Source organism: Suncus etruscus, chromosome 11 (assembly GCF_024139225.1).
Source record: "Suncus etruscus isolate mSunEtr1 chromosome 11, mSunEtr1.pri.cur, whole genome shotgun sequence".
Classification (NCBI taxonomy): domain Eukaryota; kingdom Metazoa; phylum Chordata; class Mammalia; order Eulipotyphla; family Soricidae; genus Suncus; species Suncus etruscus.
Genome location: NC_064858.1, coordinates 30,779,008 through 30,923,186, shown reverse-complemented (window position 1 = coordinate 30,923,186; position 144,179 = coordinate 30,779,008).

The following is a 144,179-nucleotide window of genomic DNA, read 5'->3' as shown; positions in this document are numbered from 1 at the left end:
ATAAATATCCTAAACAAGGAAATAAAAAGCACTGAATAATAAAAACTTCATCTTGAATTACTAAAATGATTAACAAATAAGGGAGTTAAGGGGTGCATAAAAGATCAGGGTTAATATAAGAACAGTGATGGAAAATTATAGATATTTTTAGTGGTGGTAGGATAGAGTAATTCTGTACATAAATACCATAAACTTTAAGGATTGTACCATATGTTCTAAACTTTAATAAAATTTGAAAGTCAAACTATTAGACTCAATGCTGAGAGTTATTTGATAATTTTTAAGAAAGTGTATCTTAGAAAAATGGAAGATTGTAAAATTTCAAATGAAAAATAAAATATTTTAGAGAAGGAAAAATCTCTGAAACTGGTCTATTATTTTCTTTTTTTTGGCCACACCTGGTGACGCTCAGAAGTTACTCTGGCTATGTGCTCAGAAATCGCTTCTGGCTTGGGGGACCATATGGGACACCAGGGGATCGAACTGCAATCCATCTAGGCTAGCATGTACAAGGCAAACTTGTTACACCCTGCGCCACCACTCTGGCCCCATGAAACTATACTATTATTTTAATTTGAGGGTATCCTAACAACATATTTTATGATTTTAGAATTAGTTTACATTAGTTAAAGCATGTATAAGTATCTACAAAGTATATATATATATATATAAATGTGTATATGCATATGAAATTTCACAATAGGTGACAAGCATATTTCCCCACTATCCTCCTTGATATGATCTTGCAACAACATTTTGCCTTATGTGCATAGTTTTTTATTGTTTTTCAGATTCAGAAAAGAACCTATGGAGTCATACCAAATGAATCATACCAAAAGAGCATTCTGCTTTTGTATAGTGAGATAAAGTATAGTAGAGTATAGACAAACAGTAGTTGTGTCCAGCAAAAAATCTTTGTGACATAGTTCATTATTTTCACAGCTCACATATAAAGAATGACTATTACATGTATAACAAATTCACATATCAAACCTGGATAATCCATCTTTATTTTACATTCAATATTTATACTGAGTATTAGGCAATGCTCAGTATGAACTAGGGATAATTACTTGGCATTAAATACTCGTAACATTTATGTTGTTTACAAGCTTATTAATAAGAACTTTGTTAGAAACTTATTTCTGATGTGCCAGTGTGCATCATATGCTGTCATCATACTTCAGATGAGACATACTTTCTTTGAGCAGCAATGTTGAGAATTTTTGTGCCATGGAAGTGTTATTATTCGTGATTCTTAAAATGCTTTATTTTTAGATGATAATAAATTATCTCAGTTCCAATACAATATTTCAAGACTCCTAAATAGAGGTTCTTAGTTTCTTGTGAGAACACTAATAGAGTGGTGACTGTCACCTTTACATCATTCACACCCTCTGATTTACCAATTCAGGTCTGTCATTCTGTCACAATCCACAGCCAGCAGAAGAGAAAGCTGATTTTCAGGCACCTAAAGTGATGTTTTAAAGGGAATGGTAATAAGAGTGATAAGCTCTTCTCTGTCACTTTGCATCCAAAGAAAGCTTTGTAGTCACCATTGCAATGAATTCTTCAAATATGCACTGATTCCATCCTGTTTGTGTTGCTTACTGAGGATCAGACCCAGGGTCTGACTGCTCAGCCCTACCTCTGACCATTACATTTACAGTGATTCTGATGTTGTAATTTTGACAGAAATTAAATGATGGAGAGTCAGAAGAATGCAAAGTATTTTTATACAGAAGAAGGAAAAGAGAAACAGGTCCAGCACAAATGAGACCCAAATCTTGGGCCCGAACTGCTGTTATTAAGATGTGTTACTTACACAATGCTCTGACCTTCTTAACCTTTTATTTTCTCTTTGTGATTGACAGTATTGGACTAGAAATGCTGATCTCAACCTACTAGGAGAAACATTGATTAATAGATCATGTAGGATAAGGGTTTGTGGCAAAATACATTTGATAAGTTCGGCAGATGAAACATTTCTTACGGAGCTTGTATCAAAATGCATTTATAAGATGCACTAGAAAATAGTCTGCCCTAAAACTTAGTTTAGCTTCATAGTCTAACTCAGTAAGTAAAGCATCTAGGGCTGTCATAAAAATATTTAGAGGCCCATGGAGATATTTCAAAAGGCTGAAGAACATGCTTTTGAATGTAGGAAACCCAGGTTGGACCATTTACAGCATGGTCTGCCTGCACACCAGGAAAGACCTCATAGAAAGTAGGCTCTGAGCATCACCATCAACCTCACAATTGAGGACCCTACTTTAATCAAATAATAGTTTCATGAAAATCAAGAACTTAACAAAGCCATGCTACTTATCACCCCTCCATACCTTGTGCATGTGCACATTCTCACATGCATGCTCACACACATAGCTGGTAAGGATAACATTAAACTTGGAAGCTACTGTTGAAGACCATATCCAATCAGTTCAAGGTAGGTAACAATATATAAAAAACATGACATGGAAGAGAAAACTGAGCTAGCAGATGACCTTGAGACTCATTTGAAATATCTACCCTATGGGGACAGAGTTTTAATACAGTGGATAGGAACTTGTATTATATGCTCTGGTCTAGGTCTAATTTTCATATGGTTCCTTGTACACCACCAGGACTTATTCATGAGTAATACTTATGCTCCCCAAATCCAAATAATATATAACGCATATTTATGTAGACATACATATTCATATATATATATATATATATATATATATATATATATATATATATATATATATCCATAACCACCCTTTCTGGTGTCCAGACTGTGAGCCTGCCTTGTATTTTCACAATGAAAGGAACAATTCTTAAAAAATATTTCCACTGTCCTTTTGTGGTTTTTATTGGTATATGTCTATCTCCCTCTCCTTGCTCTTTTCTCCTCCATCTCTTCCCCTCTCTCTGTCTCTCCTTCTCCCTTGTTTCTCTGAATAACCCTATTATACTATCTTTAGAAGAATTTGAGGATAAACACAAAGGGCTCAGTTAAAAGTATAAGTTCTTTGACAGCCAATAATAATTATAATTTTAATAATTTTGTTGATGAACGGTTTGTGAGGAAAATAATTGATTACTTCAAATTAGTTATTTAGAATAGCAGTTAACTAATTTTTAAAATATGCTAATATCAATTACTGAAAATAACTGATTATAACTTCTTTGCATTTTTCAGCCAGAACCAATTTCTATAGCTTTCAACATATATTGCTTATAGCTTTATAATATGCCCAGAGAAAGATAAAAATATAATCAAACATATAAAATATCTCAGCCTCCAAAGAAGAGGATTCTGAATGTTTAAAAATATGTGAAAAGGGGGGCCAGAGAGATAACATAGGAGTAGAGCATTTGCCTTGCACGCAGCTGATTTAGGAGAGACAGTGGTTCAAATCTTGGCATCTCATGTGGTCCCCTGAGCCTTTTAGAAGTGATTTTTGAGCACAGAATCAGGAGTAGCCCCTGAGCACTTCCAGGTGTGACCCAAAAACCAAAAAAAGAGAAAAGTGTAAAGGGGTTGGGCATACAGTATAGTTGCAGGGTACTTGCCTTGTACATGGCCAACCTAGATTTGACTCTGGCACATTATATGGCCTCCCATGAAATGTAAAAAGTACTGCAGAGCACAGAGATAGAATTAAGCAATAAAACACTGGATGTAAGCCTTCCTCAAAACTTACAAACTAAAACAAGAAGTAATAACTTTTTATATAGAATCAGTATAAGGATTAAAAAGTGAATATTAGAGGGCTTATATACTGAACCAAACATAAAATAGTGGAATATTTTCTCAAGATATGCACATTTCCTTAGGAAATATAAATGGTCTTTGATTTTTCAGAAAGCAAATTTATCAACCAAAGTACTTTATAAATATACAATTCTTCAAAGTTCTTGGATTGATAACAAGTTATACAGAAAAGGAAGAACAGGGCCGGGCGGTGGCGCTAGAGGCAAGGTTCCTGCCTTACCTGCGCTAGCCTTGGACGGACCGCGGTTCGATCCCCCGGCGTCCCATATGGTCCCCCAAGCCAGGAGCGACTTCTGAGCACATAGCCAGGAGTAACCCCTGAGCGTCACCAGGTGTGGCCCAAAAACCAAAAAAAAAAAAAAAAAAAAAAAAAAGAAAGAAAAGGAAGAACAATCTATTTGTTTTTTATTAGTGGAAATTCCATCTTTCACCAATTTATTTTCTTTTACTTGTCCACTAACTGCAAAAGATATTTGGATATAAATTTGCTAGATATTTTTATTAACAACATGAAGATTAAATTCCAGTATGATTTCAACTTGAATAGCAATCATAGTTCCTTAGTGTAACTATTTTAATAATCATTGTTGGAAATATTGGGTTTTCAGGTAAAAGATAGCAGCTGTAGATAATACAAAAATGTATAGGCACAGAGATTGAAAACACTATTTTGAAAAATAAAATGTGTTCATCTATATATAGTTTAATATAAATTTTCTAAATTGTGTGAAACTTACTCAGATTTTAAACTAAATTGTGATGTTTGTTAACAAAAAATTAGTACATTGATAAACTATATATAAATTTATTTTAACCACATGCCAAGTAATAAAAATATATATTACAGAAGTTTGCGTATTTACATATGACTAGGTACAGATTTTATTCTTAATTTTATAAAAAAAAGTTAAGTCATATTTTAAATTGCTACTGCATGGTACATTCCTTTCATTTATACATATTTCTACTCCTTAATGTTTTTTGGGCTCATTATAAATTTTCTCCATATTGCTTCTTAATTCATAGGCATTACATTATTTCTTTTTCAATAAGATTTAAAATATCTTGCAAAAAAGTTGATTATCTCTACTACTAAAAATATCTCTTTTTGGAAAGGTATCAACTTTACTTTAGATTGTTTTAATTAATTTTAACCGTTTTTCACTTACAAGAAAATATACACAGGTGAATTATGAAAATAAATGTTAGAGTATACTTGCAGAACTTTTAATTACAAACCAAAGGGTTATTTTAAAGCATATTTTATATCAAAGGACCTTTGAAAATTCAGCAGTTGTAGATTTTTAAGCAACATAGCTGGGTGGGGCCAGAATCACTGCAGAAATATATACTATAGGGACAAGATGATAAATTATATCACCTATTTCTTAAGACCCATTCATCTCAATGAACATTAAATTGGCTGAACTTTTTTCATTGATATAAATCAGTCTTTACTGTATAACATAATTATAGTTCATGATTCTGTAAGAAAATTCTTCAGAGAAATTAGAGAACCATACAGTGATATGTAGGCTATAGCTAACTCAAAGTTTTATTATAATATTATCAAGAATGAAACTATATAGAAATGATCAACAGACATGCATTACTCTAGTGTATAATAATGTATTGTTATAGTGTTGCTCAATACGTTCATGCTTTATCAATGTGCATTTTTACCTAAAATATACTATGGTATGCTCATATAATTCATCTTTTTTTTTTTTTTTTTTTTGGTTTTTGGGTCACACCAGGCAGTGCTCAGGGGTTATTCCTGGCTCCAGGCTCAGAAATTGGTCCTGGCAGGCACGGGGGACCATATGGGACGCCGGGATTCGAACTGATGACCTCCTGCATGAAAGGCAAACGCTTTACCTCCATGCTATCTCTCCGGCCCCATATAATTCATAAGAACTACCATTCCAATCAAGATCATGGCAGCATATAATAGGATAGCTAGGCTTGGAAACAAACCCACTGTCTCAACGCTGATGAATGAATACACACACACACCCACAAACACATACATACAATGAAATACAATGCAGCATTAAGAGAAAAAAAATCATACATTTTGATTCGTTTGCATGGAACTGGAGGATATCATGTTGAGCACTGTCAGAGGAATAAATATTAATACCAATTTTTTTCTTACTATTCTGCAGAAAATAGAGAAAAAACAAGGCAATAGTATTGGAAAATGAAATACTATACCTTGCATTAACATGCAAATTTCCAGAAGTGGGTAAAGGGATAGGACAGGAGGAAGAGTTAGAGTTAAAATGGAAGTAATATAGGGACATTGGCGAAGCTTATTGGTAGGTGGTATGTAGTGATTTTGTATATCACTACCATAAATGGTATACTTCTGTGACCACGTTACTTAGTGAAACACATTTTTAAAAATAAGTATATGCTAAAGCATTCATTTTTGAAAATTTAGAGGAAACATCCACAATTGTCACAACCAGATCTTCATTTTATTTTGCCTATTTAGAACTTTTTTATCAATGAAAATATTGAATATGCATACAGTTGTATCTGGATAATTTAATTTAAAAATATTAGTGAGACTCATTCAGTGAGTACAATATTCCTTTATATTTTGGAATATGTTTTTATATTTATAATGTGTTTTGGTAGAAGATATAAAATTGAATAATATAGGAAATCTAAGAATTTTTCCTTTCAGGTTTGTATATTTAGTCAATTCACATCAAATATAACTATTGATATTGAATTTTTAAAAATTTTTATTGTGGTCATAATGGGTTACATATCTTTCACAGTAGTATTTTAGGTACATATTAACATTGAATCAGGGGAATACCCATCACCAAATTTGTCCTCCCCCCAACTCAGTTCCCTTTCTGCAACCCATATACCCCACCATTACACACACACACAGCCCCGGGCTGCTAGAGTAGGTAGTCCCTTCTTTGTCTAGCTTACTATTAGTGGTCATATATCTGTTTGGTCCTGGTACCCCCCCCCCCCGATTCCTCCTCTATTTAAGAGCAGAGCTAGATAAATTGAGTTATGTGGTTTTGTTTGAATGAAAGAAAGAAAAGCAATATAATGGGGTACAAAATAAGAAAACAAAAACAAAAACAAAAAAAAAAAAAGAACTCACGCTGAAAATGGGCAGAGACCTTCTAGAGGCTTTCAACCTCAATTTGAAATAGGACATGAAAAAGGTAATTGAAGCACCACAAAAATACAGAAAGAAAAATCAAATTAAATATCCAGTGAGCACTACCGTAATAAAGACAAGCACCACACAACAGTTTCGGTTTTGAAATCAAATCATGCCAGAGTGCAAAAAGAAAGAGAAAGATAAGATAAAATAAAATTAAATAATATTGGAGACATCAACTTCAATCTCTACACCAAAATAAAGACGTCAAAAAAATCGATCAATCAATAAATAAATATGTGGAAAAATTATTGTTTTGTGCTTTTTTTCCCCTTTTCTTTTTTTCCCTGCATAGGCACAGTAACTATTGGGGATATTATAGAGGGAATTCCCTTGTCCTAGGAGATATAGGGTTTCTCCACCCCTGAAGTATACTGTCATGGGATTAACTATAATCTCCTTGCATGATCATTTACTCTCCCCTTGTTGCTTTCGTGGTGTATGGAAGACTTCAGTTTTGTCTTGGATGGTAAAATTAGATCTCTGTATCTAGAGATCTTGGTGGCTGTGCGGCTCAAGGAATGGAGCTTATGAAGTCTTTCTTTGTGGTTCTAGCAGTTACGCTTCTTCAGTGTCGTTTTAATCCATCTTCTGTAGTTGGCGTTCTTGGTCATTATGTTGCTCCTAGGATGGAGCCTAGGATAAAGTCTTTCGTTATGTTTCCGGAAGGCCTGTTCAGTTACGGTTGTCTCAGTCAGACCTCTGGAGTTGGAGATCTTGTTTGTTGAACAGATCGTAGATAAAAGCTAGGCTAGAGGTTTTCGTTGCTGTTGGTGGTGGTGGTCCCAGAATGGGTACTTTAGAGTCCTGGTTGTAACAACCAGTCATCTGTATGATGTTGCATTTTATTTATTTATTTATTATTTATTTATTTATTTATTTTATTTTTTGGTTTTTGGGTCACACCTGTTGACACTCAGGGGTTACTCCTGGCTATGCGCTCAGAATTTGCTCTTGGCTTGGGGGACCATATGGGACTTCAGGGGATCAAACCACGATCTGTCCTAGGCTAGTAGGGACAAGGCAGACACCTTACTGCTTATGCCACCACTCTGGCCCCTGATATTGCTTTTTAGTATGTATCCTGTCAGCTTTTTTATTTGACCCACCAGTTCTTTTCTTTTCCTTTAAATATGTGTTTGAATTGCCTGAATATCTCAATATTTTATTTTAATTACGGTGAAAGTTTTGATAATTAATTTATTATAATATTTGCCACTGTAGTACTTCAAATTGTATATAAACTTATTTTGGTGTATTTTTTTTGTACAAAATTACTATCTACATCTGGGGCCAAAGTGGTGGTGCAAGCGGTAAGGTGTCTGCATTGTTGGTGCTAGCCTAAAACGGACCATGGTTTGATCCTCCAGTGTTCCATATGGTCCCCAAGCCAGGAGCAATTTCTGAATGCATCACCAGGAGTAACACTTGAGCATCAGTGGGTGTGGCCCAAACATCCAAAAAAATTACTATCTACATATAACATGTACCAATTAATATCTTTAAATTAAAACATCACTTTATTTTTTTTAAAGTTTGACATAACAATATTCCATCAGACAGAGCATGAAAACCGGCAAAGCTTTGCAAAAGCCAGCTCCCTGTGTGTGATACCAGGCGGGGAAAATCCGCGAAAGTACACCGGCCCAGTGGGGCCCAACTGTGAAAAACTGTGAGTGTGACCTGTCTATGTCTGTCTACTGTCCTCTTGCGTGAAACTCTTGCGAGTGGGGCAAAATGAGGCTCCAGAAACCTTGCTCGCCCAGATGCCATTTTCAGGGAGGGACTACAGAGCATGAAAACCAGCAAAGCTTTGCAAAAGCCGGCTCCCTGTGTGTGACACCAGGCGGGGAAAATCCGTGAAAGTACACCTGCCCAGTGGGGCCCAACTGTGAAAAACAGTGAGTGTGACCTGTCTATGTCTGTCTACTGTCCTCTTGCGTAAAACTCTTGCGAGTGGGGCAAAATGAGGCTCCAGAAACCTCGCTCGCCCAGACGCCATTTTCAGGGAGGGACTACAGAGCATGAAAAACGACTAAGCTTTGCAAAAGTCGGCTCCCTATGTGTGACACCAGGCGGGGAAAATCCGCGAAAGTACACCAGCCCAGTGGGGCCCAACTGTGAAAAACTGTGAGTGTGACCTGTCTATGTCTGTCTACTGTCCTCTTGCGTGAAACTCTTGCGAGTGGGGCAAAAAGAGGCTCCAGCGGAGCACGGCCGCTCCGCTTCGCTACGCGGCTGTGCACACTTTCTAAGAAAAGAACTCCATTGCAACAAGAAGGAAAAATCACACTAAGAATGGTGCTATATCACAGATGCAAACATTTCTCTCCGGACTGTCTTCTCTGTTGCATGCTCCGGCCTAAGATTTGACCCAGTGTGAGGCTTCATCCACGGAGGACTCCCCTCCCTTAGAGGCAAGTCAGCCCATCCAGAAAGGGAGGAGCCAGAGGAGTGTGCTGCCTGCATCATATAGACAATTAATACCACCAAAACACGTAGAAAAACCCACAATACAAGTGTGACAATGGGGAAACAATGCAGGCCAGCATCAGACATAGAGAATGAAGATGACAATTCTGAGGACCAGAAAATGACCAACCAACTAATCAACTTCTCAGATAAGGACTTTAGACTAGCAATATGGAAGATACTCAACAGACTCCAAGAAACCATGGATCGAGTTGAACAGAACACGAATAAGAACCAAGAAAATATGAAGACAGAAATCACAAAACTCCAAACTGAAATAACATGTCAACTAACAGGACTGAAAAGGTCAGTAAACGAAGTGAACGCACAATGGATAAGCTCTGGGACAGGGTATCAGAAGCTGAGAATAGACTTGGTGCTGTGGAAGATGAGATACATAACAATTCCATACAGCAGGAGAGATTGGACAAAAAACTTAAAGCAAATGAGCAGACAATGGAAAAATTAGTCAAAGAATGGGAACAGATGAAAATAGAAGTCTATGATAAGATCAACAGAAACAACTTAAGAATCATTGGAGTCCCAGAGACCCAGGAAGAAAATTTCCAGGAAGAATCAACAATCAAGAACATCATTAAAGAGAAACTTCCAGAGCTAAAGAATATATGTGATCAAATCCTGCATGCCCGAAGAGTACCAACCAAAAGAGACCCCAGAAAAACCACCCCAAGACACATCCTAGTCACAATGACAAATCCCACAGATAGAGACAGAATTCTGAAAACAGCAAGATCAAAAGGGGAAATCACGTTCAAGCAAGCTTCCCTGAGATTTACAGCAGACCTGTCACAAGAAACACTCAATGCCAGAAAGCAGTGGTGGGATATAGTGACAAGACTGAATGAAATGAATGCTTCACCCAGAATACTATACCCAGCAAAACTCACTTTCCGGTTTGACGGAAGAATACATGGCTTCACAGACAAAAAACAGCTCAGAAACTTCACAGACACAAAACCAGTCTTAAGAGAAAAACTGAAAGACCTAATCTAAGACAAGACTACCCAAAAGACACACCAAATTTTGAAATAAAGATGGCATTAAATCCCAGGACAATTCTTTCTCTCAACGTCAATGGACTAAATGCACCAGTTAAGAGACACAGAGTGGCTAAATGGATCAAAAAACTCAATCCAACCTTCTGCTGCCTTCAAGAAACACACCTGAATAGTCAGAACAAACATAGACTCAAAATAAAAGGCTGGAGAAAAATTATCCAACAAACAACACCCATAAAAAAGCTGGAGTGGCCATACTAATATCAGATAATGCAAACTTTATACTCAGGAAGGTTGTAAGGGACAAAGATGGACATTTTATATTAATCAAGGGGTACGTAGAGCAGGAAGAATTCACTCTCCTAAACATATATGCACCGAATGAGGGGCCAGCAAAATATTTAATACAACTGTTGACAAATCTGAAAAATAATATCAACAACAACACAATAATTGTGGGGGAACTTAACACGGCTTTGTCAACACTGGATAGGTCAACCAGACTGAAACCCAACAAGAATATACTAGACCTGAGGAGAGAAATGGAAGAAAGAGGCCTAGTGGATATATATAGGACACTCCATCCCCAGAAACCTGGGTACACATTCTTCTCCAATGTACATGGGACATTCTCCAGGATAAACTACATGCTGGCACATAAAACATACCTCCATAAGATCAAGAGGATAGAAATTTTGCAGACTACCTTCGCTGACCAACAGGCTCTGAAATTATTTGTGAACTCCAAAGGGACTCAGAAGAAACACTTTAACACCTGGAAGTTAAACAGCCTCATGCTCAATAACCAGTGGGTCCGAGATGAAATCAAGGAAGAAATTAAAAGGTTCCTGGAAACAAATGACAATAAAGACACAAACTATCAGAACTTATGGGACAGAGCAAAAGCAGTACTGAGAGGAAAATTTATAGCTTTGCAAGCACACATCAGGAAGGAAAAAGGAGCTTACCTGAGTAGCTTAATGACACAGCTAATAGAACTAGAAAATGCTCAACAAAAGGACCCAAGAATAGGAAGACAGAAGGAAATAACAAAGCTGAGAGCAGAAATCAACGAAGTGGAAACTCAAAAAACAATCTGAAAGATCAACGAAAGCAGAAGTTGGTTCTTTGAAAAAATAAACAAGATTGATAGACCACTGACAAACCTAACAAAAAAAGAGAGAGAGAAACTTGATAACTTGTATCAGGAATGAAAAAGGAGAGATCACTACTGATATGACAGAGATTCAAAGAGTAATCAGAAACTACTTTGAAAAACTCTACGCCACTAAAAATGAGAACCTGGAAGAAATGGATAAATTCTTGGACTCTTATAATCTTCCACGGTTGAAGGAAGAGGATGTAGCGTTTCTAAACACCCCTATCACCATTGATGAAATTAAAACAGTAATCAAATGTCTGCCGAATAACAAAAGCCCAGGTCCAGATGGATTCACTAATGAATTCTATCAAACTTTCCAAGAGGAACTACTGCCAATCTTGGCAAGACTCTTTCATGAAATTGAACAAACGGAAACACTTCCAAATATCTTTTATGAAGCCAACATCACCTTGATACCTAAATCAGACAGGGATGCTACCAAAAAAGTAAATTACAGACCACTATCACTGATGAATGCAGATGCAAAGATCCTCAACAAAATACTGGCAAATAGGATTCAATGCCTCGTTAAAAAGATCATTCACTACGATCAAGTAGGTTTCATCCCAGGAATGCAAGGCTGGTTTAATATCCGTAAATCTATCAACATAATACACAACATCAATAACAAGAAAAATAAAAACCACATGATCATATCAATAGATGCAGAGAAAGCATTTGATAAGGTCCAACACCCATTCTTGATCAAAACTCTCAGCAAGATGGGAATGGAGGGAACCTTTCTCAATATATTGAAGGCCATCTACCACAAGCCAGTGCAAATATTATCCTCAATGGAGAAAAACTGAAAGCCTTCCCTCTAAATTCTGGCACAAGACAAGGATGTCCTCTCTCACCACTCCTATTCAACATAGCACTGGAAGTACTTGCTATAGCAATTAGGCAAGAAAAGGATATCAAGGGAATCCAGATAAGAAAGGAAGAAGTCAAGCTCTCACTGTTTGCAGATGACATGATACTCTACTTAGAAAACCCTAAAGACTCTATCACAAAGATTTTAGAAACAATAGACTCATATAGCAAGGTGGCAGGCTACAAAATTAACACACAACAATCAATGGCCTTTCTATACACCAATAGTAATAAGGAAGAAATGGACATTAAGAAAACAACCCCATTCACAATAGTGCCACACAAACTCAAATATCTTGGAATCAACTTGACTAAAAATGTGAAGGACCTATTCAAAGAAAACTATAAAACTCTGCTCCAAGAAATAAGAGAGGACACACGGAAATGGAAACGCATACCCTGCTCATGGATTGGCAGGATTAACATCATCAAAATGGCAATACTCCCCAAGGCATTATACAGATTTAATGCCATCCCTCTAAAGATACCCATGACATTCTTCAAAGAAGTGGATCAGACAGTTTTGAAATTCGTTTGGAACAATAAACACCCAAGAATAACTAAAGCAATCATTGGGAAAAAGAATATGGGAGGATTTACTTTCCCCAACTTTAAACTGTACTACAAAGCAACAGTTATCAAAACAGCATGGTATTGGAATAAGGATAGGTCCTCAGATAAGAGGAATAGGCTTGAATACTCAGAAAATGTTCCCCAGACATACAACCACCTAATTTTTGATAAAGGAGCAGGAAATCCTAAATGGAGCAGGGAAAGCCTCTTCAACAAGTGGTGTTGGCACAATTGGATAGCCACTTGCAAAAAATTGAACTTAGACCCCCAGCTAACGTCATGTACGAAGGTAAAATCCAAATGGATTAAAGACTTCGATATCAGACCCAAAACCATAAGATATATTGAACAACACATAGGCAAAACACTCCAGGACATTGAGACTATAGGCATCTTCAAGGAGGTAATTGCACTCTCCAAGCAAGTGAAAGCAGAGATTAACAGATGGGAATATATTAAGCTGAGAAGCTTCTGCACTTCAAAGGAAATAGTGCCCAGGATACAAGAGCCACCCACTGAGTGGGAGAAACTATTCACCCAATACCCATCAGATAAGGGGCTAATCTCCAGAATATACAAGGCACTGACAGAACTTTACAAGAAAAAAACATCTAACCCCATCAAAAAATGGGGAGAAGAAATGAACAGACACCTTGACAAAGAAGAAATACACATGGCCAAAAGACACATGAAAAAATGTTCCACATCACTAATCATCAGGGAGATGCAAATCAAAACAACGATGAGATACCACCTCACACCCCAGAGAATGGCACACATCACAAAGAATGAGAATAATCAGTGTTGGCAGGGATGTGGAGAGAAAGGAACTCTTATCCACTGCTGGTGGGAATGCCATCTAGTTCAACATTTATGGAAAGCGATATGGAGATTCCTCCAAAAACTGGAAATCAAGCTCCCATACGTTCCAGCTATACCACTCCTAGGAATATACCTTAGGAACACAAAAATACAATACAAAAACCCCTTTTTTACACCTATATTCATTGCAGCACTATTTACCATAGCAAGACTCTGGAAACAACCAAGATGCCCTTCAACAGACGAATGGCTAAAGAAACTGTGGTACATATACACAATGGAATATTATGCAGCTGTCAGGAGAGATGAAGTCATGAAATTTTCCTAAATGGATGTACACGGAATCTATTATGCTGAGTGAAATAAGTCAGAGTGAGAGAGAACAACGCAGAATGGTCTCACTCATCTATGGGTTTTAAGAAAAATGAAAGACACTCTTGTAATAATAATTTTCAGACACAAAAGAGAAAAGAGCTGGAAATTCCAGCTCACCTCAGGAAGCTCACCACAAAGAGTGATGAGTTTAGTTAGGGAAGTAACTACATTTTGAACTGTCCTAATAATGAGAATTATGAGGAAAATGGAGAGCCTGTCTAGAGTACAGGCGGGGGTCGGGTGGGGCGAAGGGAGACTTGGGACATTGGTGATGGGAATGTTGCACTGGTGATGGGTGATGTTCTTTACATGACTGAAACCCAAACACAATCATGTATGTAATTAAGGTGTTTAAATAAATTAAAAAAAAAACAATATTCCTTCAGCACAAGTCCCATACTGACTGATTGGGCCATCTCCCAGAGGTGGTGATGCCACCAATGTAACAAATCAGATAATATAGGGAGGAAATATAGGGAGGTTTTAGATTCTGATGATCTACAGAATGATTGATTGTTGTCTAGAGTACCTTCTTACTACCCCTTCATGCCCTTTTCTCTTTGTTTAGAATCTAAGAGAAGCCAAACATGTGGTATTTACAAAATGGCGTCCCTCTTTGTTCAGAACCCAAGATCCTACATTCCATCATATTCTCTTGGACCTGAATCAAATACTTGACTCTCCTTGATGTTTCTCATCCCCATTCCTGCATATGGGCACATACTGGGACCTTAGTACAAGGATCTTAACTGCACCTATGTATGACTGAATAAAGTTGTTGAGCCACTTAATTATTCAAGGACTTAATAAGAGCATCACAAAAATAGTAAAGAGTAGACTAGCCAGGGCAGTTATTTAGGGTGATTAAGTGAAACACTGTTCATAGTGGGAGGCAGAATCTTTTCATTCCTGCAAACTGGCCCTCAGCTGCTGTAGCATTCATCAGATGACCCCAGATAAGTTCCCCTTGGGTCATACACAGCCCACCTTGTTTTTAGAGCCTTAAGTTCAAACTCCTCCTCTTCTGCAGGGCAACTTCTGCTAAAAAGTCCAGAGAGTATTCTGGATGTATGCACAATGAACAATCTTTGGCAATTTCTGGAAAGTCTGATCCTTGACTTTCTTCTACTCCATGCTTGATTATGGGGTTTACACTGGCAGCTTAAGGCAGTATTGAACTGCTGGCTCCCTATAATTTCCTTAACTGATGCTTCCCTACTAGGAAATTAGTCTGGACACATTCTCATAAAAGCTCTACTGATATTTGGGCCCAACAGCTCTGGTTAACAGCACTCCCAAAACTCTGCCTGAGACCTCCAGCCTTGGCCTTCCTGACACATTCCTATACCCTGCAGAAAAGTCTGCTGCTTCTCCACATTTCCATGGACTCCATTCTGGACATGCATAAAATGAGAATGCTCTCAGGGCAACTTCCTATTCCAGGATCTGAACCCTTGGGTTAGAACCCACTTTTTTTTTTTAACACTTACACCTCAGTAGCAAGAGATAAATAAAAAAACAAATTACATAAGCCCAAGTTTAGGTGATAGATCCCCAAGGTGACAGTTTGACCCTCAAACCTCCTATCCATAGTCTAAGTGGGTATTCATTCTTGTTGGGCATCCCAAGTCTCTATCATCATCAGGAGCACCAGGACTCTCTGCATTCTTTCCTGGTCCATTGAGATGAGTCAACTGGATCTGCCTGAATGAGAAGGACCCCTTGCAGATCCAGCTGACACAGCTGCAACTTAAATATTTGTTGAGATGGAGAGAACACATAAAGTCCTAGAATCCAGTTGCCTAGAGACACAATTGATAATTATTACTGCACTAGGTCAGACAGTAATACCTCCCATACCTGGTGCTAATTCTTTAACCCTTAACATTACCAGGTGAAACCACAATCCTCGCTCCTTCTTTTCTTACACCACCCATCCTTTTAATTAATAATGTCCAGTTCATTCCTTCCACTTGTTGTATCTCTGGGATATGTAGATGGATAAACTTAGTTGATTTCTGGTGGTCATTCTTGCCCCTATTCTCCTAGTGGCTTTCCATTTTTCCTTTTCCATTTTTACATTTCCCTAGAAAATTCCCCATTAAAGGGGATTGTGGGTGAAGGTCCAAATTTTTTAATTAATTTATTCTGGCAAAAGACTGCAGGCTCTTTCTATAAAAAGGGTGAAATCTCATGCTACCTTATCTCTTAAAGAGGCAATTGACTGGTTTAATTCTATAGTTTCAACATCTGAAAAAAATCAGATCAATTAGACAGGGAAATATTACACTTATCATGCTCTTGAACAGTAAATGATCCTCTTTATCCTTGGAAAGAGACATGCTCCCTCTAGGATGATGACACAAAGGTTTAGCAACAGAAATCAAAGCATCATAGCATTATATCTATTTTCTGAGCATTATTGGCAACTGTGTGAAGACACATTGCCAGTCTTCCTCAGAATATGCTCTCTAACGTTACAGATGTTGTCTGCTGAGGAGAACCAAGATTTCCACTAGGTTGAGTAACAGCAAGTAAATCACAGCTCTGAGTTACTTCTTCTACTTTCCTATTCAGCATAAGTTCTTTCTGGTAAAATTTTAGCCAGACTAGTGATCACATGTGCAGCTTTCAGTAATTATGACCACTCTATTATTTTTTTTTTTTGGTTTTTGGGCCACACCCTGTGACGCTCAGGGGTTACTCCTGGCTATGCGCTCAGAAGTTGCTCCTGGCTTCTTGGGGGACCATATGGGACACCGGGGGATCGAACCGCGGTCCGTCCTAGGCTAGCGCAGGCAAGGCAGGCACCTTACCTCCAGCGCCACTGCCCGGCCCCATGACCACTCTATTATAACCAGTAAGTATATTTTCATATGTATTACCAAAGGATTGGGCTTTAAGTTAAGCCTGCTAGGACGCCTGTAATTCAATCAGCTACAGAAAAATAGTTTTTCTCTTCCACTTCATAATGAACCTTGCCAAATAGCTAAATAAATTTGGCTTGTTCCTTTGCATAAACCCAGCAAGACTGAAGGAACCTCCATTTGGGACACTTCATATTTATAGATAATTTCTGGGGATTGGTCATGGATAGAGCAGGTGGTTTACCAATAAAGGCATTTTCCTGTCACATCAAGGTTTCCCAGACTTGGCTGATGTAAAGATAAGAAAGTCAAGTCAACATGATGCACTAAGAATGGTCTTGGATGTCTCACCCTTTGTAGAATTATTCTGATGGGAGCCTGGCCCACCCATCTCCAGGATTGGGAGAAATTCTAATATCCGAAACTTTTCTCAATACTGAGAGCAGGACCCAGGCTGCAGCCAGCTGGCACAGATCAATCTAGACATTCCTAGATAATCTCTGATTTCCCTAGGCCTATTAGCCTCTAAGGTTTCCCTGAGATTAGCAGAATACTAGAAACAGTACTTTTGCAAGTATAACAGTGCTTAACCTCAACATCTTCTGATTCTTTCCCTGAAAGAGGGCTCTGGGGTACCCTAGCTGACTTTTAAGGTTTTCTGTCTGCATTAGGAGTAATACTACAGAGAGGAAATCTTCCTCCCTGTATTTACGCAAACCAACACAATACCATGAAGCATCTAAAATACTGAAGGTGTCAAGAAAGGAGAAAAATAATATTTCAATATAATTCATATTAGATTCTATTATATATTATTTTTCATTGACACACTTTTATAATTTATTTTATTGTGTGTGTGTGTTTGATTTTGGGACATACCTGGCTGTATTCAGGGCTTAGTTATGCTGTAGTGCTTTAGAAGTCATTTGTGGTGTTAATAAATCAAACCTGGGGTGGATTGATTATAAAGTTTGTAAAGTAAACCTGAGTTGGATTGATTGTAAGGAATGTATGTATGGTAAGGCAAGAGGCCTTAAACATATAGTCTTCCTAGCCCTATAGATTCTTTTTTAATTATACTATTATTTTACTTTAATCTTTATGTTACATAATTAGAGTCTTGGAATTCCTGGTCTTCTAATTCGTGCATCTATGAAATATCTGACTTCGTTTCTATTGACTGGATTTTTTCCAGGCTAGATGTTAATTTTACAATGTGTTTTACCTATCTAATAATGAATATTTAGATGCTGGCATTTTAAATATTTGTCCTTCAATATTTGTCCTTTTGTGTGTAAGTTTTATTTCTGAGAGGTTATTAATACCTAATCGTTTTAATCATTTCAATACCTAATCATTTCAATTGTGAAACTTGATTTTATACTTTCTTAGTACACTTCAGATATAATTCATATATATGTATATATAAATGCAGATATAATTCATCCTACTTTAATCTTTGTTCTAAAGTATTGCACTTCCAAGGTATTTGCTAATATTTCTTTTTTTTCATTTTTTTTTATTTAAACACCTTGATTACATACATGATTGTGTTTGGGTTTCAGTCATGTAAAGAACACCCCCCATCACCAGTGCAACATTCCCATCACCAATGTCCCAAGTTTCCCTCCGACCCCCCCCCCCCCCGACCCCTGCCTGTACTCTAAACAGGCTCTCCATTTCCCTCATACATTCTCATTATTAGGACAGTCCAAATGTAGTTATTTCTCTAACTAAACTCATCACTATTTGTTGTGAGCTTCCCGAGGTGAGCTGGAACTTCCAGCTCTTTTCTCTTTTGTGTCTGAAAATTATTATTGCAAGAATGTCTTTCATTTTTTTTAAAACCCATAGATGAGTGAGACCATTCTGCGTTGTTCTCTCTCTCTCTGACTTATTTCACTCAGCATAATAGATTCCGTGTACATCTCTGTATAGAAAAATTTCATGACTTCATCTCTCCTGACAGCAGCATAATATTCCATTGTGTATATGTACCACAGTTTCTTTAGCCATTCGTCTGTTGAAGGGCATCTTGGTTGTTTCCAGAGTCTTGCTATGGTAAATAGTGCTGCAATGAATATAGGTGTAAAAAAGGGGTTTTTGTATTGTATTTTTGTGTTCCTAGGGTATATTCCTAGGAGTGGTATAGCTGGATCATATGGGAGCTCGATTTCCAGTTTTTGGAGGAATCTCCATATTGCTTTCCATAAAGGTTGAACTAGATGGCATTCCCACCAGCAGTGGATAAGAGTTCCTTTCTCTCCACATCCCCGCCAACACTGTTTATTCTCATTCTTTGTGATGTGTGCCATTCTCTGTGGTGTGAGGTGGTATCTCATCGTTGTTTTGATTTGCATCTCCCTGATGATTAGTGATGTGGAGCATTTTTCATGTGTCTTTTGGCCATTTGTATTTTTTCTTTGTCAAAATGTTTGTTCATTTCTTTTTAGATGTTTTTTTCTTGTAAAGTTCTGTCAGTGCCTTGTATATTCTGGAGATTAGCCCCTTATCTGATGGGTATTGGGTGAATAGTTTCTCCCACTCAGTGGGTGGCTCTTCTATCCTGGGCACTATTTCCTTTGAGGTGCAGAAGCTTCTCAGCTTAATATATTCCCATCTGTAATCTCTGCTTTCACTTGCTTGGAGAGTGCAATTACCTCCTTGAAGATGCCTATAGTCTCAATGTCATGGAGTGTTTTGCCTATGTGTTGTTCAATATATCTTATGGTTTTGGGTCTGATATCGAGGTCTTTAATCCATTTGGATTTTACCTTCGTACATGATGTTAGCTGGGGATCTAAATTCAATTTTTTGCAAGTGGCTATCCAGTTGTGCCAACACCACTTGTTGAAGAGGCTTTCCCAGCTCCATTTAGGATTTCCTGCCCCTTTATCAAAAATTAGGTGGTTGTCTGGGGAACATTTTCTGAATATTCAAGCCTATTCCACTGATCTGAGGACCTGTCCTTATTCCAATACCATGCTGTTTTGATAACTATTGCTTTGTAGTAAAGTTTAAAGTTGGGGAAAGTTATTCCTCCCATATTCTTTTTCCCAATGATTGCTTTAGCTATTGTAGGGTGTTTATTGTTCCAAACGAATTTCAAAAGTGCCTGATCCACTTCTTTGAAGAATGTCATGGGTATCTTTAGAGGGATAGCATTAAATCTGTATAATGCCTTGGGGACTATTGCCATTTTGATGTTGTTAAGCCTGCCAATCCATGAGCAGGGTATGCGTTTCCATTTCTGCGTGTCCTCCCTTATTTCTTGAAACAGAGTTTTATAGTTTTCTTTGTATAGGTCCTTCACATTTTTAATCAAGTTGATTCCAAGATATTTGAGTTTGTGTGGCACTATTGTGAATGGGGTTGTTTTCTTAATGTCCATTTCTTCCTTATTACTATTGGTGTATAGAAAGGCCATTGATTTTTGTGTGTTAATTTTGTAGCCTGCCACCTTGCTATATGAGTCTATTGTTTCTAGAAGCTTTTTGGTAGAGTTTTTAGGGTTTTCTAAGTAGAGCATCATGTCATCTGCAAACAGTGAGAGCTTGACTTCTTCCTTTCCTATCTGGATTCCCTTGATATCTTTTTCTTCCCTAATCGCTATAGCAAGTACTTCCAGTGCTATGTTGAATAGGAGTGGTGAGAGAGGACAGCCTTGTCTTGTGCCAGAATTTAGAGGGAAGGCTTTCAGTTTTTCTCCATTGAGGATAATATTTGCCACTGGCTTGGGTAGATGGCCTTCACTATATTGAGAAAGGTTCCTTCCTTTCCCATCTTGCTGAGAGTTTTGATCAAGAATGGGTGTTGGACCTTATCAAATGCTTTCTCTGAATCTATTGATATGATCATGTGGTTTTTATTTTTCTTGTTGTTTATGTTGTATATTACATTGATAGATTTATGGATGTTAAACCATCCTTGCATTCCTGGGATGAAACCTACTTGATCATAGTGGATGATCTTCTTAATGAGGCATTGAATCCTATTTGTCAAGATTTTGTTGAGGATCTTTGCATCTGCATTCATCAGCGATATTGGTCTGTAATTTTCTTTTTTTGTAGCATCTCTGTCTGGTTTAGGTATCAAGGTGATGTTGGCTTCATAACAGCTATTTGGAAGTGTTTCCGTTCGTTCAATTTCATGAAAGAGTCTTGCCAGGATTGTTAGTAGTTCTTCTTGGAAAGTTTGAAAGAATTCATTAGTGAATCCATCTGGGCCTGGGCTTTTGTTTTTGGGCAGATATTTGATTACCATTTTAATTTCATTGATGGAGATGGGGGTGTTTAGAAATGCTACATTCTCTTTCTTCAACCGTGGAAGATTATAAGAGTCCAAGATTTTATCCATTTCTTCCAGGTTCTCATTTTTAGTGGAGTAGAGTTTCTCAAAGTAGTATCTGATTACCCTTTGAATCTCTGTCATATCAGTAGTAATCTCTCCTTTTTCATTCCTAATACGAGTTATCAAGTTTCTCTCTCTCTTTCTTTGTTAGGTTTGTCAGTGGTCTATCAATCTTGTTTATTTTTTCAAAGAACCAATTTCTGCTTTCGTTGATCTTTCGGATTGTTTTTTGGGTTTCCACTTCGTTGATTTTTGCTCTCAGCTTTGTTATTTCCTTCTGTCTCCCTATTTTTGGGTCCTTTAGTTAAGCACTTTCTAGTTCTATTAGCTGTGTCATTAAGCTACTCAGGTAAGCTCCTTTTTCCTTCCTGATGTGCGCTTGCAAAGCTATAAATTTTCCTCTCAGTACTGCTTTTGCTGTGTCCCATAAGTTCTGATAGTTTGTGTCCTTATTGCCATTTGTTTCCAGGAACCTTTTGATTTCCTCCTTGATTTTATCCCGGACCCACTGGTTATTGAGTATGAGGCTGTTTAACTTCCAAGTGTTAAGGTTTTTCTTCTGAGTCCCTTTGGAATTCACAAATAATTTTAGAGCCTGTTGGTCAGCGAAGGTAGTCTGCAAAATTTCTATCCTCTTGATCTTATGGAGGTATGTTTTATGTGCCAGCATGTAGTCTATCCTGGAGAATGTCCCATGTACATTGGAGAAGAATGTGTACCCAGGTTTCTGGGGATGGAGTGTCCTATATATATTTACTAGGCCTCTTTCTTCCATTTCTCTCCTCTGGTCTAGTATATTCTTGTTGGGTTTCAGTCTGGTTGACCTATGCAGTATTGACAAAGCCGTGTTGAGGTCCCCCACAATTATTGTATTGTTATTGATATTATTTTTCAGATTTGTCAACAGTTGTATTAAATATTTTGCTGGCCCCTCATTCGGTGCATATATGTTTAGGAGAGTTATTTCTTCCTGCTCTACATACCCCTTGATTAATATAAAATGTCCATCTTTGTCCCTTACAACCTTCCTGAGTATAAAGTTTGCATTATCTGATATTAGTATGGCCACTTCAGCTATTTTATGGGTGTTGTTTGCTTGGATAATTTTTCTCCAGCCTTTTATTTTGAGTCTGTTTGTTCTGGCTATTCAGGTGCGTTTCTTTTAGGCAGCAGAAGGTTGGATTGAGTTTTTTGATCCATTTAGCCACTCTGTGTCTCTTGACTGGTGCATTTAGTCCATTGACGTTGAGAGAAAGAATTGTCCTGGGATTTAATGCCATCTTTATATCAAAATTTTGTGTGTCTTTTGGTTAGTCTTGTCTTAAATTAGGTTTTTCAGTTTTTCACTTAAGACTGGTTTTGAGTCTGTATAGTTTCTGAGCTGTTTTTTGTCTGTGAAGCCATGTATTCTTCCGTCATACCGGAAAGTGAGTTTTGCTGGGTACAGTATTCTAGGTGAAGCATTCATTTCATTCAGTCTTGTCAAAATATCCCACCACTGCTTTCTGGCATTGAATGTTTCTGGTGACAGGTCTGCTATAAATCTCAAGGATGCTTGCTTGAATGTAATTTCCCCTTTTGATCTTGCTGTTTTCAGAATTCTGTCTCTATCTGTGGGATTTGTCATTGTGAGTAGGATGTGTCTTTGGGTGGTTTTTCTGGGGTCTCTTTTGGTTGGTACTCTTCGAGTATGCAGGATTTGATCACATATATTCTTTAGCTCTGGAAGTGTCTAATGATGTTCTTGACCATTGATTCTTCCTGGAAATTTTCTTCCTGGGTCTCTGGGACTCCAATGATTCTTAAGTTGTTTCTGTTGATCTTTTCATAGACTTCTATCTTCATCTGTTCCCATTCTTTGACTAATTTTTCCATTGTCTATTTATTTGCTTTAAGTTTTTTTCCAATCTCTCCTGCTGTATGGAATTGTTATGTATCTCATCTTCCACAGCACCAAGCCTATTCTCAGCTTCTGATACCCTGTCCCAGAGCTTATCTATTTTGTCATTCACTTCATTTACTGACTTTTTCAGACCTGTTAGTTGACATGTTATTTCAGTTTGGAGTTTTGTGATTTCTGTCTTCATATTTTCTTGGTTCTTATTAGTGTTCTGTTCAACTCTATCCATGGTTTCTTTGAGTTCTTTGAGCATCTTCCATATTGCTAGTCTAAAGTCCTTATCTGAGAGGTTGATTAGTTGGTTGGTCATTGTTTGATCCTCAGAATTGTCATCTTCATTCTCTATGTCTGATGCTGGCCTGCGTTGTTTCCCCATTGTCACACTTGTATTGTGGGTTTTCCTATGTGTTGTGGTGGAATTCTTTGGCTATATGATGCAGGCACCACTCTCCTCTGGCTCCGCCATTTCTGGATGGGCCGACTTGCCTCTAATGGAGGGGAGTCCTCCGTGGATGAAGCATCACACAGGATCAAATCTTAGGCCCGAGCATGCAGCAGAGAAGACAGTCCGGAAAGAAATGCTTGCTTCTGTGATCCAGCATGGTTCTTAGTGTGATTTTTTTCTTCTTGTTGCGATGGTGTTCTTTTAGGCTCGCTCGCTGTGTAGCTTCGGAATGAAGTTTTTGGGGGTTCGCTTCCCAGGGCTCTGATGAGAGTCTCAGGATTCAGAAAAGACAGAGAAGCACAGGAAAGGGCTCCCTTCAGGTCCTCAGCCTCCTCAGAAGAAGCACAGCCAGGCAGCGACTCCGCAAGTGAGTCAATCAGCACTTCACCTGGCAGTCCCCAAGGTCAGCCACCTCTTACTCACTCACCTGCTTGCTGGGTAGCTTCAGAACGCAGTTGTGGGGGGTTCGCTTCCCAGGGCTCTGAGGAGAGCTCCAAAGATTCAGAAAATACAGAGAAGCACAGGGCAGGGCTCCCTTCAGGTCCTTAGTTTCCTCAGAAGAAGTCCAGCCAGGCGGGGACTCCACAAGTGATTCAATCAGCACTTCACCTAGCAGTCCCCACTGTCAGCCATTTGATACTCACTCACCGGCTCGCTGGGTAGCTTCAGAATGCAGTTTTTGGGGGTTCACTTCCCAGGGCTCTGAGGAGAGCTCGAAGGATTCAGAAAAGGCAGAGAAGCACAGGGCAGGGCTCCCTTCAGGTCCTCAGTTTCCACAGAAGAAACATTTGCTAATATTTCTAAGTTCAGTGTCACTTTCTTGAGGCTGTAGAAGATGAAACAAATCTTTTTGTATGGGTTTCTCAGTTCAGTTTGTATTTTGCTTCTTTTCATTAAGTTTCTTCACTTGGTTTCTTTGGGTGTCATTCTTTCTACAAATAACAATATTCAGCTAGAAGTTTAAGTGAGAGTCCTTAAAGAACTTCCTGGAAATATCCTCTTCAATACAACTAACACCAACATGATTTATTGCACTCCATAGCCTTAGAATCTTTATTTCAACAACACTTTCTCATTGTGTTTAGATTTACTTTTGCTAAATATATACTCTGGCAAAATGTCTGGAAATTATAAGATATACTTAATTTTCTTTTCTTTACTTCGAGTTAGAGCTCTGTACTATCTTGTCCACTATCTTCAAGTAAGATTTTATATTAAATCATTTTGAGACTGATTTATTGTTTGTTTTTAATGGCAATAAGGCTAGTGTAATATTAGTTATCCAACCTTAGCCAGAGGCAGAAGTATTGTTCCTTTATGTGATGTAACTTTCTTAACCATGGGAATTCCTATCTTTAAGAATTAACTAGGGGCCGGCGCGGTGGCGCTAGAGGTAAGGTGTCTGCCTTGCAAGTGCTAGCCAAGGAAGGGCCGCGGTTCGATCCCCCAGTGTCCCATATAGCCCCCCCCCCAAGCCAGGGGCAATTTCTGAGCACTTAGCCAGGAGTAACCCCTGAGCATCAAATATAGATGTGGCTCTCCCCCAAAAAAAAAGAATTAACTAAAATAAATTTTAATGTATTTAAACTATTCCAAAGATGTTTTATGATAGAGCCTGTGTGTGACAGTACAACGGTAGCTCTCTCACAAGATTCCACTATTCTTATTCATAGATGAGAACCACTGATTCAATAGCAAAGGTTATTATAGTCAGAATGTGCCGAAGGAGTCATTAAAATAAATGGAAAATCTCAAATTAAAAAATCATTTAGAAGTTAATACCACTTAATTTCTATTTCATTGGAATTTTCCACCCCTTTATGACTGGCTTTATGAAAATAATAAAAATAGTAAGTAATTAGCATAACAATTGTGTGAAGATGTTAAAGAGGGATTAAAAATTTTTTTTTGGCTAAGGCTGTTAATAAGCTCTCAGAATATTAAAGTATTTAAACTATTCTTCTTTTCTTCTTTTCCATCACCTCCCATATGTTTTTTTCTTTGCCAATTTGAGGATAAGAATAATTCACTCTATTTTCTTTGCAAACTCAATTATGTCACACAATATCAGAATAAAATCACCATGTTCTACATTAGATTCTCAGAATTAATGACTAAATCATTTACAAATATCTCTATTTTCCATACCTTCTGGTAAAGAAACCACATTTACATGAATTTGGTGTATTTTTAAATCTTATCTAACGGTGATGCTACGTAATTATTTTCCTGCCTAACACATCCAATTAGCATAATTTTCTTAAGTTCATAAATGTTGTAAAAGTTAAAATGCCTTTATTTATTGCTGAATAATATTCTAATATATGCAATATATTCACTATGTGATATAAAATATTTTATTTACCAAAAATATATCATAATTTGTTTAATGTGACTGACTCTGTAATAAATATAAAAATATTGATCTATTTTTTTAGAATTGCTAAACTGAAGTGGGATTTTTCAATCATAAATTCTATTTTTAAATTTTATTTTTAAATTCATACTTTGCTCCATACTATTAGTAGTTGCCCTCACTTATATTCTAACCAGCAGTGTCATATGGATCGCTTTTTACCAAATCCTAGCCGACACCTAATTTTGGGAAATAAATATATGTTACCAGGTTTGAACAAATACCTTATTGTGGACTTTATTTGCAATTAAATTATAATTAGTGATATTGAAAACATTTACAGGTAACTATTGAACATTAAATATATCTTCTTTTGATAAATGTTTAATTGAATCACCAATATATCGTTATAAAGTTATTCATCCCTTACCGGTGCAAATTTTCTGTCACCAATGTCACCAGTTATCTTTCTGCCCTCCCCCTGCCTGCCTCTCTGGCAAATATTTCTCTTTCCTCTCTCTCTCTCTCTCTCTCTCTCTCTCTCTCTCTCTCTCTCTCTCTCTGTCTGTCTTCCTTTTGTTCATTTGGGACATCGGGTACCATAAATTTTACTTTACTTCCTTTCAGCACATAGTTCTTGCCCAAAGTGATCATTTTCAACTATCATTGTCATAGAAATTTCTTCTTTACTATAGTTGCACTCCCCCATTCCTTGTGGCAAGCTCTACTATGGACCATTCCTGTTGGCCCTCTCTCTTTCTGTTGTCTGGTTTTATTAACATATTATTTTTTTGTAATCACACAAATGAGTGAGAATTCTATGTCTAATCTTTCTTTGCTTCATGTTGCTCAGCATAATACTCACCACATTCATCATATCCATCCATATATACATAAACAAGCGTAGTTCATTTTTCCTAACAGAAGCATAGTATTCTATTGTGTAGATGTTGCTTTATCCTTTCAATTTTTTTTAGACATTTGAAGTGTTCTCAGTTGAACATTCAAGTGCAGATGCCTTTTCTGTAGTTTTTTTCCCTTTTGGGAGGGAGGAGTCACTAGGTTGAAATGCAGAATTGCTTGGTAATAAGGGAGATCAATTTCTAGTTATTTGAGGAATATCTATATTGATTTCTCAAAAGGCTGGACCAGTTGACATCCCAACCACAGTGAATAAGATTCTTGTTCTCTTTGCATCCATACCAGCACTAATTGATTTTGCTCATATTAATGTTTGCTAGTCTATATGGTGTGAGATATTTCATTGTTGTTTTGATTTGCATCTCCCTCATGATTAATAATGTGGAACATTTTTTCATGTACCTTTTGACCATATATCTGTATTTCTTCTTTGAGGACATTTCTGTTAATCTCTTCTACCCAATTTTTGATGATGTTAGGTGTTTTATTTCATTGTTGGTTAGTCCTATCACTGTCTTATATATGACATTAACTCCTTATTAGATGTGTTTTCGGTGAATCATTTCTTCCAATCCATGGACAATCTTGGTATATTTCTCAGCATTTCATTTGACGTGCAGAAGTTTATAATTCAGTGTAGTCCCATTTGCTTATCTTTACTTCCACTTGCTATTTTCCACCAACTGTATTTTTTCCCTGAAGATGCCTTCAGTTTAAATATTATAGAGTATATGCTTTTCTTTATATGCCTTATGGTTTAGGTTAAATATTAAAGTATCTAATGCATTTTAATTTGACTTGTGAACAGTATTAAAACAGAGGTCTGTATACATTTTTGCATGTAGTTTACTAATTTTACAAACAACACTTGTGAAAGAAACTTTTCTTGCTCTACTTGCTCCTTTATCAAATTAATTGAACATACAGCTGAGGATTTATCTCAGTGAATTCAAAAATATTGCATTGATTTAAGTTTTTTTATTATAGTACCATGATGTTTTAATTACTATAACTTTATAGTATAGATGTCAGTTGGGAAAATTAAAATATCCCATCATCTTCCCAAGAATCATCTAGCTATTCACCAAGCTTTACTTTCCTATATGAATTTCAGAAGTGATTTCTCTGAAATATGTCATGTAAATCCTTATAGGGACTGCATTAAACATGCACAATACTTAGAGGAAGTATTGCTTTCTTAATAAATATTAGTGCCCCCAATCTGTGAGCAAAGAATATGTTCTTTTTTTTTTATTAGTTGAAGTATTGTTTGTAGCTATTTTTGTGTGTGTATTTCATCTCTCTGGTTCAGTTGATACTGTAGTACTTGATTTTCTTTGGCATAACTGTGGACTTGAATATTTCTTTAATAGTTTTTTTTTTTTGGAGGGGGGTCACACCCTGCAGTGCTCAGGTGTTACTCCTGGCTTCACGCTCAGAAATCATCCTGGCTGGCACGTGGGATCATATGGGATGCTGGAATTTGAACCACCGTCCTTCTGCATGAAAGGCAACGCCTCACCTCCATGCTATCTCTCCAGCCTCTTTAATAGTTATTTCTTTGGTGTCATTTATATATGGAAAGTCAGAGGTTTCTGCATATTTATTTTGTAACACATCACTTAACAAATCAATTCCTAGAAGCTTTTTTGTAGAGTTTTTAAAATTTTCTTAATACAGTATCATATCATCCACAAATAGTCTGACTTCTTCCTTCTCTTTGTGGTTTTCTTTTATATCTTTTTCTACCTAATTGTTATAGCAAGTACTTCCAGTACTTTATTGATTTATTATTTATTTATTCCAGTACTTTATTTTTATTGAATAAAACTGGCAAGAGAAGATAACATTGTCATGTGCCAGATCATAGAGGAAAGGTGTTTAGATTTTCCCCATTGAGTACAATCTTTGCTGTGGGTTTTACACTATTGAGGAATATTCCTTTTATTCTCATCTTGAGAATCTTTATCATGAGTGCATGATGGGTCTTGTCAAATGCTTTCTGTGCATCTATGATATGATCATATAATCTTCTATGATTTGATGTAGTATGTTGATTAACTTTTGGATGTTAAACCATCCTTGTATCCCTGGGATGAATCCTATTTGGTTATGGTGTATGACTTTTTTGGTTATGGTGTATGACTTTTTTGACAAATTGTTGAACTTTATATGCAAGTATTATGTTGAGGATCTTTACATCTGTACTCATCAAGGATATTTGCTTGCAGTTCTCTATTTTTTTTGTGATTTCTCTGCTTATGATATCAGGATCACATTAGTTTCATAGAAACTATTTGTAAGTTTTTCTGTTTCTTCAGTTTCCTGGATGAGCTCAAAAATGTTTGACAGTAGGTCTGATTGTATCAACTAGGACAGAACAGAAGTCTTCCAAACAACACAAAATCACCACCAGGAGAGTAAAGGAACCTGAACAGAGGCTATAGTTGATCCTGTGACAGTATACTCCAAGGGCGGAGAAACCCCATATCTCTTAGGCCAAGTGAATTCCTTTTGAAATAACCCCAATATTTACTGTGCCAGGGCAGAAGAGAAAGAAACAAAACACAAAATATTATTTATCTTTTTATATATATTATTTATATCTTCATTTATTACCATTATTATTATATTTAACTATCTATTTTTGGTTGATTTTTGTGTTTTGGTGTGGTTATTGAAGCTGTTGCCCCCATTTACACTTTTTTTCTTTTCTTTTTTCTTTTCTTTTCTTTTTTTTCTTTTCTTTTCTTTTCTTTTCTTTTCTTTTCTTTTCTTTCTTTATATGCTCTGCCATGTTTCTTATCTCAAGACCGTGGCGGTTTTTTTTTCTTTTTTTCTTTTTTGTTGTTGTTGTTGTGGGGCTTAGCATTATTGTTGGAGTCCTCACTGAATATTTGACACTTCTTTTTGTACTGGTGGATTGTTTCACCTTTTTCTCCTTCATCTCTCTAACTGAGGATGAGACCCTCTAGAAGAATTCCGTTTATTTTCTGCGTATTAGACCTTTACCCCAGTTTACTACTATTCCCTTCTTCAAACAAAACCACTTAACTTGAACTAGCTAGTCCTGCCCCCCAGTTAGAGGGGGAAATAAGGGAGGAACCAGGACCAAACAGGTGCAAGACTACTAAGTATTAGGCTAGATACAGAGAAAACATATTCTGGCAGCCCTAGGGGTGAGGGAAGAGCATATGGGGGGTAGGACAAAAACAGAATTGTAGGAAGGACAAATTGGTGATGGAAACCCCCCCTGATTTTATGTAAATATGTACCTAAAATATTATTGTTAACAATATGTAAGCCACTATGATCAAAATAAAAATTAAATTAAAAAATAATAAGGCCTAATAATGTAAATAATTTTAAGGGAAATTAAAGAGATTATAATCATTTAAAAAAAAAGTTTAAGACAATTTAGTAGAGAATCCATCTGGACCTTTGTTTTAGTGAAGATTTTTGATTACCATTTTAATTACCTTGACCATGAAAGGTATATTCAGATATTTCACGTAATCTTAGTTCTATGTTAGGAGATACTTTTAATTTGTTGACACTGTAAATTGACTTGATTGTTTAACTTCAATTTCTGAATGTCTCTGTTAGTGTAGAAACACAACTAAGTTTTGTGTCCCTGTTAGAGTAATGTCCTCAACTTTTCTGCATTGATCAGTATAATAGTTTGGGTTTTCTATATGTAAAGACATGCCATCAGCAAATAGAGATGATTTTATTTCTGTCTCCATTTGAGTATGGTTTTTTTTTTTTTTTTGGAGGGGGCGGAGGCCACACCCGTTTGATGCTCTGGGGTTACTCCTGGCTAAGGGCTCAGAAATTGCCCCTGGCTTGGGGGGGGATCATATGGGACGCCGGGGGATCGGACCGCGGTTCTTCCTTGGCTAGCACTTGCAAGGCAGACACCTTACCTCTAGCACCACCTCACTAGCCCCAAGTATGTTTTATTTATTGTTTTATAAATTCCTAATTCAAGAAATTTAGTATGATGTTGAAAGAAGTGTGATCCTTGCCTTATTGTAGTCTTTGAGGTAAAAGCTTCTAACATTTCACTATAGAATATGATTTAGTAGATTTTTTAATATATATGGCCTTTATTATACTAAGATGTGCTTTCTTCATAAAAACTTTATTGGGACTTTTAAAGCCAATAATGAATATCAAACCTTATTACATATATTCAGATAATTATTTCTTATTTAACAAAATAACCATGTCATAAAATTTTTCAAATATTAGAACCATCCCTGTAATTTGGAAAAATTCTTTTTGTGGTATATAATCTTGTTACGTATTGTTTGTTTTGTTTTTATTTTTTTGTTGTTGTTTTGGGGCCACACCCAGCGTTGCTCAGGGGTTACTCCTGACTGTCTGTCAGAAATAGCTCCTGGCAGGCACGGGGGACCATATGGGACACCAGGATTCAAACCAACCACCTTTGGTCCTGGATCGGCTGCTTGCAAGGCAAACGCCGCTGTGCTATCTCTCCGGGCCCGAGAATGTATTTTTGTTTTGTTTTGTTTTGTTTTTGTTGTTACGTATTGTTAAATTCAATTTTATAGTATATTAATGAGAAATTTTATGTATTTTTATTTGAGATTTTGATCTATTATTTATGATTACTTTTTTATGTTGATCTTATATAGTACCAAACTTTTATATGCTTAAAAGTGATCTCTCTGCTTCTTTATTTTTTTTTGTTTGTTTTGTTTTTGGTTTTTGGGGCACACCCGGTGATGCTCAGGGGTTACTCCTGGCTATGCGCTCAGAAATCGCCCCTGGCTTGGGATGCCGTGGGGTCAAACTGCGGTCCGTCCTAGGCTAGCGCTGGCAAGGCAGACACCTTACCTCTAGCGCCACAGGGCCAGTCCCCTCTCTGCTTCTTTATTTATAATTTGTTTTAACTTTTTATTGAAACCATTGTGATTTTCAGTGTTCTTCATAGTTGAGTTTCAGACATACAGTGTTTCAGGGCCAAAAAAAAAACAGTGTCAACCTCCCTCCACCAGTTTCCAGAGTGAACCACCCTAACTCTCAGCTCACCAGGTTAACAGGCTGATTTTAAATTTTAATTGTTAAATGTTTGGATCTCATTATTTCATTGTTATTGAATCTGACATGGATATTTAAAGAATATATCCTTTCTTATCACTACCAATGCACCTGAGACCTCTTGGCTTCTGTCCCCATCCTTTTATGTTTGTGTTTTTCCTCCTCTACTCAATATTTTCCTCTTCTTGCTATACTCTGGAGCCTAGAGTGTTTCACCTCTATTTCTTAAAATCTTTGTATTAATTCTACTTTAGCTATTTTGCCACACTTGGTGAAAGATTCTGGGCTTTTACTTATTGATAAACTTTTGTTTGCTTATGAATTTACTTAAATAAATTGATCTATTTTGATTTTCTACTTCTTCATGTTTCAATCTTGAAAGGATGCATATTTCTGGAAATGTATTTTTTCTAGGATTTTACATATATCTGAGTTATCATGGTGTTTTTACATATTTTTGTGATATCACAGAATGTATGTTTTAATTTTTTTATTCCTATATCCTTTTCTTATTGAATTTAACTTTCAGTCTTGTTTGATTTTTTTTTTTTTTTTTTTTTTGGTTTTTGGGCCACACCCAGCGGTGCTCAGGGGTTACTCCTGGCTGTCTGCTCAGAAATAGCTCCTGGCAGGCACGGGAGACCATATGGGACACCGGGATTCGAACCAACCACCTTTGGTCCTGGATCGGCTGCTTGCAAGGCAAACGCCGCTGTGCTATCTCTCCGGGCCCTCTTGTTTGATTTTTTAATTTTTAATTTTTTAGTCTCCATTCTAAGTGTTATTTTTCTTTCTACTAACTTTCATCTTAGTTTGTTCTGCAATTCTCTCTATATTTTTGTAAAATTACACATAGTTTTGAGATGTGTACTATACTTTTTTCTTAAACTCTTTACCTTTCTCTTTGCTGGGGTACCAGACCATGAGGCTGTTTGCCACAATGTTTTCTCACAGACTCTGGCATGTGGGCAGAAAGCACTGGGGTTTGTTTGAACTTTACCACATGGTGCTTGCTAGGTGATGTTTTTACATAATCAAACCAATGCTCTAGCCACCCGTTATTTTCTGAATGTAGACATATATCAGGATAAACTCTCTTCAAAGTGCCTTTGTTGGTTCTTATTTTAATTATTACTATTTTATTTTAATATAGTTTTTTATTTCACTATTCCTTTGGCATTTTATTATCACTGATTTTTAGTATACTATCTTCTTTATATTTCTTTAGAACCACTGAAGAACACAAATTGTTATGCCTTATACCTTTAATTTTTTGCTGACTTTCTTTACTATTGATATCTTTTTCTTTAACCTGTATGACTCATATTATGGTAGTTTTTGATGTTTGCATAAAGCTTTAGCTGACAGGGCCAGAGCGTTGGCGCAGCGGTAGGATGTTTGCCTTGCATGCAGCTATCCCAGGACATACGCGTGGGTTGATTCCCCGGCTTCCCATATTGTCCCAAAGCCAGGAATGATTTCTGAGCATTACCGAGTGTGCTCCAAAAAAAAAAAAAAAATCTTTAGCTGAGTCAAAAGAAGTTTGCCATCAGTAAATTACCTTGATATATGTTCACTAATACATAAAAGACAGATGACAAATTTATTTTTCTCAAAATCATCCAGTGTATGCGACCTACATATTACAAAGCACATACTATAAAATGCTGTATCAAATCACCTAAATATAATATTTCAATTTTACATTTTACGTTTTTCACACGGTACGTACTTGTTGCTCTACACTAAATGATATTGACATGTTTTGAGACCATACATGGATTCAGGGATTAAATTGAGGTTTGCCAAATCACCTAAATATAATATTTCAATTTTATATTTTACGTTTTTCACACAGTACGTACTTGTTGCTCTACACTAAATGATATTGACATGTTTTGAGACCATACATGGATTCAGGGATTAAATTGAGGTTTGCTGTGTGCTAGCCTGGGTGATATGGTACAAGCAATCTACCTGCTATATTTTCTCCTTGGTTGCTATTTTTATTTTAATCCTGATGAATGGCAACAGCTAAATATAACTGTTTATTAATTTATATAATATATCACCCGACTATATAAATTCAAAAAAATAATCACCAAAAATCAATATGTCTTAAGTATGTAAACTTAAATGGTCATTTAAAATTTAGTTTCTTTAATTCCAAACAAATAGGATTCAGTTGTCAATATTGGAGAAAATAGCCAGAATTTAAGTGCCAGTGGACTAGCAATTATATATTATAGATTCCTTGAAAAAATCCTATATTAAATAAAGTAATTATATTTTTAAAAAAAGTCCTACAGATGGAGCCAGAGTGATAGTAAAGTGAGTAGGGCCTTGGATTCAGCTGATGTGGGTTCAATCCCTGCATTCCATTTGACTCCCAAGAGTAATTTCTGAGCACAGTGACAGAAGTAAACTCTGAGTGTGGATGGGTGTGGTAACCAAACAAAATCAAACTTCCTACATATATGGTAAGTTAAATAAATTAATATTTTATATTAAAACATAAATTGGGTTGTATCTATACATATATTGCAGAGTTTCATTAATGGCCTGTTATTAAAAACATTTCATTTTTCATTCTATGTACACACACACAAAGGTTTTCTAAAAAATACCTTGGGCCAGAGGGCTAGAACAGAGATTGAGGCATATATTTTACATGTGGATGATACAGGTTTGATTCCTGGCACTACATAGGTCTAGAAATATCACTGGATGTAACCCTGGAAATCTCCAGCACTTCTGGGGTAAACAGAAAAATCCCCAACATTGCATCCTTGGATCCTCACACTGAACAATCAGCTAAGAATTAGCAGATGGGATTCTGAGCTTGGAAACATCCAAAACAAGCCTTCTATGATGTGAGAATATTTGCACTTTATTGATGGGCATTGTATCATACATTGTTTTACTATAACATATAAAAATTTATCCTCTTGCATGCCAGTGTTGCCTTAACAAAGTATCAATTAAAAATAAAAATGAATATGATTATACCTTTTTGGATCCAGTTTACAGACTCATAGTGGTTTTTGTAGAATAGTATATCATTGAGATATCGATGGATATTTTATAATTTAAAAAATATAGCATAAAACACCATAAAATAATTTTTTTCTTACTACACATAACTTTCAGAGTGCTGCTCTGTCTCACCAACAAAAACCTGTTTAATATGCCTCATCTCACCTGTGATCAAACTGCAGGGCACGAGTCCCAGTCAGGAACAATGCAGGCATGAGACTGGCACAACTATATGGAATGTTCAGGGTTTCTATGTGAGCATGGCAGGGAAGGAGTTTGTTCCTTTTTTACCTGCTAGCACCGGTAAGCTGACAGGCAAATGGGGTTAATGTGACTATCTTTTCTGCCATGCAGAGATAATCTATCTGCTGAATTAAAGCAATATGTAGAGGAAAATGAAGCCAGGAGATAGAGACAATGACCCTAGCATCAATGGTTTAAATGATATTGCAAATCCAGGATGAACCCTGCAGTTCTGTCCCTCAGTGCTTTTTCTAGGCAGCACATGTATTGTTAGCTGGATGCATGTGAATTCCCATAGACATTTCCAACTAAAACAGACATTAAATGTGGACAAAATCCAGTTAGGATACTGACATATTATTTATGTGGACTCATAGGCATTTCTGCGAAGAATAATCATGGCATATTTTTACATTTACTTATATTTAATTATGTTTAATATATGTAAACAAGGATGTTTTAATGAAGTTTCATAATTTTGACTTTAAAACTAAACTTCATCTACCTTTGCTTTATTTACTAACACATTTACAATTAGGATCTATTTATATCAATTTATTATTTTTAAGGATTTTAATTTATTTTGATATACTGATAAAATCTTTATATTTTTTCAGAGGATATGAACATTGCTCCCAAATCACACAGATAGACAAATGAAAGTGGGTTTATTATCATGCATGTAGTATGCAGGAAAGCACTTGTTTAAGATGTTTGTAATTGAGATATAAATTCAAGAATAAGTTGAGTAGTTTATATTAATTTGAAATATGTACTTGGAGTGGGAAGAGGATTGTACCCACCTGCTTTCTTGGCGTTTATTTCCAGTGGTGGTCCTGGAAATCATTCAGTATCATACTAATTCAATAACAATGAGATTACAGATTATGTTTTGATGTGTGCTTTCTAAACAATAAATAAAAAACCTATAGAGCTCAGCTAAGTTTAACTGAGCTGCCAGTATAACATCCAGATATAGAGGTCTGCTCAATAATCTTTTGGGGAGGAGGATTATTGGATCACACACATCTGTGTTCAGAGGGCTTACTCTTGGCTACAATCAGGAATGAACCCATTGGCCTTGTGAAGAATGATTGCCTTACCCTCCTTTACTATTTCTCCAGTTTATCACTAGATAGTTTCTTATGAAATATCAAATTTAACATCATTATCACTTATGTTTATTAGTGGTTGCCTGAAGTGGAAGGTAATATTAGAAGTTAATGCAAGATTCACTTGTTTATTTTCAATTTCTTTTTATAATTTTTCATTGAGGTAACATTGGTTTACAAGAATGTATATATTTATGATTTCTAGAGTAACCATATAATTAGCCACATCTTCCACTAATGTTTCAATATCTCTAAATGTCTGTTTCTTTGAGAAGGAAAAAATAACATAATTGAGAATTTATAGTGGTAATAACTATACAATTAAAGTATGCTAAATAAATTATTTGAATAAAATTATAAACAAAATTGACCATATCTAAATCTCTAGGGAAGTTATAGTTAAGGACACACAAAGGTTCTATACAACAAAATAAAGTTATAACACAAAGAATGTGACTAAGCCCATAGAGACCATGATGTAGCATTTGCAAGAATTTATAGGTGCAAATGTCAGGACAGCACCTGATATAAATACTGTCAAATACTATATACATGCCATCATTTTATTTGTTATAAATTGAGAACAACATATTAAGTCCAATTTCAGGCCTTGGGGAATTAGTTCACTATTTACAAAATATAATAAATACTCCCTAACTTTTATTTTGAGCCAAGAAGAAATATTGATCTCTATACCAAAACTATGTTTTGCTTCAAGTGAAAAAGAGAATGAAGAGTACTAAAGTGAAGATGAGAAATATTTTCTCTCACACAGTCATATCTCAGTTTCTGCAATAACCAGACTAATTTCTAAGGTGGCTAAAATAATCTTGGGTAAATGGTGGAAAGTTTTATACAGTAGCCATATAAATTTTCTTCCACATAAAACAGAGTAAGATTTATTTCTTAATATTTTTCTTTTTACATTTTTCATCAGGTTCTACTGGTGTAATTTGATCTTGTTCAACTATATGCTCGTGTACTTTTTCTTTTGCCCCTAGAAAATTATTATGTTTGAGAGAAATTTGTGCATCCTTGGAGATCTTAGGGAAAGAGATCATGAAAATAAGTTCAATGCAATGAGTAAGTTCAAACTGACAACCTTAATATCATCCTGAATTTTATCATGGGGTTCATTCATTCAAATTGTTAAAAGCCTAAATATTGGCAAGAAAGAAAGACAATCCAAAAGTATCAGAAAAATTACATGCCAAATGGGGAAAACAATAATAACATTTTAAATATTGTGAAACAGTTTTAATTCCAAAAGTCTTTTAGAAAAGGCAGGTTTTTTTTTCTTAGCTAAATATAGTTTCTTCTAGACAAATCTCATAATTTAAGAAACATAAGAAAATTTATAATTAACTTTAATAAATGTTTTTATTTAAAATATAATCTCTAACATAGTATTTTAAGGCAAAATAAAAATGATGAACTGTTTACAACCACCTTGTCAAAATCCAGATATATTTTTAAATATATTAATGTTATATTTTTTGTTACTTTTGGAAAAATTGATGCTGGAGTAAGCCAACCAAAATTTAAAAATTATTTAAAGAAAGATTATTCATTCTGACATTTTCAAGTGATATGTATTCACATTGTATTATGAATGTAATCAAGTAAGCAAAATTTATTAATTTTTCCTTGAAAAATTATGTATTTTACCTTGAAATTTAAAAAAATGTTGTCTTGATTCATACTTAATTGTGCTTATGAACCCTTTCTAGGGTGTTTGGGGAAACCATATGCAGAGGTAGGAATCAGTTTCAGTTTCAGTTAAAGCAAGTACTTTATCTACAATAATCTCAGCCCTGTTATATAAAATATTGGTTAAATTCAAAGAGTAATAAAATCAGACTTAGATTACCATTCTTCAAAATTGAACTTAATATAGACCATTATATAAAACTTTTGTTTTAGAAATTATGTCATGTTCAGAAGAAATTTAAATGTATTAATAAAGTTAGAAATTAGAAGTGTAGGGCCCGGAGAGATAGCACAGCAGCGTTTGCCTTGCAAGCAGCCGATCCAGGACCAAGGGTGGTTGGTTCGAATCCCGGTGTCCCATATGGTCCCCCGTGCCTGCCAGGAGCTATTTCTGAGCAGACAGCCAGGAATAACCCCTGAGCACCGCCAGGTGTGGCCCAAAACCAAAAAAAAAAAAAAAACCAAAATTAGAAGTGTAGATGATGAAGAGTTGGAGGGTTGTGAAGACAACTGGGGTGGTGAACATCTCTAAAAGAACATACACCATCATAGAAAAGAATACAAAATTCTCTGCCACTTAAATTCAATTTTTCTACCATTGTTATATAGTAAATAGGCTATAATAACTTACTGCTTCTAGAATAAGAAGCCATTTTAAAAATACTGTATCATACTCTATTCTCATGAATAAATTCAGTCAAAAGGGGGTACCAAAGCCTAAAATTCTGGGAATATTTTGTTACTTTAATTTACTTGAGGGAAGGAAAATACTCAACTCTAATCTACTTTTACTTGTCCCCAGATCAAGAGAGAGAAAACCTAAGTCAACACAGAAAGAGAGGCATTACTAAAACTGGAAAACATAACCCTCCTCCCCCACACCTCTTGACCAACTTAAATTCTAATTTTATTCTTTGCTGTGACTATACTATATCTAAGTGAGAAGGATGGAAGAAAGGAAGGAAGGGAGGGAGGGAGGGAGGTAAGAATAAAGGGACAAAGGAAAGAATAAAGAGAGGAAGGAAGGAAAGAGGGAAGAAGGAAGGAAGGAAAGAGGGAAGAAGGTGGAATGGAGGGAGGAGGAAGAAAAAATGAAGGGTGGATGGAAAGAAGAGAGAAATGTAGGAGGAAAGGAAAAAGGAAGGAAGAATGTGAATAAGGGAGGAAGGGAGGGAGAAAGGATTGAAATAAGGAAGGTAGGAGGATAAAAGGTATAAAGAGAGGGAGGGTGGAAGGAAGGATGGGAATAAGGGAGAAATGGAGGGAGAAGGAATGAAGGAAAGAAGAATAAAGGAAGGATGGGTAGAAAGAAAGGAGATTTGGAGGGAGGGGCTAATGAAGGAATTGATGGATGAAGGAAGGGAAGAATGAAAGAAAGGAGAGAGGGATGTAAGAAGGAAGGGTGTGTAAGAAATGGAGGGAGGGAGGCAAGGAATAAAGGAAGAAGAGGATAAAGAAGATGGAAGAAAGAGAGGAAAGTAAAAGAGAACGAAATTCAAAGCAAGGGACAGAGGGGAGAGAAAAAGGGGGATAAAGAATGAAACAAAGAGAAAGAAGGAATGAGAAGAGAGTACAAAAGAAAGAGAAAAGAAGAAATGGAGAACAGAAAAGAAAAAAGAGCAATAAAGATAATGAAATAGAAAAATTGAGTGGAAAAGAAGGAATAAAAGAAAGAGAAAAAAGAAAGGAAGGAAGGAAGGAAGGAAGGAAGAAGGAAGGAAGAAAGAAAAGAAAGGAAGTAAAACGAAAAAAAAGAAAGAAAGACCAAAGTTGGTTGTATCCCTGGAACACTATATGTTCCACAGTATTTTATAAAATAAAAGTGATTAGAGAATATGTAGACATTAAATAATATTTAAATAAATTCTTGAAAAATAAAAACATTACCCTTAATTCAAACGTACCTTACTGCAAATTGCCAAAATATGTGAGGTAAGGGAAATTAAATTTTGAAAATAAATAAATAAAACATTGTAATTGGCATTTCAACATTATAAATGAATTAATTCAACAAGAGAAAATATATAGATAATTTAATAAATGTCATTAGGCAACTATAATTACAGGTCACCTAAAGATTAATTTGTTCAACAATAACAATATACATCTGAAAGACAGTTGCCGTATATGTAGAAAGCAGAGCTTAATCCCTAGCACCTTATATGGTCCTCTTAGTGCTGCCAGGAATGTTCCCTGAGCATAGAGGCAGGAGTAAGTCTGAATATAGCTGGATATAGGCTCCAAATCAAATAACAACAAAAGTGGAAAAGAAACTTGTCATTCATGCAGTCAAGTAGGGTTTAATCACTGGCACCACATGCGGTCTCCTTAGCACTGCCAGAAATTCTGAGCACAGATTCAGGAGTAAGCCTGAACACAGCTGGATATGGACCCAAAATCAAACAACAACAAATATAGTTTTTTCTTGATTTCATGCTAATCATTCACCAAGATGATAAAATGCTGGGTCATAAAACAAACTAAAATTTGTATAAGTGTAAAAATAATATATTGGGCTTTCAATATGGGTGGAATTTACATAGAAATTAAGAACAAAGATAAACGTAATCTCAAAATGCATAGTGTTCAAACAATGTCCTTTTAATTTTATCAATTCTCTATAATTTTAGCTGACAGAAGCAGGTATAATATATCTTAATTTAGTCAATGAGTCAGTTCACCATTACCCTAATACCAAAGCTAGACTTCAATCTTGTAAGAAAGTTACAAATATATCTCATGAGTATAATTGCAATATACTTGGCAAAATTTTAGCAAATTTAATCAAGTAATGACAAAAAACTTAATATGATGACTGACTGTGATTTACTCCAGATAAATAAAATAGATTCATTATATGAAAATCATTATAATTCTTAATGTAAGTGAACTAAAATAAATAACTGCTTTATATCAGTAGATGCATAAGAAGCATTGGTAGGACCCAGGACCCATTCTTTTTTTTTTTTTTTTTTTTTTTGTGGTTTTTGGGTCACACCTGGCAGTGCTCAGGGGATACTCCTGGCTCCATGCTCAGAAATTGCTCCTGGCAGGCACGGGGGACCATATGGGACGCCAGGACTCGAACCAATGACCTTCTGCATGAAAGGCAAATGCCTTACCTCCATGCTATCTCTCCAGTCCCAGGACCATTCTTTTAACAAACTTACAGTAAATGAGAATAGAGAGAGAACTTATTCTGGATTAATGATTTATATACAGGAAACTGGAACATATATTTACATATAATTTTTTCATATACTGCAGTGAACAAAATAATTGGCATTAAAAGCACAATAAAATATGCATTAACATTTTATTAAATAATTCCAAATACAAATACACATGTGTATTAGTAACTATATACAAAAAAGTACTTAAGTATGATTTATGAATACTAACAAAGAATTAGATAAATGGGGTTATCCATGTGCATGGATAAGAAGACTTATTATACAAAGATATTAGTTATTCTCTATTTGTTTTATATATATACCCAAGCACCCTGAATTTCTGCTTCAAGACTATAGGGATTCCAGGGAAATGTTCCCTGTCTGTGGCAAATAAACATTCTTGTATCTTCTCTAAATATCATCCCATGATAGGTGAATATCTATGAAAGGAGTCTCTTGTGTATTGTCATCAGTATGTCTACACAGCGGAATCTGCTAACATATTCCATCAATGGAGGCAGTGTCTGGCCACATCGCTACAAAAACTGTTTTCATCTTCTCTGACCCACACACTTGCCAAGAGCTGCAGGACATTGTGTGGGATACTATGATTGGCAACCTAGAAGAGGTTTTCCCAGCTCTTGCTTGTGCAACAAGCCTCTGAGAAGGACATACACAGAGATTTCATATAGGACATCCTTCCCCCTCGAATCTTCCTCACATCTTCATTTTGCACAGTCCCAGAAGGCATTGCTTTCCCCCTCTAATCTTTGAGACCTAAAGGGTAGGTGGCCAGCCAGTGTTTCTTCTCAATACCTGTACTCAGTGTCTCATCAGGGTTTGTTTTGAGAAGGACATCACTACTTTTCCTTTTCAGGGGAACTAATGAAACAGCCTATCACAGTGTTGCCCACAAACATTCAGACATCTCCATGTCCACCTCTGGTTCCTGACTTCCTGTTAGTCAGATCACAGCATCTGTTTCTTGGGGCCTCTAAAGCCTTGACTGTCATCATGCAAATGTTCTAGAACATTGACAGGGGCGAAGGGCTATTTTACACCGTCTTAAAAACTGAAATCCACTTAATCTTGTTCCAGGTGAGGGAGTACTAGGTGTCTGCTCTCGAAGGAGATCTAGGACACAGAGGGGATCTCTATTAGCTGTTGTCATACCCCCATCTTTTCCCTGACCCTCACCACACCCAGTGTTAGAAATCCAGCAGAGTCAACAAGAAAATTGTTTTCTTCATTGGATTATTCCACATTTGGGACTATTCAGCAGCAGCAGCAGAAAAAAAAAGTGTTAGAATGCTTTTCTAATTAGATTCCTAGAAGAATGCCATGCAAGAACTGGGTTGCCACTTGTTCCTTTGTCAACTAGGAGTGAACCAACATCAGAACCTCCAGTTCCTCCAGTTTGAATTTAGCTGAACCTCTTCTCCAGGGTGTTTGGGAGTTTGGGGAGGGAGTGGGAAGAGAAGGGAGAGAAGACAGAGAAGGGGCTTGAAGTCATCATCATCATTTCTAGCAGACTGCATCCTACCTTCTTGGCCTTGTTCAGTTCGATCCAGCTGGAGGCAGAGTCCAGTACAATGTGCTACCTACCTCCAGTCACTTGTTCAGCAGGTGTTGGACTACAGACGGTTCAATGGTGAATTGATCAAATGCTCAATAACCTCCATGACCAGGTCTCAGCACCAGTCTCCTGCCAGACCTGGGCAGTGCTGGACAATGCCAGCCAGCATTGCAACCCACTGGACCTGGCCTCTGGGGCCCTCTGATACCAAGCACAGCCCTAACCTATGGGCCAAGCTCGAGGTACCCCAAGGGGTCTCAACATAGATGTCTCCTTGTGCGGGTCATGACAGACACACTGAGAACAAGTAGAATGATTCACAGTATTGCTCTTCTATAGTGTTCTCACTCTGCAGATGACACAGAGCACAAAGATGCAGCAGGAAAGAGAGGGAAAGGACCCCAGGGACTGGCAGGGCACGAGGGGCTCTATATTTCCCTGCCCATCACCCAGCCTCTGGTCCATAATGACACAGACCCCAAAACTGCTACATGACGTCACAGTACCCGCCAACTGCCCAAGGGATACCACACCCGTCCCCATGCATCCCAGGCCTTGTCCAGGGTAGTCAGAGTCATCTGACTACAATGTATGTTCACTAAGGTACCTCTCTACTCCTCCGAAGAACTGGAACCTGGCTGCAGGGAGGAGAGGTGCTCCTCAGAGGTGGCAGCAGAAATGTTTGGTTAGGAGTCTAGGGTGACTCCGGCCTGCTTTGCCTTGAGGCCCCTGAACCTGCCCAACCTATACAATCACTCACATTTGGCTCCTGCTTCTAAGAAAAGCCTTTTCAGATCATTTCAGGGTCTCAGATGGGACCTGGGAGCCCCAAGAGGGGACCTGTTATCCAAGCACTGAGGAAATGAGACCTAGTCCAGAGGCACAAGTGCTCTGCACCCCTCAACCTACGCCCACCTGGGGGCAGTGGACAATGCTCTTCAGGAATGCCCAAGGATGGATCAGTGGGATTTCCCAAAGCCCTTTATGTCCTGCCTGACTTCCCAAGCTGCTTCTCCCTATATTCAGGGTTCTCTGAGGGACCGTGTCTACACTGACATCCTCAGAGTTCATGGCTTCAGACTTGAGAACTCCAGTACCTCTGACTAAGGGGCTCTCCTCCTCGATGCCCTCATAGCTGAGAATAAAAGAGAGAGTGAGGTGGGGACGGACTCTGGGCAGCTATGAGCAGCTAAATCCATATGTTAATTTGCCAGCTATGCTTGACGCTTGCCTACGCAAATGAGACTAGAACACAAGGTCCTGTATATAGACTTCAGTGACATCACTGACCACTGAAGTCAAAATAGGTTGCAGGGTGGGGAAGGGGATTTTTTTCTTGTGGGGGGCATATATTTTTTAAACGTTTCTTCCTCTATTATTTTAGTCACATTTTTTCATTTTAAGTAGAGATCTTTAAGTCTGTTGGAAGTTATTGATTCTATTCTTTTGGTTTTTGGTTTTTTTACTCCTAACATTTAATTATTTTATTTAAATACCATAGTTACAAGGCTATTTATTATTTAGTTGTAATTTTTTTCAAATTATTTTTAATTATTTTCTTTATTTAAATATCTTGATTACAAATATGATTGTGATTAGGTTTCGGTCATGTAAAGAACACCCCCTTCACCAGTGCAACATTCCCACTACCAATGTCCCAAATCTCCCTCCATCCCACCACACCCCCACCTGTTCTCCAGAAAGGCTTTCCAGTTCCCTCATTCATTCATTCATATAATTATGGTAGTTCTCTGTGTAGCTATTTCTATAATTGCACTCACCACTCTTTGTGGTGAGCTTCATGAAGTGAGCTGGAACTTCCAGCCCTCCTCTCATTGTCTCTGAGGACTGTTGCAAAAATGACTTTTATTTTTCTTAAAACCCATAGATGAGTGAGACTATTCTGCATCTCTCTCTCTCTCTCCCTCTGACTTATTTCACTCAGCATAATAGATTCCATGTACATTCATGTATAGGAAAATTTTATGACTTCATCTCACCTGATGGCTGTATAATATTCCATAATATTGCCGTTCATGCAGCCAACTCAGCATCCATAAGATTACATGATCCGCACCAGGAATGACCCCTGAGCACAAAGCCAGAAATAAACCCTGAACAAAAACAGATGAGAAGTGACCACATTTACTTTAAGAAATATAGTATATATGTACCACAGTTTCTTTAGACATTTGTCTGTTGAATGGCATCATGGTTGTTTCCAGAGCCTGGCTATTGTGAATAGTGCTGCAATAAATATAGGTGTGAGGAAGGGATTTTTGTGTTGTATTCTTGTGTTCTTATGGTATATTCCTAGGAGTGGAATAGCTGGGTTGAATGGGAGCTCAATTTCCAGTTCTTGAAGAAATCTCCATATCAACTTCCATAGAGGTTGGACTAGACTGCATTTCCACCAGCAGTGGATAAGAGTTCCTTTCTCTCCACATTCTCACCAGCACTGATTGTTCTCATTCTTTGTGATGTGTGCCAATCTCTGTGGTGTGAGATGGTATCTCATCTTTATTTTGATTTGCATCTCCCTGATGATTAGTGATAAGGAGCATTTTTTCATGTGCCTATTGGCCATTTGTATTTCTTTTTTATCAAAGTGTCTGTTCATTTCTTCTCCCCAATTTTTGATGGGATTAGATGTTTTTTTTTTCTTGTAAAGTTCTAGCAGTGCCCTGTATATTTTGGAGATTAGCCCCTATTCTGATAGGTGTTGGATAAATAGTTTCTCCCACTCGGTGGGTGGCTCTCATATCCTGGGCAATATTTCTTTTGAGGTGCAGAAGCTTCTCAGCTTAATGTATTCCCATCTGTTGATCTCTGCTTCCACTTGTTTGGAAAGTGCAGTTTCCTCCTTGGAGATGCCTTTAGTCTCAATGTCATAGAGTGTTTTACCTATGTATTGTTCTATATACCTTATAGTATCAGGTCTAATATCAAGGTCTTTTATCCATTTGGATTTTACCATCATAAATTATGTTAACTGGGGGTCTATGTTCGCTTTTTTGCAAGTGGCTAACCAGTTCTGACAGCACCACTTGTTGAAGAGGTTTTCCCTCCTCCACTTAGGATTTCTTGCTCCTTTGTCAAACATTAGGTGATTGTATGTCTGGGGAACATTGTCTGAACTCAAGCCTATTCCACTGATCTGAGGTTCTGTCTTTATTCCAATAACATGCTCTTTTGATAACTATTGCTTTGTAGTACAGTTTAAAGTTGGGGAAAGTAATGTCTCCCATTTTCCTTTTCCCTAGGAGTGCTTTAGCTATTTGAGGGTATTTATTGTTCCAGATGATCTTCATAAGTATTTAATCCACTTCTTTGAAGAATGTCATGGGTATTTTTAAGGGGATCGCATTAAATCTGTATAAGGCTTTGGCGAGTATTGCAATTTTAATGATGTTAATCCTGCCAATCCATGAGCAGGGTATGTGTTTCCATTTTCATGTGTCCTCTCTTATTTCTTGGAGCAGGGCTTTATAGTTTTGTTTTTTTTTGTATAGGTCCTTCACATCTTTGGTCAAGTAGACTCCAAGTTATTTGAGTTTATGTGGCACTGTTAATGGGATTGCCTTCTTGCTATCCTTCTCTTCCCTAGCATTATTGTTGTATAAAAAGGCCATTGATTTCTGTGTGTTATTTTTGTAGCCTGTCAAATTGCTATATAAGTCTATTGTTTCTAGAAGCTTTTTGGTAGTCTTTAGGGTTTTCTAAGTAGAGTATCATGTCATCTGCAAACAATGAGAGCTTGACTTCTTCCTTTCCTTTCTGGATTCCCTTGATATCTTTTTCTTGCCTGATCGCTATAGCAAGCACTTCCAGTACTATGTTGAAGAGGAGTGGTGACAGAGGACAGCCTTGTCTTGTACCAGAATTTAGAGGAAAGGCTTTTAGTTTTTCTCCATTAAGGATAATTGCGATTGGCTTGTAATAGATGACTTCAACTAGATTGAGAAAGGTTCCTTTCATTCCCATCTTGCTGAGAGTTTTGATCAAGAATGGGTGTTAGACTTTATCAAATGCTTTCTCTGCATATATTTATATGATCATGTGATTTTTGTTTTTCTTGTTGTTGATGTTGTGTATGATGTTGATAGATTTATGGATGTTAAACCATCCTTGCATTCCTGGGATGAAACCTACTTGGTTGCAGTGTATGATCTTCTTGATGATGCATTGGATCCTATTTGCCAGGATTTTGTTGAAGATCTTAGCATCTGTATTCATCAGGGATATTGGTCTGTAATATTCTTACTTGGCAGCATCTCTGTCTGGTTTTGGTATCAAGGTGATGTTGGCTTCATAAAAGCTATTTGGGAGTTTCCCAGTTTCTTAATTTTATGGAAGTGCCTGGCTAGAATTGGTAGTAGCTCCTCTTAAAAGATTTGAAAGAATTCATTAGGAAATCCATCTGGGCCTGGGCTTTTCTTTTTGGGCATATGTTTGATTACAGTTTCAATTTCCTCAGTAGTGATGGGGGTGTTTAGATATGCTACATCCTCCTTACTTAATTGTGGAAGATTATAAGTGTCCAAAATTTTTTTCCATTTATTCTAGTTCTCATGTTTAGTAGCATAAAGTTTCTTAAAGTAGTCTCTGATTACCCTTTGGATCTCTGCAGTATTTGTCATGATCTCCACCTTCTCATTTCTAATACAGGTGATCAGATCTCTCTCTCTCTCTTTGTGAGTTTCGCCAGTGGTCTATCAATCTTGTTTATTTTTTTAAAGAACCAACTTCTGCTTTCATTGATCTTTCAGATTGTTTTTTGGTTTTCCACTTCATTGATTTCTGCTTTCAGCTTTGTTATTTCCTTCTGTTTCCCTATTTTTGGTTCCTTTTGTTCATCATTTTCTAATTTTTTGAGCTACATCATTAAGTTATTCAAGTATGCCCCTAATTCCTTCCTGATGTGATCTTGTAGAGCTATAAATTTTCTTCTCAGGACTGCTTTTGCTGTGTCCCATAGATTCTGGCAGTTTGTGTCTTCATTATCATTTGTTTCCAGGAAAGTTTTGATTTCCTCTTTGATTTCATCTTGGAACCACTGTTGTTCCAGCAAGGTGTTTAATTTCCAATTGTTAAAGTTTTTCTTTTGTGTCCCTTTGTAGTTCACATCTAATTTCAGAGCCTCTTGGTCAGCAAAGGTAGCCTGCAAGATTTGTATCCTCTTGATTTTTTGGAGGTATGTTTTATGTGTCAGTATGTAGTGTATCCTGGAGAATGACCCATGTACATTGGAGAAGAATGTGTATCCAGGTTTTTTGAGATGGAGTGTCCTATATATATCTACCAGTCCTCTTTCTTCCATTATTCTTTTCAGAGCTAGTATGTTTTTGTTGGGTTTCAGTCTGGTTGACCTATCAAGTGTTGATAGGGCCGAGTTGAGGTCTCCCACAATTATTGTGTTATTATTGATATCTTCTTTCAGATTTGTCAGTAACTTTATTAGATAATTTGCTGGTCCCTCATTGGGTGCATATATGTTTAATAGTCTGATTTTTTCCTGTTGCACATATCCCTTGATTAGTACATAGTGTCCATCATTGTCCCTTACCACTTTTCTGATTATAAAGTTTTCTGATTATAAAGTTGGTGTCATCAGATATTAAAACCCCAGCTTTTTTAAGGGTGCTGTTTGCTTGGATGATGTTCCTCCAGCCTTTGATTTTGAGTCTATGTTTGTTCTGACTATTCAGGTGTGTTTCTTGTAGGCAGCAGAAGGTTGGATTCATCTTTTTGACGCATTTTGCCACTCTGTGTCTTTTTATTGGTGAATTTAGTCCATTAACTTTGAGGGAGATGATTGTCATAGAATTTAATGTCATCTTTGTAGATAAGTTTGCTGTGTGTTTTGGTCTCTCTTGTCTTAAAGTAGACCTGTCAGTTTTTCCTTTAAGGCTGGTTTTTCATTTGTGAATGTTCTGAGCTGTTGTTTATTCATGAAGCAATTTATTCTTCCTTCATATCTGAATGTGAGTTGGGCTGGGTGCAGTATTCTCGGTGAGGCATTCATTTCATTCAGTCTTGTCACAATATCCCAGCACTGTCTTCTGGCCTTGAGAGTTTCTTGTGACATGTCTGCTGTAAGTCTTAGGGATGCTCCTTTGAATGTAATTTCTCTTTTTGATCTTGCTGCTCTCAGTATTTTATCTCTATCTGTGGGATTTGTCATTATAATGAGGATGTGACTTGGGGTGTTTTTCTTTGGGTCTCTTTTAGCTGGTACTCTTCGGGCATGCAGGATTTGATTGCATGTAGTCTTTAACTCTGGGAGTATCTCTTTGATGATGTCTTTGACAGTTGATTCTTCCTGGAGATCCTACCTGAGTCTCCGGGACTCCAAAGATTCTTATGTTGTTTCTGTTGAGTTTATCAAAGACTTCTATTTTCATCTCTTTGCATTCCTTGAGTACTTTTTCCATTGCCTGATCATTTGTCTTAAGGTTCTTTTCCAATTTCTTCTGCTGTGTTGAGTTTTTCTGCATCTCATCCTCCAGTACTTCGATTCTCTCCTCAGCTGTTGTTACCCTGCTGGCGAGGCCATCCATTGAGGTTTTCAGTTGAGCTACCGTGTTTTTCAGATCTGTTATTTCAGTTTGGAGTTTTCTGATTTCTGTCTTTCTGTTCAGATCGATCTATGCTTTCTTTGAGTTCTTCCATGTTGCTATTTTAAGTTCCTTATTGAGAGTTTAATCAGATGGTTGGAATTTTTTAGGTCATCCGAGCTATCATCTTCATTCTCTGTGCATGGTGTTTGCCTGCGAGGTTTCCCCATTGTCACGCTTGTAGTGTGGTTTTTCCTGCGTGTTGTGGTGGGTTTCATTGGTTAGAAAGAGTGCGCGGCCGCTCTTTTGCTGCCTCTAGTTGACAGTTTTTTGGGTGTGTGCTCCCTAGGCCTCTGGAGGCTGCCCTGGTTTGGTAAAGATAAACATACAGTTTTCCCTGAGCAGCCTGCCCTGTGCATTTTGTTAGGAACAATGTGAGAAGTAACAATTATGTCTGCAATTATGATGCCTGCCAAGAAATTTAGTCTAAGTATTTTAGCTTTAGAATTTAATAAGCAGAACAGATTTTGAAGCTCACTTCTGAGTGTCTGATTTTCTGACTTTCCATCACCAACTCCATGCACCCGCCTTCTGAACAGGGATTCCAAGAATTCCCTTAACATACAGACCAAGAAGGCCATGACACAAGTCTCCTCTTCCTTTAATTAGATACCTACTCTTACTCCATGTCTCTCATTTACACATTTTTTTAACTTGTGGAGCACTTGAAATATCTTGCAGACCTTCATGAGACCATAGAGCCCCAAGGTTGAGATATAATTATCTATATTAATTAATCAATGTCTTAAATTTTTTATTTTTTATATTTCCTATAGTAGGTAAAAGACATCTTTGACTTTTATGATTTCTAATATATATCAAACTTCAACCACTAATATTTTCAAAATGTTCCATACAAAAAGTGTTTGTTTTCACATTGCTATTATAAACAGTGCATTGAAGAAGTAGACCAATTATTGTTAAGTGTGAACTTATTTTACAATGGTTCTCTTATTAGCAATCATACTGTCTGTGATTTTATTTTTAGAGTGTTAATTATAAAATAAATATATGGTTCAGATTTAAAGAGGTTTTATTCTTTTTTTTTTCTAAAATGCTGTTAGGAGGAAATCATATTTCTTCCTCAGATATGCTTAAGCTGGAATTCAACAAGGAAATAGACTTTGCACTTTCCCAACTCTCATATTAACATTTAAAAATAGGCTGTTACACAAAACTGATGTGGACTTAAAATGATCATTATTAAAATATTATTTTAATATTAGAAAATTTCAAAATATTATCTTATATTAGGACATAACATTAAAATTATATATAATGAAATTCCTTTTGACCTATAAGAGGGAATGATGAATATAACTAAAATTTATGCCTTTGGGCATTTTTCTTTTTTATTTATATTTAAATATAGATTTATTTATTTTTAAATTGCTTTATTTATAAAATTGTTAAAAATTATTACAAAATTGTTCATTATTAAATTTAAATCATACAATGCACACCATTCTTATCAGTTCACCCTTCCTGTAATGGATGTCTCCAATTTTCTGCCCTCTCTAGGTTGGGCAATTTGCTTCTCTCTCTCTTTGCTTTTTGATACTGTGGTTTGCATTATTGTTGATGGGGGGGTGCCTTCCCTGTTAGTTTCTCCACTTTCAGCAAGAAGTCTTTGTCCAAAGTAATCAGTTCCAAATATCATTGTCCTAGTAAACCCTTCTCTACTTCAGCTACATTTACTGCTCTTTGTGTTGAGCTTTCTACCCTGAGCTGGACCTCCTGACATTTGTTTTAATTATCTCTAGTTATTATTAATATTAATGTCACAATTTAAGAAATTGGAAAAAGTGTAACAAAATGAACTGAAAGTAAGCAAGTATAAGGAAATAATAAAACTTAAGTCAAAAATTAAAAACTGGACACCCAAACAACAAGAGCTGGTTCTTTGAAAAAGTAAGCAATATAGTTAAACCATTAGTAAGATTCACAAAGAAAGGGAGAGAGAAAATTAATAAGCAGAATCAGAAATGAAAAGGGGGAGGTAACTACAGACATTACAGCAATTCAAATGTTAATCAGACTACTTTGAGAAGCTCAATGTCACAAAAGAGAATCTGGAGTTATAAATTTTTGGACTCCTACAACCTTCCAAGGATGAACCAAGGTCATCTTTTTGTTTGTTTGTTTGTTTTTGTTTTTGGGCCACACCCATTTGATGCTCAGGGGTTACTCCTGGCTAAGCACTCAGAAATTGCCCCTGGCTTGGGGGGACCATATGGGACACTGGGGGATCGAACTGCGGTCTTGATCCTTGGCTAGCACTTGCAAGGCAGACACCTTACCTCTAGCGCCACCTCGCTGGCCTCAAACCAAGATCATCTGGAATACATGGACAGACATTTAACATTTAGTAAATTGATTAAGTAACCAAAAGACTTCTCCAAATCAAAAGCTCAGGGCCAGATTGATTCACTAATGAATTTTTTCAAACCTTTAAAGATGAACTAATGCCAATCCTCTTCAAGCTCTTCCAGAAAATTGAAGAAACAGGAGCACTCCCAAATACTATCTATTATGTCAATATTACCCTGATAGCAAAAGCAAAGAGACAATAATAAAAGAGAACTATAGTCCCATATCCTTGATAAACATGGATGAAAAAGTCCTCAACAAAGTACTAGCAAACAGAATCCAATAACTCAACAAGAAGCTTACACACCATGACCAAGAAGGAATAATTTCAAGATCAAGGATGGTTTAACATATGCAAGTAAATCAATATAATATACCATATCAATAAGGTTAAAAACTCATATGATAATATCAATAGAATCTGAGAAAGCATTTGACAAGGTCCAGCACCCATTCATAAAACTTTCAGTAAGATAGGAATTGAAGGAACTTTCTTCAATATTGTTATTTATTATGAACCCATTTCAAACTTTATATTCAATGGGGAAAATTTACTTTTCTCTAAGGTCTGGCACAAGAAAATGTTGACCCCTCTCACCACTTCTATTCAGTATAGTACTTAAATACTTGCCATAGCAATTAGGCAAGAAAAGACATTAATGTCATCCACATAGGAAAGAAAGAAGTGACACACTCATTGTTTGCAGATGACATGATGCCATTTATCGAAAATCCTAAAGACTCCACAAAAAAGCTTCTAAAAACAATATATTTGAATAGCAAAGTGGCATGCTACAAAGTTGATGAGCATCTTTCATTTGCTGACTTCTTCCAAATCTTGCTCTGTCTATTAAATATATCAGTATGCTTATCCACAGAGGTTGGTCTGTTTGTATATTTTATAATTTTGATAATATTTAATTACAATAGTGCTAAAATTTAGAATTGATTTATTTTTTTATTGATTGATTGGCTTGGGGGCCACACCCTGAGGTGCTCAGGGGTCACTCCTGGCAGACTGGGGAACCATTTGAGATGCTTGGGAATCAAACCGGGTCCCTCCTGGGTTGGCTGCATGCAAGGCAAATGCCCTACCACTGTGTTATCTCTCTGGCCCCTAGAATTGATGTATAATGTTATTATACTTCCCATATCAATGCAACCATGGCCTGGAATCACTCTCTTGCTCTCCAAACTAACTTATATTCTTTCTCAGGAAAGTCCAATTCATTTTTTAGTACAAGGAAAGCCACCAGAAATAATGAATTAATGTTTATTTTAAGGAAATGTCCTGTCTATTAGGTGAGTTTTTGTAGCTATAGTGATTTTTATTACAATATTTTAGTCATTATAAAGATACTTATTTATATTATTAATTGTAATATATCTTCTAATACAAATCTTTCTCATTTCAGATTAAAATATAATTTTATATTTTTATAAACCTATTCATATTTTCCATTGAATTTTTCTATCTTGATAATTAATTGCATAGATTTATTAATTTATTTTAATTTAAAAATGTATGAGTATGAGTAATTTATACTATTTTTAGTTTATTTATCTACAACTAAGAGAAAGTTATTTCTCAAAGAACTTGTTTCAACTTTTCATTTTATTACTATTTTGTGGAATTTTAGTAGTCTGGCTTTAATCATAGATATATGTATTAGTATCTGTCCCTCCACAATGTTTGTTTGTTTGTTTCTTTCCAGAAAAGATCTCCCAAATAAACATAGTAAGGAAGCAACAACTGGCCAAAGTCCTCTGAACTGGAGATTTGTCTGTACAACTGAGCTTAAATGGGAGGGATGTAGTTTGGAGTGGCCCTTGGAACACTGAATAGAGAATACTATATGTATGGTGGAGTGTTTGAATTACATATAGTAAAAGGTATATTTGACAGTATTTCAAGTTCTGATACATTAATAAAATAAATAATAAACAAAAATACAATAGAGTTATGTATTAACTTAATTTGGGGGTTTATATGCTAATATTATTATATTATAATATTATAATATTAAGTTTAAGCCCCCAAAAGCAAATTTTGCAGCACTAGTGTCAAATATGTGTTATTAATATCCTCAAATAAATATCCAATATATCAAAGTTCTCTTCTATATGTAATAAAACTGATAGTTAATCAAATATCAAAATAAAACCATGCAAAAATTGTAGCAAATTGATAATTTTTTCTTTTTTTAATTATCTTTATTTAAATACCTTGAATACAAAGTGATTGTAGTTGTATGATTTCAGTCATGTAAAGAGCATCCCCCTTTACCAGTGCAACATTCCCACCACCAATGTCCCAAATCTCACTCTTCCCCCACAGCCCACACCTGTACTCGAGACAGGCTTTTTACTTCCCTCATTCATCCACATTGTCAGGATAGTTCTCAATGTAGTTATTTCTCTAACTGCACTCATCACTCTTTGTGGTGAGATTTATGTCATGAGCTGCACCGTCCAGCCCTCATCTCTTTTGTCTCTGAGAATTATTACAAAAGTGTCTTTCATTTTTCTTAAAACCCATAGATGAGTGAGACTATTCTGCATCTATCTCTCTCCCTCTGACTTATTTCACTCAGCATAATAGATTCCATGTACACCCATGTATAAGAAAATTTCATGACTTCATCTCTCCTGACGGCTGCACAGTATTCCATTGTGTATATGTACCACAGTTTTCTTAGCCACTCATCTGTTGAAGGGCATCTTGGTTGTTTCCAGAGTCTGGCTATTGTAAATAGTGCTGCAATGAATATAGGTGTGAGGAAGGGATTTTTGCATTGTATTTTTGTGTTCCTCGGGTATATCCCTAGGAGTGGTATAGCTGGATCATATAGGAGCTCAATTCCCAGTTTTTGGAGGAATCTCCATATCGCTTTCCATAAAGTTTGGACTAGATGGCATTCCCACCAGCAGTGAAAAAGAGTTTCTTTCTCTCCACATCCCCGCCAGCACTGATTGTTCTCATTCTTTGTGTTGTGTGCCAATCTCTGTGGCTTGAGGTAGTACCTCATAGTTGTTTTGATTTGCATCTCCCTGATGATTAGTGATGTGGAGCATCTTTTCATGTGCCTTTTGGCCATTTGCATTTCTTCTTTTACAAAGTGTCTGTTCATTTCTTCTCTCCATTTTTTGATGGGGTTAGATTTTTTTTTCTTGTAAATTTCTGTCAGTACCTTATATATTTTGGATATTAGTCCTTTATCTGACGGGTATTGGGTGAATAGTTTCTCCCACTCAGTGGGTGGCTTTTGTATTCTGGGCACTATCTCCTTTGTGCAGAAGCTTCTCAGCTTTATATAGTTCCATCTGTTTATCTCTGCTTCTACTTGTTTGTAGAGTGCTGTTTCCTCCTTAAAGATGGCTTTAGTCTCAATGTCATTTGATGGTGATGATCTGCCGTGTGGTGCTCAGGTATTGTTGACCAAGTAGTCCATCTGGTCGAACACTATGACTCTGGAGTTACTCAGGTTACATGACAAGAGTTCAGAGGCCTCTCAGGATCCACTTGGACATACTCAAGGGAAAAAATGTGGTGCTATCTATTTTGTTTCACAAATAATTTTTGTTCCTTAAATTTAACTGTATATATACAGAAATATCAACCAATAACTCATATCTGTTGCATAAATTATTATTATATATCCTGTTTTGAATAAGTTATGGAATAAATTTATTACTGCTGAATGTTCTTTCATGAATGCCAATCTCTACTACTTTGCACTTGTGTAAACTAATCTTCTCTTACTATATATTACTTTTATTTGTGGGAAAATAAGAAAAAAATTACATACTCTGAGACCTAGATTTTTGCACAAACCAAACTTGAGATTCTCTGTGTTGTCACATGTACCAAATTGTTATTCCTTCAATTGTGTGAGTGTGTGAGTGTTTTTAATTTACTCTTTGTTAGTTGATATTGATAGATAATGTAGTCAAATGACAAAAGGATTCTTGGTTTGTTTCCCATTTAGTGTTACTATGCTAGACTTAAATATGAATGCTTGTTAAACTTTTTTTGGAGTGGTTTATTCATTGAACATTGTCAAACTTGCAGCAACTAAGTATGGGAATATCACTTGTTATAAATCCTCACCAGTAATTGGTGCAATGGATCTTTTTAAAGTTTGATTATTCTATCTATTTGGTATGATATAATATGGTCATTTTCATTGAAGTTCCCTAACCATTCAAGATATTTAGCATCTCCTCATATTTTATTGGCTTTTCACATACCTTTTTGCAAAATTAGGTTTTGCTTTGCTATTTGAATTTTCATGATTAAAGCATAATTTATGTTATATTATATATTTGACATTTAATATATTATATAAGTAATATATAATATATTATAATATAATATTAATTATATTATATTTATTATATCATATTATTATATCACATTATCTATTATATATTTAAAGGTATATACATAAAAATAATTGCTCCTAATTTTTACAAGGTTCTTTTTAAATTTTCTTTAGGGTTTGTTTTTAAAATAGATTTGAGTTTTGAAAACATGTAAAAATTATTGTTGTTACTGATTTTTATAGCCTATCTAAGAAATTCTTAAATTTGAGTGACTCTTCTTCTCGTGATTTTACCTGGGGTTATTGTAAGTTTGTATTTTAGAAATGGCATTCATTTGAATTATTTTTATAAATATAAAAATTTACTATTTTAAAATAAAAGACCCAGTTGAGAGAGACATTATAAGGTGTTACGTTGCTTGCTTTATGTGTACCTAATCACATTTAGATACCTGATACCTGGTACTGCATAGTGCCCCCTAAACTTCCAGGAGTAATCCTTGAATGCAGAGCCAAGAGTAAGCCCTAAGCATAGTCAGGTATGTACCCAATACACACACACACACACACACACACGCACACACACACACTCAAAATAAGAAGAGAGTAGGAGAGGGGAGGGGAGAAAAATGGAAGGGAGAAAAGGAAAAGGAATGGAGGAGAAGAAAGGGGAGAGAAGAGGTAGATAGGAGAGGAGAGAGGAGTGTAGAAGAGATGAAAGCAGAAGAGAGGAAAGTAGGAGGGGAAGGGAGGGGAGGGAAATAAGAGGGAAGAGGAAGGGAGACAAGTGAAATTTCATGGTACACACAAATCAACTTAAATATTATTGGCAGTATAATGTTTTTTTTCTTTCTGTATGTGGACATATAATAAAATTTCAGCTATTTGGCTATCAGCACTTAAAATGTATATGTTTTCTTCTATTATTGAGTTAGTATCTTTATAAAAAATCTCCATTCTTGACCATTTAGATAATTTTAGTTTATATCTTTTCAAAATTATTAAATAATTCTCTGTATTTGACTGATAAAACAGAGTGAGAAATGGAATAATTCTGTCAAAATAGTGGATTTGTCTTTTGTCTAACTTTATTCATTACAAGTCTATATTATTAGGTCCACACACATTCATTACTACTATTTTTTTTATTTAGCCATTACAAGATGACTATAGAAATCTAGAGTAACTTCGCCCTTTAATTTTACTTCTAATATGATTTATTTTGCCATTTCTATAGAATGCATTGTGTGTTCTAAGAGGTCTATTTGCTTTTAAACTCAACCTATTCCTAAACCCATGAGATTTTTAGAAGATTATCATCTTATATATGTATGATGGTTGTATTTTCTTAATAGTTATTCCTTGCTTGGCCTTGTAGAGTCATTCTTTGTAACTAAAGATTAGTATTCAAGGAATCAAGGTGACACTTTTGTAGATATTTTAAATTTCTTTCTCTGAATAGTTTCTCTTTGTGAGTACTCTGCCTTCCAAATCCCAGTTCTTTAAACCCTGCTAATCTCCAATTGCTGTGTACTAAATTTAGGAAGATTATGAAACCATGCTTATGCTCCTTCTTTTGTGCCAAGGTCCAGTAATTAACTCCATCCAGAAAGTGTGAGTTAATTCCAGCTTTCTTAGGTCTCCTCGGGGTCTCTCTCTCTCTCTCTCTCTCTCTCTCTCTCTCTCTCTCTCTCTCTCTCTCTTTCTCTCTCTCTCTCTCACTCTCTCTCCCCACTATACTATCACTCCAGTCTCCAGTTTTGAAATAGGATATTGTTCCTTTAAACAAGTAATTAAATAATAATTAATTTAATTCAGAAGTTAAATAACTCTTGGTGTAGGTATTTTTCTGGATATGATTTTCTTAAAGAGTGATTTTAAGATAATCTTGACAAGCTTAATTATGCCTGCTTTTTCATATAATATATTTCCATTTATTAATTTTAACTATGATTCATATGCCCAATCCTTAAACCAATATTCTCAACAAACAGGTCAATGTTATGACCTCATTACATCTGTGGCCTCCCATTCTTTTGTTTGGTCTCATAGTCCTATGCTCTGACTGTCCACAGACACAAAGTTTACCTGTGTCCCCTCTAAAATATACTGGAGGATCTACTGGGAACCATGTGGCTTCAGTTGAGAAAGTCTTGTACCATTTTTTAAATACTAAAATATGAGTATCTGATGGTAGAATGGGTTATTTTAGTTATTACTTTGAGACAACCAGTATGTTATTTATATATGCTGTATTAATCTTAAGTATAATTTACCTTCCATAAAACTAATATAATTATTAATTTTAAATCTGATCATCTATTATTATAGTTTAAAATTTATTTATCTAAATATTTAATCAGTTTATCTTTGAGAACTAGTCATCATACTTGCTGCTAAGTGAACATATGAAAGAACTAACTAGAATTAAGACTATCATACTAATAAAATAGGCAGTTATAAATCTATTATTAAAGACTATGGAGAATCATCTTATATAAGTGGAAATCACTGAGTTGTTTACATTGGGAAACTAATTAGAGGTATAATTTTTTTGTAGGAGGATTAGAGTCTTTTGTTTTTAAGAAACTGTAATTTAAAATTCTTTATTATTGAGTTTCGGGAATCTAATGTTCCAACAATAATTCTATAACCTATATCCACTTCCCACCACCCAATTCCTTAAATTCTCCATATCAATGCTAACACTTGTTGCTATTGCTCTTTTCCATGTGAGCCAGTCTTTGATGTGAGATATTTTATTGCTTTTATTTGCATTTTCATGATGTACAGTGATGCAGAAAATTTTATTTGCCTTAAAACCACTTGAATGTATGTTATCTCTTCACTTCATTTTTGATGGATTTGGTTGTTTTGTTTTCTTTCTTTTCTTTTGTTTTGTTTTGTTTTGGTTTGGTTTTTGGGTCACACTTGGCAGTGCTCAGGGGTTACTCTTGGCTCTAAACTCAGAAATTGCTCTTGGCAGGCTCATGGGACTATCTGGGACGCCGGGATTCGAACCACTGACCTTCTGCATGAGAGGCAAACGCCTTACCTCCATGCTATCTCTCCAGCCTGTGTTTTGTTTTCTTATAAAGTACTACCATCAGTGCTTTTTATATATTAAATATTAATCCATTAGAAGAAGAGTGGTGGAAAATATTTTTCCTAGTCTGTACAGTGTTTTTCATTCTGTTTGTCATTTATATTGTGGTGCAAAAGTGTCTTAGTTAAATGTAGTACCATTTGTTTATCTCTGTTTCCATTTAGTTGAACAATTGAATACTTGAAAAGTGTAGTACTTACAACAGCTGAGATAGGACAGACTTAGGTTAAAAAATAGAATTGGGCCTCAGTGGTGGCCAGTGGAAGGGCGTTTGCCTTGCTTGCGGCTGACATAGGACAGACCATGGTTTGATCCACCTGCATCCCATATGGTCCTCCAAGCCAGGAGCGATTTCTGAGAGCATAGCCAGGAATAACCCCTGAGCATCACTGGGTGTGGCCCAAAAACAAAAATAAATGAATAAATAAATAGAATCAAGAGCCTAGAGACAAATTCACATATACATGGACAGTAAATCTTGTATAAGGGTAAAAAATTTGAAGAAGACAACGGAAAGATAAAGGAAAATCTGTTAACAAATGATATAGAAAAATATAGTTGGTCAGATGCAAAATAGATAAATAAATAAAACAAAACAAAACAAAAAAAAAAACACAGGACAATTCAGACCCTTTCTAACACCATGCACAAAAGTTAAATAAAAATGTATTAAAAGGGGCCAACCAGTGGCACAAGCAATAGCTCGTTTGCCTTGCATGCACTAACCTAGGACAAACTGTGATTCGATCCCCCAGCAACCCACATGGTCCCCCAAGCCAGGAGTGATTTCTGAGCGCATAGCTAAGAGTAACCACTGAGTGTCACCGGGTGTGACTCCCTCCCCAAAAAAGAAGAAAAAAGAATTAAAAACAGAGGCTGGAGTGATAGGATAGCTGTAGAGCATTTGCCTTGCTCCTGGTTGCCCAGGAAAGACCAGGAGTAACCCCTGAGCGTCGCCGGGTGTGGCCCCTACAAAATATATTAAAAACCTAGATATCTGATCTGAATCTATGTTATATTGAGGAAAACTTGATAAAATACTCCATGGCATTTAAGAATTAGAATCTTCATGTGACTGAAATCGAACATACATTATATTTGACCAAAGAGAAGTTGCGTTATGTCTAATTTGTTTACTTATGGTCGATATTAGGCATAATACTTGTTAGCTCGCATACAAGTAAACATCTACCATAATCTAAAAGATCACTCTTCCGTACTTCAATTGTACTTGCTTATCCTTTAGCCAATAGCAAAAACCTTAAAATTTCCAGTTTATTGAGAAGCTTAAAAACTTTACACACGTGCCTAAAATTACTTTCCACCACTTCAATTTCTTTCCATTTCTTTCTTAGTATCTGTGATGGTATTTTTCAGAAAAGAAAAAAAAATAATTGGGTGCTATTTTTTTAAAAAGAAATTTGGATTTAAACACTTTTTTTTTCCAATTCAAATAAGTGCTTCAAGAAAATTCAAGTGGGATTCAATTCAAATGTAAAACTGGCTCTACAAGATACTTGTCCCTAATCAATCATTATTTTAATCTGAAACAGAAAATATATTTTTCTATTTTATTTTACCTGTATTGAGTGAATAAGACAGTGATGCAGAAATTAGTAGCATATCCAGCAAGCCCCGCCCTTGGAGAGGAGTATAAGGAGCCTGGAGGAGACCCAGCATACTAAAGACTATTGCTTTCTTCTTCCCAGGTAAGTAAATGTCTCTGGAAAATCATCCCTGGGGCTCTCTTTAGCCAGCTGCTCCTCTTAACTTCCTCAAGTCCCTCATCTAGCATAGACCAGTCTTGGTGCATTAATGGCCTGGTGCTGGGAACACCATGGTGTGCGTGATGGTATTCAGAAATCCTTATCCACACATGCTTTTGCTGTGCAGTTCATTTTTTAACAAAGGACTATAAAGGAAGATGCGATGTGAGTGAAAGAGAAGAGCAGGGGGTGAAAGACCACTTTGTAGCAAATGAATTACATTCAAAGTCAATTTTTAACTAATTCTTCCTGTGGCTATTAAAAGAGCTGGTGTTACAGAGAAGCACAAACCAGTTTCCTGAAAATGAGTATTGGTGAGAGATCCACTTCTGGGCATAAAGCATCCTCTTTAGAGAAAATCATTCCTGAAGTCTGTATATTAAGTTTGTTCATACTCTTTGGAGTTAGCTTTTTAAAAATAGAGCAGAAAAGAAAGACAAACTGTTGGCTTTATCCATTTTAAAGAGAACATAAATTGACCTCCTACTGATGGACAGTACTCAGGAGGGGGAAAAATACCAACAACAAAGAAACTCTTCACAGTCAACAGTATGGATTACTTCAGTTCAATTTTCTTGCATCTAGAGGATCTTGCTTTATATTTTAGTTCCATAATACAATTATTAAGAGAAGACTCAGAAACTTTATCAAATAACCGAAAAAAAGCCTAGTGTGAGAGAAGACACAAAACACTTTTCATAATTTCTTTGTCCTGGTAGTTGTAATGGACTTTTCTGTTTAGTAGTTTATCTGTTCCTTCTTCCACCCTTCTATCTTTTTTTCCCTTCTCTCCTCTCTGTCTCTCTTTCTCCCTGGAAGACTCTATTAATAAATGAGATCATGGGGCCGGGAAGGTGGCGCTAGAGGTAAAGTGTCTGCCTTGCAAGCACTAGCATAGGACAGACCGCGGTTCGATCCCCCGGCGTCCCATATGGTACCCCCAAGCCAGGAGCGACTTCTGAGCGCATAGCCAGGAGTAACCCCTGAGCATCAAACGGCTGTGGCCCCAAAACCAAAATAAATAAATAAATAAATAAATAAATAAATAAATAAAATAAATGAGACCATTAGGAAAAACTAAATGTGTGTCTCTTAAAATGCTCATACTAATAACTTAAGTATAAGTAGTAATGGGACAACTAATACTTGTTTTTATTTACAATCCTTCACTTTAATTCTGTTGCAAGGCACAGCAACGTCAACTTTGACTGCATTTGAAAGAGAGGCTCAGAAAATGGCTTTTATTTACACAGTTACTGTGTAAAAACTTCTTGGAGGTGACCTCTTCAAGATACACACATTTGCCATCAACAGTCCATAGGAGAGTTTGAAATGGGGTGTGAGAACTTGCAACATTTTATTCTGTGTCTTGGGAGACATCATTATCATGACCCCTTAAATTTACTGTCTTTGTAGACAACTTGCTATGGGAAAGGGAGACTGTGGAGTTAAGTCAGCAGCTTCTGTAAATGAATGTTCCATGAGAGTATTACTGCAAACCCCAAGAGGAGACTTTAGCCTAGCTCTTCATTAGCAGGGGCGAGAAAAGCTGTCCTCTCGTTCCTGGATAGGCAGGCTTTATTCCAGTAGGAGTTTCTCTCTGGAACTCAATTCTCTGAAATTCTTAGTGTTCCCAAAGTCAGGCTAGTCTATAATGGAAATAGGGAAAGGGAAATTTGAAACTGTCAAGTGCAGGGTTTTACTTTTCAAGGAAACTATGGGTTTACAAATTGGGCCAGGGGAAAAAGATGTTTTTAGCGGGGAAAAAGATGTTTTTAGCGGGGAAAAAAAAGTGCGATTGTAAAAGTTCAGAGCTTTGCAGTCTTAGAATGTGCACTAGTTGGTAATGCTACCTACGCTGCCGATATACCAATTTAAGGTTATTTTGTAATCTTGTGAGATTTCCCAGCATGATAGGAGACCTATGTGGGTATGTCTGTGTGAGAGAGACAGGCAGACAGATATAGTCAGACAGAGATAGAGACAAAGGTAGAGACATAAAGACGAGAGACAAAGACAGAGTATTACTGTACTTTAAAACAGCAATGACTTTCCAGAATACTTAACAAAATATAACTCAAAACTTGTTTTCTCTACCTTTAGCTGTCAATGGTGTTTGTATGACAATTGTACTTAATTGTCTTCAAAGGCAAATTTTAGTGCAACGTGTTATATAAAATATGCAAGCAAAATTTTAAAAGCATATATACATAATGTTATGTAAACAACTGAGAACAGAGGGAAACTACAGCTAAAATATCTAACAGTATTTCTAGTACAACAGCAAAAATAGAATGATGTAATTTTGTAATTATATAATTTATTGAAGTTATATGTACTAATTAAAGGGAAGAAATACTTTAGTTGAAATTTTTCTCTTATGAGGAGTATTAAGCTTGAATTGCTCATATAATTGTGATTTTTAAAAGATCTTGTAAAGTCAAATAAAGAATAATGCACAGCATTTTAAAAGTTTCAAATACAGAGCACTGTCATAAAAATAACGACAAATTGTTTTTACATGTACTATACCTGGGCCTTAATGATATTTTTATATGGTCATGCTTTGAGAACTTAAAAAGCATAATGATAAATTACCAACTTAACTTATTATACTCTTCATACTGCTAAAAAAAATTATGATATTGGGGCTGAAGCAATGGCACAAGTGGTAGGGCATTTGCCTTGTATACGCTAACCTACGATAGACCTAGGTTTGATCCCCCCCGGCTATCCCAAATGGTCCTTCAAGCCAGGAGTGATTTCTGAGTGCCAAGAGTAACCCGTGAGTGTCAACAGGTGTGCACCCCCCAAAAAATGCAAAATTAATTTTTTTATAATGCTGGAAGTGTTGGGTTCCAGAGGAGAAGGATGAGACCACACAACTGGAATAAAGCTCAATACTTTAATCCATCTGCCAAAAAGACCACCCCCCCCCCCAGCCTGGCTAGACAGAGCCATTCTAGGAAAGAGATGAGCCCCACCCAAGGTCATGATGAAGATTATTATAGGGAATGGATATAGGGAGATTCCAGCTTTCTGATGATGCTTAAAATGATTGGCTCTTGTCTAGGGTTACCTTCCTACTGCTCCCTTGTTCTTCCCTGATAGGCTACCTAGTATGGCCAGGTAGCTTGGGTTGGGGTCTTTGGAAATAAGCTTGTGAAGACCTAACATGTGGCTTGTATCATGTGGTCCATACAAAATGACGTCCCTCCTTGTTCAGAATTCAGGTCCCAACAAAAGAATAGAATTAAGTAATTTAACCATAGTTCAGCAGGTAGAGTATTTACGAGCATGTGGCCAACCCAGGTTAAATCCTCATTACCCCAAATACCTCCAAGTATGATTCCAGAGTGCAGAGCCAAAAGTAGGCTCTTAGAACAGCTATCAGTAGCCATAAAACAAATGAAAAATAAATGAGCAAGCAAACAAACAAAAAAGCAGATATGGTTTGTGAGTTGAAAAAAGTTTTTTCTAGATCATCTAGATTATGTCTCCTGAGTGACTTGAGCCATTCTAGATGCACATAAATTCATTGTATCATGAAAAAAAACTGATTCTTTAAATTAATCTGAGATATCTCATCCTCTAATGAGCCAGCCTTTAACTTTGAATCTGTATTTAACCCTTAGGTTTAGGTGTATGCCCTGTAGGCAGGGAATGGATAGATTTTCTTTCCTGATTCATCCAGTTACTCTGTGAATTTTCTTGGAGTTTAGTTCATTAAAATTGAGATAAATTAATGATATAGAGAGCTATATTGCCATTTTTGTTAATGTATGTGAAATCTAATTGTTTGGGTTTTTTTGTTTGTTTGTTTGTTTTGGTTTTTAAGGGCCACACCCAGTGACTCTCAGTGGTTGCTTCTGGCTATGCACTCAGAAATTGTTCCTGGCTTGGGGGACCATATGGGATGCCGGGGATCAAACTTTGCAAGGCAAACACCTTACCTCTAGCACCACTGCTCCAGCCCCATGTTTTTGTAAATGTCTGTTTTTTTATGGATGGCCTTTCCATAATTCTTGGAGGATTTGTTTAGTTGTCATGAATGCTTTTAGTTTATGTTTGTCTGAAAGATACTTAACCCTCCCTTAATTCTAAATGATAGCTTTGAAGAATAGTGGACTCTAGGCTGAATTTTTTTTTTTTAGTTTCATTTATTTCTTTTAGCTGTTAGGCTGAATTTTTTTTAAAATCAATACTTTGAGTATGTCATTCCACTCTCTCCTGGCTTGTAAAATACCATGTGGAAGGTCTGTTGCCATTCATATGTTGTTTCCTTTATATTTGAGGGAATTTGTTCTACTGTTGCTTTAAGAAGTATGTTTTTGTCTTTTTTATTTTGTCGTTTTGATTACAATGTGTTTTGGAGTTGTTTTGTTTGAGTTTGTTTAGTGGTGGGCAATATAGAGTGGTGCATGGACAGTAGGGCATTAAGGGAAGAGAGTTCTTGATGCACCTAGTTGACAAAATAGATTGGGATCTGCATCATGGGGTCCTAAGAAGTATCCTGGGCAGACACAGGGAACTTCCAAGTAGGTTTTGAGGCCAGGAAGAAATGTTACATGCAATTGAGGAGCTACTGAGGTTTTGAAAATTAAATCATCAATATTACTTTGTTTAATCTTCATTTAGTTCAGGTTTTTCTCCATCCTGTACCTCTCAGATATGTTTTTTCTTTTGAGATTATTCCCAGCGGTACTCAGAGCATATTCCTGATTCTTTGTTCAGGAATCACTCCTGGTTTTGTGGAGGGGACTATACCAAGGTTATAATAGGGTTGGTTGCATGCAAGGGAAGTAACCAAACCCCTATTCTATCTCTCTAATCCCCTCTCTTATTTGTTAGAATTTAATAAATTTCTGAGGGTCTAGGTAAAGTACTTGGAATGTAGATTTAGTCACCTATGATCCTTGTTTCCATATATGGCTTTGTTTACATATGGCTAGCCATGGCCATTTTTATGCATGTTTAACTTGCTTTCTCACAATAAACTTTGTTTTTCCATGTTTCATACTCATCTAAAACATAGTTGCTCATATTTGGGGTTAATGAGACTTGACATTCTCTAGTTTTATTAGTGATTCAGGAAATAAACTTCTTGTGGTTTGACAATGACAAAGTGCATTTTGTTGTGAGATGACACCTAACTTTACCCTTGTTGGCTTAAGAGGGACAAAGGCTCTGGCAAAATAGCATAGCAGAAGTTTGGTCTTTCCCTCAGAGCATTTTGTTCATATTTTTCTAGTACCAATATAGCCAAAAAAGTATCTGCAATCAATATTTTGTTGTGGAACCTCACAAACAACACATTCAAAGGTACATTAATGATATATATTTGGCTAAACATATCAGTGCTTCAAGAAGAAAAATGAAACAATTAATAAATACATCAATAAGTACAATTTAACTTTCAGTTGTGAAACTTTGGGATGAGTATTATATGATTATTTGCTCAACTTCATCATTTTTCTATATCAGCTCAAGAATCATTTTATAAAATAGCAATAAAATATGTCTTCAATATATTTTACTTAAAATGTATTAAGGTTTACAAGAATGGTACAGTAGAGTTCTCATTTACAATAAGTAACACATCAATCCTTCCACAAAAAAGATAATAAGCTTTAAATACACTAAAAGTACTTTCAAGATTGCTAGAACCTCCTGGGAGAATTTTGAAGAGAACATTCAGAAAAGTCTATTCAGCCTATAATTTTACCTTGATTTGTAAATATTTATTGCTAAGGATAATTATATAATTCTAAATTATTTTAAGGTTTCATAGATTCTGTAACTCCTTACTCTTATTCTATAAAAATCATATTTAATAAACTCTATTCCATACTAAAATTAAATTTCTTTTCTCCCTCCTATGGCAACTTCTCCATAAAAGTATAAATTTAACAGGATTCTGCATTATATTTTAATAATTTTATTTATAACTTCTATGTTTTCTTTTAGGTTTTGTTTATTGACAATTTTTTTCCAAAGTGTGAATTCTTTTAAGAAAAAGTTGTATTTATCATAATATCTGACATAATACTTAAAACATAGTTGAAACTTGATAAATGTTTATGAAGATTTTGCAGTTTTTATTAAACATATTTTAGTTATATATTAATAGCCATATTAATAATATTACCCTTCAAGTCTTATTTAAATAGTATTTAAATATCTAATTCTGATAAATTACCGTATAACTGGATGATATTTAATATACGTCTAATTAGGAGACAGAATCATTATTTGAGGATGCTCTTACACATTTTGGGCAACTTTACAAGCAATTTTGCCAAATATGTCAAATTCATGTGATCACAATAAAACAAATCAAAATTGTAATTTATAAAAAAAATCATTAAATTACCTCATATATCCTTTCATTTTACTAACTTTATTATTTGTTATAATAAGAAAACATCAAATATTTGTAGTTTTTTTCATAGATATACATTCAAATGGCATTGCTATTTTCTTTTAGTATGCTGCCAAATTTGTACTGGATATACAAGTGTTTTAGGTCTTTGGAATGTGGATTAATTCTATTTTTGTGAAACAATTGGGCTGACAAATGTTAAGAACAATGCCTTGACAAATGATCCTCAGGAGAAGGTGAAATTAAGCATTTTTATTTCATAATTTTACTTAGTTCAATATAGGAAAGAGATATGAATAGCTTATAGTTTATTATAGGAGTAAATATGTTTGCAAAATCATTTTTTATATTGCCCACACCATTATATATGGTATATGTTTAAGTACATCATGTAATTTTTATATTTATATTTTTTAGGGGGGAGGCTACACCTGGTATAGCCTTAGTGGTTACTCCTGGCTTACATTCAGAAGTCACTCCTGGCTTACATTCAGAAGTCACTCTTGGCTTGGATGACCATATTGGGATGGCCGGCAATTGAACTGAGGTCTGTCCTGGATCAGCCACATGCAAGGCAAACGGCCTACTGCTGCACTATTACTCCAACCCCGGATTTTTATATATTTTATTTTAATTCTCTTTGATTAGATATTAGTCACCAATACCACTTCTCTTGTACCTTACTTTGCCTACACATGACAAATATTTTATTTATAGAATAAGTTGATGGTAATTAAATTACCATCTTACTTATTATTTTAGGGAGTAGATAGATAGTTCAGTGGGTAGGGTGCTTGTCTTACATGGGTATGTCCCAGGTTTAATTCCCAGAAAAAGATATGGTCCTCTGAGCCTACAAGGAAATATCCCATGGCTAAGAGCCTGGAGTAAGCCCTGAGATCTATGGTCCAAAAAAACAACAAAATATTGTTTTAGAATTTTATATTCTTGGTCATCAAACAAATTAATCTATACAACTTGAACTGACAACCACCATACATGAAAAACAAATTACCAAGGAATATACATTTTAATGAAAATACTTCCATTTTATTTCTAAGATTGAACATATATTTTGGGACGATTTCTCTAGTAACAAAATGCATTTGGACAGAAGTAGAAAGATATTTTAATCTTTGTCCCTATAAATTTGCTTGGAAAAAATCTACAAACTACATGTTGAAACAATATAATATATTTTACTTGGAAGCCTCTAATTGCCTTCTTGTCAGAAGCAGTAACTTTATAGTTTTCTTGTAATGGTTTAGTATTTCTTCACCCATGCAGACATCATAATAAGCAAAATTTTACTGATTTTAATATATTTTATTAGGCTCAACAATTTTTTAGCTTTTTTCTTTTACAAACATAAAATTTGCAATTGCAATTATTTATCATGACCAGTGATGGTAGTAATAGTAGAAATAAAAATCATTAAAAAAAAGCTAGCTAACATTTTTTGAAATCCATTCACTTGGTGCTTTGCCCAGTCAGCTAACATGTCAGATTGTCTGTTACCTCTCCAGAGAAATTTGACAGCAATGTTTCCTAAACTTGAGGAACTGTCATTTGATTTTGTCTAGTCATCCTTCATGTCTCAATGTAAACACACTTGTATACTCAGTTTATATTGACTCCTTCAAAACTTTAAAAAAAATATTCATAATAAAAAATCAAAAACAAAAACTCCCTTTCTATGTTATTTTCACATACTGAACCAACCAGTATGATAGAATATTTCTTTGTCATGACATGATGCTTTTTCTTGCCTAGGGATGTTCATCAGTGCCTAAGCACCTGCCTTAGATGTAAAGCCCTTACCTTTGACCTCTATATCACTGTATGTGTGTGTGTGTGTGTGTGTGTGTGTGTGTGTGTGTGTGTGTGTGTGTGTGTACTCCTTAACTCTGCTTGATCCCAAATTAGTATGTGTGTGTGACTTCTGAGGTTCTCTCAAACTGTTCTAACAGCAATGATTGGAAGAGGATAAAAAATCTTTTCCCTTAAGTAGACAATAAGATTTTTGAGGAGACACATATTTTTCCTTCTCATTTTTTGCTTGAAACAATCTGGGATATAAGATTCAAGTAATAACATGGACATGACATCCCATAATCTAAAGGCAATATGGAAAGATCTTCATTTCATTTACTGCCAATTATATTTCAATAAAGTAATAGGATTCATTTAATTTTAATCAGAATTTTATAATGTTAATGAATAAATCACATGGGGGGTCTCTACTTCTGGAATTAGTACTTGGGGCAACTTTCCCTTTTACCTGTCATGTGTGGAAAGCATGTCTTTTAGTACATGTTTCTTCTTCAGGAACTGTATTCGCAAGTTTGAAGGCAATTGCAGTCACATCCCAGATTACAAAGCAAATCTTTCTAAATACTTAGTCTGGTCATTGACAGCATATGAAATTATGAGGATAATGATTTCACCCAAGAAGACCACCAATGTGCAGATTAAAATATCTGCTCAGACTGACTGCCCTCTTTCCTCAGCCATGGAAAAGACCACACCCCTACCTAGGTACATGCAAAGGACACAGATTCTATGCTTACCACCCCACATTGTCCCCTGAGCTTTGCCAGAGTATTCCTGAGGAAGAGCTAGGAATAAACGCAATACAGATAATCAGGGGTTACACCAAAACAAAAATTAAAATAAAATAATAATTAATTAACAATTCAATTTCCCATTGTATTAGTGTATAAATTGGCAGCTTACTATTATATATATAACTTATTATATATATATATATATATATATATATATATATATATATATCTTGGTAAGGGAAACAACTCAATAAAGCTACTACAAATCCAAAACTTTTCTTATGTACTTGGTCTGATAGTGCTTAGAATTGATACATTAACACCTACAAGTTAAAAATAATTAAGCTTTCTAAATAGCATGGCTGAGAGAGAAGAACAGATTTGACATTTTGTATTTTATTTTTGCAAAATAGTCTCACACACACAGACACACATATATATTCTGTGATTTAATCATTTAACTGACAATAAAAACTCCTGAGAAATTTATGTTCTTGATACCTCAAACAAACAATGCCTTTTTAATACTTTTCCTCAATTTTGCCATTAATTTGACATAGTTTAAATGAGGAAGCCCCCTGAGTTTAATGAAGAAAAAATGTAGAATTTTTAGGAAAATACAGTAAATTTCTAATGGAATCTTTCATCTTCTCTGTCTCTCTTTGTCTCTCTCTGTCTCTCTCTGTCTCTCTCTGTCTCTCTCTGTCTCTCTCTCTCTCATGAAGCATGGGTGTTTTTGCTGTATCTTACTTAGTAAGATGTGAGGGGAAAGAAGAAAGAAGTGTGTGTTCAAGAGAGAATATGGGCTTCTCCATATTGGAAATAAGCAAGCAAAAATACAGAGAGAAATACATGTTCAAGAGAGAAAATGGGATTGAAAGCAAGCCTGGACTCTTTACATTTTTTAACCTTCAGATTTCTCATCAAGGAAAGAGCTAAAGATCAAATTGCAACCTTCTCAATATATATTAAAAATATAAAATTACTATCATGAGAAGTCCTGTTTTTCCGTTTCTAGACTGTTCTTGCTTTGTTTTGGCTCTCCCACGCTGTGTTCCAGTGGTCTGCAGGGTCACTTGGTTGGTATTGCTTTAGTCATCACGGCTGGTCCAACATGGTGACTCAGGGGTGGGGCTACATGGCAAAGGACTTCATGCAAAAATGAAATTCTAGGGCCACATGCCAAATGTAAACTTATTCCTTATATAAAATATGAATATTCCTCTAAACCTGGAAATTGAGCTCCCATATTATCCAGCTCTACCATGCCTAGGAATATGCCCCAGGAACACAAAAACGCAATACAAAACTCCCTTCCTCACACCTATATTCATTGCAGCACTATTTACAATAGCAGAACCTGGAAACAACCAAGTTGTCCTTCAACAGATGAATGGCTGAAGAAACTGTAGTACATATAAACAATAGAATATTATGAAGCTGTCCGGAGAGATGAAATCATAAAATTTTTCTATAAATGGATTTACATGGAATCTATTATGCTGAGTGAAATAAGTCAGAGAGACATACACAGAATAGTCTCACACATCTATGGATTTTAAGAAAAATAAAAGACATTATTGAAATAATTTCCAAGTGCCAGAAGTATTGACTCACAATATAAAACTCACCACAAAGAGAGGTGAGTGCAGTTACAGAAATAACTACTCTAAGAACTATTATAACAATGTCAGTGAGTGAAGGGAAGTAGAAAGCCTGTCTTGAATACAGGCGAGCGGGGGAAGTGAGATGGGGGCATTGGTGATGGGAATGTTGCACTAGTGAAGGGGGTGTTCTTTTTATGACTGAAACCCAAATACAATCATGTTTTGTAATCACAGTGTTTAAATAAAAGTATTTTTTAAAATAATAATAAAATAAAATAAAGAGATAAAAATATTATTAGACATAATATAAAAAATAAAATAGAGACCTGGGGACACAAATGGAAAATATACCAGAAAGTTAAAAAAAATGATACTTGACTAAACAATAGATTAAATAATAGGGTGACTTGTTAGGCACATTATATAAATCTACACTTCTAAAGAATTTAAACAAGGATACAAATACCCAGATATATTATCCCATCAATACTATAGAATTTCTTAGGTAATTTTTATAGAGAATATAATACAGTAAGAATGAATATGCAAAGGTTTAACATCTCAAGCTAAAAAGAAGATAATAACAAAATGAACTGATGTTAACTAGTGATGGTTGTGGGAGTAAAGGAGACTTGGAGAGAAAGGAAAGAACTTGTGTTAAGGCTTTATTGAAAGAATATACATGCCTAAGTTGGGGTAGGGATGCACATAGAAAACTAGAGGCCAATAATCTTTAATACACTGATTATGGGACCATAATACTAAAACGGAATAGAGTGTTGTAGCCTCTTCTTTGTGTTAAAGTAAAGAGATATCATGGGGATATTTGAGCAAGAGATATTATAACAACTAAAATAGTCAGGCAGTGATTTAGTTGGCTAGGCTTTGGAGGCTTAAAAGAGAATAGCTGGGGATAACATTTTTTATTTTAATCTCTAGAGAATGTGGACACAATTCAGAGATTTTGAAAGAGTGATGAGAAACTTAGAGAGAGCTGTGCATTGGAGTTGTAAGCTATTCATAGTGCTTTGGAAATATAAGCTATTACAATAGGTCATTAAGAAATTAGAGTGAGAGTAGATGTCAGATAGAAGGAAAAATTATTTGTGGGGCATTTGTTTGGTGTTATTGTTGCTTTTTTGTGATTGTGCCAGGACTCAAGCAAAGTTGGCTACCACTGAACACATCACCAGTCCCCAGAGAGAAACACTTTGGGAATAGAATTATAACGATCCTCAAAAATTAGGGAAAGCAATATATTTAATATGGCTTTTGGAGTTCAGAGATGCCAAATATAGATTTTGGAAACAAGTTAGACAGGGAAAAAACAATATGTGTTACCCACTTATAAGAAAAATGTGAACAAAATTAAATAGTAAATATAAAGCTAAAGCCGAGGCTAGCAGAGATAGGAGAAATTGGTGCCAGAGAGATAGTACAACAGGTAGGGTGCTTATCTAGCATGTAGTTTAATTCCCTGTTACATCATACCTTATACCCTGAGCACCTTTAGGAGTGATACTGAGTACTAGAAAACTAGGGTGTAAGCTACTTAGTACTACCAAATGAGGCAAAAAACTTAATTGAAAAAATAATAGCTTAAGTGTACAAACCTGTAACAAGTGCAAAATTGGTATTGAACCTAAATAATATATTGTACTCAACAATAATATATATTACAGGACATTATTACAAAAAATCATATTAAAATATTATAGATGCTTCAAGGTAGCAAATCGTATACTTTAAATGTACATAATATTACATATCAGATTTTCCAGATTTTAAAAAATTAAATAAGGCTGGAATTTTAGTGCTTGGAAACAGAAAGATTTTTGATGTCCTTGTTTGGGCATTGAAAATCAGATTATCAGCACATACTTTTAAGAACAACTCTGAGCCCACGGAGGATGGAGAATCATTTTTGAGGATTACACATAGAGGTATTTACTCTAACAGAAACATGCACAGCAGGTTATAAGAAGGATTTGAGAGTAAACCAGGGCATGGTATAAAGTGAAGATTTTTCTGTTGATATGTCTTATGATACTTTAGGGAGTTTGGGATTATTTATCACACTTATATACAATTTTTGTATTTTTAGAACAATACACATTTATTATTATAGACACATGACTTAGGTGCAATTTCTCTTAGTTAATAGAATATGTATGTGACGAGGTATCTACATGTGTGTATGCTGGGATTGAACCATTGAACTCAGGTGCCACACATACAATGTGAGTTCTTTGTTACTGTACACCTCCAGTCTTATAAATAATAGAATTTTAGAGACAAGATGAATAACAGCAAAATTAGCTAGCATACTAGTTGGAGTAAAAAAATACATTATTTAAACATTAAACATTTTGTTTTAATCAATATTCCAAACAAATAAACTCATAATAATTTATATAAAAGATAATTAATGAACATTATTTCTTTGAGAGACTGAAATATCCTCAATTATCATAGAGTGAATAGGCTAAAAAAATGGCCTATAGCCTCTATTTATAGTGAGTAGAGTATTTTAACAATATGCTAAAAGGTTATTTAATAGCATGTAATAAAATATATAAAACATATTAAAATAGTGTTTCATAAGGCATAAAATTGTTTCTTTTTTTAACAAATAAATCTTTTTTTATTAATTTTTTTATTTTGAATTATGAGAACAAAAGATGCAAAGAAAGAGGACAAGGTAAGAGTTACAGTGGGAAGGACAATCACCCATAACATAATTCTCAGAAGAAGTCCCCTTGCTGATATCTTAACTTTGAACTTTCAGCCAAAGAAACGTTAAGATAAAAATAAAACAGAATCCATGTGCGATTATTTTGTCCCTCGAGTCCCAGATTGTAGCACATTATAATATTTCTTAACAGCACACAAGGCAATCTAAAGCCATCAAACTTACGTAACTCCTTTAACATTAGAGGCATAGTATTTTTTACATTTCATGTACATGATATTAGCTTAAGTTAACCTCAAATTTTAAGTGGGTGCGTTTTTAAGGATAGAGTCAAAGGAGCACAGTAAAAACGTTGTTAGAGTGGCAATTGTTGTTTGCATAGGCCCACCAAAATATGAGAGGCATGGAATGAATAACCTTGGCCTAATACAAAGAGATCCTACCCCTGAAGTTTCCTGGCATAAGACCAGCTCTAGGCTTCAGGCAAGTTATGTCCGATCCAAAGACATTGTTGATCCAAGACATTGTCCGTAGTGCCAACACACTTTTCACACAGTCTCTGTGTTGGTATCATGTTTCTGTATTAAAGATTCTGGAATCTGCATGTCCTACTTGAAGTCATGATGTGAATGTCTTCTCATTTTCACAAACCATGAAAGGGCAATGCAGGAAGCCCTTTCCTGTAAGCAGGTTGTTCTTGTTAAGTCTTCTCAGTGTTAAGGGAAGTCTCTTTTGAGCAGGACAATATCTGAGCAGTGGTAGGGTCTTCCGTGGTAGAGGATTGCTTCCAGGTGATGTTATAGACAAACCTCACAATTAAGGGGCAATACAGCAAGCCCTGTCCAGTAAGCAGGTCATTGATCTTGTTGTCTTCTCAGTGTTAAGGGGTGTTTTTTTGAGTAGATAGATGTCAGGGCAGCTGTAGGGTCTTCCCTGATACAGGAATGCCACCAGGTGATGTTATATACAACCTTGGATGTTTTGTAAATGTCTTCTGTAGATCAAGGGGTGAATGGAGAATGCCCATTCTTCTGAGGCCTGTGCCCTGGTCTTTATGTCAATGTTCAGGGTGTAAGGTCTCATTGCACTACAAGATGTATGTGTTCCCATCTCTATTAGATAAGAACCTATTGGTATGTATAGTATTTTCTCATTTTAGTGTGCCTAAGCAAACAAGAAATAAAGCCACGTGGTGCTATCAGATATATGGGGGCGTAAGAATATTTCCAACAAGACCCATGACTTGGTTCAAACATAAGTATTAAACTGTAGGGATTCTTTCACACCAAATTCCATACTGAGCAGTTCACAAAGAGAAGATAAAAAACATGGAGGGGGGGCTCGTCACTGTATAAGAAAATATTCAGCAAAAGTTTATAGACGTCAAAGAAAACACCCATAAAATGTTGAAACATATGTGCTTTTTTATGCCTTTTTAAAATAGTTGGGGTGGGTGTTAATTCCAGGGCACCACTTTGGTCTGAGACTTAGGACTCTACATTACTTAAGTTAGAAAGGATAAATGAGGAGTAATGATGATAGGAATTAAAGAATTTAAAGAGAAATATGAACTTATGAAGGGGTATGCAAAAGGGCAGAGTACAAAATGGACATTCTGCATACATAAAAACATAATTCAATGATAGTGAGTACTATTAATGTTTCTTGTGTGAGTACTATTAATGTTTCTTGTGTGAGTACTATTAATGTTTCTTGTGTGAGTACTATTAATGTTTCTTGTGTGAGTACTATTAATGTTTCTTGTGTGAGTACTATTAATGTTTCTTGTGTGAGTACTATTAATGTTTCTTGTGCGCGCGGGGGCGATCGCCCCAGCATGATTCTGAAAATATAGACTGGAAAGAGATTACCAGTGACTTCAAGAAGCTGGGAGGCCAGAAGTTCAGAGCCCCACCCAGACCCTCCCTAAGGAGCTGAATGGATAATGGGGGAAGGCCTAGGGTACCTTCAAGCTCCACCAAGGGACCCAACTCACCGGCTTGCCCAGGCATGTGGCCCGGGAAAGCCCTGGAGATCTGGAGCAAGGCAGTAGAGGGGTGCTGGGGTTACCCAAGTCCCGCACCCCCACTAGGCCTGGTCAAGCAGACCTCCGGCATGGCATGGGGCCTGCCAAACCTCCTCCTGCTAGACTCCCCATAAAATTGTTTCTAACAAAATTAAATGTTCACTTAAATAATCTAAGTATCTCTTTTCCAGACTATACTATTTATTAAATTTATTTTTATTGCCTGATTCATGTTGATCTCAATAAATTCACAATATTGATTCCTGTGGTGAAGACAAATTTTTAAATAATAATATTGTTTACATAATTAAAACTTTTTTAAATAACTACAGTACTACTCTATTTGTGAAGTATTTTCTCCCCACTTTATGATAATGAAATATTTAATTATAGGAGAATTTTTTTACTTATTTAAAATTAGTGACATAGCAGAAATTTTTTTGTTCTTATATGCAGGTGTAAGATAACATGCGAATTACTATATATCCTTTACCTACTACCTTGATATGTCACTATTTTTATACATTACTAGTACTATGTTCAGATTGAACAAATACTAGTTTAAAATATTTTAAAGAGAAAAGTACTAGATTCAGAAAGTTATATTTAAGAATAGAAAATGAATGAAATCAACTAAAATCGCCAAAGTAAAAAATGTACTAAAATGACAGGACTAACTTAGCAGTATTATTTAGAGCATATAGAATTTGTAATTTTGACATAATTTACAAAGCCAAAATTAGTCTTGATATTTTTAAGAATCACATGCATTCATCTGAGCAAATTATGTAGGCTTCTCAATAGAACTTTTATGGCATGAGTATTTGTGTTTATTTATAAATTGTTTTCATTTTTAATTCCTATTCTCTTATTCCAACAGACACATATATACACAAACATGTGCACACAAAAGCAGCAATTAAAAATGTTGGGAAATTTATATAAAGCAATGCTACATACCCTTAACAGTTTTATGTCAAATATATTATTTAAAACTAAGAAATTAAAAGAAAATAATATACGTCATAAAATTTTAAAACAAAAATGAGAAAGCCTTTAGAAAGGATACCTTATGAGAAATAATCATGTCAAAAGAGAATTTGGAAGACAACATTTAAAAAAAAAAATTAAAACCAGTGAATTAATCTGCCTTAAACACACATTGCTGATGCTAACATAATTGCAGAAACCATGTATTAAAAGCTACATTTTATAAAAACTCACTGGCAAAAATCAATAGAAGCTTTAGTGGGGAGAGTGTGTGTAATTAGTAACAAGTAGAAAGGTTAGTGTAGAAGTTAATGGTTCTATCAAGAATAAAACCCAGTTAAAATGTGAAGGAAAGGTCTTCTACAAGTGGTTCATTAACCTTTTAGAACCCCAGTGTATCCTGGCTGTAAAGATTACAACAAATCTGCCCAGACTCCCCTGCGTTTGCTAATGCTTCAACTCAGCACAAGCTCTATGTACATTTTATATGGTGAAATTGCTTTTCTTAAAATGACTGGTTACTGCTGAAAACTTAAAGGCGGGACTAGATTGCAGAAGGCATCTGTGAGCACATACTTTGTGCTTTTTTTTTTTTTTTAAACTTTTTCTTTCTAGTTCTTTTGTACAGCTAATAAGCTTCAGACAAAGCTATCCATTGGTGTGTGTTTGTGTGTGATTTTGTGTGTGTGTGTGTGTGTGTGTGTGTGTGTGTGTGTGGTGTGTGTTATGGGATCCTTGCTGGGTGAGCCTGGGTGGAGAGAGGGCATATATGTAAAACAGGGATCTCAACTTATACAAAGCAACCTCTTTGCTATCTATCTGGACTTTGTTGCCACATTTTTTTATGAATACCTCCTTCTTTTTTCCACATTCTCTCTTCATCTTTAGCATGCGCCTAGTATTGCTTGAATATTAAGAATTGGTGAGGAAGTTTTCAGACTAGATCTGTCTCTTCCTGACAAATGAAATCAAATAATCACCTGCTCTTGAATGGAAAGACAGTCGTATGACCATTTGATTCTTTTGGTCAAAGTGTTTTAGAAAGGACTGGGATTCCATGTCATTGTAATAATTCAATAAGTGCCATTACCAGTAACAAAAGTGCCCGATTAGAAGATATGCTGGTGATTAGTGATGATTTAATATTCTTGGAGAATATCTTCTCAGTGTTTTACATCTATTTGCTGCCATCACCTTCTAAATTTTTTCAACTTGAACAGAAATGAAACGATTTTCTGTCATCTCTCACATCTCCCGAGGTTGGCAGTGTCCTTCCCACTTTTCTTCTCCCACTCCCTTCCCCCTTTTCTTAACTGACTCTCCTTTTAGCAAATTCCAGGTTAGAAGTTTAAATGAGCAGCTGCCGCAGCAGGCACTGCCAATGTTCTCTGGCCAACAACCAACATGGGGATACTCTTGTACAGCATGGCTGGCTCCCCTTCGGAGACAGAACTAACCTCTGTGACAAATTCAGAATCCACCAGCTTGGTGTCTGAAATCCCAGGCCTGCCTCTGCTTCCAAAATTTCCAGTTGGTAATCTATCCTGCTGGGCTGATTCCTTTCAAATTTCCATATAATCCAAAAATGAAGTTATTTTTATTTTTTTTCCTTCTTTTTTCAAAGAGGGGAGAATTTAGTTCATAATTAGGGGAGGAGTAGTTTTTGGATTCAATCCCCTATGTGAAATCTGTTATAAATATATCCTGCCAAAATCCGGAACAGCTATGTGCCAGTTTTGTAATAGGTTTAGTTCTTTGGTCTTTTTTTCTCTAAGCCCAAATTCTCTGTCATTTTGTAACATTTTGTCCTTGAAGCCCCATCCTCCCCCACCCATCTCCCCATAATTTTCTTTTTAAAGAGATGATGTGGTATGCATGCTTTAAGCCACCCCATCTGTGACAGCTGAAGACAAAACCTCAGCCTGAGTTTTGGCACCAGTGGGGTCTGCGTCCTGTAATCTCATTTATGCCTGTCCTAGAACGGTTCTTATTAACCAGAATTCTTATCTTCAAGCCACAGCCGAGGGCCGCATTGCAGCTCTTTTTAGCACGATCCATGCAGTGGCTAAAAAAAAAAAAAAAACGACATCCAGATCTTTGTTAGAGCAGACGTGAAGTTTGACGAGATGAGGTTGAAAACTGCCGAACCCTCACATCTCTTTATCATTTCTCTGGCTTGAATGATGATCTGAACAGGATAACTTTCAGAGAACAATGACACTGGGTCCCTGAAATGTGGTTGCTACCAGTGCCAGATGTGATGGATGCATCAACTTCTATAGTCCTTGGTTTAGTGACCATGAGTCTTTCTCAAAGGCTACTCTATTTACTTATAGTGTTCTCTCATTGTCTGGCAGCTTTGTGCAAAAAACACAGACGAAGACTTTCTGAAACAGCAGTTAAACAAGAACTCTGCTTTAGCTGCCATCATTTGACTTCCTAAAGCTATTTGATGGGATTATTTGACACAATTTTGAGTATGAAATTTTATTGCATCATGAATCTTTGCAACCAGGATAAAGAGTTAACATCCTAATTTTCTCTTTGGTTTGAAATGTGCTTGTGAAATGTATACTGTGTTTTTGGTTGTCATGCTAGCTATAAAGCAATATGGGAACATTTATAATAAAATATCTATCAGGGTTAGTTAATAGGCACTACCATGTTAAGTGTAACCTGTTTTATCATTATGACCAATAATTTATGAATAATTGATGGTTGGGGAATATTTTCTCACAAGAGTGAATATGTGAAAGAACTGCTAGTGATATTTACCTGCTATTATTAAAATCTTTTTTGGGAGGGGTCCACACCTGGCAACGCTCAGGGGTTACTCCTGGCTATGTGCTCAGAAATCATTCCTGGCTTGGAGAACCATATGGGACGCTGAGAGATCGAACCAAGGTCCGTCCTGGATCAGCTACGTGCAAGACAAATGCCCTACTGCTGTGCTATCACTCTGACCCCTATTATTAAAATATTAATTTTTATTCAATATGAATCTATTTTTCTAAGTAACATATAAAATCAAGAATTGAATATATATATATTAATCACTCATCTTATATATTAAAAAGTAGACCTAGTTAACAACACTATTATATAAAACCAAAAAAAACTAGTTAACAACACTATTATATAAAACCAAAAAAACTGACAGATTTTTAAGAATTGGAAATGGCCAGAAAAATAGTACTACTGGTAGGGCATTTGCCTTGCACAAAACCAGTCTGAGTTAGACACCTAGCACCACATATGGTCCCTGGTCCCAACGATCCCTGAGCACAGAGCTAGGAGTAACATTGATGAATGTGGGCCCAAAACAAACAATAAAAATATTGGAAACAGAGGCAAAACCTTAAGATATTTCAGAATAATTGAGGTTATAAATAATTGCTAAGAATAAGACAAAGAATTTTCTATGACATGAAAATAATGTAATCAATTTTTACTATTTAAACCCTCTTTTATTTCATAGTACAGTTAATATCTTTCTGAAATCTAAAATTCTACATCCTCTGTAATAACTAGAAGTCTCCCATGGATAACTTTTGTTTGTGCATTTTGGTTTTGGTTTTTGGGCCACACCTGGTGACACTTGGGGGTTATTCCTGGCTATGCACTCAGAAATTGTTCTTGCTTGGGGACCATATGGGATGTCGGGGGATCAAACGTGGTCAGCCTTGTTTCGTGCATGCAAGGCAAATGCCCTCCTACTTGCACCACCGCTATGGATAACTCTTAATAAGTATCTTTGTTTTTGACTCATAGTCTTACAATGAAAAGAAAATGGGTGTATTTGAGACAATGAAGGAAATTTGTATTTTGGTCCTCCCTCTGGGTCTGTGTGATCTCAATAACATGAAGAGAAAGAGAGGCACTCTCAAAGAATTAGACTCAACAATAAGAAAAGAATTTTGGAAGTCAAAGATAGTCATTTCAGAAGTTAAAAGCAAGAACTGCAGAAAATGTACAAATTCTTCTAGTTAACATGATTGGACAGTGATAACCAAGTTTACTATAGAAAAAAAACATAACATTTTTTTCAAAAAAATTGTTCACAGAAATATTACTCAAGGGGCTTGAATACAGAAATTAGGAACATGCTTTATATGCAGCCAATTCCAGTTCAACCCACAGCATTTCATATGGTTCCCAAAGCATTTCCAGAAGAAATCTCTGAGCACAGAGCCAGAATTAAGCCCTAAGCATAGCCAAGTGTGGCCCTCAAACTAAGAGAGAAAGAAAAAAGATAGATTGATTGATCAATAGAGTTTAGATAGACAGATGATAGAAATAGATTGAGTAAATTAATTCATAAATATTCCTTTATAAATAGTTCTTTTCTTTTTCCTGACTTGGAGATATTTGAGAAATAAGCTGCTTATTCTTAATTTCTATATACTTAGTAATCTGCATTCATGTTCAATGTGGACCCCAATTTAAACCTCAATTTATTTTTCATTCTTACTAATCTCAGATCTTCACAAGTTAGTGAACTCTATATCAGAACGTAGTTTGGAACAATGGGTTAAATTTTTGTTAGAGTCAGTTTGTCAATTTATAAAATAAATAAGTTATTAATCCATAGTTATTAATCATAGTCATTAATTCAATTTTAAGTATGATTCTTTATGTTAAAATATAATTTGTTTCCTACTCTTCCTACTTCTTTATCAATTCTCTCATTTTCAACCAGTGCTATTTATTTCACTGTATCTTTCATTCACTGCAGCATATTTACCTATCTATGCATATTTATCTACTTTTCTGGTACCACATAGAATTGGAAATAGGTTGTCAATATCTGCAGTGCCTTAGAAAAATAATGCAATATATAATAAATAATGGGTAAAAGAGCAATAAAATTAAATATTAAAGTGAAAAGTTTGCCACAATACTTAAGTTTGTACAAATAAAGTATACTTCGTAGTATGGCTATAGTGAGCATTTATTTTGTAAAGAGCTATGACAGTTGTAAATATGCAAAACACTATATGGCAATGTATATTTTCAAATTATTACATTGCTTGTTATATGCATAAAATAGCCTTATAGTTTGCATTTATATCTTTATAAAGTTAGAACTGGTAAGCTTACCTAAAGATAAAATACTTAATTCTAATATTCCTAAACAATTTCTATGTTATAATGATAATGATACCAATGTTGTAGTTCAAACAATATATTGGCTCAAACAGTTAAAGTACAAAATAAAATATCAATTTTCCTGGCTATAAATGATACATCAATTTTTTTTTTGGTTTTTGGGCCACACCCTGTGACGCTCAGGGGTTACTCCTGGCTATGTGCTCAGAAGTTGCTCCTGGCTTCTTGGGGGACCATATGGGACGCCGGGGGATCGAACCGCGGTCCATCCTAGGCTAGCGCAGGCAAGGCAGGCACCTTACCTCCAGCGCCACCGCCCGGCCCCAATACATCAATTTTCAACGTTCTTTCATAAAAATTAAATGACTGGGGCACATTATCTTAATTAATAGAAAGGAGTTAATCAAATCACTATGTCACACAAGATAAAATGAAAAAAAAAGTTAACAAATTTGACTGAAGCATACCATATTTTAAAAATATTTGAACAAATTTCCCAAAGCTTTAAATTTGTGATTAAACCTGTTTTAAAGCCTATATTATTTACACATTCATTCATTCATTAGAATTAATCAATCAAATATATATTGAGGTCAATAGAATTATCCTTTAAATATTCTTTTTGAAGCACAAACTTTGACTGTCTTTTATAAGTTCCAGAAATTATTTTATATTTTCTATAAGAAATCTACTTACAATGTATAGATTCCTTAAAATACTTAAATGAAAAAAACTAAAAATAATTATCTTTATATATCTTTAATTAAACCTTTAACATAGGAAACTTGCAATAACTAGGAAATATCTATAGATTAATTGAGCCTGTATTATTTAAGTATGGGCAATACTACTAGCTGTGCCAAAAATAATTTATGAATGTATTTTTATTCTTTCAAGAAAATATCATTATATAGAAACCTCAACAATATATCTCAATTTGAGTCAGGCCAAATTTCAGGCAATGTTCACCATTTACCTCAGAGATCATGAAAAAAGTATTTGGGATCTTCGGAGACTTTCCAACATATATTGATGATTCAGACTCCATTTCTCTGGCTCAGACAACCCAGATGAAAAAGAATCTATATCTCCTGGTTAAAATATTTTTCTTTATTCCCCTTTTATGTCCATTTATCTCTATAAACTCACTTTGCACGGTATTTTATGACGACAAGTGGAATAGTTTTCTCCAAAGTGCTTAAGCTATTAGGAAGAAAAATATGCTATAAGAGCAAATTATTATTATCTTTGTTACTGTCACAAACCCAGGAGATAATTATTTTTGAGTTAAAAAGAACAAGGCAAAGTGTGATTTTGAATCAAAAATGACATATGGGAGGAAATACTTTACTTCTATAAAGAGCAACACAATAATTTTTACTTTGTGCTTGCACACACATGCATTTTATAACAAACTTGGTCCCTGAATTCACTTTTACAAACTCTATTATTTTCATTTCTCACATAAATTTGCTAAATTTTGCCTTTTGTAACACCTGCATAAACTTGATTGAAATCACAGAAAAGAAGTTAATTTCTTGCCAAAAAGAGATGCCAATGAATGCAACATGAAAAATAATATACCGTATTGTATATATTTTTACAGAAAGTTTTAAAGTAAAGTTATACTCTTAATAGTAATTTTGTTTGCATTTTATGTGATTATTTCTTAAATAATAATGTAACATCTGGTTATAGACTATCCTATTGTGTTTACAGGGAAAACAATATATCTTTTTAAAATATGTACCTAAAGGTTTTTTTTTTTATAAGATCTGTATTTCCTGATTATACATGTGTGAAGTTCTTGTGTAAAATTAATTGCATTTGGAATAAAACTGGGAAAATAATTCTATTCTTTAGATATTTGTATTTATAGAAAAAGCAAACCAAAAACAATGTAGATGAAGATGCCAGTTCTTAAAGTGACAAGACTCTTCTCACTTTCATTCTTTTATTTCTATTCTTACACATTATACTCTTTCACTTGTATTACTTTTTTGATGTTTTCACATTTGTGTTTTAAAAGAAGGTACACCTTAATAAGCATGATCTTCAGGGTTGTGGTCAAAATGGCATCTTCAGTTAAACCACAATGCTCAGATAATTTAAATTAATGCTTGGAAGTCTTCAATTCCATATCAAAATTTTTAAGAAAGATGTCATGAATCAATAATTTTAAGTTTTGTAACTTTACAGAGCACAAGCATAGTCAACTTCATGACAATTTTGATATGTAAGCCACATGGCTGAATGATAGAGTATAACTCTCTTGATACTTAAAACTTAGAACTGTCCTATAGAAAGTATTTGTTGTCCTATGTTTACAATAGCCAGTATCTGAAAACAACCCAAGTTCCTCAAAACAGATGAGTGACTAAAGAAACCGTGGTACATCTACACAATGAAATACTACGCAGCCATTAGAAAAATGAAATTCGTGAAACTTGCTTATACATGGATACATATGGAGAATATTGTGAGTCAGAGGGAGATAGATATAAGAAAAATAAAAGTTATTTGGTAAGAATACCCAGAGGTGATAGATATAAGAGTCAGGTAATGGTATAAATCTTGCCACAGAGTGGTGAGTGCAGTTAGTGTAGAGAAGTCAATGATAATTGCATGACAATGATAGTTGCAACTGATCACTCTGGACAAGAATTGCAAGAATTGAGTGCTGAAATAGAATAAAGTTACATCCGTGGTACCCCTTCATTAACAATGGTACAACCTACAATGTCAAAAAGGAGAGAGAGAGAGAGAGAGAGAGAGAGAGAGAGAGAGAGAGAGAGAGAGAGAGGAGGAGAGAGAGAGAGAGAGAGAGAGAGAGAGAGAGAGAGAAGCAAAATGACTGTTCCAGTTTCAGGTGGGGGCATGGAGAGGCTGGATGATAGAAACTGGGGACATAAGTGGTGGGAAAATTGTACTGATGAAGGGTGGTGTAAATTCTATGACAGAAACTCAATCATGACCAAGTCTGTAACCACAGTGCTTACATAAAGTAATTATATAAAAAAATAAAAAGTATATTTTGAAGTGCAAAAAATTATATATTAAAATAAAGAAAGTGTTGTAACTTATATTTGTGAAACTTTCAAAAACTTCAAAACCATAAAAATTCATTCATTCATAGCACTGAATTCATGCACTACTTGTCTTTAGGTATACATAGCTGAATAAAACTAACTAAAATCCTTGATTAGTAGGACTAAAATTTTAATAGAAAGACGATTATGTTAAGTTGCTAACTTGATAAATAGGTTAGACTAAGGGAAGGTGCTGAATTAAAAGGAAAAGGATGTTAAAGTAGAAGAATTGGGGTGTTAAAAAGAAGTGTAAAATTGTCAGAGATGTGTGTAATTTTAATGAAAATAAAAATAAATAAATAAAATGCAATTAACCAAGTGTCTTGGCCAAAGCATGCAAAGACTAGAGATATTCACATAAAAACATATTGTCAAATTCTATGAGTGGGAACAAGCAGGTGAGTAGAGAACATATAATGTATATGAGACACAGGTTATTGAAAATAAAGTCAGATTTTGTGAACCAATAAAGTAACTTAAATTTTTACTTTTGAGAAATATGCAATTACTGCAAAGTTTTGAATGGAAAAATGACATGATCTGATAAATTAAAATTTGCATTCTACTAACTTTAGTCAAATGATGGAGACCAAAGAAATGATTCATGCCAAAATGTGATATTCATGTGTTTTTCTTTACTGGATTTTTAAAAAATTCTCTACAAACCAAGATACTTTTCTGCCCCATCCCATAACTGAGTCAATTAGAATTCACCTGATATTCAACCTTTAAAGGAATATTATAGCCAAGTTTCTGTAAAACCTTCTTTATTTCATGAAAAGAATCAGATTGTAGTTTATACACAATGTTCAGTTTCATATCTAATAAAATGTAGAATAGAATAAAATTACTTATTGAAGTTAAAGATAACCAGGATGCTGATAAGCTACATTAATTTAAAAAATGTTTTTTATGGAAAGAATTGAGTTAGAAAGTATATGTTAAAGAAATTCCAAAAGTTATTTTACAATTGCAATGGGCTTCCAGTATCCAATATTTACTTATTTCCATGTGTACATATGAGAAGTGAAACAAGTATGCTTTTCCCTTTGTCCCTGTGATTGAGAGAGATGTAGTACAATAAATAAATGCAAAATTGAGTTACTTTACTTATCTGTACATTTATATTGTATTATCTACCATGTATTTATCTATCAATCTATCAATCCTCAATTCATCAAATCTATCCACATGCACAAATCTTTCCACAATCTGTCAAATAATATATTGATGTTTTTTAGAATGACATTTTATTTAAGAAAATCAATGTTTAAAAAAAATCTTTTGAATATTACTTGTCAGGTGGGATATAGCAAGGATACCAGGAGACTTTCTGATCTTACCTAAGGCAGGAGAAAAAATAATTAAGAAAAAGTGGGGCCAGATCGGTGGCCTTTCACTCTTACCAAAGTTCGAATCCCTGGCTCCCATATGGTCTCCCAAGCCAGGAGTGATATCTGAGCAAATAGCCAGGAATAACCCCTGAGTGTCACTGAGTGTGGCCCAAAAACAAAAACAAAAAAAGAAAAAGCAAGTTTAAAAGTTGATTTTTCTCATGACGTCATGAGAAACATGACGCTTTGACTTACCTCCTACATACATACAACCATACAACATTCCTACAAAGTTAATGATCTTTCTAGAATCATGTAACTCATGTTGCTGATTTCACAATTTTACTTTTATTCTGTTTACAAGTTCTTTAATATTATTTAATTTGATTTGATTGTTGATTTTATTTGATTGGTTTGCTTTGATGATTCACTTTGATTTGATTCAATTTTATTTTATTATTGACTTGATCATATTGAATAATTGATTTGTTATTTTATTTGAAATAACATGATTTACAATACTGTTAATTATAGGATTTATCCATAAAAATTCCAACACCTTACTTCGATTTTATTTAGTTATTTATTTTTTGGTTTTTGGGCCACAACCATAGCTCAGGGTTTACTCCTGGCTTAGCACTCAGAAATTGCTCCTGGCTTGATAGATATGAGAGTCTTATGAGACTTATGAGATGCTGGGGGCTCTAACCATGGTCCATCCTAGGTCAGGTGTACACAAAGCAAATGCCCTACTGCTGCACCATCGCTCTGGCCCCCTTACTTTGATTTTAAATTAAAATTTGAGCATTTGAGGCCAGATAGATAGTACAATAGATCATACACTCACCTATCACACAGCCAACCCAGGTTCAATCCCTCACTCTCTTTTGGTTCCCTGAGCCTTTTAGGAATAATCCCTGCATGTAGAGCCAGAGGTAAACTTTTAGCAGAGCCAGGTATGAACAATAATAATACATAGGAAGTAATATGTTGTTTTATATTTTTCAGAATAGAACACAAGGGAAATGGCTAAGATAAGAACTCTTACAGAGAAACATCAGAATTTAAGTTGATTTCAGGGGAATATCTCTACTTTTCTCCAAAGTTAACTGAGATGACGCTCACTCGTTCATACATAACCTTTCTGTCACTTACTATGCTAAGTGGCTTATTCCAATGCTCAGATATTTTTCACAGTTTATCTTTCTTTTAATTTCCAAAAGAGTAGCATTTTTTAAATTTTAAGGTCTATTATTTAGAAAAAGAGTTTGGCGCTCAAACACTGCAAAAGCTTTTAAATTATATTAGCTATTCTCCCCCTCCTCTATGCATTTCAGGTATTTACACCTTTATGATATCATGTTGAGGATAAAAAGTAAATGCCACAAATTTTTTAATCTAAAGGAAAGCTTACACTTAAATTGGAAACAATTTATATCATGATAAATGTATAACTCATGTGCTGCAGATAATAAGATGAGACAAGACTAAGATATAGTTGTACATATATATACATATATATACAAGTATATCACTTAGACATTTTTCTATTGATATAAATATTTTCTGTCAACATACAGTCACAGTATCAGGCTGGCTTTTCCTACTTGCTACCTGGAGAGTTTTAATTATCTCTTCAAGTGATAAGTATTTACATTTGCTTTTTCTCATGTTTATTTACTTACCACTAGCATGTCACATTTTTTTTAAGTGTGCTGACAACTGGTCACTCATCATTAATAAAATGACAAGTCTCTTATCCATGCTGTAAACACAGTAGGTTTTTAAAACAAACTTCAAAGATTAAACCTCCTCTGTGATTTCCTACAGAGTTTACACATCAATAGAGTTGACTCTGGGCTGTCACTTTTCTCAGTTAAGACAAACAGAATTAGCCACTACACATTATGTATTTAAACCACAGTAAAAGTGAGCAAGAAGTTTTACCATTTGCCTACCTTAGAGGACAGAATGGGGTTCTTTATGAAAATGGCAAACAAACAGAGATAAATATATACTTCCATTAACCTTGTGCTCATTTATATTTAGCCATCCTATACTTACATCATTGATTCGAATCTTACATAACTGACATAAGCTCCAAATACACAGAAGTTTTTTTAAAATTAACATAACCACCTAGTGTTGCCTGATATGTTGGATGTGTGATTCTTTAATAAATTGGCTGAACTAAAATAACTTATGTCACACATTTCATTCTGAAAATTATGTACAATATTGAATAAAATGTTTTACAAAGCAAATATTTTTATGTCTTAGATGTAGATATCTTAAAGCATCAATAATTTAATAAACTTGATAAATAAGCATACAAAGAAGCTGGGATTTCTTTTTCATTAAAATAATCCATATAAATATTTTTCAATGGTTTATTATTTTTATAAGATTTTACTTACCTTAATCTTTCTATGTGTAATGATATTGTACCAACTACCCAGATTTAAAAGCCATTCCAACCCCCAAAGGATCCTCTACTTATCCCTCTCATTCCATCACCTTCAATTTCTTGGTAATAAATATTGTTTCCAAAGCCTAAGCATTATTTTTGTTTGTTTGCTTTAGTAATCTACAGTCTATATATTGAGTATAATTATTTAGTTGTTGTATCACAAAATATAATAACACTAAAATACATCAAAGTTCATGTGTAGAGTCTCAGTCTTTTTAAGCCAAAGGTTTTTTTTCTTTCTATTTTCTCCAACTTCTGCTGTGCCTTTGCAAAAAACTTTATTTTATTTTGGCTAATCTCCAAAATATAAAAGGTACTGACAGACTTAATAAGAAAAATATATAACCCCATCAAAAATGGGGAGAAGAAATGAACAGACACTGTTTTAAAGAAGAAAAACAGATGCCAAAAGACACATGAAAAAGTGCTCCACATCACTAATCATCAGGGAGATACAAATCAAAACTAAAATGAGTACCATCTCACACCACAGAGACTGGCACACATCACAAAGAACAAGAACAATCAGTGCTGGCTGGGATGTGGAGAGAAAGGAACTCTTATTCACTGTTGGTGGAAATTCTGTCTAGTCTAGCCTTTATGGAAAACAATATGGAGATTCCTCAAAAAACTGGAAATTGAACTCCCATATGATCCAGCTTTTCCACTTCTACAAATTTTTTGTGTTCCTTAGGAACACAAAAATGCAATTCAAAAATCCCTTCCCCACACCTATATTTATTGCATTGCTATTTACAATAGGCAGACTCTGGAAACAACCAAGATGTCCTTCAACAGATGACTGGCTAAAGAAACTGTAGTACATATACACAATGAAATATTATGCAGCTGTCAGGAGAGATGAAGTAATGAAATTTTCCTATATGTGGATGTACATGGACTATATTATATTGATTAAAATATGTCAGAAGGAGAGAGATAGACACTTCTTAGTCTCAGTCATCTATGTGTTTTAAGAAAAATTAAAGACATTACTGTAATAAGGCCCAGGGAGAATAGAGTTAAGTGCTAGGTGGCCCAGAAGTACCAGCTTAAAATTTGAAGCTCACCACAAAGAGTGGTGAACACTGTTAGGAAAATAACTAAACTAACAACTAGCATGACAATGTTAAAGAATGAGAGAAGTAGAATGCCTGTCGTGGGGTGGGGTGGGGAAGAAGGGGGCCATTGGTGTTGGGAATGTTGCACTGGTTAGGGAGGATATTCTGTTTATGACTGAAACCCAACTACAAACATGCTTGTAATCATGATGCTGAAATAAAGATTTATATAAAAAATGCAAAGAATATATCTTAAGAATTTTACATCTAGGATATACAAATAAAATGTAAAATTCCATTTAATGGAATATTTAAAAAAGTAAGCAAATTCTGTGAGGAGTCACTTTGTCAATGAAGTTATATGAATAAAAAATTCATAAAATTTTTTAAAATGAAAATTATAAGAAAAATGAAACTAAAATTAGAATAAGGTTCTATTCCTAGAAGGATGGATATCATGGAGAAGATCAAAAATATCAAGTTGCTGGTTGGTAATAGAACCCCTGGTATTTTCATTAGTTAGAAAAATACGGTTGTAAGTTGAATTATATGTCCTTAACTAGAAGTGGGAATATTGTAAATCTGGGGAAAAAATCATGGAAGAGGCGAAGTGGGTCACATGAGAAGATGAATTAGATCTAGCCCTATAAATAACTAAATAAAATGAACCAACCCAACTAACGCCCCAGTTTTTAGTCTTTTAGCCTCTCGTACTGAAGACAATACAGTTTTTGTTGTTTAATTCACCCAGTTTGTGATACTCTGCTATAGCAGTCCCAAGCACTCAGAAAGCCTCTCTAGAATATAATTTGTTAGTCTATAATATTTCTATACTTTTTAAAAACACCAATCAGAAATCTTTATCCAAGGTAATAAAGAATTATTATTCATGCACTGAGAGTGCTCATCTCAGTGTTATAATAGCCATAAACTGTAAAAACAATTTGTTCATCTGCTGGTAAATATATAAACTATTTGTTGTATCTCTATACAATGAAAAGCTACCCAGTAACAAAATGGAATAAACTATACATAAAAATCCAAATAAATAAGCCTCAATTATGTTGCATTATATGAGATATTGGTCACAAAAGGTTACATATATCGCGGGATACCCTCAAACCTGCCAGGAATTTTTTTTTAATAAAATCTTTATTTAAGCACCATGATTACAAGCATGATTGCAGTTGACTTTCAGTCATAAACAGAACACCCATCTTCACCAATACAACATTCCCACCACCAATGCCCTCTTCCTTCTTCCCCACCTCTGCCTATATTTTTTACAGTTGCTGTATTAGATGTGAGCATGCATAAGGATATCACATATTTTCACACATATATACATGATTTCACAGATATACATGAATTCATACAAGTTGTGAGAATAATAGAGCATGAATATGAGATCACTTGGGATCAAATCTAGGCATTGATGTATATAGGTCATCTACTCTACAAGTTGAATCATGTCCCTAGCCTCCTCAGAATTAAGAGTATCCCCTTGAGCACCACATGGTTTGGCCCCCAAACCAAAAACAATAACATTTATAGCCTATATTGTTGGGACCAGAGTGATAGCACTGTGGTAGGGGGTTTTGCCTTAAAAGCAGTCAACCCAGACTAAATTGGGTTTGATCCTTGTCATCCCATATGGTCACCCTACCCTGTCAGGATCGATTTCTAAGTGCAGAGTCAGTAGTAAGCCAGGAGTAGCGTGTGGCCCCAAACAAACAGACAAATAAATAAACCTATATTGTATTTTTATATACCCTGTATTTTCTAAAAGTTAAGCATATACAATCTCCTTCAAACAGCCATAATATCAAAAGCTTCTGAGACTTGTACATAGAGTTTCAATGGTAAACTCTCAACCAAAAACATAGATGTAGTACAGTAACTTAAAATGGTTAAAGAGAGAAATACCTAGGTGGCACAGTAGTATTTTAATAGAAAAATGTTCAGACTTCTTTTATAGGCAACACACAATAAGTGGGAAGAAAGAAGAATTACAGAAAATCAACTGATATTACCATGCTAGTTTTCTAAAACCTTAGAAAGATAACTTGATAACTTGTTTTTCTTGAATCTGGCTTTCTTATCAGCATAATAGAAAAAAAAGAAGTTAAGTAAATTTTTCTGTAGCTCAATACAAATGAACTCAGATCTCTACATTTATGTCACTGGGATACATGTTTATAACACAAAGAGACATACTAGATTTGTTAGGTCTGACAGCACTCAAATAAATATAGTTAGGTAAAGTAGAGACAGAACACACTTAAGAGAGATCTGAAGTATTTTGCAAACAGTAAACAGCTGTAGCAGACCAAACAAAATGTTTAAAGAATTTTAAGAAGAAATTAAATTGGGACTGAGAAAAAAATAGGGATTAAGACACTTGCCTTGCATGCAGTTAACCCTGGCACCAACTAAGGTCTCCTGAGTAGGAAAAGGAGATGCAGAAAAGGGGAAGAGGAGAAGGAATGAAGCCTGTTGTGGTGGGCGATGGGCAAATAGCATGGAGAAGAGCAGAGAACCAGAGCTGAGACACGAGACCCTCTTGAAGCAGTTCAATGTTACAGCTCTTTTATTGCAGCTTGGTACAGGATAATTAATTCTACAGAATCTTGAACACAGGAGAGACGAGATTGCCCAAGTTTGGGAAGTGTGGGGAAAAGTGAAAGGTCATTAATTGTTGTCCACTAGTCTGGTGTTTGCAGATGTGCTGTTTTTCATGGCAATGGATGTGATTTAGGGTGTGGCAGGATGTGGGTCCCACTGTGGCTCGCAACACTGCCCTGTTCTGTTTTTACCCATGGACACAGATAGAGAAGTAAAAATATTAACAGTTGGTGAGAGCGCAGGGGAGATGGTGCAAAGGATAGAATTCATGACCTACATGTAGGAGGCTTGAATTTGAGCTTTGGAATTATCTGGTCCTCCAAGGGCCAGGATTAGCATCCAAGCACTAAGGTGTCTGTGCCCACTATGCAAACGAAAGTTAACAACACTGTTTTACTCTTCACCAAAGAGCTGATTTAGAAGTATAACTGTAATTTTGGAAAATCACTTTTAGAATGTTCTAGATGTCATGATTTAGAAGTAGAACTGTAATTTTGGAAAATCACTTTTAGAATGTTCTAGATGTCATGTAATTAGTTTAAAGCAGAGTGGGCACAAACTTTAACTTGCAGGTAAATTAAAAAAACTGAATCTTTTTATTCCTTTTCCAAGGACAGACACCTTCTGATAAGGTTTCCATATGACTAAAGAATTCGATGTTTGAACTGATTGTTTGAATTGTAGCTCTAAAGCTGGAATCCATGTTTGAAGACAAACAGCTTTAAGCAAACTTCTAGGTGGTCATTACAGTGTAAATATAAATAAATACGAGTTTAGGGAAAGTGATTGAAAACAATATGACTGGATTTATTTAGCTTGAGAGATATGACCAAGTATAATGAGATTTTATCTGAATTAAGGAGGTGGTTGATAGAGATCAAATTTAAGGTTCTTTGCAAAAAGTTCTGTGATTCTCTAGTAATTCTTTTGTGCTACATAAGAGCAAGTGTGAAATTAAGGGAAGACAAATTTCAGTTCAAGGTAAGAACTCTCTAAGAATTATGGGTGTAAAATGATCTAGTATGTTCTCTCAATAATACGTCTCATTCCTACTAGAGGAAATGTCAAGGTGTATTCACTGTTTAAGATCATTTGTAGGTCCCTTGAATACTATTAAAATCATAATATTCTGCCCAGCATTCAGACCTTTTCTGGAAGACTCGGCTTTATTTATTTATATCAATTCCCTTAGTCAGATTTTCTACTTAAGAAAAAATAAAAGAATATGTCTAGCTCTATACATTGTTTATATTTGTATTAAATATTTATATTGTTTATGTGATGTTTCCATTATCATAACTCTGATTATTATAACATCCTAAAGACTACCTTTTAGCTTTACCTTTTAAATGAATCTTGTACTATTGTCTAAAGTTAATTTTACTTTACTCTGTTTAATGAAGTCTTCCTCAGATTATTCTGGGATGTCTGTTTTCTAAAGAATTCTAACCACTTGTAAATTTATGTCTTCAAAATAAAATGATTGTTTGTCACACTTTCTCCTCTGCTTATTCTTGACTCTCAGAATAAAGTCACAAATTAAATGTTATATTGCTATCATAATCATCAAAGATTTTAAAGTACAATTTAAGACAACTGACATTTGGTAAATACCAGATACTCTTACCTGAAACATATATATTTATTATTTGAATGATAATTCAAATAAGTACCCATTATTTGAATCTAAAATGTATGTATACATGGGAACATGTATATTCTGATATTATGTTTGACTATAATTTCTTAGTTATTTTCTCATCAATTATTTATTGCCTATGCTAATTCTCTATTTCTTGGTAAGAAAAATACCAAAAGTTATTAACAATATCCACAAACATTTATCTTATCATTATATTTGGAACTTGGTAATCAAGAGGTATCTTAGCTGAGTAGTTTTGGCTTATGTGCTCACGTAGAGTATAACCTAAATTTTTATATCATCCTAGAAAAAAGCTTTATTGAAGCTAAATAGTGTTTATAAGATAATTGACTGATATAGATGTCTATGAAGATTTGAATTTCTTTTTGTTTTTTTGTTGTTATTTTGTTTTGGGGTCACACCCTGGTGATGCTCAGAAATTGCTCCAGGCTTGGGGGACCATATGGGATGATGGGGATCGAACACAGGTCCATCCTGGGTTAGACATGTGCAAGGCAAACGCCTTACCACTGTGCTATCACTTAGGCCCCTAAGTGTTGCCTGAATATGTCTCAGTGTCACTGGTTCTTTTAATGGGATAGCAGTTAAATTAAATCAGAGTAAAAGAAAAAGGCAGATATTTAATATTTAAATCAAAGTAAAAGAACAAGGCAGATATAACAAGGCCTTTTTTATTATTATCTGGTTCATAGACTAAACACAGAGTTACTTCTCATTCTGTAGGGTGATATTGATAATGATTCAGAGTTTAAATGCTAGAGGCTGGAGCAATATTACAACAAATAAGGTGTTTGCTTTGCACACGACTGACACAGATTTGATCCCTAGCATCCCACGTGGCCCCTCGATCCTTCCAGGAGTAACTTCTGAGTGCAGGGCCAGGAGTAACCCCTGAGAGCCACTAGGCATGGCCCAAAAACAAAACAAAAAAAAAATAAAGTGTAAATTCTAAGTCACTGTATACTTCATACCCTACTAATGATATGAAGATATACTGAAGAATTTTTTTGAGAACATGTTCTATTATTCTATGGAAACAAGCTTAGGAAGTCAATTTTATTATGCATTTCAAATAATTATAAAATAATGAGAACATAAGATCCAATTATCATAGTTATTTTCAGTTTTACATATTTTGTAATTTTCTTAGTTGAATTAATTACATTTCTTTATATCTTGAATTTTTAGTGGAGTATGGTTAAAAACTGGAAAGATGAAACTGAATACTAAAAAGAATTAAGAGCTTAATGAGATGCCTTCATATTTCATTCTACATTTTCAAACTGATTGTGCTCATTGAAAAAATTAGAAATTTAAGATCTTAAATTTAATTAAGACATAAAAGATGATCTTCATTGGTATAAAAGAACTAAATGTACTTTCTTCATGATAATTGCATGCATTTTCTATAATCTTTGATATTTGCCTCATACCAATAAATATATTTTTAAGAAAAATATTTCAATTAACATGCAATTAAAATGAAATTTAAATACACAGTTAACTATTAATATTAGATTTTAGGAATTTTTCTTTAATAATTTATTTAAGCACCATGGTGACAGAAATGTTCATAGTTGGGTTTTTGTAGTCATTGAATTTACACCACCCTTCACCAGTGCAACTTTCCTTCCACAATGTTTCTCCTTTCTTCACCGTCCCCACCCTCACACCCGTCTTTGGGATAAGTATTCTAATATTCTCTCTCTTTCTCTCTCTCTCTCTCTCTATCTCTCTCTCTCTCTCTCTCTCTCTCTCTCTCTCTCTCTCTCTCTCTTTCTCACTATCATTTTTTTATGGCTGTTGTCAGTGCATTTAATCCTCCAATTGCAATCACCACTCTTTGTGCTAAGCTTCATATCATGGGCTGGTCCTTCCAGCCTTCATCTCTGTTCTCTCTGGATATTATTACAATACTGCATCTTATTTTTCTTATATTCCACAGATGAGTGAGACTATTCTGTGTCTATCACTCTCCCTTTAACTCATTTAAGTCAGCATGATAGTCTCCATATTAATTCATGTATAAGGAAATTTCATGACTTCATTTTTCCTAACAGCTGCATAGTATTTCATTGTGTAGATATACCATAGTTTCTTTAACCACTCATCTGTTGTGGGGTACCTGGGTTGTATCCAGATTCTGTATTCTGCTATTGTAAATAGTCCTGCACTGAACGTAGTAGTACTGAGGGTACTATACTGATCTAATCTAAGGGCATACCCTATTTTTGGGTTGTTTGGTGTGTATGTGTGTGTGTGTGTGTGTGTGTGTGTGTGTGTGTGTGTGTGTTTGAGGGACTAGATTCTCATAGTTCTTGCCGATACACTTTATATTTACAGATATCATAGAGACATGTTTATCTTGTTTTGAAAGATGTTATATTCCCCATGTCATGTCAACTGAGTTGTTTCAGACAGAAATTGTATATTAGAATTCACCAGGTTAATACGACAAAGATTGGAAAGACAGACACAAAGGGAGAGATAAGGAGTGTGAGAGACAAAAAGTTAGAGAAATATTTATTTCTAACAAATTTGCTTAAGGGGTTTTAGAAGCTGGCAATAACCTAAATTAACTATACATTAAAATTTACTAAGATTGTTAAGGAGACTAAGGGAAGAGTTAAAATGGCAGCTCAATCTAAAGGTCATTTTTTGGCAGAATGGTCAATAATTGATCTTTTAATGTTTTTTTTTTTTTTTTTGGTTTTTGGGCCACACCTGGTAACGCTCAGGGGTTACTCCTGGCTATGTGCTCAGAACTTGCTCCTGGCTTGGGGGACCATATGGGACACCGGGGATCGAACCGCGGTCCGTCCAAGGCTAGCGCAGGCAAGGCAGGCACCTTACCTTTAGCGCCACCGCCCGGCCCCTGATCGTTTAATGTTATCAGTTGACTGGATGATGCCCAGCTTCACTATGGAGAGTATCCTGTTCAAAGTTAATTGATTTGAAAAGTTTAATCACATACTCTAAAGTTCCCTGAGATAGGACAATGTTTTACCAATTACCTAGCAGTGTCCAAGCAAAACTTACATGTATTATCATCACATATGATAACAAAATTATGAGAAGTTTAAAATTACACTTACTTAACCATCTTATTTTCTACTAGATGTAGAGTCCTTACTGTTTACTCATATTTATGTACAATTTTACCATTTAATTATTAACTTACTATTGGTGCTTGTCAACAAGATTTTCTCACAATAAATTGTTAAAGAAGTAATATTGTTATCACTCTCATCAAATCAGCTTTGAGGTTAGTAGTAATGTTTGTTTTTCTTGCCCAAAGCTATTCCTGAAGTAACATCACAGAGATTAACACCAATCCACAGGAGTCTGCCCTAAAATTTCAACAAAGTTTGTGGTCTAAACAGGTCATTGGTTAAGACCTGATGAAATTTTAAAAGGGCAAAATCTGATGTCTAAATACTATCATATAGTGTTAGAGCATACACATCACAATCTAAAGGATTCAAAAATCATCTGAATTTTAACTTTCTGTCTCATTTCACTAAATTTCAACCTCTAATAAATGCTATATTTAAAAAAAAAGAGTGTACATAACAGCTTCCAAGTAATGTTTTCCTGGGTTGATTACCTTTTACCCAAGCAGTGCTTTGATGTCACAGATAGGTATAAAAGTCTAATATCAAGATCTCCTGGAGAAATGATTGCTTTTCTGGTGATAAACAGGTTTATCAAACTTTTATCAAAGTTCAAGGTACATAGTTCAAGACCTCAGAAGAAAACTGTAACTTGCAGCTTTATGGAAGTGGATATCCTGCTCTTTAACTATCTTTTAATTTGTTTTCCTTTAAAGTAATTTTTATCATATCTTCAATTGCATGATCTTTGCTTTAGAACAGTTTGAGAGGAAAATTCAAGAAAATAACTCTACAGCTATACTGAATGACAGTATTTGTTCAGTCATAGCACATCTGTGATGCCACTTAACACCTGCACCATACTTACATTGGTGAATTGCTGTTGCCTATTCTCTGACTTAATGGCACAGAATATACAGCATATGTTGGTAATTCTTTTGTAATATGTTTGAAAATGTGCATACAAATGAATGCTCTTCAGGTGCAGGAGCATGAATTTATAGTGCAATTAACAGTTTGAGCTCACACCTGCTTTAAATACCACATAGGTTTGTATTTTAATTACAAGGCATATAGTGAGACCACCCAAAGTCTTTTTTGCATATGTAATGTAAGAACAGGGGTAAATTCCTATTGCAAGATTTGAGTCTTAATTCAGAACTGCATATATCATACATTTTTAAAGACATTTCTATTAAATCACTGTAAGACAGTGATTAAAACAGTTGTTGATAGTTGAGTTTCAGTATAAAATGTTCCAATATTATTATATGCCTTCATTAGTATTCATTTTCTACCCCTGAATTTCCCAATTGCCCTCCACCAAGAACCAAATATTTATCTTATAAATGACTCGACTACTCAAATAATAAAAAACAAACCGTTATGATATATTGCAGTATATTCACAATAAGTAGAAGAAAAAATAAAGATTGGATATGTTTTAATTGGTTTAAAATAGGTTTGAACTAGATTTATATTTTGATTCAAAATTTTCTTATACCTGTCTTTACAATTTATTTATTAAATTCAACATATTTGATCTGGATTATAGAATCACCTCAGTATCTGTTAATACTAGAATTCATGTCTATCAATTATAAAATTATTATTGTTCCAAATAACACTAACATAAACTTAAACTTATTTAACATAAATTTTTAAAATACATTTTTAAATTTTTGCAAAACCTAGCATTCTATGACTGTGTTCTCTTTACTCTTGATTTTTAAAGTATTTGTCATTCTTATTCTTTTTTGTTTGTTTGTTTGTTTCTTATTTGGAGTTCCTTTTAATTTTCAATCATATGATCATTGCATTTTAACATTTCACCAGGTATTTTTTGTTTGTTTGTTTTGGTTTTGGATTTTTGGACCACACCTGGTGATGCTCAGGAGATACTCCTGGTTATGTGCTCAGAAATTGCTCATGTCTTGGGTGACCATAGGGACGCTGGGGGATCAAACCGTGGTCTGTCCTAGGTTTGCACAGGAAGGGCAGATGCCTTACCACTTGCACCACTGCTCTGGTCCCCATTTCACCAGTTTTATGTTTACATTGTTATAAACCAGTATCTTGAGCACTGCAATAAATTTACCACTAAATGTCTAAATCTATAGTTCATCATAAAATTGACCTCATTATCTAGTTAAAGGACCACCCTTCCCTTTTAACCTTTGGTAACTCTATTTTGATCTTATAGATGCCTTTTTTTAATTTTATTCCCGTTTTTTTTCTCTATGAACCACATATGAATGAAATTATATTGTGTTTTTTCAGGGGTTACTTCTGACTCTGTGCTCAGTGGTCATTCCTGGCAGTGCTCAGAAGACCATATAGGATGCTGGAAATTGAACCTGGGTCTAATAGCATGCAAGACCCTTCTTTGCTAGGCTATCACCCCAACCTCAAAACTACTAATTTTTGAATAATTATATGTCTCTTTCTTTGTATTTTTTGGGGGGACGAGCCATACCTGATGGCACTCCTGGCTCATTCAGAAATCACTTGAGGGAGGTTCAGGGGCCAAATGGGAAGCCGGGGATCAAACCCAGGTCCTTCCTGGGTGAGTTGTGTGCAAGGCAATCGCCCTACCACTGTGCTATCATGGTTTCTTTAAAAAAATATATATATATATATATATCATTAAATGTTAATTTTTAGTGGTATCCACTATATTGTAAACTCAAATATAATCGCTGTGTTTTTTATCTTTGTGTTTCCAAAACCTAGTTTAAATACAGAACAGAGTTATAATGAAAAGCATAGGCTTTGAAATAAAATAAATAGATATTTGAATATTAATTCATATTTTAGCAGTTTTGGAAAACTTACTAAAATTTCCTACACTTAATTTCCTCAGTTTTATATATTTATTACTTATTTGTTCCTTATTCATTTCCTTTGCCCTCCAAATTGAAAACTGACTCTTTCTAATCATCCTGATTAAATTCATGAAAGTAAAGATGATCATATAAATGAAAAGAGAAATCTTGGAAGGTAGTAGCTAACAATTTTAGTGTTCTGGTCAGTCTCCTTGATCAAGTAATATTGGAATAAAAACTTAAAGAAGATGCTGGTGATGATCATATTTAAGGTATTAACAAGGGAGATCTTGGTAGACATACTGTTGATAAATAAGATAACTCTGTTAGACATACACTTGAAAATTTCAGGAGAGTCAAATTTATATGGAAAAGCAAGACTGAGCAATTTTGAAGCATTTTAAAGTGAATGGTAGCCACTAACATAATACAGTTTCGTGAAGTAGAAAGCCTGTCTAGAGCATAGGCGGGGTGGGGTGGGGAGGAGGGAGATTTGGGACATTGGTGATGGGAATGTTGCATTGGTGAAGGGGGGGTGTTCTTTACATGACTGAAACCCAACCACAATCATGTTTATAATCAAGGTGTTTAAATATAGATAATAAAAAAGAAAGTTTACAAAAAATAAAAAATAATAATAATGCTACTGGGTAGAACAAAGGGACTTCTAAAATCCAGAAAGAAAAAGAAGAGGATTATCCAGTACTGGAGCATATACCTCACAAATATAAGACTGTGACTTCAATGCCAGCTACTATTACTCATGCCCAAATATGATCCTAACGGTAATATTATTTCGAATTATCTACACACACACACAAAAATAATTTTTAGCTTCCAGCACACCACAACCATGTTTGATCACTGCAACCAACTCGATAAACTTTTTAAACAAAATATGCTTGAGTAACACCAAAAAACACCTTTTGAGACCCAATACGCATGTCTGTGAACACTGAAACCTGTGTCCACAATCAACAATTAAAATAGCACTAGAAAAGGGAAGATATATATGTATGTGTGTGTTATATAATATATATATATATTATATATATATATTTTTAAGAATTCAAGGGTAAGATGAAGAAATGACAAACATAAGGAGAAGAAAAGACCAATATGATGGGGAAACCATCATGTTGTAGTATATTGGAAGCTAATAAATTTCAAGAGAAAGGCTTTCAAAACTGTTATGTCTATTGGTAAGTCAGAGAGCAGAATTCTGGTAAGTAATCAGATGTTCTAAAATAAAGTTAGTTCTCACTTGAAAGAGCAACTTTTGAGTTTTGAGGGAGATTAAGAGATAGCGTGGTGGTATTCATAGAGATTCAAAGGCTAAACATAAAATGATAGGAAGAAAATATATTTAATTGAAATATTTTATTTACATACATGCATATATAAATCCAAGTGCTTGAAAAACTGAAAAATATTCATAATATTAAAATTTAAATATGTGTAATAATATAAGATGAAAAGCAACAAAAGCATAGTAAAATCAGATAATCTATACATATGTAATCAAGAGGTACACCTGTTAATTTTTTACATTAATACATACATTAGAAATATTACAAATTGAGACAGGAGCAATAGTACAGTAGTAGGGATATTTGCCTTGTACTTAGCTAACCCAGGTTTGATCACTGGCATCCTATGTGAACTCCCCAAGCTGGTCAACAACAGTTTATAAGTGAAAAGCCAGGAGTAATGTCTGTGCACTGCAGGATATAGACCAAAACCCAAAATAAATAAAAACAATAAAACAAAAGTTTAAAAAATACTCCTAAAAAAGTATACCACACATTTAGTTGCTTAAGAAAATGCATATTATTATCTCACAACTTCTGTGGGTTGTCAACAGTTCATACTACCACTACATATAACCTGTGCTTAATGTCACACCAAGCAATAATAGGTATTAGTCAGTCATGATTTTTTCTAAGGATCAAAGTCACTTCTCAGGCCACATAAGCCTTGTATCATCGAATGCATGAGTATGTGTTTCTTTAAGCCTGGCACCAGAGACAATCTCTGTTGCTTTGATATCTGGCTTATGAGAAGATAAATTAAAAGTAACCTAATGTTAGCAGTGGTTGGCCTTGATAGTGGTAAAATACCTTAATTGTATACATCAAAGACATGAATATTTATATATTATATATTATATCCACATCACCTAAACTATATTGATCATTTTTATCATCATCATTAAAACACATATTGTATTTTGGGTTTGTCTGGATGGATATTCTTCCTTAGATTAGATAAATGATCAGCTAAATTGAGAGAATAGAGGTATCACAATTCTTTAATATTTCCTTAATGATAATTACATATTTTTCTCTTTTATATTGCATGTCACTGGGTCACAGATTCATCTCATATGGCAAAGATGGGTACATGCAAGTGTGTGTTTCCTAACAATTCCTCTATGATCCTTTAGTTACTTTTTTTTTCCTCTGAGAAAAATAAAAACAAAGTAATGAGTTTAGTAGGTGGTATTAGACATAAAAGAAAAATTAACAAGGAAAATTAAAGTTAAATGTTTTTTTTTGCAGTAAGAAAATGACTGCAGACTGTCTACATGCTGTTCAATGAAAAGGTTTGTTGCAGATTGGTCATGATGTGAATATATCTGACAGTATTTTGTGTTTTTTGTTAAAGTCATGTGAGGTTATATGAGTTCTAAAATAGAGTAGGAATAAAGTTGAATTTTAATGCCTATCAAAATACAAGAATGTTTAGGGAGGAGAGGTAGTTGATAATAAGAGAATTGACAAAATAGGCTTAATTGATTGTCTTAGTAAACCTGGAAACAAAAAAAATATATATATATATCATTTACTTATATATTTATTGAAAATATATTTTTCATTTTGGCTGTTTTTTGGTTTTTGAGCCAAATCAGCAGTGCTCAGGGCATCATAGATCACTACTGGCATTGCTCAGGCACTTACCATATGTAGTACATAGAACTGAATTGGGATTAATTGTATGCAAGGCAAGCACCTTATCTCCTAACTACTTTTAAATTTCTCATCAAAATAATTCATGGGGCTGGAATGGTGGCACAAGTGGTAAGGCATCTGCCTTGCAAGCACTAGTCTAAGACAAATCATTGTTTGATCCCTCAGCATCCCATATGGTCCCCAAGCCAGAAGCAATTTCTGTCACAAAGCCAGGAGTAACCCCTGAGCATCACTGGGTGTGCCCCCAAAACAAAAATAAATAAATAAAATAAAAATAATAATAAAATAATTCTTAATGAGCTTAAAATAATTGAAACAGTAAAAATATTATAGGTTTTTAATATTTACCATTTAAATGTATGTATTTATAATCAAATTTTTGCCTGTTAAGAAAAGTTTTAAAGGAAGACCATATTTGTCTTAATGTTAATAAGAATGTAACATTAATACCTGTATTATTAAATAACATTTGGTATTTAGTGGCTTGCCTTAATAATCAAAACATAATTTATTTATTTTTTAAATTGTTTTCTCAGATTAAGGTAGTTTGAAATGCAAAATTGTATCTTTTCACATTTATAAAGTTAATGTAAGGCAAACCTTGGCACTTTGCATTATTACTCAATAAAATATTGCCAAACATACATTTTGAAGCATTTTCTTTTATTTTTAAGCAAAAAGTCACTGTCTGACTACATGTTTTTATGTAATATCAACAGCGGGAATCCCAGTTTGCTAACAGTTATCTTATTCTAGCTGAAGTCCTGTAGGCAGAAAGTGAACTGACTCTTCCCACTCAGTAACTCTAAAGATGAAGAGGACAAGAAGCAAGCATTTGTTAAGGAAAAAATATAACCATGAGCCAACAGTAACAGGAATGTAATCTGAGTAAGAGCAAAAGAGAAAGTTTTGCTCTTAGACTCCAAATAAATGAAGACTGACTGCATTTAGTAATAGTGATTTCTATTTGATAATGTTCAAATTATTGCTTCTATGAAAGCAATTGATTAAAACATTCTCTACTTTTAAGGACTAAATTTTCCACAAGTTAATTGGATATCATCATTTAAATATGAAGATTATGTAGTGCACATTATACTACAAATCTTGATTCACCTATGTAATGTAATGTATTCCAAGTCTGATGATATATAACATCTATACATTTTTGTCTGCTACTTTCATTAATGATCTGTCCCTTCTTAAGATGGTTACTTTGCATAATATTTATAATCATAAGAAGACAGAAAAATGAGGTAAGTTGATGACTATGCAAAGACATGAAACCAACGAGTAAAGTAACATTGATGGTGAAGTAATTGCCTTATTTAAAAACTCATCACACTAATGTGAGGGAAGAAAAGGAATAGAAAAATAACTATAGATATTGCTTTCTCTTTTGAAAAAGCATTTGGAAAAAAAGTTATAGTTAAAGAACAGAATTCTTTTCTGCTTTAGTAGTTATAATTTATATGATTTTGAAAATGTAATTCTTTGAGATTAAACATACTTGATCATTTTTCTCATTTGTACATTTTCTGCATCCCTGCCTGATACTTTTTATCATTTAATTACCTTATCAATCATTTTTTCCAATTTAATTCTATAGTACCACTGAAAATCATCTTCAGTCTTAGAAGCAAAGTAGATTTGTTCTTTCTTTTTTCTATTTTTTTTATTAACCAGGTCTGAATCTAATATAAACTAAATTATGCATTACAGTTTAACAAAATGGTTAAGTATTTAATAAATGTTTACCATTCAAGCTTATAGCCATTAGACTCAAGTGAAAGAAATACATTTAAAAGAATAAAAACTAGAAATGATATATTGAAACAATCAAAAAAATTTAACATACTCTATTAGAAGTTTGTTCTTTAATTGCAATTTCTTCATTGCAGCTAAACAATGATAAGCTAACAGGAAATGCTCAGTATACAAACACATTATTTCTTTCATGATTCCAGGAAAGGTAGATAATTATTCCTGGTTATTTTACTCAAATGGTTAATATCCTTCAGATAAAGAAGCAGAAGCAAATAAACAAATATCTATCAAGAAATGCATTACTTTTTTTCTGTGTCTGTTTTAGCTTTGAGAGACATGTATTCTGATGATCTAGACCAGAAATGTTTTTAAAACACTTTATCATGTCTCAGCTTAAACAACTTATCTTAAAAACAACATTAAAAATCTTCCCACATAAACTGACCTTGACTGACAACTTTGGGGTTGTTTTGGAGTGAAAGCAAGAAGATTCATCTTTCTGTAAAAAGGCACAGCAACCCACAGCCACTGTGACACCCTCAGATATAGAAATGGTTCAGTTCCACAACTGAATCTTATTAAGCTGCCAAATCAACAAATTGTTGCAATATCATAGATCTTGGACCATGCAGTGATATATGCTATACCTGTTAAGGTCTGAAGTAGAAGGATGGCCATACGATTGAAATAATGCAAAACAAGACTTTATTCTATATCTATATATTCTATATTATATATATATTATTCTATATATTCTATATCAGCCACAAGCCCCAAACTAGCTAGCCAGGGCCACTTGCCAGAGGACATGATCTTTGCCAAGGTCATAAGCCAGGTTATATAGGGAGGAGTCGAGGAGGGTTCTAGCCTCTGATCTTTAACACAATTGTCTGTTGTCTAGGGTACCTTCCTACCACCTCGTGTCCTTTCCAGATAGGCTACCTGGTATGGCCAGATGCTTTGGGATAGTGTTAATGGAAATTTGGGCTTGAGAAAGAAAAGCCAAACATGGAACCCTTTACAGAATGGTATCTCCCACACCCCTTTCAAAACTTAGGGCCCCACAATATTTCCAAATTTCATAGTACTCTCAGCACAGTATGGTTACAACAAATCTGATGGAAAAGTTGTATAGAAGACCAAGTTCAATGAACAAAAACAACAATAAAGATGGCTCAACTGGTACCAACCACGCCAGTAAATCATAAGACTTTAGCAACACCATTGTGAGATATAATTATTACAAATTTACATTTATTGATTTAAGTTTTATTCATTTCATTTAAATTTGTGTGTCATAAACAATATGGTTAACCTATTTGTACCTGCTAAGAGGGCAGGCTGGGTAGGAAACAGGACATGGGAGGAAGTAAAGTCATATTGGTGGTGGAATTGGTGTTAACAAATTTTTTTTGGTATTTGGGCCACATTCAATATTGTTCAACAGTTATTCCTGAGTACGCACTCAGAAATCATCCCTGGCAGACTCAGTGGACCATATGGAATGCCTGGATTCAAACCTGGGTCGGTTGCATGCAAGGCAAGTGCTCTACCTTCTGTGCTATTGCTCTGGCCACTGGTATTAGAAAATTTAAAGCCTTAAATAATTATATGATGACCAACCCATAGTGTTAAAATAAAATATATAAATAAATTAAATATTGTAATAGTTATATTTTCAGTAACCATTATTATATTCTCTAAAAGCATCTATATTACTTGCTAAAGATCATTCTAACTCTCCCTTTTTTAAAAAATAAAGCATCCTAAAAATCTTAGCCTAAATAGTATCTAATAATAGATATTAGGAACATAAATAGCATATTTCAAGTAAAGGTAGTAATAGTTGTTCCTCATTATTGTTAAAATTTTGTAGGCCATGGGGCCGAAGTGGTAGTGCAAGTTGTAGGGAATTTGCCTTGCATGTGCTAACCTATGACAGACCACAGTTCAATCCCCTGGAGTCCCATATGGTCCCCCCCCAAGTCAGGAGCAATTTCTGAGCATATAGCCAAGAGTAACCCCTGAGTGTCAGCAGGTATGGCCAAAAAAAAGAGAAAAAAATTTTGTAGGCCTTGAGATAATCTAGGGCTCATACTGAAAGAAAGTCCCAATACTCTTGCCTGCTGTTCCATTGATCTAACACACACCTCATCTTCAAGGGCCTGGCTCATAATTTAAACATTCCTAACTGGATCACAGAATTGTGCCTCACCAAGGAGAATAAGATAATGGACAATACCTAAAGCACATGACCAAATACCACCCAAACCAGCCAAGAGTACTCTGTAAACTTGTAACATTTTTATTTTGTAACATTTATTTTGTAACATTTTTATTAATTGATAAGAACCACAAAAAGCCTTTAAAAGGGTCCACACAAAGTTACTTAACTGTAGTATCTCCCTAAAAAGGGGTAAAATCTCATACTACCTTAAACAAGCAATTAACTGCTCAGTTCTACAGTCTCAACCCCTGAAAAGGATCAGATCAACTAGACAGGGGAATATTACTTAAACCAATCAGGCCCTAGAGCAGTAAATGGTACAGCTCTGTCCTTGTTATTTGTAATGATAATGCAGAAGTTAAACGAGAGACCAAACAACGGAGACCAAAGCATCATAACATTATACCAGTTCCCTGAGCATTTTTTTTTCATCTGTGTGGTCACACTACCAGTCCTCCCGCTAATTCTCTGGTCCAATAACATCAATAAACACAGCTGAGTTACTTCTCCTATTCAGGCAAAGTTTGCACTGGGAAAGTCCTAGCCAGACTAATGAATGCATTTATAGCTTTTAGCTCTTTATTCTCTGGTCTCTTACAACCACATAAGCGAACCAAAAGAAGTGTGGGGCCAGAGTGACATAGCTGATCCAGGACTGACTTGGTTCAATCCACAGTGTCCCATATGTCGCCCAAGCCAGGAGTGATTTCTGAGCGCAGAGCCAGCAGTAACCCTTGAGCATCACAAGGTGTGACCAAAAAAGAAAAAAAAAGACATGGAAATTAAGTTAGGCCCATTAGAATGCATTTAATTCAATCAGCTACAGAAAAATCGTTTTTCTCTTCACCTTCACCTTGAACCTTGCTAGATATGTGAATAATTTTGGCTTGTTCCTTTGCATAAACAAAGCAATATTGGAGAAATAAATTTCTATTTGGGGCACTCCATATTTTTTTTAATTTTTTATTTAAACAACTTTATTACATACATGATTGTGTTTGGTTTTCAGTCATGTAAAGAACCCCACCCATCACCAGTGCAACATTCCCATCACCAATGTCCCAAATCTCCCTCCTCCCCACCCAACCCCGCCTGTACTCTAGACTGCTTTCTATTTCTCTCGTACATTATCATTATTACAATAGTTCGAAACTTAGTTGTTTCTCTAAATAAAGTCATCCCTGTTTGTAGTGAGCTTCATGAAGTGAGCTGTAACTTCCAGCTCTTTTCTCTTTTGTGTCTGAAAGTTATTATTGCAAGAATGTCTTTCATTTTTCTTAAAACCCATAGATGAGTGAGACCATTCTGTGTCTTTCTCTCTCTCTCTCTCTCTCTCTCTCTCTCTCTCTCTCTCTCTCTCTCTCTCTCTCTCTCTCTCTCTCTCTCTCTCTCTCTGACTTATTTCACTCAGCATAATAGATTCCATGTACATCCATGTATAGGAAAATTTTATGACTTCATCTCTCCTGACAGCTGCATGATATTCCATGTGTATATGTACCACAGTTTCTTTAGCCATTCATCTGTTGAAGGGTATCTTGGCTGTTTCCAGAGTCTTGCTATGGTAAATAGTGCTGCAATGAATATAGGTGTAAGGAAGGGGTTTTTGTATTGTATTTTTGTGTTCCTAGGGTATATTCCTAGGAGTGGTATAGGTGGGTCGTATGGGAGCTCCATTTCCAGTTTCTGGAGGAATCTCCATATTGCTTTCCATAAAGGTTGAACTAGACGGCATCTCCACCAGCAGTGGATAAGAGCTCCTTTCTCTCCACATCCTCACCAACACTGCTTGTTCTCATTCTTTGTGATGTGTGCCAATCTCTGGGGTGTGAGATGGTACCTCATAGTTGTTTTGATTTGCATCTCCCTGATGATTAGTGATGTGGAGCATTTTTTCATGTGTCTTTTGGCCATTTGCATTTCTTCTTTGTCAAAGTGTCTGTCCATTTCTTCTCCCCATTTTTTGATGGGATTAGATGTTTTTTCTTGTAAAGTTCTGTCAGTGCCTTGTATATTTTGGAGATTTGCCCCTTGTCCCATGGGTATTGGGTGAATAGTTTCTCCCACTCAGTGGGGGGCTCTTGTATCATGGGTGCTATTTCCTTTGAGGTGCAGAAGCTTCTCAGTTTAATATATTCCCCTCTGTTAATCTCTGCTTGGAGAGTGCAGTTTCCTCTTTGAAGATGCCTTTAGTCCCAATGTCCTGGAGTATTTTACCTATGTGTTGTTCTATGTATCTTATGGTTTTGGGTCTGATATTGAGATCTTTCATCCATTTGGATTTAACCTTCATACATGATGTTAGCTGGGGGGTCTAAGTTCAATTTTTTGCAAGTGGCTAGCCAGTTGTGCCAACACCACTTGTTGAAGAGGCTTTCTTTGCTCCATTTAGGATTTCTTGCTCTTTTATCAAAAAATTAGTTGATTGTATGTCTGGGGAACATTCTCTGAGTATTCAAGCCTATTCCACTAATCTGAGGGCCTGTCTTGATTCCAATACCATGCTGTTTTGATAACTATTGCTTTGTAGTACAGTTTAAAGTTGGGGAAAGTAATTCCTCTATATTCTTTTTCCCAATAATTGCTTTACCTATTCTAGGGTGTTTATTGTTCCAAATGAATTTCAAAAGTGCCTGATCCACTTATTTGAAGAATGTCATGGGTATCTTTAGAGGGACCGCATTAAATCTGTACAATGCTTTGGAGAGTGTTGCCATTTTAATGATGTTAAGCCTGCCAATCCATCAGCAGTGTATGTGTTTCCATTTCCACGTGTCTTCTCTTATTTCTTGGAGAAGTTTTATAGTTTTCTTTGTATAGGTCCTTCACATTTTTAGTCAAGTTGATTCCAAGATTTTTGAGTTTGTGGGCACCTCATATTTTACAGAGAACTGTTGAGGATTGTTTAAGAATAGAGCAGGTGGTTCACCAATAAAGGCACCAATATTTTATGTGTCACATCATGGTCACCCAGACTTGGCCCATGTAAAGATGAGATGGTCAGTTCAGCACAATGATCTGATGCCTTGGGTTTTTCACCTCTGTAAGAGTGTCCCAGAGGTCACCTGCCCATCCCTCTTCAAGGTTGGGAGAGAGTCTGACTTCTGGAACTTTTCTTGAGGCTGAGAGCAGAGCCCAGGCTGTAGCCAGTTGGTACAAACCCAGAAACTCCTAGAAGATCTCCAATTTCCTCACTTTGCCATTCCACCTTGGTGGCTTCCCCAAGTGGGGCCTTTCTGTAACATAACCTCAGCCCCTTTCAACTCTGTTCCCCTGAAAGCTGGCTCTGGGGTCACCTAGCTGACTTTTAAGATTTTCTGTCTGCATGAGGAGTGATTCCCAATATAGGGAGAAAAACTTCCACCTGTATTTATGCAAATCAACATATTGCCATAAAACACAAAAATACTGAAAGTGCCAAGAAAAGAGGAAAGGCAATGTTTCTCAATGTACAAAACATGTAGAACAACTATTACTCATGCAATTTTAAATCTCATTTGGAAAACCTTGATGCCCCATACTTTTAAAGATACAATTTTTCTAAGGTCAGTATAACATAAATCTAGAGAATCTAAACTCCTTTATTATAAAATCCTCTATACAAACACTAGGTCATTTCTAATTTAGAGATACACTAATAAGAATAGTTTAACGATACAGTTTTGTTCTCACACAACCCTCAAACCTCCTGCACATTTCTTTGTTGTTTTTAACTTTCTTGCATAAAACACTCATCTGCATTCTACTTCCTAACCTCTCTTTATCCTCTCAGAGCCATCTTGCTGCCCTACCTGCCATGTGCACTCAGCTCAGTGCACTGTAGGGACTTTGTTAGTTCAGTGCTCTAGCCTCTCCTGAAGAAAGACCAGCTTCCCAATATAACTGCCTAGAACCCAGCACTAAGGCCATAGGAAAGAAGCTTTAAATTCCCTCCTGCCAATTTGGAACCAAATTGCTAAACATTCTTGCACCTAGTGGGACCAAATTTTTCTTTATGGTACATATTAAAGATCTTTACACCAGTTCTGCTGATTCCTTTCTTCAGATATTCACAACCTGGTACCACAGAGATGTTCACATTGAAGCTATCTCAAGACCAACATTAAGTTTGATGTGATAAATTTGACATGGAGTCGAATATCATGCACTCACAAATTTAATAATATTGTCTAAAAAGGCCAACCACAATAATTTGCACCATTTTCCACCCAATTATTCATTCATAGATACCTCTAAAGTCAGAAAAATTTTCTCCAGTAGAAATTTAAAGGGCCTCATTTTTTTTCCTTCTGAACTCCCAGACATTAACAAAACAAAGAGCTGGGGCCAGAGAGACAGCATAACTGCTTTTGCCTTGCAAGCAGCTGATCCAGGACCTAAGGTGGTTGGTTCAAATCCTGACTTCCCATATGATCCCCCATGCCTGCCAGGAGCTATTTCTGAGCAGATAGCCAGGAGTAACCCCTGAGCACCAGGGGTGTGGTCCAAAAAATAAAACCTTCTCTCTTAGCCAATCTCACCTTTGTTATGTAAAGGACTCACTTGCATTACTCTGCCTACCCCCAGCCAGGTGGAGTCTGTTTGGGATTACAGGCAATAAACTGGGGAGAAGCGGAGCTGGGTAAATTTTTCTTTTCAGGTAAGCTCCAGTAGAAAATTGTAAATTCCACTTTTTTTCCTTTATTTAGCAAATTTTCAATTTAAAAAGCAATGAAGCAAATAAATAGCTTTCATGATCTTTTTAATTATGCCCTTCCCCTCTCTTTATACACATGCAGATAACTTCATATTCCTCTAGCCTCAAAGGTAGTACGACAGGCAAGTAGCTGAAGTGGTTGCAATGTCCATACATTCTCCAGGACAAATTTATGTCCCAATGGCATATGTCTCTCTGCCCTGTTCCTGGGAGAGTTTACAAATCAAATTACACAAAGACAAACAAGGCCAGCACAACACACAATTTCTGTCCTAAGGAGGGGTGGCATTCTCCCTGGAATTTCTCTCCATGATCTTGTGCTTCAGGCACAACTTGACAGCTGGCTTCCCTGGGGAGTTGACAGGACTTGAATGTTTGAGGCTTGTAGGTGCTTAGAGTAGACTTTGCCAGTCGTGACCCACACCAGGCTTTTCCTCTCTGATTGAAATGTGATGAGCAGACAAGACAGAGGAAACACAAAACAAAGAACCACAGACAAAGACAGACACAGAATGACTGGAACTCTAAGAAGAAATTAAACCCACAAGGTCCCATGTTGCACCCAAACCCACATATCACACTGGAGCCAGACACTGGAACTTCTGGTGGGACTCAAACCTACAAGATTCCCTGGTTGGACTCAAACCCACATATCACCCCTGCAGTGATGTTAGTGACCCCTCAAGTGGGGCTCGACCCCATGGAACACTTAGTGCAACTCGAATCCAAGTGGTTGTCTCCCCTCCCCGATTGTGACCCCTGGGAGGACTAGGGTGTCTTTCTAGTCTCCTTCCCTGGGAAGCAATACCACATCCAGTTTTCCCTCTAGGGCTTTCCCCAGAAATCCATTTTCTAGGCCTTTACATACCTCAAGGGTGTCCCAGTGTATTCATGGGACCTAGGCATGGTGACTGAGTCATTGCCATTCAATCCTGGGAGAGCCCCCCAAATATTAGGATCCTGAGTAGAAGGACAAGACCAAGAACTGGAATAAAGTTTAAAACTTTAATCTGTCTGCCAACAGGAACAAAGCCCCCAATGCCATCCCCAAAGTAGTTGAGCCTTGCCAAGGTCATGAGGAAGAGTATATAGAGAAAGGATATAGGGAGGTTCCAGCCTTCTGGTGATCCTTAAAATGATTGGCTACCTTCCTGCTGCTCCTTTGTCATTCTCTGATAGTCTACCTTGTATGGCCAAGTAGCTTGGGGCGAGTCTATGGAAATAGGTTTGTGAGTACCTAACATGTGGCTTATACCATGTGGTTTTTTACAAAATGGCATCTCTCCCTGCTCAGAACCTAAGGAGCCTGCCATGTGGCTTTTACAAAACGGTGTCTCTCCTTGTTCAGAATTTAGGTCCCATGTATTTATTAACATGTATTTATCTTTGTTACCAGTGTCCTTCCATTTACAGATATTTTCCTCTCCCCATCTTGCCTCATACCTCTAAACTGCTTTAAGTTAAACAATTAAACTACTTTTTAGTGGTTTCTCTACTTTGCCTTCTTTTTATTGTCTTTACTCAAGGGAAGAAGACATTGCTGGGATGCCTGTGCAGAATTTAGACCTGACTTTTCTTGTATGCAAAGCACAATTTCTGATTCCAATGAGAGTTCAAGGCTCCCTGAGAGTTAGGTTGTAACACAAGGGGGCTTCAGGCACAACTTGACAGCTGGCTTCCTTGGGGAGTTGACAGGACTTGAATGCTTGAGGCTTGTAGGTGCTTAGAGTAGGTCTTTGCCAATCCTGACTCACACCAGGCTTTTCCTCTCTGATTGAAATGTGATGAGCAGAGAGGTGAAAACACTCTTTTCTCAGGGGATCGTCAATGTACCCCACTACATGCAACAGTCTCTAGTCTTTTGAACTTTTCTACCAATGTAAATCTATTCTGAAATATAAAGTTCATTTCCAAGAAAATATGGGGAGTCACTGATCTCTGTTATAGTAGGCAGAAATTTAGTGGTGCTGTTTTTCTACAATCATATGGAAAATAAAAGCATACCAAATAAACTTATGGATACATTGGGAACGTTTCCAGGCAAAATACAACTGCCAACTGTTGTCTTGAACAGCACTACACAAGAGAAAATAGATATAGTAATGAAAGTAAAAAAAAATTTTTTTTTGCTTGATTTTTAGCAGAATTTAGCGAAAATATATAAGACCTACCAGTTTTTCCAGGTATTGAAAAGCTATTGTGTTATACATAGGCCTCTATGTGAAGATCCAATTGTTGCAGATGTGGATAGCAGGAAAATGTTGGGATACAGGGTAGTCCTAGAGAGGCCTAGTACAAGTTCCAGAATAGCAAGAGAACATGGGTGACAGAGTTCCAGCTACTACTTCAGATTAGGAAAGTGTACCTTGGATAAAAACTGTGTATTGACAAGACAGTTCATTTTGGAGGTGAGCAGTCAGTAAGGAACACTACATAAAGCATTGTATACCACATTGTATAGAGATATATACATATATGTCTATGTATGTGTTGTCCATACATATATACACACATGTACATATATATATATATACCATAATACCTTTGGACCACAAATATGGCAGATATTAAAATAATGCTCCAAGTATTAATTTTAGTATCTTATTTGTTATTTATTCTAAGGTATTTGATAATAGAGTTAGGATTAGACTATTGTACCATTTAATTTGTTGCTAACTTGTTTTGGAAAGTAGACATTTTGAAAGAAAATTATTTTCTTCTTTTTTTTTAAATTCTTGGTACTGGTATTGCTTAGCTAAGGTAATACCATTGTGAAGTTCTTTTAGTCTTATTTTTCAAGTTGTTACTCTTTGAGAGATCTAAAAACATAATACAGAGCCTACTTTGCTTGGTGTTTAGACACTTTCCTTTTATACAGTTGGCCTGTAAAATAGTTACAGAATCTTATAGTTACTGATATTTGGATTTCATAAATTCTTTTTTTGATATCTTATTGATACCTTTTGTATCAAATTATGTTTATTTTCATCAAATTTCATTTTATGTCTATTTTATATCAAATTTCAAACAAATATCCTAATAATATAATGAAAATCATGTAACTATGTTTTCTTTTTTTTTTTTTTTTTTTTTTTTTTGGTTTTTGGGCCACACCCGGTAACGCTCAGGGGTTACTCCTGGCTATGCGCTCAGAAGTTGCTCCTGGCTTGGGGGACCATATGGGACACCGGGGGATCGAACCACGGTCTGTCCAAGGCTAGCGCAGGCAAGGCAGGCACACCTTACCTTTAGCGCCACCGCCCGGCCCCCATAACTATGTTTTCTGTGAAGTATAAAAAAGTCTCAAAACATCAATCTTTCTGTTCCTTGCCTGATGAAAATTGTGATGACACCCATGTTCTTCATTCACTAGTATGAGTTTTAGTACAGTCAAACTCTGATCCTAATCTTGAGTAACATCAATTATATGGTTTGGTACAAAAGTGGGGCCCTTATTTAACTAGAGGCAATTACAGAAACTTTCAGATGATCATGAGAACTTTTTCTTTTAAAAAATTTTTCATCTTCAGGGCTAAGGAGACAGCTAAATCACTGAAGCTTATGTCTGGCATGTGCAGCATTCCAGACTTGGTCATCACATAGCCCCCTACCATCACCACACATTAACAGTGTCTCACATAGAATTATGCATTCCTTCTTTCCAATGGTAGTTTTGGTATTGTCTTTTAAATCTCTTTAAATTCTTGTTCTTTTAGAAAAAAATCTTGTGGGGTTTTTAGAACACTTATAAATGGTTTATACAAAAAAATGTAAAATTAAAGTAGCATGTTTATTAAAATTAAAATTCTGTTCTGCTCTTAAAAATATTGTCCCCCCAAAAATATTATCTTCTCATTTTAATAGAGCAAGTATGTATATATACCGGAAAGCATTGAGAGGTTTTATAATGTTTTCAGAACTAAGCAGAATCCCTTGGGGGAAACTTTTGAAGTATTTTGTTCAATTTTTGGATCTTAGATAGATTTAGAAGTCTATTTGGGCCTGATTAGGCATTATACTGTAAAGTTAGAATCATATTCTAAAATTATTTTACTTTCCTTTAAAGTTATAATTAAACTTAAAATTTTTTAGTTAATGACATGCCTGTTGGGAAAATAGCAAGCACTCTGGGACTTCTTTTTAATTATCCTAATATGTCCCTAAACTACAAATGTCCTACCATGACATTACAAGGTGTTTTTTTCCCCTGCATTCTAACATTCAGTTAAATGAATATTATTTCATCTATTCCTCATAAAATCCTGATTATATATTATCATTGTCAGGCATTTTTGGATCTTATAATGTCCCTTATGGAAAATAGTTTTAGAAAAATCAGAAACTTGAAGGCTTAGTTTCGATTCCTAACCTTTAAAATTGTTATATTCTAGGGGCCAGAGTGATAGCAAAGTGGTAAGTCATTTACCTTGTATGCAGCCAACCCTGGATGGATCCAGGCTTGATTCCCAGCATCCCATATGGTCCCCGGAGTCTGCCAGGGGCGATTTCTGAACTCAGAGTCAGGAGTAACCACTGAAAGCTGCCAAGTGTGACCCAAAACCCAAAAAAGAATAGTTATATTCTAAGAATGAATTAAAAGGTAAAACATGGATATTTAACATAATATATATTTTTTTCATGTGGCAAATAATTGTAATGAAAAATTGTAATATAATTTTGGTTGACTTGCAAAATTATTGTATCATTACTTATGAGTTTTAGATTAATTATAGATCATCTATTAAAAATTAAAAAGTCCTAATAAAGAAAATAAATGTTAATGAAGAATTATGAATATAATTATTTCTTATTATTATTGTCACTTCTAAAAGTGCACAGAAATTACTCCTGGTATTGCTCAGATAGCATAGGTAGTGCCAAAGATTACAAAATGGGGTTGGCTTTATGCAAGGCAAATACATTAACTTCTACATTATCTCCCCAACTCTGAAAAAAAAAAAAACTAAAAATAAACATAAGAACCAGAATTTTTCTGTTGTTTAATTAATAACTTAGAATTCAGTGAACTAGTTTTTTTTTTGCTCTGAAATTGTTCTGTACCCTTTCTCAAAATGGCTCCTTCTACTGTTGTTTAAACTGTAAACTGGGAACTTGTTAAGGACATTGGATTTAGAAACATGGATACTTAAGCACAGAGATAAAGCTACTAACTTAAACAAACAAACAAACAAACAAACAAAACAAAGAAAAGATGGGGTGGAAATGATGACCTTTTGAAAAGGAAAACCTATGAAATGTTAACTTTCCATTGAGTTTTTAAAGTTGAATAAAATGTAGCCATCTGTCCATCATCTATCTATCTATCTATCTATCTATCTATCTATCTATCTATCTGCCTACCTACCTACCTACCTATCTATCTATCTATCTATCTATCTATCTATCTATCTATCTATCTATCTATCTATCTATCTATCTATCTATCTATCTATCTATCTATCTATCTATCTATCTATCTACCTATATGCCTATACTCAAATTTAATAGCTTAAAAATTCTGTTTTTGTGGAATATGTATAATAATTGATGCTTAGATTGTATTTTCAAAATAGTACTAATTTAAATTGAGCATAATATTCTTTAATCCAATGTTGTATCAACTAGAAATAACAAGTTACTTTCTAGTATGGTACAACAATAAAAACTGATACATGTGAGCTTTGCTCTGAAGTACTAAAATTATAATTTGTTCAGAATGACAAAAACAATAGATAAATTTACATTTTGAATGCTTTGAATTGCCTTTGTTTTGTGTGTTTTTATTGTGTTTAAACATATAAATATAAAATTTGAGTAAAATATATACTCATTTCTGTTGACTAAATTATACTGAACAGAACATATTGTTCTCCAAATAGGCTTCTAAATCAGATTGTAGCATTTGCTCTCCCCCCCATCTATTTGTATATTAAAAAGCAATTTATCTACAAAATAAGAAAAAAATTATAATGTGGACAAGTTGTATAATTCAATTGTGAAATTATAAGCAAAATTAATTCAGATAATTTTGAATTAAATGAATATTCAATTCTCTCTGCAACACTTTGTGTTCAATGCTAAATCCACAGAATATACTGCTATTCAGGTTTTGAGGTACTAGGATTACCAGGGCCATACCCTGCACTGTTAATTAGAGGCCCATGTAATACTGGGGCTTGAATTGGTGTTGCTCACATTCATGCAGAGCATGTGCCTTAACTCTTAACCACATCAGTTATATGGACTAAAATAAAGGGGGGAAGATTTAAATTGAGTAGAGGACTCCTCAGGAAGGAATTTTTTTTTAATATTAAAAGGGTTACATTTAAAGAATGAATCTTAAAAAAAAAAAATGAATCTTGTAGGACTATAAAGACTGTACAAGGGGTAAAGCAATTGCCTACTACACAGCCAACCCTGGTTGAATCACATGTGTTCAATATATATAAGGTCCACTGAGCAATACCAGGAGAAATCCTTAAACACGGTGCCAGGAAACAAGTTGAGCATAGCCAGATATTACCCAACAGCCCCCAACTTCCCAAATAAATTTAACAGATAAAATGAAATTGAAAATGTATTAGTAAGTTTGAGGAGTAATAATAAAGTCAAAGTGCAAAGTGGGTAGATCAGAATAAGGATGGTTAAGAGTAGCATGCAAATCAGAGATATAGAACAAGCAGCTCCTTGCAAGAAGCTGACCCATACCTGAACTTTGGCACTCCATATGGTTCCCTAAACTCTATCAGGAAGAATTCTGGAGCACCACTGAGTATGCTTCCATCAAACCCCTCCAAAAAAAGAGAGTAGCATACAATCAGTTGTTGTGCCTCAATTATGGAAGACAGGAGTAATTGATGAAGATCTTTGTAATTGTATTTACTTTTGCCTCATCACCATGAAATCATAAGAAACTTCAAGAAACAAAAAAGGCTAGTACACACGGGGCTGAAGCAGCAGTGCAGGTGGTAGGGCTTTTGCCTTGCACATGCTAACCTAAGTCGAACCATGGTTTGGTCCCCGGCATCCCATATGGTCTCTCAAGCCAGGAGAGATTTCTGAGTGATAGCCAGAAGTAACCAAAGCCTGAATGTCAAACGAGTGTGGTCCCCCCAAAAAATGAAACTAAAAATTAATTAATTAATTAATTAATTAATAAAGGTTAAAGGCTAGTACACAGACTAAAACAATGAAAGTCTGTTTTTTTTGTGATTTTCTTTTTTTTCTTTATTTAAACATCTTAATTACATATATGATTGTGATTAGGTTTCAGTCATGTAAAGAACACCCCCTTCACCAGTGCAACATTCCCACCACCAATGTCCCAAATCTTCCTCCATCTCACCCCACCCCCACCTGTACTCCAGAATGACTTTCCACTTCCCTCATTCATTCACATGATTATGGTAGTTCTCTGTGTAGTTATTTCTATAACTGCACTCACCACTCTTTGTGGTGATCTTCATGAAGTGAGCTGGAAGTTCCAGCCCTCCTCTCATTGTCTCTGAGGATTGTTGCAAAAATGACTTTTATTTTTCTTAAAACCCATAGATGAGTGAGACTATTCTGCGTCTCTCTCTCTCTCTCTCCCTCTGACTTATTTTACTCAGCATAATAGATTCCATGTACATCCATATATAGGAACATTTCATGATTTTATCTCTCCTGACAGCTGCATAATATTCCATTGTGTATATGTACCACAGTTTCTTTAGCCATTTGTCTGTTGAAGTGCATCTTGATTATTTCCAGAGCCTGGCTATTGTGAATAGTGCTGCAATAAATATAGGTGTGAGGAAGGGATTTTTGTATTGTATTCTTGTGTTCTTAGGGTATATCCCTAGGAGTGGAATAGCTGGGTCGAATGGGAGCTCAATTTCCAGATTTTGGAGGAATCTCCATATCGCTTTCCATAGAGGTTGGACTAAATGGCATTCCCACCAGCAATGGATAAGCATTCCTTTCTCTCCACATCCCCACCAGCACTGATTGTTCTCATTCTTTGTGATGTGCGCCAATCTCTGTGGTGTGAAGTGGTATCTCATCATTGTTTTGATTTGTATCTCCCTGATGATTAGTGACGAGGAGCATTTTTTCATGTGCCTTTTGGCCATTTGTATTTCTTATTTTATCGAAGTGTTTGTTCATATCTTCTCCCCATTTTTTGATGGGATTAGATGTTTTTTTATTGTGAAGTTCTGGCAGTGCACTATATATTTTGGATATTAGCCCCTTATATGATGAGTGCTGGGTGAATACTTTCTCCCCCACTCGGTGGGTGACTCTTGTATCCTGGGCACTATTTCTTTTGAGGTGTAGAAGCTTCTCAGTTTAATGTATTTTCATCTGTTGATCTCTGCTTCCACTTGTTTGGAAAGTGCAGTTACTTCCTTGAAGATGCCTTTAGTCTCAATGTCCTGGAGTGTTTTACCGACGTGTTATTCTATATACCTTATGGTATCAGGTCTGATATCAAGGTCTTTAATCCATTTGGATTTTACCTTCATATTTGATGTTAACTGGGGGTCTATGTTCACTTTTTTGCAAGTGGCTAACAAGTTCTGCCAGCACCACATGTTTAAGAGGTTTTCCTTGCTCCACTTAGGATTTCTTGCTTCTTTGTCAAAAATTAGGTAATTGTATGTCTGGGGGACAATGTCTGAGAACTCAAGCCTATTCCACTGATCTGAGGGTCTGTCTTTATTCCAATAACATGCTGTTTTGATAACTATTGCTTTGTAGTACAATTTAAAGTTGGGGAGAGTAATGCCTCCCATTTTACTTTTCTCTAGGAGTGCTTTAGCTATTTGAGGGTGTTTATTGTTCCAGATGATCTTCATAAGTGTTTGATCCACTTCTTTGAAGAATGTCATGGGTATTTTTAAGGGGATCGCATTAAATCTGTATAATGCTTTGAGGAGTATTGCCATTTTAATGATGTTAATCCTGCCAATCCATGAGCACATTTTTGTGTGTCCTTATTTCTTGGAGCAGGGCTTTATAGTTTTCTTTGTGTAGGTCCTTCACATCTTTGGTCAAGTTGACTCCAAGATATTTGAGTTTGTGTGGCACTATTGTGAATGGGATTGCCTTCTTGACATCCTTCTCTTCCCTATCATTAATTGGTGTATAAAAAGGCCATTGTGTTAATTTTGTAGCCTGCCACCTTGCTATATGAGTCTATTGTTTCTAGAAGCTTTTTGGTAGAGTCTTTAGGGTTTTCTAAGTAGAGTACCATGTCGTCTGCAAACAATGAGAGCTTGACTTTTTCCTTTCCTATCTGGATTCCTTTGATATCTTTTTCTTGCCTGATCACCATAGCAAGAACTTCCAGTACTATGTTAAAGAGGAGTGGTGAGAGTGGACAGCCTTGTCTTGTACCAGAATTTAGAGGAAAGGCTTTTAGTTTTTCTCCATTGAGAATAATATTTATTGTTGGCTTGTTGTAGATGGCTTCAACTAGATTGAGAAAGGTTCCTTCTATTCCCATCTTGCTGAGTTTTGATCAAGAATGGGTGTTGGACCTTATCAAATGCTTTCTCTGCATCATTGATATGATCATTTGATTTTTATTTTTCTTGTTGTTGATGTTGTTGATGTTGTGTATGATGTTGCAAGGATGGTTTAACATCCGTAAATCTATCAACATCGTACACAACATGAAACCTACTTGGTCGTAGTGTATGATCTTGATGATGCATTAGATCCTATTTGCCAGGATTTTGTTGAAGATCTTTGCATCTGCTTTCATCAGGGATATTGGTCTGCAATTTTCTTTTTTGGCAGCATATCTGTCTGGTTTTGGTATCAAGGTGATGTTGGCTTCATAAAACCTCTTTGGGAGTGTTCCTGTTTTTTCAATTTCATTGGAAGAGCCTGGCTAGGATTTGTAATAGCTCCTCTTGAAAGATTCGAAAAAATTCATTAGGAAATCTATCTGGGCCTGGGCTTTTCTTTTTGGACATATGTTTGATTACAGTTTCAATTTCCTCAGTAATGATGAGGGTGTTTAGGTATGCTACATCCTCCTTACTTAAATGTGGAAGGTTAAAGTGTCCAAGAATTTTTCCATTTCTTCTAGGTTCTCATGTTTAGTAGCATAAAGTTTCTCAAAGTAGTCTCTGATTACCCTTTGGAGATCTGCAATATCTGTCGTGATCTCCCCCTTTTCATTTCTAATACAGGTTACCAGATTTCTCTCTCTTTCTTTGTGAGTTTTGCCAATCGTCTATCAATCTTGTTTATTTTTTCAAAGAACCAACTTCTGCTTTCATTGATCTTTCAGATTGTTTTTTGGTTTTCCACTTCATTGAGTTCTGCTTTCAGCTTTGTTATTTCCTTCTGTCTCCCTATTTTTGGTTCCTTTGTTGGTCATTTTCTAATTTTTTGAGCTGCGTCTGAAAGCAGAAAAGATTGGGACTGCCCTGAAACTAAATGCTTCATTTCTTTGAAATCACAGAGCTGCTTAGGGAGTCAAAATTCATGTCTCACAAAAAAAATTATCACTATACTGACTATTTAAAACAAAAAATATTTGAATTACAATAGCCTGTTTCATCTCTCCTCAGTCTCTTCAGTAAAGGTCCAGACATAATCCCATCAGAAAGATGCCTATAAAAGCCCTAGACATGATACACTGAGCCAGGTATTTCTGCTCAAGTTTCTACATGGTGAGGAAATTTAGAAAGTTCCTAACAATTAGTGTAATGCTAATTAAAATTTGTGGCCACTGACATTTTTTGGCCTTTAAGCAGAAGTTTATTTTAAAGTTTGAATGTGTTAAATAGTTCAACAACTGATACAGTGATACTAGTGTAATAGCATTTATTGACAATAATCAGCCCTTCTTTTTCATTGCCTTCAACTACTCATTTATATTGTTTTTACTAGTAGTTAGCTGTTGTAGCTTCAAAAATCTAGTAAATTGCTTGACATATGATACAGTGGGTACTGTGTTTGCATGGTATGCACCAAACAAGATCTAGCCCTATTTCTACATTTGGTCCCTGGATCATTGCCAGGAGTGATCCCTAAGAGCAGAGCCAGAAGTAAGCCTTGAGTACAGCTGGATGTGATCCCCAAATCAAAATAGTAAAGTACTATAATGTATTTGAAGTTGAAACTCCAGATCTTAAAAAGTGTCAGATTTTATAAAATACCTAAAAGGAACAGGAGAACAATATTAATCACTGATAATGATTAACTGCATTAGTCAATGGTTAGTACTAATAAATGCAGTTAAATATAGTTAATATAGCTATTGCATATTAATGTAGTTAAAAATACTACTGCATTTTTAATGATTAAAAAAGGAAGAAAACAAAGATTACAAATGGTTTCTTAATGAATTTGATTTAGCAAGTTAAGAATAAAACAAATTTTAGGGAAACTTAGACAGAAACAATAGATTTTTTTATGATTATGTTGCAAACCTTAGGTATACTTATGATGATAGATAATATAGAATTATTCTTCAAAATATAAATTCTCTCTTGCATTAAGTTAGCTATGAAGTCAACCTATTTACTTATTTCATAAAAAAGAAATAGGGACATGTAAATCTCTTTTTCTTTTATTTTGACCATATTGGCTTACATATCTTTCACAGTAGTAGTATTTTAGGTACATATTAACATTGAGGCATTTAAATCTTACGGAATATAAAATAGCATGCATAAATTGATCTAAAAGGAAAATTTCAATTTTCTTTTAGTAAAAACATTTTATTTTATTTTTTCCACTCATGTTCAACATGGTTTTATTATTTTAATAAAATCTTTATTTAAGCATCATGATTACAAGCATGATTGTAGTTGGGTTTCAATAATAAACAGAACACCCCCCTACCAGGCCAACATTTCCACCACCAATGTCCCCCCCCTTCCCAACCCCTGCCTGTATTTGAGACAGGCATTCTACTTCTCTCACTCATTAAAATTGTCATGATAGTTATTAGTGTAGTTTTTTCCCTAACTGTACTCACCATTCTTTGTGGTGAGCTTTATATTGTGAGCCTGTCTTTCTGGCCCTCATCTCTATTGTCTCTGGGCATTATTACAATAATGTCCTTAATTTTTCTTAAAAACTATAGATGAGTGAGACTATTCTGTGTCTATCTCTTCCCCTGACTTATTTCATTCAGCATAATAGATTTCATGTACATTGTGAAACAAAAATAGAAACAAAAATTTCTAATTTTAAATAATTGCTATGATTTATCAAATTCATTATAAAATTGAGGAGGTTTAGAATTTATTATTAGTTTTCATATAATAGGTGTCAAAAATAAATATGGGAAAGGTCAGAGAACTTTAAAATCAGTATCAGGAATAGTAAATTTGATCATTTATCACACCACTTTTCTCTCTTCATCTTCTTGAATATATTTGCATCTAATTCCTACAACTCCAAGTGGTTTTCTTCCTTTCACTGGTAAAGAATTTTTATAAATTCATTGTTTATTAGGTCAATAATGGCCAAATTTTATGTCCCTCATGCCATGGTATTTATAACCAGTGCAACATGCTACAATATGGCTGCTGAATTTAGGACAGGCTGCAGTTCCATCTATATAACTCCATTTTAATCCTCAGTTTCACCAAATACACACACACACACACACACACACACACACAACCCTCTAGGATATGAGGTTTGTAAATTGTCATTTGTAGGTCAATAAGTTCTTGGAAACTAGTTCAACTCCTTAATTTTTTATAAGATATGTTATAAGCAAACTTTGAAAGTGATGGGGATGCAAATTAACATGAAACAACTAACATGAACACATTTCATAAGTGAGCTACAGTGGAATCCACTGCACTCTATGCTTGGAATTACTCTATAGGATGGTGTTGCTGTGCAAACCATTATTCTGATTGAATTCTATTTGAAGATGATCTGATTTATAAAGTGACAATGAGTTTTGTAGAAGCAATAGTGATTCATAATGTACTTATGAGACAGACTGAGTATAACACTGATTTCACTAAAATATATCATTGGGTTTGGGGGAGAGCTCGGTATACACAACTGGTGGTCATCAGGCATGACGTCTGGTTCTGTGCTCAGGGATAACTCCTGTTTGAACCATATAACTGAACTGGAAATTGAAGCCGGTTCAGTTGCATGCAAGGCAAGTGTCCTACTCAGTGTATTATATCTCTAGTCCTATTAGTGCACATAGTTAAGTTACTTAGTCTGTGTCTCAGTCTTTATCTTCAAAACGAATATGAGTAAGTTAGTTATTATGTAAGATAATACATTTTCTACAAGGTAGATGCTCCTCTCCACTTTACTTAATGTAGACTATGCTAATTGATACTATCAGAATATTATATTTGCAGAACTTTGATGTGTCCATCAAACAACAGACTTTGTACAGGTATATTGTTATTGTAAGGGTAGATTGCTCTTCATGAGACTCTATTTTCTTGAAAGATAAAAATGGACATATTTACTTTGTTGATTAGACATGTTAATGTTAAGCAAGTTCATTTATAAATTGGCATTTATAAGGACACATATAAGTTGGGCGAAGATCAGAAAAATCCCTGTGTGAAGCAGATTTTTCTTTGACTTTCATTTCCATCTTATAAATTAGACAAAATAACTTGACTGAAAGTCAAATAACTGACTAATTTTAATTGAACCTAAGACACATTTAATTGCCAAATGTTCTTCCCCCACTCTAATTAGTGGCACAGGTGTTTTAAAAAATTTAAATTAAAGATAGCAACAGCTAAGGAACTGTTAAATTTCTACAGGTAAACATTTCTTGTATTAAAATTTTTTGTCCTTATACAAAATATCATAGAAATATTTATTGAACAATTCAGCAGTATTAATTGGAATATATCTCTGGAAGTGTGAATTTGCTTTAGCACATTCCTTGAAAACATGAACAAAAAGATATGTAACCATTGCAGGCTAGGAGCATTTTGATTTGTTTTCATTTCTCCTTGTCTTTAAGCTGTAATGTGAGTTCCATTTCTATGTGTACAGACTATCATTAAGGTTAAGGCTATAGATACCTGCCACTTAGCCTTTTTTGTTGTTGTTTGCTTATATTCTTTCTGTTTACTTGTATTTTCTTCAATAGGCACAGTGATTGTTCATGTGTTAACTTCTATGTAAAATCACATAAAGAGCATCAATAAAAAGATGCTCCCTATTAATTAAAGTGCAAATGGCCTAGCTATTATTCATTAAAACATAGCATTTTCTCATTCTATTTGATACCAGGCTGTTCATGTACTTATAATGACAGATACATTTATGAAATTTATTTTAACATAGTAATTTATTTAAGCACCATTGTTAAAAACATGTTTTGAGATGGGCTTCAATCATACAATGTACGACCCATTCACCAGTTCAATTTTCTTGCCACTAATGTCCCTTATGTTTCTCCTCACCCACCCCTAATTGTCTTTGAGACAGGCATTCTGTTTTTCTCTCTCTCACTATCATTGTCAGGATAGTTGTACTATATTTATTTCTCTATCTGCACTCCCCACTCTTTGTAGTAAGCTTCACATCATGGGCCAGTCCTTTTGGCCCTCATCTTTATTGTCTCTGGGTAATATAACAATACTGTCTTTTATTTATTATAAATACCACAGAATAGTTTCATTATTCTGTGTTTATCTCTCTCCATTTCACTTATAACACTCAGCATAATAGTCTCCTGTCCATTCATGTATAGGCAAATTACATGAATTCATTTTTCTCTAACAGCTGTCTAGTATTCCATTGTGTATATGTACCACAGTTTCTTTAGCCACTTATCTGTAGTAGAGCACCTAGGTTGTTTCTATATTCTGGCTATTGTAAATAGAACTGCAATAAATTTAGGCATGCAGAGGGAATATTTGTCTTGTATTTTTATTCTTAGGGTAAGAACCTAAGAGTGGTACCTAAGAGTGAATACCTAAGGCAGGGATCTGAAACTCAATTTACCAGGGGGCCGCATGAGGCAAAGTCAGGGTGAGGCAGGGCCACATAAGAGATTTCACCAAAAAAAGTCCTCAAACATCATTATTAACAGTTTTAATTATTTCTTCTGAACATGAATAGAACATTGAGTGAAGATCATTTCAGAAGAACAGTTCTTCTGAACATGGCATCTTTTGTCTAATCTTTTCTGCCAGAGACTTGGCAGTGCTTCTTCTCACAAATCTGAACCACATTTGGCTTTAGAGAGGAAGCAGTTGAGACCCTCAGTATGGCTTGAAGATGATCATCATTAAGTCTAAACCTGCATTTTGACTTATTGAAATTCAATGTGGAGAATAACTTTTCACACAAATATGTGCTTCCAAAAAGGCACATAGTGCACTTGAACATTCGGGAAAGCTCAAGGAAGCTGGGAGATAATTCTCTCAAAAATTGCCCATACATGTCTGCTTTTCTACTAATCTCCCTGAACTTGGCTTTGAGATCAGAGTTGCATTGCAGGTCAATGAGCTCCATTTGAAGCACAGGAGGGGCATCTTGCACATCAAAGAAAAAGGGGTCCACAAAAATTTGGAAAGTGGCTCTGTGCTTTTTGAAGTCTGCAAATCTGTGATCAAATTCCTTCTCTAGCTTAAAAATAGCATCAACATATTTCTCACCACTGAATGGTATGCCTGCATCCACAAGTTTCTTGCATGCTGGAAAATGGCAAAGGTTTGTCTGAGAGAGCTGGGATTTCCATAACACAAGTTTTGTGGAGAATGCTCTCACGTTGTCATAGGCAGCACTGAGAAGTTACCAAGCCTTGTAACATCTTGTTTAGTTCATTCAGCTTATGTGTGATGTCAACAAGAAAAGCTAAGTCTATGAGCCATTTGTGATCACTCAACTCAGAAACAGCATTCCCATCCTTCTCCATGAAAGCTTTCACTTCTTCTCTGAACTCAAAAAATCTTTTCAGGACATTTCCTCAGCTGAGCCAACGTACCTCGGTGAAATAGAGCACATCTCAAAACAAACAAACAAAAAAAAGAAATAGAGCACATCTCCATATTCTGACTCCATTTCCTCTAAAAAAAAGCACAGAACCTCCTGTGCTTTAAGCCCCTGGATCTGATTTGGTTGATGCATTTCACAAGAACAGACATCACATTGTCACACGGCAGGCATTTACTGCAAAGGGCCTGCTGATGGATAATGCAGTAAAGAGCAATGGCCTTCTCTACACCCTCCTCTTCAAGTTTTTTTTGAACAAGTGCCATCAGTCCATTTTTCCTCCCTTTCATCGATGGTGCTCTGTCGGTTATTATTCCAACAAACCTCTTCCATGTCAAACCTGCATTCTCAATGGCATCACACAGATGTCAAAATATCTCATTAGCGATGGTCTGGCCATGCATTAGAATTATTGTGAGCAGCTCCTCTGTCAATTCAAAATTGCAATACTATGGACATAAATTTTGAGCTGCACAGTGTCTGTTATATCTGTGCCCTATTCAAGAGCAACTGAGTATGCATAAAAACATTTGGCTTTCTCACACAGTTGATGATAAATGTCATTTGACATGTCAGAAATGCGCTCTGCCACAGCGTTGGCAGAAAGGCTGATTTTGCTAAACAGATCTTCCTTTTCTGGACAGATAATACTTGCAGCCTGTAACATGTATTTTTTAACAAACTCTCTTCTGTGAATGGTTTCCCTGCCTTAGCAATCATCTCACTAACCATGTGACTAGCTTCGACTGATGCAACATTCTCTTTGGTTGCATTCTTGAAGAAATCTTGCTGCCTCATTAGACATGCTTTAAGACTGGCAGCCCGCTTGACTCTCTCATTTCCTTGATATTTTGCACATTCCTTACATGTTTAGTTAAATAATGGTGTTTCAAGTTGTATTCCTTGTGCATTGAAACTTTCTCTGAGCAAATAAGACATTCGGGGATGACCCTGTGCTCCACAAAGAAATACTGCGTCTCCTACTTTTCCTAAAATTGTCTGTGCTCGTCATCAATTTTTCTCTTCACTGCAGGCTTTGATGAAGTCATGATGAAGGTATGACAAAATCTAATTCTGTAATAAACTTCTCTCCCTTCTCTCCTTATGCCTCCAATAATGTAAGGGACAGCGGGCAGGAGCAGTGGAAATGACGTCAGTGCTAGGCGCAAAGTATTCGAGATTATTCGTTTTCCGAATATTCGCAATAAGAAACAGCATTAGTAAGAAAAAAATCGCATTAAACATTTGCATATCCCGAACAGAGCTGCTCGGATCATGCGAATATTTAATGTGATATTTTTCTTACTAATGAGATTTTTATTGCGATTATTTGGTAAGCAAATAATCGCGAATACTGCGATATTTGAAGGCCCGGCTGTGGGCCACAAAATGTTGTACGAAGGGCGGCAAACGGCCGTTGGGCCGCGAGTTTGAGACCCCTGACCTAAGGTATTGATGAATTCTATGAGAGCTTAATTTTCTTTTTTTTTAAATGCATATTTTTCAGAAAGACTAGATTATAAAACATTCCCACCAGCACTGGTTGTTGTTGTTCTTTGTGATATGTGCCAAACTCTGTGGTGTGAGAAAATGCCAGATTATTGTTTTGATTTTTATCTTCCTGATTAATAGTGATGTGGAACATTTTTTTCATATACCTATTGGCCATCTGCATTTTGTCTTTGAGAAAGTGTCTATTTCTTCTCCCCATTTCAAATGGGGTTAGATTTTTTCTTGTTAACTTCTGTCAATAACTTGTAAATAATAGATATTAGCCCCTTATCTGATGATTATTGGGTGAATAGTGTCTCCCATTCTGTGAGTGACTTTGTATACTAGTCATGGTTTCCTTTGAGGTGCAAAAGATTCTCAGTTTAATGGAGTCCCATTTGTTTATTATTGCTTCCACTTGCTTGAACAATGGTGTTTCCTCCTTGAGGATGCCTTTAGTGTCAATGCTATGGTGCTTTTTATGCATTTTCTTCTATATACCTTATGGTTTCAGGTCTAATATCAAAGTCTTTATTTCATTTTGATTTGAAATTTGTGTCTGGTGTTAGATGGAGATCAGAGATCTGAGTTCACTGTTTTGCATATGATTGATCATTTGTCCCAGTACCACTTGTAGTGGCTTTCCTGCTCCATTTTGAGTTTTTGCCACTTTATAAAAAATGAATGGATTGTATGTCTGGGGAAAAAATCTGAATACTCAAGTCTATTTCATTAATTTGAAGTTCTGTATTAATTCCAACACCACGCTGTTTTAATGGCTGTTGCTTTTTAGTACAATTTAAAGTTGGGGAAAGTGATGTCATCTATCTTCTTTCCCTAAGGTTTTTTTTTTTAATTATTTATGGACATTTATAGTTTAAATAGTTTTCAGAAGTTTTGATCTACTTCTTTGAAGAACGTCATAGGTATTCTTAATAAGATTTCATTGGATCTATAAGGGTTTGGAGAGTACTGCCATTTTAATATTAATGCTCCCAATCTATGAACAGAATATGTGTCTCCATTTCCTTTTTTTCTCTTTTACTTCATAAAATAGTGTTTTGTAGTTTTCTTTGTATAGATCCTTCACCTCTTTAGTTGGATTAATGGTATTTATAATGTTCAATTCTTCTCTATCATAATTTTTTATAAGAAGGCTATTGATTTCTGTGTGCTAATTTTATGATCTGCCACTTTGCTATACAAATCTATTGTTTCTAGAATCTTTTTGGTAGAGTTGTTAAGGTTTTCAAAGTATAGTATCATGTCATCTGCAAATAGTAAGAGCTTGAATTCTTCCTTTTCTATCTGGAGCCCTTGATCTCTCTTTCTTGCCTAATTTCTATGGCAACTACTTCCAGTAATATGTTAAATAGGAATGACAAAATGGAATCAACCTTGTCTTGTGAAAGATTTTAGGGAAAATGCTTTCATCTATCTTCATTGACTAAAATATTAGTCATGTGCTTATAGTAAAAATGGCTTGACTATATTGAGAAACAGTTCCTCCATTCCCATCTTCATGAGCTTTTATCATGAATGGGTTTTGCTCCTTAACAAATGCTTCCTCTGCATCTATTGATGTGATAATGTGGTTTTTAATTTTTTATTTATATGTTTATTGATATGTTATTTACATATGTTAAACTATGCATCTCTGGAATGAAATCTACTTGGTCATGGTGTATGACATTTTGATGAGGGGTTCGGTTCTACTTGCTAGTTTTTTGTTGATGATATTTGCATCTGTTTTTAGTATGGATATTATTTTGTATTTCTTTATTTTTGTGGGATCTCTGTCTACTTTTGATATCAGTGTGAAATTAGATTAGTAAAAACTATTTGGAAGTATTTCTGTTTCTTCAATTTACTGAAAAAAATGGTAGTAGGTGTCTCCCTTTTTTGTGAGATTTGTGAGTTGTTTATCAATCATGTTTTTTTTTTTAAAAAAAACTCTTGCTTTAAATCATCTTTTGATTTTTTATTTACAATTCATTAATTTTTACTCTAAGCTTTATTATTTTCTTATGACTGCCTATCTTTAGGCTATTGTATTGATCACTTTCTAATTTTATAATCTGTCATTAAGTTATTTATGTAGACCCCTTATTACTTCCTGAGGACTGCTTGCAAAGCTATAAATTTTCCTCTTAGCACAGCTTTTGTTGTGTACCACTCATTCTGATAATTTGTGTCTTTGTTCTCATTTGTTTCAAAGAATCTTTTGATTTCTTTCTTGATTTAATCTTTGACCTACTTATTTTTCACTAATGAGCTGTCTAATATCCATGTGTTAAAGTTATTTTTTCTGTGTCTGTAATTCACTTCTAATTTTAGTGCATTATGTGCTGAGAATTTAGTTTAAAAATATTTCTTCTTGAATTCACAGAGTTATATTTTATGCACCAGCAAATGGTTTATCCTGGAGAATAACCCATGTACATTAAAGAAGACTATGTATCCAGTTTTGTCATGATGGATATCTCTCTCTATATGTACTACGTTATTTCCTTCCATTTCTCTTTTCAATACTAATATATTCTTATTAATTTTCAGCCTGGTTGATCTATCAAAGGGTGACAGAGTGGTATTGAGGTCTCCCACTATTAATTACATCCTTCAAATTGTTAACAATTTTTAAAAATATTTTGCTGTTCCCTCCTTGAGTACTTATATAACTCTTGGCAAAAAGTTCTTTGCAAATTAATTTCATTGAGTTTTCTCACTATATCCCATCAATCTCTTCAGGCCCTGATATTTTCTTGTGGCAAATATAATGTAACTTAAGGATCCTCCTGTGATTGTAATTTTTCTTTTTGATCTTGCTTCTTTCAGTATTCTCTCCCTATCTGTGGGATTCATTGTTGTGACTAGGATGTGTCTTTGGTAGCTTTACTTTGAATCTCTTTTAGCTGGTACTTTTTCAGGCATGCAGGATTTGTTTGCATGTGCTCTTTAGCTCTGGGAGTTTCTCTGTAATGATGTCCTTAACTGTTAATACTTCATGGGGATTTTATTTCTGAATCTGTGGGACTCTAATGATTATTATGTTATTTCTGTTGAATTTATCAAAAACTACTATTTTGTTTTTATATTCTTAGAGTAGTTACTCCATTGTCTGATTTTGTTAAGGCTTTTTCCCAGTTTCTTCTGTAGTATGTTTATTTTTTTCATCTCTTCTTCAACTCACTGATTCTGGCCTTAGCCAATGTTACTATGTTGGATAGATTTTCCGATGAGATTTTCATTTCACCTACCAAGGTTTTCAGTCCTGTCATTTCAGATTTGAGTTTTCTCATTTCTTTTTTCCTATCTGTTGATTCTTATTGGGGTCCTTATTCTACACAAAGAGCTTTTTAATCTGTGATCCTTTTAAAATTAGACAGATGACCAATGATTATTTAACTTACAATTTAATTAATGATTATATAGTAAGTAAATTATTTGTAACCACATTTATTATACAAAATGAGATCAACATACTCAAACTAATAATTCTATATAAACTGACAAAATTTGAAAATATTTTGTACAAAAGATAATAATATTGTTAAGCTGAAATAATAGTTAAAAGAGATATGCTTCAAAAGAACAAAATAATATGTAGAAAAATCACACACCAGTTTTTTACCTTACCATTTCTTTTTATGTATATCAAATTAATCAATGATACATTATAAATGTTAATAAACTGTTGAATATTAGAAATAATAAACCATTAAAATTTTATTTTCTTATTAACTTACATACCAAAATATTAAAATATAATGTAATACTTAAAATATGTCAAATTGTGTAAGGATTTATATTTTCATGCTTTTTTGAATCCTGAATATAAGTAATTTAAGATTAAAAAATGATCTTGACAAACAATACAGTTTTCTAAAGAAGAAAAAGTAGGGAAAACTCTCTTTGAAGATTAGGTAAGTTTTTAATTGGATAAAATATAATGAGTTTTTCAAAACAAGAATATATTTTACTGTCTTACTGAACATAGCTACATATAAATATATTTTTAAAACAAATATATTTAAAAATATACAGCAGATATTTCTACATAAATGGACTATGTAAATAAAAGGCATTAAAGAAAATACATTATGAAACTAACTTAATTGTTTTACCATTAATGCTAAAATTCTTCCCAATAATAATTAACAGTGATACATAAATTCAACATACATAATCTACATACATACAGAAAATCTAGTTGATTCCAAAATCACTTCCCAAAGCACTATTTTTTAGACATTCTTTGATTCTTTCAGCCTTTAAAGAAAGAAAGCCTTTATATCCTTCAAATATAGTATTTACAATTTTCTTTAACATAAATTGAGCAAGTATGATGAGATAAATTAAATTATTGTTATGAGAATAAAATATGGATGAATTCTAAATAGGATGTAAAACTGAACTTGTTCTAACTAAATACTAAAACATATTGGAAATGATTCAACATGATAAAGTTAATGATATGGTAAAGATAATGAAAATTGTGAAGAAAGTAAATATCAAATATATCTATTAATTTGTATTTCTAAACAGCAATAACAATCATCAAAACAACAATAAACAATGAAAATAGAATTTTATCATTTGAAGAATTTTAAATAAAAAATTATCCTGGACATGAACAGGGGGTAGAGCATTTTCCTTGCATGTGGTGAAACTAGTTTGATCCAGGCATCCCATATGGCACCCTGAGCCTATCAGGAGTGATTTTTGAGAGTGAAGCAAGGAGTAACCCCTGAGAGCTTCTGGGTGTGACCCAAAAACAAACAACAACAACAACAAAAACCCACAAAAATTTAATCCAGAAATTAATTCTTAGAACTCAGATATACTCTTATTTGTCAATTGTATTCTCATTATCAAGGAGAAAGTTTTTAAAAATCTCAAAAGTTCTTGGTTAGGAAGAGCTTTTTCTGAGATTCTTATATCCAGCTGTAAATTTCATGCTGGGAAAAATGATATTTCGGGTTCATTTAAATTAAAAAATCTATGGTATTAAGTTAAAAAAAAATGAAATGGCAGTTGGCCATGCCTTAATGATTTAACTTGGCATATGGTCAAATAACCTGGGCAAATGTTCTTTTGAAAAATGTCATGGAATTTTTATTAATGATGAATATTTAAGGTCTCACACTATACTCATCTTAAAGACTACTTTAGCAATGTAGGTTTTGAAAAACTGGTTTTGAATGACTTGACCCTCATAATAATCGAACTAGTTCTGCATGCAAATGCAGTCTAAATCACCATTTTCTCAGACATTCAGAGTCCTTTGATGAATATGAGCATACATATGTTAAAAATTAAAAAATACAAATTCCATTTATTAAAAGAGGAGTTTGCTACTCAGTTGCTTATTCCAATGTAGATTTTTATATACTTAAAATTTGGAGAGTTTCACAGAGTAATTTTTAGAAGTTACCTTTATTTTTCGAAAAATAAATCAATACCAAATGTCCTAACACTAGATAAATATAAAGTAATACTAAAAAACTGGAATTGAGAAAACTCAGTTTTCTCACAAGAAAAAAATACATTTTGTCTTGGCTTGCACTTCTCTTTTTAGTGGTGCTGAAATTTTTTTCACATATTTTGTGGCCATCTATATGTCTTTCTTAAGTAGGCTCTGCTCATCTCTTTGCCCCATAATTTGATAACATTCTATTAATGCTTTATATATCTTGGGTATTAATCCTTTATTTGATGAATGGTGGAAAAAAAACTCATTTCCCAGTCTTTGACATGTCTTTTACTCTGATCTTCATACTCTTTGCACTACAAAAGCTTAGTCTGATTTAGCTTCATTTGTTTAATCTTTTTTCAGTTTTGTTGGTCAATGGTTTCAATCATTTAAGTTACCTCTAGCATCAATCAAGTGTTCTACCCAAGTTTTCCTCAAAGCAATTTATAGATTCAATTTTTATATTAAAAATCTTTTCATGTGTTTGTTTTGGGGTCACACGTGGTGGTCCTCAGGATTTTATTTTTTTCCCTGGCTCTCCACTCAGGAGAAAATGCTGGCAGTGCTCAAGGGAGCATATGGGACACCAAGGATCAAACTTGGATCAGCCACATGAAAGGCAAACACCGTAATTGCTGTGTTATTACTCTGGTATCATCTGATATTGAGATTTTTAGCCTATTTTAATTTTCTCTTTTTTCTCTATTTGAGCACCACGGTTATATACATGATTATAGTTGGGTTTCAGTCATAAAAAGAACACTGCCCTTCACAAGCGCAAATTTCCCACCACCATCTCCCTCCTTCTCCAAGCCCTGCCTGTATTCGAGATAGGCATTCTACTTCTCTCACTCATTAACATTGTCATGATCGTGAGTGTAGTCACCTCTCTAACTAAACTCACCACTCTATGTGGTGAGCTTCACATTGAGATCCAGTCCTTTATCTCTGTTGTCTCTGGGCATTAATAAAATAATGTCTTTTGTTTGTTTTAAAACCTATATAGTGTGAAATTATTCTATCTCTTTACTTCTGACTTATTTTACTCAGCATAATAGATACTATGTACATCCATGTATGGGAAAATTTCATGACTTCATCTCCTGACAGCTGCATAATATTCCATTGTGTATATCACAGTTTCTTTAGTCATTCATCTGTTGAAGTCCATCTTGGATGTTTCCAGAATCTGGCTATTGTAATTAGCACTCAATTAATATGGGTGTGAGGAAGAAATTTTTGTGTGTGTTTTTGTGTTCCTAGTGCATATACATAGGCATACATAGGTGAGTGGTATAGCTAAATCCTATGGGAGCTCAATTTCCAGACTTTTGAGGAACCTTCATATTGTTTTCCATAAAGGCAGCATTCCTCCAGCAGTGAATGAGAATTTCTTTATCTCCACATTCTCATCAGCATTTATTGTTCTTATTCTTCATGATGTGTGCCAGTCTCTGTGGTGTGAGATAGTACCTCATTGTTATTATGAATAGCATCTCCCTGATGATTAGTGATATGAAGCATTTTTCATGTGTCTTTTGGCCATTTGTATTTCTCCTTTGAGGAATTGTCTGTTTATTTCTTCTTCCCATTTTTTGATGGGGCTAGATGTTTTCTTCTTGCTATCTTCTGTTGGTAGCTTGTATATATGCAACAGTAGTCCCTTATCTGATGGTTATTGGGTGAATAGTTTCTCTCATTTTGTGGGTGGCTTTTGTATCCAGGCACTATTTCCTTTGAGGTGCAGAAGCTTCTCAGCTTAATATAATCTCATTGGTTTATCTCTGCTTCCACTTGTTTGGAGACTGCTCTTTCCTCCTTGAAGATGTCTTTAGTTTCAATGCCATGGAGTGTGTTACTTACATGTTGTTCTTTATACCTTATGTTTTCTGGCCTGATATCCATTAAAGGTCTTTAATCTATTTGGATTTGACCTTTGTTCATGGTGTTAGCAGGAGGGTAGAGTTCACATTTTTGCAAGTGGCTGACCAGGTGTGCCAGCACCACTTGTTGAAGAGGCTTTCCTGGCACCATTTTGTATTTCTTGGCCCTTTATCAAAAATTAATTAATTGTATATATGGGGCACATTATCTGAAAAATCAAGTCTATTTCACTCATCTGTGTGTCTGTCTCTATTCCAGTATCAGGCTGTTCCAATAACTATTGCTTTGTAATATAATTTAATGTTAGAGAAAATGATACCACCCATATTCCTTTCTCCAAGTGTTGCTCTAGCTATTCTTGAGTGTCAATTGTTCCAAACGAATTTCAAGTGTGTTTGATCCACTTCTTTGAAAAATGTCATGGCATCTTTAAACAAATTGCATTAAATCTGTACAATGCTTTGGGGAATATTGCTATTTTAACTGTGTTAATCCTACCAATCCATGAGCAGGGAATGTGTCTCCATTTCTTTGTGTCCTCTCTTGTTTCTGAAGCAGGATTTTTTGTGTGTTCTTTCTATAAGTCCTTCACGTCTTTAGTTAAATTGACTCCAAGATATTTGAGTTTGTGTGAAACTAATGTAAATGGTATTATTTTTTAATGTTCATTTCTTCTCTATCATTATTGGTGTAAATGAAATCCATTGATTTTTGTGTGTTAATTTTGTAGCCTGCCACTTTGCTATATGAGTCTATTGTTTCTAGAAGCATTTTGGTAATGGCTTTAGGGTTTTCTAAGTATATTATCATGTCATCTGTAAACAGTGAGAGTTTTATTTCTTCCTCTTATCTCAATGCTCTTGATATATTTTTTTCACCTAATTGTTATGGCAAGAAATTCCAGCACTATGTTGAATAGGAGTGGTAAAAAGGGCAACCTGGTCTTGTACCAGATTTTAGAGGAAAGACTTTTAGTTTATCTCCATTGAGAATGATATTTGCAATTCACTGTGGTAGATGCCCTTGACTACATTGAGAAAAGTTCCTTCCATTTCCATCTTCATGAGAGTTTTTTATTTTTTTATCATGAACTGGTGTTGGACCTTATTGAATGCTTTTTATGCATCTATTGATATGATCATATAATTTTTATTAATATAGTGTATTATGTTCATTGATTTATGTATGTTAATATGTCCTTGTATTCCTAAAATGAAACCTACTTGGTCATGTTGTATGACCTTCTTGATGAGGTATTGAATCTATTTGCTAGAATTTTGTTGAGGATCTTTGCATCTGTGTCATCAGGGATATTGGTCTGTAGTTTTCTTTCTTTCTTTTTCTTTCTTTCTTTCTTTCTTTTTTTTTAGCTTTTATAATTTTTATTCCAACCCTCTCATTCTTTTTTTTCTGATTAAAAACATATTTGTTTCCATAATGGCTTACATATCTTTCACAGTAGTATTTTAGATACATATTAACATTGGGTCAGGGGAATACCCATCACCAACTATGTCCTCCCCTCATTCCAGTTCCCTTTCTACAACCCATATACCCCACCATCACCCCCCGGGCTGCTAGAATAGGTGGACCCCTCTTTGTCTGGCTTACTATTAGTGATCACATATCTGTTTGCTCCTGGAACCCTTGTTTCCCCTTCTATTTAAGAGGCAGAACTAGAAAAATCGAGGTATGTGGTTTTGTTTGAAGTCAAGAAAAGCAATAGAATGGGGTACAAAATAAGAGGAAAAAAAAAGTCAAAACTCAAATACACTGAAAATGGGCTGAGTCTCTCTAGAGGCTTCCAACCTCAGTTTGAGAGAGGATGTGAAAAAGGTAATTGAAATACCACAGCAATACAGAAAAAATTATCGAATTAAATAACCGGTGAGCACTACAGCAATAAAGATAGGCACCACACAATAGTCTCGGTTCTGAAATCAACTCATGCTTGAGTGCAAAAAGAAAAAGACAAGACAAAATAAAATAAAATAGTATTGGAGACATCAACCGATGTCTGTCTGTCTTTCTTTCTTTCTTTCTTTCTTTCTTTCTTTCTTTCTTTCTTTCTTTCTTTCTTTCTTTCTTTCTTTCTTTCTTTCTTTCTTTCTTTCTTTCTTTCTTTCTTTCTTTCTTTCTTTCTTTCTTTCTTTCTTTCTTTCTTTTTTCTTTCTTTCTTTCTTTCTTTCATTTCTTTCTTTCTTTCCTTTCTTTCTTTCTTTCCAACATCTGTGTCTGCTTTTGGTATCAAGGTGATGTTAGCTTCATAAAAACTATTTGAGAGTGTTCCTGATTTTTTAATATTATGAAAGAGCCTGAAAAGATTTGGTAATAGTTTCTCTTGAAAGATTTGAATGAATTTGTTAGTGAATCCATCTGGGCCTGGGCTTTTGTTTTTGGGAAGACTTTAGATTACCATTTTAATTTCCTCAGTAGTAAAGGGTCTGTTTAGATATTCTAGATCATCCTAGGTTAACTGTGGACAATTGGGTCTAAGAATTACCCTTTTCTTCCAGGTTCTCACGTTTCATGGCATAGAGTTTCTCAGAGTATTCTCCAATTACCTTTTGAATCTCTGTAGTTTATGTAATAATCTGTCCCTTTTCATTTGTAATCCAGTTTAAGTGTCTCTCCATTTCTTTGTGAGTTTTTCTTGTGGTTTATCAATTTTGTTTCTTTTTTTTTTCTTCAAAAACCACCTTTTTTCTTTTGTTGATCTTTTTGATTGTTTTATTGATTTCCAATTCATTGATTTCTTCTCTAAGCTTTGTTATCTCCTTCTGTCTACTTATTTTTGGTTCCTTTTGTTGATTATTTTCTAATTTTATTAGCTGTGACATTTAGTTTTTTAAATAGGCCCCTTCTTCCTTTCTAATGTGTGCTTGCAAAGATACAAATTTTATTCTTAGTAATGCTTTTTCTGTGTCCCATAAATTCTGGTAATTTTTGTCTTCATTGTCATTTCTTTCCAGGAAAGTTTTGATTTTTTTCTTTGATCTCATCACTGATCCACAGGTTGTTCAAAAGTAAGCTCTTTAATTTCCAGGTGTTGAATTTTTTTTTTCTTTCCCTTTGTAGTTCACTTCTAATTTCAGTGTACTGTGATCTGAGAAGGTTATCTTTATTATTTCTATCCTCTAAACTTCATGGAGATATGTTTTATGGACCAGCATGTGGACTATCTTGGAGAATGACTCATGTGCATTGGAGAGGAATGTGTACCTAGTTTTCTAGGGATGTATCGCCCTATAGTCTAAAGTGTGTCATCAGATGACAATATGGCCACTCTAGCTTTTTTAAGAAAGTTGTTTGCTTGGATGATTTTCCTCCAACCTTTTATTTTGACCTATGTTTGTTCTGGCTATTCAGATGTGTTTCTTGTAGGCAGCAGAATGTTGGATTCAGCTTTTTGATCTATATGCCACTCTGTGTCTCTTAACTGGTGCATTTAGTCCATTGATGTTTTGAGAGATAATTGTCATGGGATTTACTGTCCTCTTTCTGTAAGAGTTTGTTGTGTCTCTTGGTCTTTCTTGTCTTAAACTAGACCTTTCATATTTTTTAAAGGCTGGTTTTGAATCTGTAAGGTTTCTAAGCTGTTGTTTATGTGTAAAGCTATATATACTTCCTTCAAACTCAAAAGTGAGTCTGGCTGGATGCAGTATTCTAGGTGAAGCATTCATTTTGTTGAATTTTGTAACTATATCCTACCACTGACTTGAAGGTTTCTTGTGACATGTCCACTGTATTTCTTAAGGATACTCCTTTGAATGTAGTTCCCCTCCCCATTTTTTGGGGGGTCACACTTGACAGAGCTTTGGGGTTACTCCTGGCTCTGCACTCAGAAATTGCTCCTGGGAGGCATGGGGAACCATATTGTTTGCCAGGATTTAAACCAATGTCCATCCTGGATCTGCTCCATGCAAGACAAGCTTCCTACTGCTGTGCTATCTCTCCTGCCCATAATTTCCCTTTTTGATCTTGCTGCTTTCAATATCTATCCCTTTCTGTTGAATTCATAATTGAGACTAGGATGTATCTTGGGTGCTTTTTTTTGGGTCTCTTCTAGCTGGGACTCTTTGGGCATTCAGAATTTGGTTGCATGCAGTATTTATTTCTGGGAATTTCTCTGCAACAATAACTTTGACTTTTGATTCTTCCTTTGGTTTTTCTTCCAGTGCCTCTGGGATGCCAATGATTCTTATGTTATTTTTTTGAGTTATCAAAAACGTCTGTTTTCATTTGTTCCCATTCTTTGAGTATTTTTCATTGTCTGATCATTTGCTTTAGGTTCCTTTCCAATCTCTTCTGTTGTTTGGAGTTGTTATGCATCTCATCTTCCAGCTCACTGGTTCTGTCCTCAGCTGCTATTACTCTGAAGATTTCCATTGAGGTTTTCATTTCCTCTGCTGAATATTTTAGTCCTGTTATTTCAGTTTGGAGTTTTCTGATTTCTATCTTTGTGGTCTCTTTAGCTCTATCTATGCTTTCTTTGATTTTTATGAAGATCCTTCATATTTCTTCTCTAAAATCCTTATCTGAGACACTAATTATGCAATTGGCTCTTCTAAGGTTGTCAGAGCTGCTATCTTCATTCTCTATACATGGAGTTGGCTTGTATTTTTACACCATTGTCTCGCTTGTAGTATGTTTTTTTTTCTAAGTGTATTGATGGAGTTCACTGGCTAGAAAATATGTGTGGCTGCAAAGAGAAATGGATAGGCCATGCTCCTCTGGCACTACCTTTTGTAGCTGGGAAGAGCCTACCTTGCTTGAATTAAGTTAGCTAGTGTCTTCCGCTGCAGCCTCAACCAAGTATAGAGGAATGCATAAGACCTTTATAAGTCCACAGAAGGAGTCTGGCACCACCCTTTGTGGATGGGGACAGCCTACCTTGATTTGATTAAGGTTGCTGAGGTCTTTCTCTGCAACCTCAAGAAGGAAATCAGGAAGCCCTAATTTAAAATTTTTGGATAGAGTGATTGATCAGTTTTCAGAACACCATTTGATAAAAAAAAAATTTCCTTGTACAATTTTATAAATTTTGCTCTTCAACGTTAATGTTAAGTACCCATACATCCTGGGAAATTTGTCTCTGGACTCTCAGTTTTATTTTATTTTAGGAACACACTGTTTAATTACTACAGCTTTTTAGTATAGTTTGAAGTGCAGAATTTAAAATAACTTCTCATTTTTATTTTATGCTAGGATCTTTGGGCTATTATTTGAAATTTATTGTTCAATATAGGAGCTTTGCTATGTCTTTAATGTCATTGGTTTTTTAATTGGAACTGCATATGTGCATTGTACTTTGGACAACATTGACATTTTGGAAATATTAATTCTTTAATTCATGAATAGGAAATGTGTTCCCATTTTCTTCTGTCCTCTTTTATTTCTATCAGTACTGTTTTTTATAGTTTTCTTTGTAAAATATTTTACTTGTATGGTAAGCTTATTCCCAAGTATTTGATTTTATGGTGCACATTGTGAATGTAATAATTTTTTAAAGTTTTTTTTCTTTTCTTCAGATTTTTATTAAGCCCAGAAAAGGAAAATGTATGTTTTGCAGCAACTTGTAAATGCCTTTTATTCATTGGATTTCCCCCAAATTACAATGAGATCAAGCTGGCAGTGAGAGAGTGAGATCCATTTATTCAGAGGATTAGATTCAACACGGAAAGGAGGAAAAGTGATATGCATGATCCACTTTCTGTAACACTATTGCAAACAGGAAGATGCAAATCAAAACAACAATGTGGTAACTTCTTACACCACACATCACACATCACAAAGAACAGTCACATCACAAAGAACAAGAACAATCAGTGCTGCCTGGCAGGGATGAGGAGAGAAAAGAACTCTGATTCACTGTTGGTGGGAATGCTTTCTAGTCCAGTCTTTCTTCAATACAAAATGGATAGTCCTCAAAAAATTGAAAAATAAATTCCCGAATGATCCAGCTATACCACTCCCAGGGATATGCCCTAAAAAAACAAAAACACAATACAAAAATTGACTCTGCATTCCTATGTATATTGCAGTTCTATTTACAATAGTCAGAATCTGGAAACAACCCACATGTCCAACAACAAACGAGTGGTTAAAGAAACTGTTGTACACATATACCACAATGGAATACTATGCAGCTATCAAAAATTCTATCTCTTCTAATGCACTATTTGCATATAGGAAAAGTCATAGATTTCTGTACATTGAATATATAACCTGACATTTTACCAAACAGTTGTACTTTTTCTTGAAGTTCTTGGCTAGCTCAGATTTTCTTAGTGCTCTGTCATATGTATAAATCAAGAGTTTAACTTCCTCTATTTTGATATGAATACCCTGATATCTCTGTCTTGCCAAATTGCTATGGCAAGTACTGATGATGTCATATTGAGGCATAGTGGTGAATGTAGTCAACCTTGTCTTATGCCTAATTTTAGAGGAAAGCCTTTAAGCTTTTTATCTTTGTTTCTGATGTTTTATGTGATCATATAATAAATGATCCAAAATACCAGCAATCTTCACTTACATTGTCACCATTTCCTTCATCTGCACTGGCCACACACCAAAACAAACTTCTATTTTAATAAATGATAGCATTTTGGAAAATCACATTTTATTCTTTCAAACACTTTCAGTAGATTCCCAATGATGTAAAATGAAGACAAATGTGTTTATTGTACTCTGCCTACTTAGCCATGCTCTTTAAGTTGTTTTTTGTTTGGTCAGTCCTTTAGTACTCTCAATTATTTCTCCAAAACAAATATTTCACCATAAATTCCTATTTCTTGAATATTCTTGAACTTTACTTTCTTAATGTTTTTTTTTGTTTTGTTTTGTTTTGTTTTTGTTTTTGTTTTTGGGCCACACCGGTGATGCTCAGGGGTTACTCCTGGCTATGCACTCAGAAGTTGCTCCTGGCTTGGGGGACCATATGGGATGCCCGGGGATCAAA